We start from the raw sequence: 144,179 nt of genomic DNA on the forward strand, positions 1-144,179 counted from the left end.
TATGCTGTTGCAAATCCTGTATGTTTATTTGATCATCTAATGCATCTTGGAAAATACTGGTTCGGTCAAACAACTTTTATCTGAATTCCTTTTTATTTGTTGAAATGTGACCCATTGAAGTAGTTCACACATCAGTATCACACAATATCTGCTGCATATCCCCCCCCCCCCCCCCCCTTTCAAAAGTAAAAGGTGTTGATAACACAAACATTAAATAAAAAGGTAATAATCAGTATATTTGAGATATGTAATGTATGAATAACAACGATATTTGTATAAGTGCATTTATAATTGGACTGTTTTCTCATCATTTCTAGAAAACGTTCCTTCGGGAGAGGAGACGCCAGAATGATTTGACAGAAAAGGTTCTGCTCTTTGCTCTCCAACGTTCTGTGAGGAAACTAATCCCCATAATGAACAAATACTGTACAAGAACATCTTAGCAGAGTTAACAAAAGCATAACACAACAAAGGGAGGAGGTTGGGAGGGAACTCACGCTGTTGATATGGCGGCATAAGCAGGTGTCCGGTATTACGGCTTTGTGCACCACTTTAAACATGATTTGGACATTACTAGTCAGCTGCTTTCCAAACAGCTTATGAATAATGACGAATGATTTAAAAAAACCTCCAGTACTGATGTGATTGTAGTGCCAAATGAAACAATATACACATCGTCTCATCTGCACTTCTTTCTGGTTCTTCTGCATTGATCATTGTCATGTTTCATTAAACCACAACATCCAAACTGCTGACCTTTGTCACTCTGTCTCTCTCTCTCTCTCTGAATTGTTCCTTTATTCTTTCACTTAAAAATAGAATAAGTGAAACAACGAGTCACTGTATGACTCATATGCCATTCACAGCCTCCACCTCTGCACCTGAGTGAGTCAAATGTCGTTGAACTGATTTAATTCCGGATTTAAACACAAGACAAGACGGGTTTACTTTTTGAATATTAAAAACAAAACCATGGTATTTCCCTAAACTTGACCTCAGGTGGTGCGTAGTCGAAACTTAACCCCACGTGGGACACTGGTCTCGCAGTGTCAAAGACGTGTGCTTGAATGAATCCCAATAACTTTGTACCAGGAGGTGTTCACACCTTCTATCGATTAGTGGATATGAACAATTTAAAAACACAGCAAAGATACCTAGCTAGCCCCGCAGACCAAGGCAACGGCCATGTAGGTGTCGGTGACAATACATTGGTTGAGTTCACTGAGCGCTTTCACCCTAAAACTAAACGGTACGACGACAGACTGCCATCTGTTTGTTTTTTAACGGTGAGCAGTAGGAAACAACCGGGATGCCGCGTGGTATCGTGAGCAGCAGGGGTGACAGTAAACTAGCCCCTCAGCTGTGGTAATGATAACACAGAGCTAACTAGATCAGCAGCACGTGGCTGACAAACAGATTGCTTAAATGAAACTTCCTGTTGCAGCGTGGGGTTCGACCCCGCTGTCAATACCGGTTCTCCACTCTAATTGCTAGTCTTGATTTGAAAACAGTCAAAATGTTTCACGGCGCTCTCCATTAAAAGTGCTATCGTGGGAACAAAAGGAATAAATGAGTTTAGCGTTCACTAGGAACGTAGTAATCAGGAGTGAGGGGCACGCTGTTGACTGGAATGCTCCTTAAAATTCTCTGTAGGTGTTGGATGCTCGGCTCCTTCTGTATGCTGAGGTGAGCACAACATGGTCGATATAGAAATAGATGTATCAGTCCTATATGATTACATCTGTAAGCATTGCCCATGCATATTTTATTCAACACCTTTAATTAAACATTGACTTCATTAAATTCACAGCATCTTGGTATCCAGTTGGAGTGTTCCTTTCCCCACATCATAGTGCCCTTGTATTGCGCTTGTGTAACTGTCATGATGTTTCTCCTCTGTGTGTGTGTAGGGGAGCATAAATACCTGTACTTATATGTGTTAAACGTGTGGCAGGTTTACGCGTGGTCCTCTTACGTGATTAGCTGTGGAGGTGAATCCTGCAGGCCGTAAAGCTTTTAATTACACAAGTGGCTCTTATACGCACAGGTCAACCTCTGAGACAATCAGGCACTGATTCACAGTAACACGGTGACGGCTTTTACTTTTATGGAGCCTGTTTTAGCTTCATAGTTAGAGAACACTCTTACTAATATGACTACAGAAAGAAACTCAGCTATTAGTTCTGTATACTGCGGTAATAATAATAAAAAAAAAAAAAAGCTTTCTTAATTGGCTTGAGCACTCGAGTGTTTTGAACACAGCATACCTCTGAGAGGCGAGAGGTAACTTAACAAACACCTTGAAAAGTGAAGACTCCAAATATTTGAGGATCCATGTACAATGCAAATGTTTTTCTGTTTTTTTATACCACTCTTATCTCTTAAGGGTTAAGGCTACACGATTAATGACATGAAGCAATCAGAGCTGCTTGATTTATACTGTATTTTATTTTTAAGGATCTGTCTCAATTATTATTAGGATAAAATGACATAAGCCTTTAATAATCTCAGACGGAAACCTCCGTGAAGCCAATGCCGAAGTGTCTTAAAACGTGCGTTCTCTCTCATGGCCAGCGACTCCTCTGGTTGCAAGAAGTCTGATTTTATTCAAGTGTATGAGGAAATGACTCTACTTTTCACTTGATTTTCGTCTCAACCTCTAGTTTCCTGTCTTCAATACAGTATGATGTTCATTTAGTAAATGATGGACCCATTTAGAGTCAAAAAGACCACAAAGCAGAGTATGCTTAAGGGCGGGCTTACTGTGATTGACAGGTCGTTGCCGCTACCAGTCTCTTCAACTCCATCTCTACGGATTCTAAATATAGCTACTTCCCTTCACCGGTTGCAAAAAGTCAAGATGGCAACGCTCAAATTGTCGAATTTGAGGCTTCATAACGGCCACAAACCAATGAGTCACGATGACTACGCCCACAGAAGGGGGGATTCGGCACAAAGACAGAAACAAGTCCGGATGAGAAGTAAAAAACAACTAAAGACCAAGTTACGAGGTAAAGTAAAGAAATGGAGTGGTGTGTAAGGTACAAATATTCACTCACGTCTTTTTTTATTCAAATGATCTATCAGTGAACTAATGTAGCGCAATCTGTGCTGCCTACAAGCCAGCAGCACAAGGTGCCTCTACATCCAGTGGTTTTAAGTTCCGATTGCACTGTGGTGAAAGTCAGGACTAAAATCGCCTCTCCTTCCTCAAGAAGGAAGAGAGTCGGTGCACTGATGTGTGGATTCGAGCTGCACGTGTATCACACTGACTCAGGACTTCGACTCCGCTGGAAGTTTCTCCACACCCTCTAAGTCCCCTTCCGGCATCATTGTGCATGAAGTCAGGAACGCACTCTGTGCGACTGCACCGCTTGTTTCAGGTCCAGCGTAGGTTTCCAGAACCCGCTGTGACAAAACAAGGGATTCCTTTGACTCCCGAAACGACTAGTCCACTGAAATAACACGTTTCATCTTCTCTCGTTGAAATCTTAAGCCACTTCTAATGAAAAACACAAGCTAAAGAACCGAGTGAAAAGGGAGAAGCAAACTGTTCCCGGCTTTTGCTGTAAATCTAAGAAGGATTATTTTTGCTACATGGGACGTGCTATGAATAGAGCATCTGTGTGGCCGGCAAAGCAGGATGGAAGTAAAAGTACAGTGAGTATGTATCATTATCACAAAGGGGGGGCAGCAGCAGTATTAGTGGTCTGGAAGAGGGGATAGGGTAGGATTTGTTAGATGGGCTGGTTTGCAAAGCTTGCACACATGACTAAAGACTAAAGTGATTTTATTTGGCTGAAATGAATCAAGTCCATCTTAGTCACTCCCCAGATGCATCACATGAACTTGCACGTCCAAAGAAAAAAGAAAAGAAAGACCAGAAATGTGTACGTGTCCGTGGACCTGCCAATATGGTCTCGTCAACTTCACTGAAAAACATTTAGACAGTGAGAAAAGACAAAGAATAAAAAGGCAGAGAGAGAGAAACACACGGGGGAACATGCAATGGGGAGTCGGAGCGTATACGCAGGCAGGGGCGATAACAGTCATCTGAGGGATCGTCGGCGTCCGGAGACCCACGAGGGATCACTGAAGCCATACACATCTGAAGCCACCGTGCCTGGCTTGGCTTAACAGGATTGGCTGCTGTTGTGGCTTGGATACCATTAATCCCCCTTATCCACTTGCTGCACCTTCAACTGTGGAGGAAGGAGAGCATGCTGTTGCTATCTCCTGTCGGTTATCCCCTCTTTACACCTGCGGCCAAGGAAAAACCTTCATACTCTTCAAAACCACTTATGTGTGGTCCTAACGGGTTTTGAATGACATGCCATTGCTCTTTGTCATTTTTTTTTTTTTTTACATTGCATTCTATTCTGTTTTAATCCTGCATTGTAACAATGTCTCATGACACAGTGTGGAAATGCAAGTGGCTCTCAAAGGGAATTTATTTATGACAAAAGGTGTAGCCAAAATCACTCAACTCCAGAAAAATAAATCACCATTTCAAATTGTCAAACTATGCTTGAAACTACAGCCAGTAGTTTACTTCCGCAGTGAAAATCATCCAAGCTGCTCACGTGTCTCTGAAGTGTATGCTGTGAGTGTATCATGGATCATTTGTTCAGTTCCTTGATACATGAATTCTTCGACGAGATGTGTAAGAGCAACAAGTGTATTATATTAGTTAATTGGAATTTGGGGAATATTAATACTTTAATATGCTTGGAATGGGAGAGGTGAGCAAAGGGGAATTCCGTCGGATGCAGTCTGCAACCTGACCACTAGGTGGCACTGAATCCTAGACACTGCTACTTTAAAAAGCTTACCATGTTTTGATCTAACAGCAGAAATACCCGAAGAACACATCACAGCCTGCAGATCTGTCTCCCATTCCCACAGTATCATCGACCTACAGAAACCAGTCTCTTGCTTTTCACCATCATGGATCAAAAAATGAAACCCTGGAAGTAAGTTGTCTTTGTGCTAGACCACTTGGCCAAATCGATGAGCTGAGCATTCACGACAGAAAGGACTAAAACCATGCGCCTTAATTGCGTTAGCTGGATGCACCAACACACGCCCTGTTGGCCTTTTCCCTTCTTCTGTGGGTGGCTAAAATCTTGAAATTAAATAAGATAATGGAAAAGAGAAACATTATTAGATTACTCCAAAAGGGTTACAAGAAATTCTCTGTCCCTCGCGCAGCAGTTTATCACAGTACCAGCAACTTCCCCAGTTTATCGCTCAGCATTTGCATTCACCCTCCGCCCCACTTTGAATTGCATTAACCTGCAGCGGCGTGCGAATGTGCCAACGTTAGCTTATCTCCTACAAGATAACGGCGGGCTCTCTGGAGAACGCTCAGCTATCGTGGGTTTGGAACAATTGATCTTCCCGCCATAACGTGCAGGAAATCCATCCACTGCTGTCAAAGCAATATTACAATAAAGGCGAGCAGTGTGTATTTCTTGCAGATCTTGGATGACTCGGGAGCTCAGATAGAATTACCAGTCGTGTTTGGAAGAAAAGCAGCCATATTTGATGAAGCAGGTGTTTTTAAAACGCCTGCATTGGCAATTTTGGAAGGGTTGTTTGGGTGTACAAGCTGCTTCTGCTAGTAGAGAGGAATTAGTCGTGGCTTATAATATTGGGGCGATGAAGACAAAATGCAGATTGTTTTGACTGACAAAACTAGAATAAAGCCATTGGCTTTTATTGTATTTAAAGAAACATGATATTCTGGTCCATATCTCACAGATTTAAATTCAATCTCTTTGTGGATTACAGTTACTATTCTATGTTACTAAGGTTATACACCGTAAAGTGTTCAGGATCCCTTGTGTAACTCCACAGGTAGAGTACAGCAGAAACACTAACAGCTAAAAAAACACTAAATGATCATCTCATTTTAAATATACCTCACAAAACAAGTCATATGACACTTTGCCGTGACTCATTTACCACGGCATACAGTAATAGGTACAATACGTCTTTGTCTGGGACGTTTGTCATGAGGTCATGTTGCTGTGATCTGATGTGCGTTCCAGCTGTTGTTTGCAAAATCATCGCTGACCTCTTTGAGTGTCATTTCTCTGAAGCAGTCATTTTGATGATCTTATTTTCTCGGGTGGTATAAATACAACAAACAACATTTAGAAGTGTTACGCTTATTACATTGTGAGTTAAAAATCTGCAATATTTTTATTCCTCCCTCCCTTGAAAGGGTTTTCATTAGCCTTTAAGTTCTGGGTGAATTTGACTACACTCTGCAAATTGTCCTACATTAGCAAGTGTGCGTGTTGAGGAATCTTAACTTTTAACATTGAGCAGTTTAGTCACGAACAGCCTAAAATGATTACTTAGCTTAGCTAGATTGCTTAGCTAGATTATTTAGCTGACGCTTTTATCCAGCGCGACTGACAATAAGTGCTAACGTTCCTTGTTTTAATGAGGATAGCGATCACCATTAGTAACAAAAACCTGAAGAAGAGTAAGTCATTAAATTCCACCCATCTCAAGCTTTAGAGACATTCTCCTCTCACTATAAACCATGCAGCCACACGCGTTGAGCTGACAGGTGACTGACAACTTGGAGCGAATCCGTCCCACTCCAGAGTTTATCACAGACATGCGAGACACACAATTTGCATCGGAAGTACTGTGACTCATTTGACATCACTTTGCTGAATTAAAACGAAATGTCAAATTATACAGCACAGCCGCGGGGGTCTCTACCAATGACGGTATTCAGGTTTGTCAGAGTACTTCCAATAAAAAGCCTCTATTTTCTGTCGCTCTTTTTTCCCTCAAGCCCAGACGGGTGTCACCGATTCCAACGAGGCTGACAAGACAAGTGTCAACACAGGTGACGAAAAAAAGTCTCTCTTGCCACATTTTCTTGTCATTCAACCTCATTTTCTGCCACTTTCCTATGGCAGACGTCGCCATTCTGCCACTTTATAAAACGCTCGGTTAAAAACTTCCACAAAGGCATGAGGTTTCTTATCAGTCTGACTTCAGCCCCGCTGTCTGTGAGACAGACATCTGAATGGTCACATCTGCGTGCTAAGATGCTCCCATTGACAATGCTCTCGTGTTCAGTTTAGCATTTCAGCATGCTAGCATTTGATAATGATCAATAATTAAAGTCAAAGGACAGCTGAACGTTTTGCAGGTAAAAGTATTGGATACAGTGATATTTTGACCAGATGGTGGCGCCAAATGGGAGGTCAGGAGGTTATCTGCCCCACATTTTACAGCAGTCAAACCAATAGTTAAAATAGGCCATAAATGTGCTGCCATTGTGGAGCAGAGATCCCTCTTTTTTCCCTTTGCAGTCTTGTAAATCATCTCTTAATCCCTCACAATTGTCCCACGAGTCTTGCGTAACAATATTCCTCATGTGCTAGGGGTCCTGACCCCCCCAGTTGGGAAACAAAATCCATGAGTCTGAGTATGAATGTGACACACATTTCTGTCCCTTATCTGGTAAATACATTGTTTTATTATGTTTTTTTGGCTTTTTGCCTTCATGTTTTGGACAGATTTTAGACACAGGAAAGGGTGAGATTGGGGATGACGTGCAGCAAAGGGCAGTATTGGTTGGCCTTGGTACATGGAGCACTAGGGCAGTAGGTATTAAAGTACTCCAAATGTTTGAAATTGAAATCTATTTGTTCAATAGTCTTCTTATATCTCCTAACTATAGTTTATCAGCACTCATTATTTTTCCTTTACCATACACTTTAAATGACTGCTTGTGTAAATGAATAAAATCAGAATTAAGTGCAAATGAAGAAGTGGAACTCTTTGTCGAACCCACATGTTGCTTCAATCACCCCAACACAAGCAGCGCTGCGATGGATGGCTATTTTCTTGACCAGGAAGAATGCGCGTTGCCCTCCGCGTGGTACTCTAGTGCCCACTGCAGAGCTGGGTGGGCGATGAGTGGGAGGTTCATTCAAATGAGGCAACGTGAACAACCACATCGGTGGTATTTTAGTGGAAAATGGTCTCAGAAGAGAGAAACTGAATGTCTCAGAAGGACATCCGTGTCTGCTTCGGCAAATAAACAACGTGGAATAAACACCTAAATGTGTATTATGGGTGTTTTCTTTCCACTAGTCTGAAATATTACATGTTTTGGAAGCAAAAACCAAAATGAATACTCGTTTATATTTTATGCATATCAAATTATTGATTTCTTCTATTTCCACCCTCCTCAACTGTCTCTTTGAAAGCTGTGCTACAATATGTTGTCATGGATGGCAAACGAAGAAGCGCACCAAGAATTTCTTTGGACAGTGAAACCCATTAGCAGTAGCATTAGATATATACGTTATACGCCGTGTGCTGCAGTGGGAACGGTTGCTGGACAAGAAAATGGCCCTAATAAAATCTTCTGTCGTTGCCCCGAGTGCTGATGGTATATCATATTGCATGGTGTGGCATGGTGTGGGGGCCATATCTGCCTCCATTACAGCAGATACACTCTGGATGCATCCCATTTCGAACGAGTTTCACAGAACACTTATTATGTTGTCAGTGGTATCCTTTTAGAGGCGAGCGCGGGGCCGGGTTGACTCGTCCCATCCACGTTCAAATCCGCTTGCCTTGCTTGCTGCTGCGGACGGGCCCGCTTGAGCGGCTACTTATTATGCTGTCAGTGTTTTCTTTGGCGAGCGGGTTGAGGAGCCGGGTTGAGTTGTTCCGCACTGTTTTTCAGATGAGCCCCCACTCTTAATAAAGATAGGGTGCCAGTGTTTATTTCATTTGTCGCAGCATCAGGTGTCCTTTCAAGCCTGGCATTAATATAGCCCACTGTTATTGCGGTGTTACATCAGCGCCTTGGATCACTGTGAGCACATGCTGCACACTGCTGGGTGTCAGCGGTGTAAGGACACCACATAACTGCAATTCATCCCATTTCTTTGTCACCCTGTGGATTTTAGTCCCCATATTCTCTTCCTTCTGCTTTCACTCTCTTGTCTTTACATCTTTTTTGAGGAAGACCGCTTCACAGGTTCCGCTTTGATCATGTGTGTGTGTGTGTGTGTGTGTGTGTGTGGGGGGGGCATTTATCTTCTCCTGTCCAGTCCACATAATCATCTCCAGAAAGTGTGTCGATGAGAAAGTGTTTCAAACGGATGAAGGGGAGAATTTCACAACTCCGTTTTTCTATTTCCATCCACCTAATTAAAACAGTTTTCCCAGAGAGCGCTGTTTGTTTTTTCTCTCCTTGATATTGTGTCATTTTCTTTCTTTTTTTTTTCAAGGCAAAGCCTGTCATTGATTGCCTACTGCAAGATATGTGCTGCCCATACGCAGACAGCAGTGTATTACAAGTTGGGGGAAGACGTGACTTGATAATTAAAGGCTTTCCTCAGTAACAGTGCGGTTCAAAAATAAATAAAGTTATATATAGTTATACATCTTCTTATAGAGGAAACAAATTATGGTCTTTACTATTCAGGACGAGGTGGATAAATTATAATGTATTGATGTAAGATGAACTCTTCAAGCTCACCACCATATAGGTGACGATTTCTGCACTACCTCCAGCTTCCAACTCAAACTGTTAAATATTCAACATAAAAACAAGAAAATGTCAACGTGTGTGTACTTTCCCTTCAGCATCACATAATGAGCTCGTGGCAGCTATTGTGAAATGTGACTGTTGGGAAGGCTTGCCCACATCAAAGTCCTGCTCCAGTTTGGTGGAGGAAGCTCACACTTAAAGTTTATCTTCTTTGTAAAATAAAAAATAAAAAAGTTTTACGTTTGTGTTATTTGCAGCGTCCTGAAAAACCCGACACAAATATATTCCTCTCCGGAGAAAATGTGTGGTAGCTGAAGCAAAAATAATGGTAATCAAAAGCAGCAGACAAGGATTCAGTGAAACAGTTTGAGCTGTTCATGAGAAGCTGCATTTCCGTGTGCCGTCACCATTCTCGTTACGAAATCTATTTTAAAATCTCTCCGCTATCTTAATCTTAACAGGCTTTAAGCGCTCTTTTCCAGGAAGCAAATTGTTATTACTCGAAACAAGAGTGACGCAAATCCAGAAAACTTGTGGTGCTTCACACAAGTCTCACTTCTCTCAACTGGAAAATCTACAGTTGGTCTGCGACTCCCTGCAACTAAGTATTAAACCGACTGCTGAATGCAACAAGTTGACACATGCATGTTCACCGCAGTTGGGAAAAGTCAGTCTCAAAAGGGCTGCCTGGAAATCACCAAGTGAAATAGAAGAAGGTGAGGCGGACTGAGGCTACACTAGGAGTGAAAATGACAATATTCACTCACAAGGAGTGCGTTGAACATGGAAGATTTGTGATGTAAAAAGCTCTATGGATGGTTTCTATTATATCTTGTGTTGGGTGTGTCGAGCTGAGTCTGCCTTGGTCTTTGTGGTGATATTACTAAATGTATTTAAACCCCATACAGGCGCTGAAAACATAGTTTCTCAATCAGCTTCTCAAGTAGTTAGGGTTAAAGTGTGATAATACTTGCCAGTTTTCGTAGTTTAAATTCGAAAATCTGAGCATATCTATTGCCTCCTTATGTCTCTCAACATGGCGACGCCGTCTCGCAGCCAACGGTGCTAACAGTGCCATAACAGTGCCATAACAGTGTCATAACAGTGTCATAACAGTGCTAACAGTGCCATAACAGTGCCATAACAGTGCCATAACAGTGCCAACAGTGTCATAACAGTGCTAACAGTGCCATAACAGTGCCATAACATTGCCATAACAGTGTCATAACAGTGTCATAACAGTGCTAACAGTGCCATAACAGTGCCATAACAGTGTAATAACAGTGCTAACAGTGCCATAACAGTGCCATAACAGTGCTAACAGTGCCATAACAGTGTCATAACAGTGCTAACAGTGTCATAACAGTGCCGTAGCAGTGCCATAACAGTGCCATAACAGTGTAATAACAGTGTAATAACAGTGCCATAACAGTGCCATAACAGTGCCATAACAGTGCTAACAGTGTCATAACAGTGCCATAACAGTGTCATAACAGTGTCATAACAGTGCTAACAGTGCCATAACAGTGCCATAACAGTGTAATAACAGTGCTAACAGTGCCATAACAGTGCCATAACAGTGCTAACAGTGCCATAACAGTGCTAACAGTGTCATAACAGTGCTAACAGTGTCATAACAGTGCCGTAGCAGTGCCACGAAAGGACAACAAGAGGGTGGCAGTGCTGTAGTGTATAGGAGGAACCACAAAGGCTTTCCCAACAACGCCATCAGTAAGGACGCCTTTACCAACTGTAACTGTAAAAGTCATTAGTGATAAGGGTGGGGGTGATAAAACACTAAAAACAATAATGCGTTGTGGTAAAACAACATCACATGAACACAAACACAAACCCACACTGATGAAACAAGTCTCAAAGGCTCAGTGTGATCTAGAGGAAGGGGCACGGTGGTGATACACACCTGTGTGGCCCAGGCGCCTCCACACATATGCAAAGCACAAATCGGCAGCCTTCACTCACACTGTCATAACTCCACTGTTATCTGTCGGTCACCCTGTCCTGCGGACCCCGCCTCCTACGGAAGCACAGGAGGTTGCCGGACACGTGATTCATTCAGTATGGCGGAGATGTTGGCCGAAAGATCTTTTACAGTACCGACGGGTCCTAAAACCCTGCGCCGTGGATGCTCCTGGAGACCAGCCATTTGCACCCTCGGGTGCTCTCAATTCAGGTAGTGATTCTTTTTCTTTTCTGTCCTTTTAAAAAAAAAAATTAGAATTATCTTTTTTTTAAGACGAGCTCACAGTCCTCTCTTTGGCTTGAACGTTTAGAGAGAAACGTGACTCCAAAAAAAAAAGTACGTGTTTATGTTTTCGGTTGACGTTAGTGGCTCGAGCGGAGTTATTCTCCTACACTTGACTCTTTTGTGTGTCTGTTTGTGTCTCTTCTCCGCAACAGAAGGAAAGTGAAAGCGTTCCTCAGTGACAAGAGCGGACTTTAAAAAACGGTCGACTAACGTTAAACGTGTTACGTTGTTACTCCGCTGCTCGATCCCACTGGGACTTCTAACGTCAAGCTAGCCGCACCGTTAAAAAGAAAAACAGGCTGTCATGTCGGAGAAGTGACTTTTTTTTACGGGCAGTGGACGACTCACACTGACAGACTTTCAAACTTCTGTCCCTTTCATTGAAGTTGCGCTGCAGCGCAGACGCTTTGTTCATCTCTGCGAGGCTCCGGGTGAAGAGTTAACAGATGTCGCGGATAATCTGGTCACCTTGTAGCAATTGTTTGTTTATCAGCACGGTAACCTACGTCACGCGTTAACAGGAACTGTCCCGATGCAGTAAAACGTAGCGTTGTCTCTGCTCTCTATGGCGATAGCTCTGCTCCAAACTATCCGCTGCACACATTTCTATAAATATCTCAGGCTACTTGTGTGTGTGTGTGTGTGCGCGCGCGCGCGCGCGTGCGTGTGTGTGATAGAGGGTTTCTGCTGAGGTTGAACTGCCGCTGCCACAGCGTCGGGTGTAAACTTGAGTCTTCGTGAAGTGTAAACACGAGAGAGCAGCAGCACGAAGAAGACCACGACGCTGTAGTTGGTTTCCGGCTCGCAGTGTCTGATGTGACAGTTTAAGGGGAAAGTTAATATTTTTTTTAAAATATGTTTTTATATTGATTATTGTCGTGAAAGGTTCCAAGGCATCCGAGCCTTAAAGCTGATTAAAACCTACTTTCAGATTCGTGAAACTATTTGTATTTCATTGTACATGTTATTCATGGGAGCTAGAACAAGTAATTTCCCTGCAGTCTGTCAACCCAGGAAACAATAGATGGAAAAAAGCCCTACATTTACACCTGTAAAAACAAGGTGTGAGAAGGAAGCTTTATTGTATCCCTTATTTTGTCATTAGATTTGACAAGTCGAAATAAAGGAGCTTTTGATCGAGATACAAAGCAATTTCCTTTACCCCCCCCTTCTGTTTTCCCCAATGGAATAAAGGTTTCATTGTGAAACTGTGTTTTTACACTGAAGTCTACTTGTTTATAAAGCCCAGGTGTGACAAGTGTAAATGTATGTATTTTAAGCTAGACCTGATCTATTGTTGTCTGTAATCAAGTGGAATTTAAATATTTTTATTTGATAAAAACAAGGTTTTACCAATCTGAAAGCGAGATTTAAACAGTGTTAAGGCGTTCAGGCGTTCGCCTTTGGTTGTCTGACACCCTTTCACGACAACAAGCGTTTCCGTAAACTTGGAATCGGTCGCTCAATACTTTCATTTAAGTTTCCCTTAACTTTCCCCATAATATTCACAGATCGGAAGCTAACATCGACGTCCTGACAGCGGTGGCGGTGCCTCTGAGGTGCTAAGACTCTTTTCTTAAGCCTTCGCTATAGTGGAAAGTATTCCCTCTGCGTTACAAGCTCCGGAGGATTGCTGTTGCACGCTCGTAAACTTCGGGCCCCACAGGAACAAAGTCACCGCAGCCTTTCTAAAAAAGCTTTGGCTCACTCCTCTTAAAGGATGACTCTGCTGAGAGTCCTGATTGGAGCAGAAGTAAAACAGGATCTTCTTTGTCTGTTATCCCATTTCCATGTCAGCTGAGCATCTCTTTGCGCAAATGGTAGTACATAAGTCGAAGATGTTTATGATTTAGCCTTTAACATTTTTTTTTTACTAATGATGTCCCAAGTTAGTGAGTGATTCAGTGCGGCTATTCAAGTAGAAATATATTACAACAAATAAGCGCTGTACTGAAGGGGCTACCACTCGCCCCTGCATGGTATTAAAAATGTCTCATCCCAAGTTGTAAGGGGAAAGTATTATACAATTAAATTATACAGTGATTTAAATTATACAGTGATGTAAAATATACTTCAAGTGCAGTTAAAGGTTCAGGATTTTTTATTAATTCAAAAAATTCTGATTTGTATGTGACTTAAATGTTCCCTTTTGCGGTAAAATAATCACAGCAATCCTCCATAATATTATGTAACATCGTTCACCTGTTAATCTCATAGCGGAACAACCCGCTGGGGGCTCAGGGGCAATCCGAGTCCTCCTACACAAACAGGAAGTGTTCCCACGACTGTGCGGTGTGTGTGTGTGTGATGTTAATTCCAGGAGTTGTTTTGTTATTAATATGTTATAAATCACCTTTCTGTTGTCTGGCTGGTGATCATGCTATTTGTAGAATGTGCAACATGTCTGATGGCTGCACTGCCTTGTGGTTGTTTATAGGCTACTGATGGTGGAAAGATAAATCCTTCTACCTCTTTTCACAGATTTTTCTCTTTGTGTGATTGTTGAATATTTGTGCAAAATTGAGTCTAGAAAAGAAGCCACTTAGATGGCGAGGAGCTGACGATAAACACCTGGCTTTTAAATTTCACATTTATACAGTGGGGGAAAATGTCACTCACTCCAACTGCACACACCGTTTGTGCTAAAATGACGCCGTTAAACAACAAAATGGATTCTTGGATCAAAGGTACACTGAGATGATTTTGAATCACCGTTAATGCATTTTCAGTGAGTGAGTGTCTTCTTCTAAGAAACCCTCTTTGTGAATGAAACACCTGCAGTAAATTGACGTCACCGCCTCACATTTGAAGTTTCTGCGCGTGTGTGTGCCCATTCGTGGAGCTAAAGTGTCTACTAATTATATATTGTGGGATTTTGATGCACAAACATAAAGGCATGCAGTCAATGGATGACTGCAGTGTCTAAAGCCAGTTTCACGCAGCCATGTAGAAAGTTTGTCAGAGTAAATGTAATAACCAGATTCAGTCTCAGGAGGCTAACTGGTATCGAAGATAATTTCCCTTCACTGCCTCACAGCATTAAAGTGTATGTCACACTCTGTTAAATCAGTGCCGTCCCCTCCTCACTTCATTATGTCTCACCAATTTAAATTCTCCTCTTGTCACACCTTGCTTCACTTTTGCTTCTCCAGCCTCCATCTGTCCTTGTGACACAGGCTCATTTAGCCAGAGATTCATTTAGCAGTTAAAAGTGTTTTTCGAAGCGAAAAAAAATCGACAGCCTTTTATTGTCAAACCATAACTTCGAGTGGCATAGACTCGGACGGACTTTGACGCTGGCACTAGCCAGAAATGTGTCGCGAGTCAACTAATGAGTAATGAGACTGAATAGCACGGCATAGGTGGCATGTCCAACCATGGTTAATGTGTCGCCCCCTTAATATCTCCACCATGCAGAGGAAATACATTGCAATTAGTGGCACATGAAATGCCTCTGCTAAGAGCATCGAGGCAGACATTTAAAATAATATTATAAAAGGTCATAGAGTATTGTGCTGGCACTTCTGCTTCCTATTTGACAGGGAAAACAGAAACAAAGGCCCCAGATGATCTTTGTTTACGTAGCCGTGCCATCACTGCATGCATGCTTTTAAGTGCACGTAAGTCTCTCTGTTGTGCCCCTCTGGCTCGCTAATTGCCGGCCTGACCCACGGTGCCATCGTGGAAGCATAGCACCCACCCTCTGTGCCCCCCCCCCCCCCCCCCCCCCCAACCACCTCCCCCGTCAGGTTAACACTATTGGCTCTTGTCAGCACCGTCGTCCTCGTTTGCACTGTTCCTGTTGTTTGTACCGTTAGCTGCTTGGCAGTGTCCTCCCTATCTGCCCTACTGCCTTTCAGCATCTTATTGTGTCTTTGTACTCTGTCATCCTGCATTTGTTAGACTATCTCTCCATTACGTGCATTATTTGAGATGCCACTAATAAAACTCGAGGGAATCCGTTGTTTCACCGCAGTCTTTGAGCCAACTATTTCTCTTCACTGCCATTCATCTAAACCAGCCGTTTCCAGTTTGAATCCGTTCTCTTAATTTTTTGGGAGTAAACAGAAAACACACCAAGGTCAATGGAATCGATCATTACACAGTCACTTCATCTTTTCTCATTAGGCTTACTGTTGCGCAACTTATTAAAAGAAAGGAAGTTGGATATTGGCCAGAGAAGCAGTAAAAGTAGACCAGAGGAAGATTCAAAGCGGTAAAAGGGACACCGAGCGTTTAATGGGCAGCTATACAGAAGCTCTCAGCCTCAACTGATGTGATTTGAGGCTTGATAAATCCTTGTGGTTACACAATGAGCTCATGGCTGCAAAACATTCTCCCAGATTCAGAGTCTTATACCCTGTTGTGCCTCACAACTCCAATAATCAACCCGTTTTAGCTCCTTTGTGCTCAGCCGGGACTTTGTCCTGACTTTGAACCCATCCCAGCTCAGTTCGCAAGTGTTGGAAGGGTTGGCAGTTGGGAAAGGCATCCTTGTTTGTGGACATGTTGGGGTTGTCACGCTAATGGTTACTAATTGAGTCTATTAATGGCATTGCGGTGTTGGATACGAGCTTGGTGACGGGATCCTGTGGTGCACAGGCACACTCAACCAGCAGGACTGTGCAAACTGTCCCACCACCCTGCCCCCTACTCGCATAATCATCCCACCCAGTCAGGGCCCTCAGTTATCCGTTGCCATGTTGCATTCAAATACTGAATATAAAATTAGCCACAGGTTGACAGGTTATCTTTATTTTTGTCTTTCACAGAATAAAAACATTCATTTTTACAGGTGTTTTTGTGCCCGTTTACGTAAGGCGTACATGGGCCAAAACCCCATTTGAAGTTTATGAATATTGCAAATGTTATACTTCTCTCAGAAGAAAATTGCCAGCGGGAGTTGACAGTTGCGTTTTTTGCCAATCCTTCTGGTTAAAGGACTGTAATTCTGATTCCCTTAGTTTGTCTGATCCTGATCGCCATACCTGTCTGTCCACAACACTGGATGCAAAGCCACAAAGCAAACGTTGCTTCTAGTCTGATTTTAAGGGAGCTTAAACACAACAAAAGTCAAGCACTGTTTTCAACACCCGGTCTCATTCTATAAATGAGAGGAGCTAAACGTCCTAGGTCAATGTTCAAAGAATTGAAACTTTGGCTCTGTGTTTTTTCTTGAGCAGTTTAGTGTGAAGCCGTACAGTGGGTCAGGCTTCAGTGCTCCCCAAGTAAAAATAAAGAGAAGGATTTACTCAGTTGTCTGATCAAGCAGCTTCACACATTGGCTCACACTGTGGTCATACAAAACTCTGCCTACTGTCATTAAGAGGAAAAAATTGCTCCTTAGTGCAGAATTACAGATCATTAAAGGTCGACGTGGATAATTAATAACGGAGATGCTGAGAGAAAGTTAAGTACATGGGTTAAAGAGTGAGAGTGACATTGAAAGAATGCGAGTAATAAAGACAGGGAACTTGAGTGGGCTTTGCCATTCACAGTACTTGGCATGTTGCACGGAAAGATGCTACTTCCTGCTTTTTTATTGGACTCAGAATAGTTGGACTTTTGTTGCCAGGGTAACAATGCATCGGTGTTTGGTTTCCATTAACAACAGACGTGTGTGTGTGTGTGTGTGTGTGTGTGTGTGTGTGTGTGTGTGTGTGTGTGTATTACCACTGTGTCCTTGTTATTACCGTGGGCTAGTTGACAGTATGTCAAATCTAGAAAAAAAAAAAGCCATGTAAAACCATTTTTCACGTTTGTCTGTTCGGCTCACATTAATGGAACCGGGCTGTTTCACGTGGTTCATCGTGATGCACCATTATATATTTTATGCCAACAATTTAAATCCCCAACTCAACATATCTCCAAGTTTCACTGGACCTTGGAGATCTCTCTCTTTCTCTCTCTCATGGCACACTCCAGCCTTTTTCCTCAAACCTAAAACGTTAAGCATGCCTATAGAGTTCCAGGCTGTCTGGGTTTGAGACATCTCCGTTATTAATTATCCACGTCTCTAGTTGAGATCAGCAAAGGCTGCAGACACACGCTTTTCAATAGAGGCTGCACAACGTTACTGGTGTCAGGGGAGGTTTACGAGCCGAGGGTTAGTTTGTTGTTTTGATAAGATAGCAATTTGTTTTTCAGAAATGACATTTCAAGGGAATGTTTATTACTCTTGTCTGGTTTTGCAAATTAACTTAAGTTTAATTAAGTTTCAGGCACATTTAACTGAATTTCAGTGTTAGAAAATATAAAAAAACTAAACGGACATGAAACTAAGGTGTACCACCCTATTCAGTTTTGAATGTTGCCTGATCGTTTCCTCCAACGCTTTTTAATGCAAAAGAAGCATTAGGCAGAGCCCTGTGTTACAAATGTATTTTAAAGTGACTTTAATTTGGGATGTCTTTAAACTTAGCATTTGTGCATAACTCAAGTGACAGGTCATACGTATGACATAGTACGTTTCTGCAAACCAAAGGGATATGTTGGATGACTTCGTTTGTGAACAAAAAATGCGTAAAAAAGTTAATATTCATTGCAGAAGCTCACAATGACACGTGGTTAACAAAGTGAGTGGTTAACGAAACGTTTAGAAAAAATGATAATAATAATCATGCAACAATATAAGGTAAAAGATAACTAGTGTAAATAGATACCCTTTGTGGACATTCCTATGTAATGTTATATAACAAGGGTAATGTAATTTAATGTAACAAGGGTATAATCCCTGTTTAACTGTTGGCTTGAGAAGGGACTCGAACAGCAGCGTCCTTGGCTTTGACTCACTCTCCATAAGTCCCATCAGCCCTCAGTGGACCTTCTCGCTTTACATACTCATTATTGTGACCACGTAACTTTCAACAACAGTCGCTCGATACACTTCGCCTCTTGCTCTTACGCGTTGCTCATTTTCCCACGTCACTTGCTGTGACCCGGTGCAAAAATGTCCGCATCGCCTCGTGGTTTGTTTGCAGAAACGTACGCCCATACTTGAACCTGTGCCCTGGGCTTTCAGCCCCCCCCCCCGTATCAAGGAACACAATCCACAGCTGATTGATGTGATGTCCTGCGGTCGTCGCCCCGGCCCAGTTCACTCGCCAACGTAAACAAGCGGCAGACCGTGTGGTGTTACTGCTGGTTCGGTCATGCCTGGTTTCGGTCACGCCTGGTGGGGCGTCGCGTATTCTCCTCAGACGTGTGCCCGCTCGCTCTCCTTCCCCACGCTTCTCCTCCTTAACCTCCTTTACTCCCATGTCACCTCGAACCATTAAGCGTCCTAATGGCCTCGACTGAGCCGCCGATTGTTTAGAGACATCAAAATATTCTCACACTGCCCTGTCTGCAGTGAGGTGCAATGTTTTTTTTATTTTTTATATTTAAATATATATATATATATATACTACACTTCAACAATTTTTGCCAACAACAAAGAAAAATCAGGAACATGTCAATCAATAGCATACTGGCGGCGCTGCTAATCCCACTCGCCAGCTGAATTATTCATAGTCAATTAGGGCTGAGAGGCTGTAGCTGTCTTCATGGCTCAAGTGCATTTTCAATGATTCATTTCATGAGCTACGTAAGGGGTCTCTTAATTGTTGTTTACTGCTTGCTACCCGACCACATGTTATTTTTATGCCATCGTGATTACTCCCGGCAGCGCTCGGAGTGCTTGGGAAATGAAGTCCATTACGTGGGTCCTGAGAGCTGTTTTCCTGTCAAGTGCCGTGGAACATGTCCAGGTCCAAACTTTGAAACCTCATCCCATCTTTTAAGCATCAGTCGGTGGAATAAAAAAAACCGGGGACCCGCGTATAGATGCAGGTGGTGCATTTTATGGTTCTAGAGTGCAGTAAAAGTACCTGCAGCGTTATACACCGGTTTCTATTTTTAATAGGATACCAGACGAACAGTTGACATTACAGAAAAAGTGAAATCATATGGAGGGAAATTTTTTTTTTTAAAAGAAGAAAAATGCACAGCTAACCAGGCCTCAGCAGGTTTGCTGGCAATATTTAAAATGTCTTGTATTATTTGTTTGTGTGTGGCAAACCAGTATTTAGTTCTCTCACATTCTCTGAGGTTTTTGCTGCCATAATATGACAAGCTGTAAAAGCAAGTCTGAATTTGGCAGACGTATCTTTGACAAAAAAAAAGAAGAAAAGGCGGCGGCTGGCCTCCAGTTGACACCTCATACCTCAGCAAATCCATCCTCTTTTGTGTATCCCTCCTGGGAATTAAAGTATTGTCCAAATACTACCAAATACACAAATAGCTAAACCTTCCCTCTGGTCATGTTGGCCCTGGCCTGGAGGGCGTGCAGCTAACGGTTCTAAACGCGCTAACTGTGCAAACATGTGCGTCTGCCTGAGCAGGTGAGTGCTACACTTCCCCAGCTGTAACCCACATACTGGTGGCTGGAGCGGTAGAGGCTCTGCTATGTACACAAAGCACAGAGAGACTCTGATTACAAACCACACTGAGGGAGAGAGACTTCATTCTCTGTCCAGATCACTCGACTATATCTTTACATAGCAAATGTCTGATTTAATGCTCTTAATATCGGATGGAGCAGTGTCTGGGGACCCACTTTTTAAAAATGAGAAACCATTCACAATAGGCCTTATCTATAAATCCTGAGAGGCCAATTTGTGCATGAATGAATGTTCAGGACTACCTTTAACGCCACCTAATATACCGGTAATGTTGAACAGGTATACCAGCCATTTCCAAACTTTGTTTTATACATGTGCTATTGAAAACGTACGCATGTTAAACACATTTTGAAAATGAGGCCAGCTATAAATGGCCATCTTATTGTTTTCATTTACTCTATTTAGTTAAATAAACACAATGTACACCCGCCTTTTTTATATTAGATTCAACCTATGGGTCCCCAACCCAAAGACTGGTAATAGAGACCCTTCAATGCTAATGAGCTGGGCCTTAAATGTTGTCGTTCTATTTAAAGGACTGTTTTTCTTCCACGATAATTCCTGACAAGTGAAGTAAGACCCTGGAGAATCCTGGCAGTAACGTCGTTTCCATGAGATTTTTATTGGGTCTGCGCAACGCTTGCACCTTCTTTCCACCTTCTTTCCACCTTCTTTCCACTTTCTTTCCACCCAACTAATTTATTTGACAGTAATTCACTTCAACAGCCTTCGAGTTACGGCATCTCTCTCTCTCCCTCTATCTCTCCCTCTCCCTCTCCCGCTCCATCTCTATCTCTCGCTCCCTCTCTCTCTCCCTCTCCCTCTCCATCTCTATCTCTTTCTCTATTTCTATCTCCCTCTCCCTCTCCATCTCTATCTCTATCTCTCTCTCTATTTCTATTTCTATCTCCCTCTCTCTCTCTCTCTCTCCCCCTCCCTCCCTCTCCCTCCCTCCTTCTCTCTGTGTGTGATCTATGGGAGCGAGATAGGACCGGAGCACGTACACACTGCATCGTGGCCTCTGTGGCATTTGTAGTGACCGATTGCAGCTCTCATCACCACTTGTTTGTGTTCTGCTCTGTTGACACTGGTTAGATGTGACGGAGGTGAGCGTTAACTTCATATGTGTGTGTGTGTGTGTGTGTGTGTGTGTGTTTACATGCTCCTACAAGTTTTGATTGCACAACACACACACACACACACACCAGACCGTATGAGAAGTTTTCTTCCCCTATAGTCTTGGCCCTTATGTTTGCATTTGATTCAGAAGGAAGAGCCTTTTTATCAGGACACCGACTCCCACAGCTGTGGGAGTGAAGATATAGCCACGTCACGTTTTAATAATTGTGTTCATGGCTGTGCCAGCATGAGACCGTTTCTCAAGAACATTAGTGTCTGGAGCATTTTCATTTCGCTGTTGGAACACAGCACTGACAGCGACTTGCTGTTACGTTTAGATTACGTCAACGTGCTATTATTTCGGTAAATCTAGACGGTCCAAATGAAACCATATTTATTTAATTTTAAAAAAAAAATCTCACATGAGGAAGCCGAGAGCTGTATTACATCACTTCTTTTTTTACCTTTCCTAGAATGCAGTTAGAATATTTGTAATGGGGTTTCAACAGATACTTCCAGATGGTCTCCAGCATCAAACAATCGGCAAGCGTTTTCTTTCACGACGAGGAGTTTTAATCTCATTTCTCTTTCATAGCAACGAGAACGAGTTTCACCGCTTTTACTATTTTTCAGTTGTTGTTGTTGTTGTTGGCTGTGACTTCTCTGCGGCTGGTAGTCTTACATCGGCAGCCACACTGCAGCTCACCGCTGACCATGCATATACAACACTTCACACAGCAAGTGACATATATGGCCCAACTTCCTGAACGTCATTGGGAAAAAAATAAAAACCTAGTTACGGGCTATATTATGCACGTGCCACTGATGGAGGCAAACTGATCACAAAACACAGGGGTCCATCCGTTTCTTTTGAAGGTTAGTGACCTACAGGTCTTCGTTCCCCTCGGGCCTGTGCCACACGTGACCTCCGGTAAACACACAGGAGCTTTTGGCTCAATAACTGCGGGGAGGAATAAAAAAGTCGACGGGACACAAGCCCTGATTTAGAATATTAAGCGTGTTTGTTTTCAATTGGTGTGCGAGCTTCTATTTGGAATTCCCCATCTTAAAGAACTTGTTTTCCTTTTTCACGTCCACCTCTCAGAGCCTAACTGGAAGGAATCCTGCCACGACACACCGCTGAAGTCTCCACCTGTGGCTCCGGTGTGATGAAGCCCTGAGAAACAACCGCTCTCTGTCCCTCCTCGGCCTGGCGCCTCCACCTGGCTGGCACCACCAACTTGGCCGGAAAAACACATGGTGGTCAGAACAGCCTCCACGGAGGTGCACTGACACCGCTCACCCCCTCCTCCTCCCTCCCCAATCACCTCCTCCCTGTCAAGTCTGCCTGGCAACGGCAACGATGAGCTCTCACAGTCGCTCAGGTAAGATGTTGAAAAAGGTTCTAGAAGAGTTGTACAAGAGGTTTTGCTCTTCTCCTTCGGCTGTTGGAACAGGAACAATGTTTGGCTCCTCAGATTAGATCCTCAGACATTAAAAAGTGCATGCGCGCATTCTTTTACGTTGAGAGTTTTGTTTAAGGCCTTGTGTTCTGTCCATAGTGTGTTTAGGTATATTCAAACGCCTATGTACTATTTAGGTTTTCTGAATGACCTGTTGAATGACCTCAGGTCGGAAAACAAAGCGCTTAATCAGGCTCATTGCAGCACGCGTTTATTGCATTATTACGACACGTATGACTCTTTTGAGAGCCAGTAGACTTGTTCCATGCATTTATAAGAAATGGTAACTGAAGCCCTGCTTGTGAATACATTATTTTCTTTGAAGATCTAAGTTACTATCAGCTAATTAAGCTTTCAGCCCACAGTATAACTTAAAAAACAAGGGACCAGTTTATTGGCGAGTCTGACGGCAGAAATGGAGGGAATCGACTTGTGTTGTAGCCAATTACCAATTTAGACATTTGCCAAAGCTGAGACATTTTTTTATTAACGGCGAGCGGCACAGCTGAATTGTAGCCGCTCTCTATTTTGCTGAAGTTGCTGATGATTTGATTACATCTTGCCGAACAAACCAAGACCCGCGGTTTTTGATTTAGCGTTTTCTACAAGGGCCCTTCAGTTTCTTTTGAGTGACGACTCCCTCGCTCACGCACAGCATGTTGCATTGTTTTACCCAGTGGTGTCTTGGAGAGCGCACGTGTTGGTCCGAGAACGTATTTTTTGTGGTCGGCCTAATTGATTTGCCCTCATGCTCACCCGAGAAAACAAATTGATGCAGAAACTAAATGGTTCAAAAGTAAAATGGGAGCAAAGCTGTAACTCAGTCATTTTTAATGAAATCATATTTTACGTTGAAAGGCACAAATTCGTTATTGTCTTTTTATTTTTTTAGCGAGCGCCGTTCAACCCATTTAGTCTCAGTCAGTTTATATGACAGCAGCAGTCAACCAGATAGGTAAAACAAGATGGCGACCGACGAAACGGTGTCTACATCCACCTTTTAATTTACAGTTTACACTGGTGCTTTTTGGTTTTGCAAGCATTTTCTCGATGGAGTAGACACAATATGTTTTTTGGTTCGACAGCCGGGCTTCTGCTCGCCCACCATTCGGTATTATATTTCACAGGAGGTCTCTCTTTGCGCGCTCAAAAATGGATTCCCTGGTCTGCTTGACCAATGAGGTCTACTATTCCCCCTTAATTTTGTTTCTTAAATCACAGCCACGGTGCAGATCTGCCTCTTCCTCTTTCTCAACTGCAGACAAAAGTGGACAAAAGGCCGGTTGTGTGTCCTCTCTTTACCCATCGTGCTTTGGCTGTCTAGGTTGTATTCAACGTAATGATGTCACAGCCATTGAGTGAGTTTTGTGGTGCTACTGCTGCTGTGTGGCACAATGTGGGTTGTTGGCATCGGCTTCTTTTCTCTTTTAACTGCGAGCAGAGACAGGTTGTTGTCCCGGCCAAAGCGCTGTGCGTCAGAATGGTTTCAGGCCATCCGGAAAGCTGTGAACTCTGGCACAGGGCAAAGATATGTGGGATTTTCTTCTTCTTCTTCTTCTTCTTCTTCTTCTTCTTTTCTTAAATATATTGTGTTATGTAAGAGGAACCTTGGAGTTGGACATTATTTCCTTTTTTATTTGTTTCCTCCTACTCAATTCTCAGTCCTCACAAGTTTTATTTTGTCTTTATGAAGGTTTCTAAAATAATTTACAGCTGTGGTCAGTTTTGGAAAATGCTTGTTAATTTACTTGTTATTTCATCATCTGACCTGCTTGTGCAATAATCCACTTTTGAAACAATTCTAAAAAAGAAAAAGTCCCTACCTAAATCCACATTTGTCAGGGTAATCGCAACACATTTTCATCTCATCTGGACTACTTCAATAAGGAAAGGAACACTTTTTTTTTAATGCATTCACAATATGCCAGTTGATGGACAAACATAATCCCACATTTTGAAAAGCCAAATTTAAAATAAACGACACCAAAAACCGCCGAGGTGAAGTCCTGTTGTACTTGCCAGACTCTTCCCCACCCGAGGAGCTCCCGATGTTGAGAATGGACCTCTCACTCCTCGATTCCACCAACAGTTAGCAGTTCATTTTCCTCTTGTCGCCCTCCTGTTTGTGCAGTGTTGCTAAGCCCTTTTCCATGTATGAGAGATCATCATTTCCCGTTCTGAAAACCGCCATTTTAGATCACTGAAAGCCCTTTTGTCCGACTTAAACTTGGGTGGCAAAAGGCTGGCATGTTGACATGCTACTTGGCATTTTGAAGCTAGGTTTATGGCCTTGGAGCCGGAGCTAGAACACACACACAGACAAGCTCCCTCATCCCAACGAGACCCTCCCCTTCGCTCTCCAGCGGCAGTAATCGGTGGCAGGTCCTGGCTGGTGGGATGGGGTGGGGGGGGATCTTGCGTCAATACATCGTCACGCAGCGCGACTCCCCTGCCTGGAACACAAACAAGAGACTGGGGGCCGTCTGCTGCAGGAGGCCCCGTGTAGCTTTTTAAAACCCCCTCTGAGGTCTGTACAGTCTGACCAAAAAGAAGGCTCATGCTGGGTTTAGTAGTGTCTAGTATTGTTTACCAGTCTTACTTGGCATTTTAACTTCCTGGAGGGATCCCAAGCTCTTCATCCTGTCTTATTCACGACGATGCTGGCTGGTAGTGCTGCTTAGGAAGCCTGTGGGGAATCTGCCATGTTTTTTTCTTTCCCCCTCCACACCTTTTTTCCCTCTTTCGCCGTCGTGCACACAACAGATCTAAAAGAACAGTGAGGCTGTGGAAGAAAGGAAACGCATTACCTTAACTCCCAGGTTTTTTTGGGGATCAGCAGGTTGGCAGTGTTGGGAAAGGAGGGAGAGCCACAGCGGTGCAGTTGGGGGGTGGGGGGCTGCAAGGAGTTGGGTTTTTAAATAAACACGAGTCGCACCTCCTCACTTTTCAGAGTCTTATTCACACCGCTGAGCCACGGCAGATGGTTGTGAATTATTCATGTCAAGTTTTTGGGGAGAGGGGGGGGGGGACAAGCACGGCCATGTGTAGATTTTTATCCCAGAGATTATTCAGTATCGCAGAGGAGGGGAGGGAAGGCGTGATTGAGAGGGCCAACGGCACAATGGGCGCCTTACAAAAGATGGAGTGTAAACAGCTAATGCCAGATAAGACTGTTCCCCCCAACCCCCCTACTCCACTGTGATCGATGGAGCGCTGCGGCGTCATTAAGCAAGATTAAAGTACAGTCAACATTGTGCTATTAGGTGCTTTGAAGATCCAAAAAACCAGAGATGTGATTTTGAAGCTTTTCTAGTGACACTTTTTCCCGTTTTGGGTCTGGTTTTCCCTTTTTAGAGGTCAAGCAGCGTAAATGGACACATTGCGTAACCTCAAACATTAAATTTGGAGGTAATCAAAGTCAGCTGCGACTGAAATGGGAGCCGTTTTTAATTCTCTCACTTGCCCTTCCTTCTCTGCTGTCACTCACTTCCTATCTGCCTCTCAGTTATAATCTGTAACCGTAATAAGGACTCGCAGTGGGAGCTATCAAAAGCCTGCAGCGGTGGATTAGAAGAGAGTGGCTAGTGTCTGGGCCGGGCCACTGGAAAGGGAAGCGTAATCTTCAAAAAGGGAGATTAACCCCTGCTGGCCCAAAGGTGACGATTCCCCATTTACAGGGGCCATCGTCACAGGGAAAAAGGCTCCGAGGGAGGGTGCGTGTGTTAATTGATATGTTTTAGTCCGAACGTGAAGAAAGTTGCTTTAAAGACGCCTGGAGTCAACCAATGCAGGAGGCAAAGTTAAGTAGGGCTTATTCGGAGGAAGTTCTTTTGAAGAAGTTTCGTTTAGGGAGAGTGATGCTGCTTGGCTCTGAATCGCCCGCAGCCGCTTTCATAGCCACCACTGCTGTCTAGTGATTGTCCAAACGAGCCAGCGGGACACAATGGCGCTCCTCTCCTATCTGCGTTTGATGCATTTGAGTGCTGCAGAACTGTTATTGTTCTCATTTATCCTTGGCGCTGCGAAATTCATCTCTTTTTTTTCCTCAATGGAAAGACGGATGGTACTGAGAGTTGAACCAGACTAAACAGAGTCCCCCCTCTTTTTAATTTTTTTTTAAAGAGAACAATAGAAGCTGCTGTGGAGAAATAAGATTACTGCCTCATTATTGTCTTTCTCGCCACAGTTTTCCAGAATATTCCATTCGAGTAATCTCATTGCCAGATGAAACAAGTGTGCAATTTAGCCTTCGGAAGAATTTATTAAACGTTCAAAGCTTTTCTTCTGCCGGAAGAGAGGCTCGGAATTGAATTGTGGTTTTGTGCCCAAACTGCTGTGCGCTGTTCTTTCAAATAAACAAAGATCTTCCTTTTTGTTCATTCACTATTGATTATTCAACGATTTCATGGTTGATTTGGTGGCTAAATTGGGCAACTGGCATTGAATGCGCACATTTCTTAAATTAGGAAAAATTAACTTACCTTTTGTGTAAACTTTCTCTGGCTGGCTTTTTAGGAGGCTCGTCAGTGAGTTGCCTTGAAGTGGCTTCACAGGAAAGACCTGGAATTACAAATAAGTGGAGTTTTACAGCTGAAGCTAAAGTGTAATCAGAAGTGAGGGCTGAGACATCCAGTACATGCAGGGCATAGTATTGTGTTTGAGCTGACAGCATACACAGACTCAGCTATCGACTGCTGACGGCCTACAGCACTCAGAATAGCCCAGATGTCCAATCCGTAATAGATAAAGAGATTAAGAACATGCAGGACCTTGACGATTAACCCATAAGGATCCACATCTGCTGCTACAGTACGGGTTGGAATGCAAGAGGTCACGTTCCCTCTCTCATTGTCTGGGTCCTCCTGAGCAGCAAAACCAGAACCGGCACTGTGAGACCAGAATCACTCACCGGCACCGCTTTGTTTCCCATCTGGCTTGGAGGTGCAGTCTCCCAGGGCAGAATGGACTTTTCCAGGCACTAATCTGAGGATAAACCCTGAAACCGAGGCCTACGAACTCCGCCGTGTGCCGCGGTGTACTGGAAGTGCACGGAAACGCCCCATGGAGCGGTTGTGTTCGCTACTATTGACATCCCCTTCTGACGGTGCTAGTGTGGAGGAGATATGATGGTTTGGGTTGTGCCCTTTGGGAAAGTTGTTTAAAAACAGGGGAAAAAGAGTTGTCTTTCAGCTTTAATATTCTCAAAAAACAGTTCAATGTTTGTCATAGGGTTGGGGGATCATTTCTATGTTCATATAATTGTGGTTATTTATAATATTCAAACATGAATTTTAAAGGTCTGGGTGTCTATGCCTGGTGCAACTATTTCACAACATTGGTTAAATTTATCACCTTATCTTCAATATCACAATCCAAATCATAGCCATTACAGCAACTACTCTTATGGAGCGCAGAGCAACGTTTTGGTGAGTCTCTTTGTAATTAAGGATTAAGAATTCATGCGGATTAGGGCTTCAACAGACATGCCGCTCCGCTAGCAACAGCTTTAAATGCACAGCAGGACGCAGATTCTAGACCTACGTTTTTTTAAATATCTTAGTTCTGTTATTGGTTCAAATCGCATTAACACTGGCGTAGGAAGAAAAAAAAAAGGATCATCGATCATCCCTTAAAACTACATTCTGCGATCTGATCCAGACTCCCCGAGCTCGGTTCTATGCAGGTCTGTGGAAACTCGGCTCACAGGAGATGAACTTGTGAGAGCGGTCTCCTAGGATTGGATCGGATGCTGCAGGAAGCACATCCAGTGGATCGGCCAATGAGCATCCTCGTTATTAAATTAATGTTCCCACAAGGAAATGTTTTTGTTGTTGATGTAAATAGCTGTCATAAATTTATCTTTCTTCATCCTCACTATCTGCAGCGGAGTCAAATGAGCTCATTGTACTCTGTAGGACATAATATCAAAGTGTGTTATGGTATATACGTATTTCTATGTTTTTCATGACAAAGAGCTGAGAGGAGGTGTGCTGATGTATTTCTTTATTTAATACAAATATCTTTTTTAAAAAGTAGAAGCAAAATAATGAAAGTTGCCAGATCATACAGACTTAAAATAAAAACATTACTAGGCCCAAAAGCCCAACAATTCTTACGAGTTAAAATATCAACCTATTTAAATATCATGCAGACTGACCAATGAAAGCTATCGCCCTTGTATCTTCTTTGTACACATAATAATTATTGATCAACTGAAGTGGTTGTTTCTCACACTAACTGCTTTCACTTTACTCCTCTGAACCCTCAAAGTAAATAACCACAGTACTGGTGCTAGCCAAAAGAATCGCAGACCATCACTCGTTGTGGAAATCATTAAGTGAAACTGCTGGCTGCTGTTTAGTGGTTTGCTTTGTAGTTTATTCTCATGTGTGCCAAGTGTGGGGAAAAAAAGTGTTTTTTATTTCAGAGCAATTGGGTGTTTTTGTCAGCAGATGCACTGGATGAAGGATCCAATAAGATTGTCCGGTGCTGATTCTGATCCAGTAGGTCAGCTAGAGACATCCAGTCAATATAGTGACTTAAATCATCCCCCAAAGGGCAATTGAATAGTTCCCTGGCGTGTGTGAAAGAGAATATCTGATGTCTGTATCGTAGTGGCATTAACGCTCAGGTTTTTCCCAGCACCTGGAGCCGCGTCCATCAGCGCTTTCAGCCGCGGTGCTCGATCTCGGTTGGGCGGCTCACTCCTTTGCTTATCCCTTCTCGGCGGTTCTTTAACGTGTGCTCTTGGAGTGACCGTGCTCCTCCCGTCCCACGCGGTCGGGCAGAAGCCAGCGTCTGCAGTAGGGCGCTGTGGCCTGGTTCACTCAAAAGATCACGACTGGACACCGACCGAAATTCAGTAGCTAGAGACTCGTACTGATACGCCCCGAGTGGCGTGTGACTGGTTTGCCTTGAGGCTGAGGGGAGAGGATTTATAACGTTAGAACTCTTATAATTCAGATGGGGAAATCGGGGGCTGTTGAAGTCAATGTATTAGGTCCAGAGCCTTCGACTCAGCAAGTCTTTTGAACTCCTACTGCTCCTCTGGAGCTGCTCCCCTGCCAACGGAAGACTCCTGCAGATGCACAAATTACGCACACGTGTGAATGTGTGTAATTTGAAGGTCTTTAAAAAAAATTAATTATTAAAAGCATGCCTGCTTAATAAACACCCCCTTATAATTAGCAGTTACAGCCCCTTCTCACAGACTTTCTACCTTCTTTTTTTTTTTTTTATGGCATTACCAAACAGCTGCGATCCTCAAAAGTTGTCAAACTATTAGGGTAGAAAGTTTTGGTTTATTACAACTTTTGATCCTGGCCGGACATTAGTCCTCTCCTGTTGTTGTTGTTGGTACAGGTTTCTGTGATTGTTCTGAGTGTATAGACCGTTCACTGAGCCACACCGCCGGGACACGATCACAATGTTTTGGCTAAACATGCTTGCTATTTGGGATTTTGGAGTAACAGATGACTTTATGATTTGCAAAATGTAAAGTTTATGTGTCAGGTGTATATTTAGCCTCATACCTACAAAGGCAAAGTCAAGTGGAAAAAAACCCCAACTCCTCAGGCACGCCAGGAGACAGGCATTACACTCGTAACTTTTCTGAAGACCCTGTTCCAAGAGAGGGGAAGACGGAGCGGGGGGGCGCAGGAGGATAAAAAGCTCCAAGGGAGTTTGAGCTTAGCTCTGTACATTGCCGGAGATAAAGCTTCTCTACTCTCTCGGGCCACAGTGGTTCCTTGAAATTAGAATTAAATCAAAGCCAACCAGTTTTCTCATTTTGGATTGGCTACTTTTTCTTTTTTTTTTTCTTTTTAAGTTTAATTCCCTGAGTTGTTCCACAGGACAGAATGATACTGTTGATTTTTGTTTTGTGTGTCTGTTCTCTGCAGGACAGTATTTCCCACTTTTTAGACGCAAACAAGCTGAAAGAAATGAGACTCGCTCGTGTTTTGGTATTTTTCTGTAGTTCAGAAAGACCAAACTCAGTGGTGGATGTTTCCACGGATGTTTCTAAAAACTAGCTGATTCTGTGACAGTAGTCTGAAGCTAATGACAGACGGCTGGTAGATAATGAGAGTGCTTCTCTTCTCTCTCCATCGCTAAACTCTTCGAACTTCTATCACATTGATATGTTAGTCTCGTCAACTTTTATTTCGCAACACCTCCGGCGCTCCGGAGCTGTGAATCGAGCGTCGGTTCAAGCGCCTCCAGCTCACGGTACCTGTCATCAGCTGTATCATTTCTGGTTTGTCGGTCTGATTTATTATTAGATCCAACATCGTGGGATGTGGCCTGCTGATGAACCGTTGCTGTTGCACACATAAGCCAATCATCAATAGATACGGTGGCACTTTTTAACCTCAGTGCGAGATGTTCAGCATAGCATTATTGTCAAATAGTTTAAACTTTCTACTAATTACATTAGCTCTCTTTTGGTGGCTTTCCAAGTGTGTTTAAAATATTTTCATTGTATAAATAAATATGGTCTCCGCTGACAGCCTTAGGGGCTCATTATAGAATGACTCAGCCATTAATATACAATGCGCGTTATCGTAGCTGTGTGCCTTAAGGGAGTGTAACTGTACCACCGTCCCCAGCAGTCTGCATGAAGAATCTACAAGGGCGCACCCAGAAAACCCCCGCCGTAGAAAAAAATCTATGCGAGATCACGGAGTTCAGCGGCGCTCGTCATCAGTCAAATGGCATGAAACCGAAGTTTGTCGTCCTCCCACATTTGCAATTTACCAGGCTTCTCCCCCCCCCACCATTAGTACAACATGGCAAGCTCATTACTTCTGCTTTCAGGAGCAGCGGCCTATTAGATGAATGGGACAGCGAGGGTACGCTGTCGATTTGCCGTTGGCTAGATAAATGAGCTGGTGGCAACGCGCTAGTCGAATAAACATATCGCTCGCCACAACCTCTCGCCAAAGTCGTCTAAAAAAGAACTTTGGTGCCTTAATGGCCTTTCCTGTTGGATTCGGTACTGCAGTAGTGGAGCAGAAGAGAGCTTGTGTAAGCCGCGTGGAACTGGGCAACGTTTTAGTGAGAAGGTACATGTCAATTCTTTTGGGATGCCGTGAATGTGTATGAAAACGCCCTTTCCCCCCGTTTCCCCTCGCTGTCCTCATCATGCAGCTCTCTGAAATCTCAGCGGTGGTTATCCGACATCTGAAGCCATCTCCCCTTTGTCGTCCTGACTTTGATTTTGTCTTTGTGGCCACGTCTTTCAGGCTCAGTCATTTGCACACGATTGCACTGGGAGCTAACACCCTAATGAGCATCCGTGCGATGACGGGCCACAAGGCAAGCGTTTCACTCGCATGGAAATTCAGCAGGAGATGCTGACCCAACATGGAGCACACGCAAACGCCGGTCCGTCCGTGGGAATCTTTATTTGGCCTGAGGATGCTCTCTCATAGAGGGGGTGTGGGGCAATTATATAGTTTGTAGCGAGCACGCTGGGCGCGGAAAGCAACACTTTCTTTTAATGGAGGTTATCTAATCGCAGGAACCAAATGGCCCGTGTTCCTCACATCTCATGCAGCGAGTCTTCTTTTTCTTCTTCTTGTGTTCAAATGATTTCACCGCAAAACCTTTTTTTCACCGCAAAAACTTTTTTTCAGTCAATAACTGTCTTGTGAACATGTTCGCACTGATTTAAACGACAACACAAAAATACCTTTTCTTATAGTGTGAATCAAATTTAACAACTGGTGTAGTAGTAGTGAAGAAAACACTAAGAATATGATTATTAATGTGCAAATGTGATCATGGCTTCTTTGGTTTGTATCCGACAAGAAATGTTTTTCACAAATCTCCTTTTGATTCATTTTTTGTCTTTCTCGTTTCAACTCAATTGTAGGGTTTTGAGTAAATGCAACAAAATCTTTTTTTACTGACAGCTCGTGATATCCACATCTGTCTGTTGAGGTATATTATTATATTATTGTACACATGACATCTATTGCTTCTGTCCATCCGTGGAGAGGGATCCTCCTCTGTTGCTCTCCTGAAGGTTTCTTCAGTTTTTTTGGGGGAGTTTTTCCTGATCCGATGTGAGGTCAAAGGTCAGAGATGTCGTATGAGTACAGATTGTAAATTTGTAATTTGTGATTTTGGGCTATACAAAATAAACTGAATTGGATTATAACCAAATAAAGCGTTATAAAAGTGTACTTGTTCATTGGTGTTGTTCACCTCGTCGTTGGTTTGAGCTCAAACTCCATTTGACAGCCATGTGTAGCAGTGTGACGTGTCAAACTGAGAAGTAAACGGCTACATTTCTACATTTTTAAATTTAGATTTTCGGATGCTTTTGCTCTTCTTTCGTAGTGCCAAAGTAGCACCGTTTCCACAGAAGCCGGCACTAATAAGGGAATATATATGGAAGTTGATGCTGCGTACAATAAAGTTTATTAGTGACTGGACAGAGAGAAGGGAAAGATAGTGACACTTTTTTTATCTATTTATAGACACTATTAATAGACACACGTTGTCCACTCCCTCCCTCCCCCCCCTCAAGTGTTTTCCTCTCTCACAAATGTATTCACACATTAATTTTGAGAACAGAGGACATTTTGTTGCAAGCACGGATCTAATGGGGCCCCTATCCCCTTTTGTCTTCACCAGACACACAGCAGCCTCATGCCAAAACACAAACAAACGGCATCAGTGGGCAAACTCAGCAGAGCTCGCGACGATGGTTTTCTAGGTTTTTAATGGCATTATACTTGCTATATAGCGGATTTTCAAGTTGCGAGTAATTTCATGCGTCCAAATGATAAGCACCAGCACTCCAAGGATGCTTTTGACCGCTGCATAGAAAAACAAGATTCCCAAGTCATAATTTATGACAGATTATAGAGGACTTTGTTTTTTACAAACCTGGACTATTGCTTTATGCTCCCCATGGACAGTGAGTTTAATCATAGGTCTGCTCATTGATGTTATGACCTGGGCTTTATGCCCACAGAGGGTCAAGGCAGCCTGTTACATGACCCAATGAAGCAAAGACCCTGTAATAAGATTGACAGCGATCTAAAAGAAGTCCTACATCACACCGCCTGAGGGGCGTAATCCCCCAGACCTCAGTGGCCTATGTAATGTCACTTAATGTGCCATTGATGTTTTTCATGGTGGACTTTCACGTTGTTTACTTGATGTCAGCAAGTAAACAGTGAGAGTTAAAGCATCACATTATTATGTTGTTACCAGTGCAGGTGATTTAAGAAGCTGCTGGTCCCAAGCTGTGATATCTCACAGTGAATTGACTGCTGATGTTTGCAGTGCTGCAATTGTCATCGGACGTCCACACTTATTGGACATTTCGCCTACGGGGGTTTTCAAGGTGCGATAAACGGCCTCGGAAAATAGTTTCACAGCATCATGGTATGATGATGACGATGTTGAGCATTGAAAATAGGATTGAAATCAGAACATCCTGTCTAACTGAAGCATGTTTACATGATTGCACATCCTGATGCTGTGTGACTGCCATGTGACAGTCACACAGCATCAGGCATCCCACAGAGCCCATAACGCTGAAGCTCTCAGCGTGGTCTGTGCAAAGCCGTCTGTGACACTGTCTGTATTTTGGCCTTTGCTTCCTTTTAAAAAAAACCTTTTTGTTTTTTAAACGTTGGTTATGTGATTCTGAAGGCGGCAGAAGAGGTAATGATTGGCTGAGGGGTCACGGGGCAAAGATGTTTTTAAATGGCAAAGAAAATGGTTTGGATTAAAATATCTTGTCAAATATTGGATTTAAAACCTTTGTGCAGACATTCGTGTTCCCCTGAGAATGCAATCCTACTGACTTTTGGTGACTCCTTGTGTTTCATCTCATCAGCAGGTTGACATCACTGTCGCCTAAAGAGAGAGCTATTCCCAATGCCTAACTCATTCCACTGGCAAAAGAAAGGCCTATATGTACACTTAATGGTGTGTGAGTGCATGTTAATGCCAAGTCTGAACAGGGTCTTAGTCTCGTTTTCATCTAAGGTTAAAAATAACCTTGAGTCAGAGTGAAATAAAAATACACACATATTTGCTTCATGAAACTTCAAGCAAAGTACATGGAAACCATACGGGTTAACAGCCAAGGCATTTCTATTAGCAGGGATGTGTGCACATGTACGTAAATACATTGGTGGGAATGATTTGAAGGACATCCAGAGTCGGTTGGGGACACTTTATACAAGAGGCTGGGATGAGTTGGCCACAGTGTCAATAAGGCACCTTTTTCGTGGTTAAGTCAATTTTAGTGGCGAGTCAGTTTAACATGACATGTCGAGGTGGTCCGCAGTGTGCTTCCGTGAAATAGGCTCGTTTAGGGCCAGCAGAGAGCACTTCATGTTCTGGGGTTTGAACCAATAACCTTTTAGCTCCTAGATGGCATGTGGAGCCAATCTGCTAATATTCTGGCCCGGAGAAAGAGCCGAGCCTCTATCTCCACTGGCAAAGATCAGGCTGGACATGGGCCCCCCTGTTATTGAAGGCCCTTTTGTCAACACCACCACAATAAACAAGCGAGCCATTCTCAGCTCTGCTATGCTGCATGAAAACAAGCGTGACTTTTTAAATTGTAATTAGAGGGAGGACATTGGTGGAGGAACTGAGCCAATCTCTCTGTGTGTGTGTGTGTGTGTGTGTGTGTGTGTGTGTGTGTGTGTGTGTGTGTGTGTGTGTGTGTGTGTGTGTGTGTGTGTGTGTGTGTGTGTGTGTGTGTGTGTGTGTGTGTGTGTGTGTGTGTGTGTGTGTGTGTGTGTGTGTGTGTGTGTGTGTGTGTGTGTGTGTGTGTGTGTGTGTGTGTGTGTGTGTGTGTGTGTGTGTTTCGTGGACGCGGATATGGCCCTTGTATAGTTGTCCTGGGCAGGCACCGTCACAGGCCCTTATTCCTTTCTCCCTTTCATGTGAATGGCGGAGCTGCCACGGGTGACACTTCATGAAATGGCACTTTTCAATTGTATCGCGTTTAGTCATATGTTAATACATCAGTTAGTGGGAGAGCGGGGTTCATTCTACCTTTTTATTCAGTCGATGCTTCATTAGTGTGACTCACATCCTGACATTTCATTGCCGGTGTGTCATCCCACTGTCATCTCAGCCACTTAAAAAGCTTGGCTGCTCAGCGAGGCCTTCAGCAGTGTTCGCGCCGATGTTTCACGAGGCCAGTGTGTTAACACTTTTAGGAAGCGCTTTACTCAGCCAATTAGATTGCTCCTATTACTATGTTTGTTGTTTTCTTCCCCAAAATAAGTAATCCTGTTGAGTGGTCTTTATTGGTAAAAATGTCAGTGATAGCAGTGAGTCAGATCAGACTGGCTGTGTTTGGAAACAAGTGCAGTATTAAAATGGATCACAGGAAGTGCACAGCAATCAACAATAAAAGCCTCTGCAGGTCAACCAGCACAGTTGATACTGTAAGCCTTGTTATGGATAGGTCACTGACGAGACTGAGAGTCTACAGCCATGCTCACAATGACAACATGAGAACATGAGGACGTTGATCAGGTTCATTGTTTCACATGCTCATAGTTTTTAGCTTAGCTTTTTAGTTTGCCCACATGTGATGATGAGCAGTAAACACAAAGTACAGCTGCTGATGGGAATGTCTTTGATTTATGACCGAATACCTGTGCAAAATCAAAGTGTTCTGAGGATCTGAAGATAACAAATAAATGAAAGGTTAAGGAGTCGAGTTGTTACAGGTCGTACTCACGGAGACGTGAACGCGTGCGCCAAATGTCGTTACAGGCCATCCAGTGGTTGTGAAAACGTTTCACTACAAACCACAAATGTCAACGGCATGATGGAGTTTGCGGAAAAGTCAGGGGATCAACAAAGTGCCTAGGATTCATCCTCTTGGGCTCGGTGTGTGTCTGTACAAAAACTCAATGGCAATCCACCCTGTGGTTAAGATAAAGATGAAAGCGTAGGCGAAGAAATGGCAACAGACACCAGCTGTTTAGGAGCCACAGCACAGTTTAGAAACTCCTGTCATGCTGTGGATGTGTTTCAGTTCAATGTCAAGACACTTTATAGATGTAATAATAATCCATTTAATTTGTATAGCGCTTTTTAAGGTACTCAAACACTTTACATGTTACATTCATACACCCTAGACACAGCTACGGGGAGAAATGCAGGGTTAAGTGTCTTGCTCAAGGACACATCGACTAGGGCGGGGATTGAACCGCCAACCCCCTGATCGAAAGACGGACCTCCTACAGTCGCCCCGAAAACAGCTCTTTTATATAATTATGAGTTAAATGGTATTATTGAATTATCTCACTGCCCAAATACATCGATATAGTGTATTGTTGCCAGTCAGTATTCAAAATACGCCACGGTATGGATTTCACGCCACACTGCCTCAACCGAAGGGAGGAAGGTATAAAAGCTAGAGAAAGTACACAGGTATTAATTTGCCTTGTGGTAGAAAATTATACTGCGTTATACCGGTAGAGCCTACAGATGCCATTGGAAAGGGCCGGCTTTCAGCCGATAGGCCGACAATCTGGTCGATTTTGGCCAGAAACTTGAATATATACTTTTTTTTCACAGCATTTTAAAATAAACATCAGAGAGTGAATTATGACCCGTTTAACTTCACAACACCAGCTCTAAGCAGCTAATAGTACATTATTAAGACGACTCATGTCAAGTATTCTTTTTCTTTTTACAATATTTTATTTACTATTCATTTCAATTGCAGTTTCGTGTGTGCAAAGATTCACTTTTGGTAACAATAACATGGATAACATTTAGAGGGTTTACTTTGACTCTGTGATGGTTGAACATATGACATTTGGGAAAAAGCTAAATATACCATGATGTATACTGTTACCGTCCATGCTTTAAAACTATACAGTGATCTAAATTTGAGGCCAAACCACCCAGCCCCACCCCACAATAAAAAAGACCTTGAAAGCTTCCAGCTTGTGTTTGCGAGGGATGATACGTTCTCCCCTTACCACAGACACAGTCTGATCTTACACTCAACACCCCACCCCTACCCCCACATCCCTACATTTGCTTCAGTCAAACGATTTGTGCCTAATTACCGGTTCTAAGCTCTGCACTTCCTCTGACAGGCTCCATATTAGAAACCAAATCTTATAATTAACCCATCCTCTCACATGAAAGTAATGGCAGTGCTCTGCTTTGTCAGAGGCCCATGTTGACAGTTCTGTCATCTCAGCCCGGCCCTCCCCACCACTGCCTCCCCGAGTATCCCGGCGGTTTAAGGAAAGATGAGCTGGCTAATGGACTGCTTACCAGCGGAGAGTGAAGAGATTGACCTTGAGCGGTTTCTGGTTAAGTTGTCTGAACAGAGGAAGCGTCCACAGCGCGGGGATCGAGTGTGAACACAATGTCTCTTCATGTACAACCGAGTCCCTGAGCTACCAAACATGTTCACGTTTTTATTGTATTATAGTAAATCACACATTCAGAAGTTAAAATGGTGTCGTCTAAATGATATTATTTAATTAATAGTGTCAATCGGATAAGATCCATTTTCTATCTGAGGGAGCATCAACATGACTTTTCAATTTCTAGTGTCAGGACTACAATAACATCCTCAAATATCACAGTTTTGCCAAAAGTGTTCAAATGTTTATCTTGTTGCCATGAATACAGGTCTAGGCCAAAGTAGGCTTGAAATCTGATACTCATCCCTCGGCTGCTTATACAGACGGCGCAGCGTTTCTCTTTTTATGCTCGTCGATTATTTGACACATAACACCTTTTTAATTATTTCTTTTGCCCCATTCAGTTTTGTTTCCGTTTAAAAAAAATAAATACAAATCTGCCGGGCAGTACAGTGTGTCAGATGGTAACATTGTTTTATGAGGTGATTTTCTTTCTTTTTGTTGTTGTTTTTAACACCACTTTGTGTGAAACTTGGCTCTCCTTCAAATCGCTGCCACTGCTGACTGATCTGGGGGAGTTTCTAGAGTGGATTAGTGTTGCTGAAGGAGCTTGTTGACATCAGATGGCATGGGAACTATGAATCCACACACAGGGCTCAACCAAGGAGCTCAAGCAAACTTGCAGCGGGCATGCAGAGAGGGGGAAAAACAAATAGACTAAGCCCAAAGCAAGTATCCCCACCGTTGGCATGTTCCCATGGACATTTGGGAGAGCGAGAGAGAGGATGGATACAAGAACATTCTGCTTCTCGGGGGGGGGGGGGAGGACATATTGGTGTTTTTTTTCGCAGTCCTTGGTAACGGTCGAAAATATTCAACATGTGTATCTGTGAATGGATTTGTTTTACAAGACATTAACACCATTTTGAACCAGTTGTGGTCTGTGTGATGCTGCATGACAGCGGCACTCTGTTCAAGTGGAAAATGTCCAAATGATCCCTCGTGCCCGTCTTCGTTTCAGGTACAAAACGTTCCGTGTTTGCAGCCGTGTGTTTCTAGTTTGGGTCCGTTTTGGATGCTTGTGCAAAACGGGGCCCTTGGTGGAAATCACTGAGCCCGCTATGATGGATGATGATGATGATGATAATAATAATCATAATCATAATCACAATGACGGCACAATCCACTCGGCATCAGATTGTCCGTTAATCCCACTGTAAACTCTCGCTAAATCCTGAGTGAGTCAGTATTATTACAGATAATCCCCCTGGGTCTGGTTTATGTGACGTGCTGGTGAACGCAGGCCTAAATCACACAAGCACACACACACATGCACACGCAAACCAAACTGATTGCCTTTCAGCTCTCAGTTTCAGCAGCCGCACGGATCACAGCAAAAAGCAGATGGTGGCTGCGTATAATGTCGCTAAGAGACTTTTATCTCATTGGTGCAGAAAGGACCGCTATCAGCTAAATGTATGGCCCAGTGTTTGCTGGTGTTCTTCAGGACATTAAGTCATCATTACACATGTGAGTCACTGAGTTCAAGCATCTCAGGGTCTTGTGTACGAGATAGGGTATAATAAGGCGGTTCGGTGCGGGGTCAGCAGTGTTGGGGTCCAGTCCATGTGAATGTGTCCTTGGGCCAGAGCAGTGACCCCACCCAATGCCATCGACGTGTGATTGGGTGAATGGCATCCAGTGTAAAAGCGCTGCGAGTGGTCAAGGAGCTATGCAAGTCCAAGTCCAAGTCCATTTCCCATTTACTTGGTCTTATAGAGACAGGGTAAGGGAGCTCAGCCATCCAAGGGAAGTCAGAGAAGCTGGTCCTTCACGCCAAAAGGGGACAGCTGATGTGGTTCGGGCAACTGGTCAGGATGCCTCCTGGGCGACATCCTTCTCTAGAGGTTTTTACAGACACATCCAACTGGTAGGAGGCCCCAGTGTGGACCCAGAACACGCTGAAGGGATTTGTATATCTCGTCTAGCCTAGTAATACTCTGGGGTCCCCCAAGGAAGAGCTGGAAAACATATCTGGCGACAGGGACGTCTACACTACTGCCCGCGCAACCCGGCTGCGGATAAGTATGGCTGGGTGGAAAAAGATGGTGACATGCTTAGCTGAGACAGTCAAAACTTAACACGTTCTAAACATGCTGTGGATCAAATGCATCCACAGCATGGCGTGGCTAGATTTACATGGCAATTCATATATTTGCAGGGAGATTTTGACTGCGTTCTCTGTAAAGTTTCAGTTCTCTTTTTTGAAATGTCGTGAAACACGAGTCAGCGGATGGATTTGTTTCCCTTCTGCATCCCGATAGCAAGTCAGATGATTGCTGTTCCACACAGCACTCATTGACCCAGTTACTGTTGTAAGTAGCTGGACCCCGGACCTGGATATTCCTCGTTAATGGAATGAGCGGGTATTCACAGAGAAACATGCCCATGCATTTTGACAGAAACGTGACTTTCTTTTCTCCTGAAGTCTCCGGACACGGCCAGCGGGTCGTTGCAGATGACTTTGTTAGCTCACCGCTAACACTGCAGTCCAGTCCACAGGGTGTCGGTTGAGGCGTTGCCGAAGCTCCCTGATTTTTCGAAGCACTTTGATGTCCATGTCTCAAATGTTTTTAACCCTTTTAGCTCTGCTGATGCGGCAATTACCAACGCACACACACACACACACAAACACAGTGTGGGATCGCGGCAGAGCAAAAAGAAACTCGAACTGAGGGTTACCGTGCTCATCCTCGCGTGCTCTTTAAACAAGCAAAGAAACCCCACCCTCCTGAACCTCCCCTAGCACCCGAGTCCAGGAGCGTTGCCAAAGCGGCCTAACGCTAAACACTCACAGCGCCGGGGAAGAGAAAGCAAGCTCTGGGAAGGTACAGGATTGACGTCAGAGAGAGCCACATGTAAGACATTCCTTCGTAATTATGGGGGAATGCGCTGGCTGTATTGTATTAAAAAAAGGTCTCTGATTCATAATCATCTTTTTAAAAGGTGTGTGTGCTACCTTTCAGTATTCATTCTCTCTTTTCTTCCACTTTAGCCAGCCCTATTATTTCACATCCTCCTTGTCCTTATTTTTCTTTTTTTCCCCACTGCAGTTCCAATTTCCCACTCCTCCTCCTCCTCCTCCTCCTCCTCCCTTTCAACCCTCTTTATTTCTCCTCCTCCTCTGCTTCCTCCCTTTCTCTTCCACCACAACTTAAGAAAACTGCTTTGTGGTAGATAATTAAAGAACTGACACCTATATGCCCAGTTCTGCAGGATTTATTTCTAGTGTTCAGTGGGGCTGAAGTGTTTGGATTATTTCTGCTGACCAGCTGCTGTGCTGTTATTCCTCCTTCCAGGAATGTAGGAGCAGAAACTGACTGGTGCACATAGCCTTGTTTTCACAACACTTTAAAACTGGACTCAACTAATTGGACTAACTCTTTATCGTCGTGCCTCAACTTTCCCAAAAACAATATTTGTGTAATGTATTAGTTTTACATAGGGGTTTAGCAAAACTGTCATGCTTTATACTTTCTGTTGAGGCTTCTCCTTTATTTGGTGTGAATTATCTTTCTGTTGATACAAGATCTTAAGGAATCATAGAATCACGCGTTTGACTAACAGAGAAGACAAGAACGTTTCTCACTCACAATCATATGAGGTTGGAGGGGAAGCGAGGCAGATCTCCAATCAATGGTTGTTCAATCAATCAATCCAGAAATATGTAAATATCGTTCATTTTGGACGTTTAACTTTTGCATTCAAGATGCCTCCGACAGTATTTCCTTGAAAAGTCCATTCTCAATGTATGTACAGTGGAGGTTTTTCACCAGTTATTACCCTAACAAACATTGATGATGAGTAATCGTGAGTTTATGGTCCCGCTTAGTAGAGTCAAATAGACGATAAAGCAGGGCGTGGCTACCTTGTGATTGACAGGTTGCTATCATGAATGTCACAGTTTTCAGTCCACGAACGTTTTTATTGTGACATTTTGTGACGTTTTGTCACAGTCGGCGTCCACTACCTATACAAAGTCTGCGTGAGCTAATTGAGACATTCCCACGTCATGTTGAATATGAAAACAACCCTTCAGTCTCAAACCAGTCTGCACTTGCATGATTCTGCGCGGCGAACCTCAGAGATCACAGTGAAGAGCACCGCTTTGAGTGGAGGGGCACTTTAAATAAGCGACGGACAACAAGGAGATTTGTATGCTTGGATTATCCACCTGTGATAAATACCAATTGTGTTATCCGCGAGCTGTGTCATTGGGATGCTGTGAGACAGGTGCTGTCTCTTATAGTATCCACGGTTTTCAGTTCTGAAATTCCCATGTTGGTCGATTTTTTTGTATTCACTGCCAATGTGAAGGATTGTGTAATGTGAGGCAAAAAGGCACATTTTTATTTTAGAAACTGAATTTAATTAAGATTAATTTTGTGTAGAAACACGAATCCTAGAAGTGGACGGTACTGTGTGTATGGAAATCCTACCTTTTTATCTTAACCTTTTCTTTCTAAAACTTTTGAAGATCAGTCCAGTCTCTTAGAAATGTGTCCAAAAAGTTGGGAAGTGACACTGCAAGCGAAGCAAAAATTGGAACGGACATTTTTATGTATGGCGCTTTAGTGGAAGAGCGAAAGGATTGGCTGAAAGCAAGTTTATTTAGAAGTAAGGAGTGTGATGGTGAAGTGTGAGGGGGTTTCTTACCCACACACAAACGCACACACACACACTCATACACACACACATACACACACACAAGCACACAGGGAGTATTTGTGCTGAAAATGGAGACGGGAGGGCACCTGGGGATTTGCAGAGGCTCCCATATCAACTGGAGGAATGCCTTTGAAGCCTTTTCTTCCTCCCTCTGGATGCATTTTATTAGTGGGGGGACGGCTACTGATCGGACACATCCTGGCTGATGGGATGAGAGATGTTAGAAACAAAACAGAGTTGGCACACAAGAAGATGGAGGCCATCAGCTGGTGAACTGTTTTTCACCCTCCCACACCCCCCTTACGCAGTCCCTCTGCTTGAGTCTCAGGCTCAGCCGCTTTTATGAAAGCCACAGAGGCTTTTGTTTCCATCCGGGGGGGGGGGGGGGGGGGGGGGGGGGGGGGGGGGGGGGGGGGGGGGCCTCTGATAAACCCAACAGTGTACAACACCTGTCGAACACAAAACTTTATGACCAAAATTCTCAAACCTGGTCTGTTAGCTTATTTGGAGGTCCCTCCGCCCCCTAGTGGCCACGAAAGGAGTCTTTGTAGCTTTAAATGACGTAATGGAAATAATGGTAATGCTCTGTTACAGCATAACTCTAAAGAAGCATTGACATGCTCCAGTTTTTGTCTTCGCTGTTCACCCACGCACGTGCACTCACGAAGAGAGCGAGACAAACTAATCACAGGCCTCGAAACATGCCGTGATCCTCGAAGCTGGTGGCTGCAGCACACACTTAACAGGACCCAGCGTGACCGGACACGTCAGGGAATCGCACCCACATTTCAGGCCCCGACGCACACGGTGAACACGCCACGCCGCTTGTGAGAACAGACTTTCAAGACACAAAAGACGTAATTACCTCCAGCGATTTACGGCCTGGCGATGGAATTGGCTAGCCCCGTCGAGTCCGTAGAAAGTTTGCCGGTTGGTCTTCACGGGCACTTCCCGGAGTTCCACCCACGCGGGATTAGTCACGCTTTCGGAACCCGCAAACCCCAATGTGAAGGGCGATGGCTATCGCATCGGACGTTTTGATTGGCACATTCATTGCCAACTTTGGTTTGTTGCTGAAATTTGGTAGAACAGCTGTGATGCCAGTGGCGCGGGCATTCTGGGTCAAATCTGAGGGAGACGGCTTCCAAAGAAGTAGCGCCTGTTTACTTTGTGCGCGCACACACATGGACACTGTACTACGCCTGAGTGACGTTAATGTGGTGTAGACTTGCATGCGTATACATTACAATATTTGTGACCTATTGCGTAACCAGCAAGTGGAATCTTCCATGTGATGTCCACATGTGTAATGCTCTTACTAACAGAAAGGCCCTTCTCTCTATTCAGTGACCCCTCCACTCCTCTACAGATGTCTATGTTGCTTTTAACACACACACACACACACACACACACACACACACACACACACACACACACACACACACACACACACACACACACACACACACACACACACACACACACGCACACACACACAGCACTCGTCTTTGGTATCACAGGGATCTCCTGTCTCCCTCTGGACTTAGCTCTTGGTCCCCCTGCCTGCTGCCAGACCAAATGGCCTTTCTTTCTGAAAAGTTACTCTTCGGTGATGCTCAGTGAACTAAATGACTTGTCACAAGAGTAACAATATGTATGTACATCACAAAATGTAAATATTACATTTCTTGTTAGCTTACTTCTAAAATGCAACTCATTAATTACAGTACTGTGAGCAGATTGGTTAGAGGCCACGTAGCTATTCTCAGTTGAATTATAATTAATTCAGACATTTTGGTACATTTTAAGTAAAAACATTTTCCACCCCAAAGGATGGTTCATCTATTATGATGTGTGTGTTTAGTGTGAGTATACCCACACTAAACACATGCATGATAAACTAGACGTGTCTTTGTCCTCTTCATACCTACTGAGTCATACACACATGTACACGAGCAACACACACACACACACACACACACACACACACACACACACACACACACACACACACACACAGGTACATACAGGCAGGGGATCACAAATCCAAATGGGTCCAGCAGTGAAAATAAAGTCAAAGGCTGTGGTTCGTCTTGTAGGTTGAAAATGCCCAGAGGAATGCCGAGTAGTTGGTAAACATGGCCGCAACACCAACAAGTGGTTTTCAGCAGGGCGGTGGTGAGTTCAATCCTTACACAGTCTCAGTCAAATTTAATTCTCAGCAATAGAAAAAGTTAGAAAAGCATCATATTTGCTGCTCTGTATTTCATATTACTTTTCAACGATTGTCAACAACATTATTTATACATCGAACCAACTTAACTTTGTTTACTTATTCTAAGGATGAAATCATTTGTAATGTAGCCCATCCAATGCTGGAGTTATGATATTTAAGAGTGAAAGAACGATTCATCGGCCGCTACCAACAAGGGAGGGGGGACATATTTTACAGTCGTGTTAGGACGGTCACGGTCCCACGGAATTGTATTGAGTTCTTTTAATATGTTGCTTCTGAACGTCAATTATCATGTTGTTCAATTATTTCAAGAGATGAAACTTAAGTCTACACAAGGAATCTGCCGGGCTGAAAGAAAGCAACACATTTTTAACAATCAAGGAGTGAACTTGCATATGAACTTTTAAAAAAAAAAATTACAATTAGCTTTTCAATCCCATGATGGTATCCTCCTTTTGGAACGATTCCCCTCATATGTCGGCGTCGCAGCAGGTTGTCTTGCGGTGCAGAGTGGCGGTGACAGGTTGGCGCGTCTGGCACGCTCTCAGACTGGCTCGGAGTTTGGTTGTAGCAGAAGGGCAATTTTGGTGGAGCCTCGGCAGACAGGATGGCATAGTTGGCAGAGTGGAGGATGGCAGAGCTCTGAGGCCGGCATCGAGGGCTCAGAATACACCAGACTGTAGTTGCAGTGGACTGGACAGGCGGACGAGGCTGGTAAACTCTTGTGGTGACTGGAAGTCAAGGCGGCGGTGAAGGTGGCCCCAGGAGCAGTGTGTGTGTGTGTACATTCAACAGCACCATGTGCACAAATGGAGGGTGCTTTTCCATGTTTTTAAAAAAATATTCTAATTTCTTCTTGCATCACGGAGGGATTCTCCTCACCATTGTGCACCGGGTGTGTATCCACTGAACTAGGCACGCCTGCTTCCTGCGAGCCTCCGAGCCAACTTGTCCTCTTGCCAGACGTCGGTAACTTGGCTCTCCGTCTCTTCCTTTTCCATGTGGCGATCGCGTATGTCTGTCCACACGGAAGTCTGTCGACACATCTAGGCCTTTAAAAAAAAAAAAGGGATATGACAACAACAAAAAAAAGAAGAAAATCACATCCTTACCTGGGCTTGGAGGCATGCGTGTACTTTTTCTCGGCGTATATGTATTTTTACTCGCCACTTGTACGTATTATCCTACTTGTTGAGATAGAGTATGCTTAGGGGCATGCATATGGCACGGGTCACCTAGGTCAACACATTAAAGTATCCATCAGTGTCCACATGGCTCTCAGAGTAACAGTGTCCAGCATTGCGCTGTGCAACACACTCCTCCACACTTTCAATAACACCCTGCAGGTCATTGCTTCTTTACATAATATACATATCTCTGCATGCGCGATGCACAACAAATCTGTTCTAAATGGTGTCAAAAAGAAAAACCGATAACGTTATAAAGCTCCGGTTGTGGTTTGCTTTCCCGCTCTCTCCCCAAACTCATCCGAGACTGCACTGATCTTTCCATATTCAAATTGAAAATCAAAACCCACCTGTTCAGAGCTGCTTTTAATGTGTGATTGTTTGCTCCATGTTCTTATTGTTTTTATTTATTAGGGTCCGAGCAACTGACAAAGTCCCTATTTGTTTTACCCGTAATTGTAGTTATTCTTATTTGTTTAGCTTTTAGGATGTTATAATTATGTTATGTAAACTGTCTTTGAGTACCACGAAAAGCACTATATAAATTAAATGCATTATTATTATTATTATTAATAAAAGTGCGTGCCATTTCAGGTCTCTCTCCATCTAACTGGCCTGCAACAGTACAATCGGAGCTGAAGGTCGCAGCAGGCCTCATCTCACTTGAACTTTATCCGCTGCTGCCGCTGCAACGGCAGATAATGGCAGAGAGGACAGCTATTCAATCAAACCCTGAGACGACGAAGTACCTTGTTTAGACCAGGCCGACATGAGAGTGATTCACAGGCAAATGTGAGGCTACATGCCCACAGTGTCTGCTCCGGAGCGGACGGTGCATGCAGGCACCCTCATCCTTTCATGGCTGGTCCATCAGGAGCGAGGCGGGGGAAACCAGACCAGTGGTGGCACGTACCATCACCAACGTACTTGTCCAGATGCATTCCGTTGATTAACCAATTTCTCAACAATATAATAACTGGACATCTTAAGCGAGCAGATTCATAATTCAGTGACTATGATAATATTACGTTTTAGATTAATTTATCAATTATTAAGTCTATGAAATGGCGTACAAATTGTAATGGTGAAAAATACCCTTTTCAGCTTCTCAGACACACAAGTGACTTCCTCAGAGTTCTGGTTTTGCCCCAAAACCCAAAGATATTACATTTACAAAAATATGAAAAAAACAAACACTTCCTCACTTCTGAAATTCCATGTCTTGATTTTAATGAGTGAAAACATGAACCATTAACTGTACTCAAAGCTCTTGGAGCATTGCTATGGATGCTACTCGTCCACTCGCCCACTCAAGTTGTGGCCATGGGGGCTCTTAAGGTGTCGTGCTAGTATTTATAATAGCAACACAATATTCAAAAAGACACTGCTCCTGTACAAGAGTCTCTCTCTCTCTCTGCATATTTGTTTGTTGTGGTTTCCATGGAGGTTTTCCCTCATCGCCGCATGTTCAGGCAGAGAGCTCTTGACCTCTCTTCCTCCCCAGGCGTCGGAGGTCAGAGTCTGCTCAGTCATGGGTGGACAGCCTATAAACCTGCCTGCTTTTCCATGAGATACGTTTCCTGTGCACATGCAGATAAACATACACTTTAATCACGCACACATTTAGACACATCTACAACTCAGTTTATTCTCTCACGCCTTTTATCTCTTTTGTCTATTGTTCTCCGCTGTTATCGCGACGCAAGCCCTCATTATGGTTTTAGTGAATGGAATGATACGCGTTATCATTAAGTGCAACAGAGGGAAGATGCAAAACGCTCACTCACACATTTAACTCTCCCTCCGCTTGGCCTGTCTCTCGCCTATCGAGCTCTGGTGTCGTCTTTCCGCCATCTGCCACCGCCATCCCACACACACACACACACACACACACACACACACACACACACACACACACACACACACACACACACACAGACACAATGAGCCTTCATGTTATACTCTGTCATCACAAAACCTCTTCTCTTACTTTCTTTTAGCAATAGCCTCAGTTCGCCCCCCCCCCCCACCCCCACCCCCACCCCCTCTCCAATCAGATACGGATCGTAAGTTGGCGTCTGTTTGTTAATAGTCGACGGATGGAAACAACAGCGAGCGGGCTTTGCCCAGAACGTGAAACTCCAGAATGTGCCTTTTGTGTGTAAGATATGAATATTTAATTCAGCCCCCTCCCTCCGTCATGTATTAATCATGGAGCCGTCTGCTTGGGCTGAAAATAGCGCCTAGCAACCCAGAAAAACAAAAATCCACCGTGTTGTGTGTATGTCATGTGCTGCTTGCTCGTTCATGTGAGACACGGCACATGGTCTGCTCTCACATTTTCCTTTTATGCCACGCTAACTTTTCTCCCCCATCCCCGCCCCCACCCAACATCTGCCTCCACTGGTTGGCGATGGCGGTTTCTCACGCTTTTACAAGGAGACACACTCGCAGTCGTGCTTACTTTTTTTCATTTTGAGACCATATTTGCTTGATTAGCGCACACTGTTAATCAATTATGCAGCCTACTGTTTCTGCAGTTTGAAATGTGTGACTGTAAGAACTGCTTCGTGAAAGCGGCGATAATTGTAGGATTACTGACCAATACTGCCAATCTTCAGGATAAACTGATGTTTTTTCCCCGGCTGAGCTGGTTGAGGCAACAGGGTTTGTGCGAGTGCAGAGAGTCTCCTCGGCAAAAGGGCTTGCCCTCGAGACCGTGGGGCACGAGGACGGCGGTTGATGAAACCCAAGCCAAAGACTGTGTCACGCAAAAGCCACAATTTGCTACATGATGGTATCCTGGGAAACGCTGTGAAATTCATGTTAGCGGGCTTCTTGCAATTCAGACCGGCAAGCTAATAATAGTCTGCTCTGTGTGTACAGTGGAGTCAGAGAGTATGAGGACATCGATATGTTTTATTGTGCTGGCTGCACTCCATCCCTTTGGATTTGAAATTTATTAACGACTAGGAGGCGCTGGCTTTCAGCTTTGAGCATGTTTTAAAGGTGTTAACTCTGTAAAATATGGAGATCGGCCCCTCATCTCCCAATTCAATTTGATTGGATTTCTTGATGATTCAGTTTTATTAGATAAATACCAATGTTGCATAAAACGCTGCTCAGAATTTATCCCGGGAACTTCATTTTCTTCTTCATTCAACAAGCGAGTAACTTGCTGAATTGTAAACGCTTTATTTATGAAACTGTGGACAAAGGATTTATTTTTCTTTGGCAAATGCATCAGGACTGAAACAGTTAGAATAATAGACCAGCAACAAGCGTTATCATTAAGCATTGTTGCTGCAAAATCTTACCTTACCTGGTGTTAAGTCTTTTTACGCTGAAATGCACAATATCGAAAAATCTAAACTTACCTTTTGAAGTATTTATTCCTGCTCAGAGCCACAACGATTGTGTGGAAGTGAGCGCTAAAAATTGAATACAGCACAGCGTTATAAAGGATGTAGGAATATTCTACTTTGGCATTTATAAACAAAGGAGTACTTATCATTGTGGACGTATAGATCTATACATGTATCTGGGCTTTGTCAGCATCCATCCAGACTAACATGTAAGCATAAGTCCTTTATTCATCAACAGGAGAAGAGGATGTGCATGAACCACTAGTCTCACAACGCAGTCCTCCTCAATCACAAACTTCCTCAGTTGCTCTATATAAATAAGAATATAAGATACTCATAAGAATAAAGAATTCCCATCGCGGCGTATTAAAAATGCTATCCCATACAACTACGCATGGATCATCGGTTCCAGATGCTACAGCACATCCACTCCAATGATCACCAAGAATATTTCGCAGCAGATTGCGCAGGTTTCCTCAGACAAGGCGCAAATACAAAGATTTATTAATTGCAATTAATCGCAGAATCTACTTTTAACGTCCAGCCCGTGCCATGAACTCGTACAACAAAGCGATGCAATGACAAGGAAACCGAGCTCTTTATTAATGGCCGAGCAGCAGGTTGTCACAGATGTCGGTCCAGCTGATCATGTGATTCACTTTCTAAGGACTGAAGGCTGCAGGAACAGAGAGTCCACCAACTTATCTCAGCCACGTCATTAACCATACGCAACTAGATCAAATATGAACTTGTCCAACTACTTTCTCCCCGTTACATATCGGGGGGAGACAAACTCCCAACCCTATCCATCTGATGTGGATATAAACACCCTTTGGATGGAGCTAATTTGATTATATCGAATCCCAGAATAGACCCAGCCATGAATACAGTATATCATATCATAATAATTAGCATAGAGGAGTGGGGATGGATAAGAAGAGCAGATTAGTCTGAGTGGGTTTCCTATGGGTCCTTGAAAGGAATAATAGCACTGGTCTCTTTCTGTCACTGGCTCTGTCGTCATCGGCAACATGTAACTGCACTTATTGACAAGAGCAACTCTCTCTCTAAGAAGGCTTTTCATGACCTCCACAGTAAAGTACTGTTTGTGTTCATGGAGCACTGTAAACCCTTTCACAGTGAAATACTGTGTATTCAATTGAACATCGACTGTATCCCATGACAGTAACCAACAAGGTTTGGACTCAACACTTTCTTTCAGTGTTTTTACCTCAGATTGTGGGAATTTCCGTTGCTATTTCAAATTTTTGTGGATGAAAAAAGATGGTTTGAATTAATTGAATCCAATATTGTCAAGACATAAGTGAGAGGTTTTTTTTCAGATGTATTTTAGTTGGAGTTGACGCCTCGTAATATGTGAGCACTTTGTCTGCTCTACTGTTGTCTGTGTGTGTGTGTGTGTGTGTGTGTGTTTCGGTTCACATTGAAGCGATATCACATTACTGTACACATCTGCCTCGTTCTCGTCAATTTCCATTTGCCTGTTTCCTCCTCATCCTCTTGGCTTCTCCACACCCCCGCCCAGTCGTCTTTACCTCCCTTTGCCAGGAGCCGTTGACAGTTTGACTCTATTCAGCTGCTGATTTTTTTTATTTAATGCAAAAAGAAATGTTACCATACTGAGCACCAAATCTAAGCCCTGCTTTTCATACTCTCTTACAGGTGGCTTGACCAGCAACGAGCATCCCGTGGAACTTCTCAAACCGGCTGTACTCAATCATTTCGGTAGGAAGTGTGTCTCTGTGTGTGTGCATGTGTGTGTGTGTGTGTGTGTGTGTGTTTTCATTTGGACCGTGGCAAAGCAGAAACAAACTTGGTAACAGATTGGATCATCTGTCCTGGTTTCTGAGTGATGGATGCCATCATTTTGGTTTACTGTTGTGCTAAGCACCACGTGTAATTACAGAACATCAATGCTCTTCTGGGGATTTGATGATCTCGTGGTCGCCTCAGCTGGCTAATGCACGGCTCAAGAACACACTCCGTCAGTGTCTCTTTCTGAGGAAACTTATCATTTACTCCCGTGCCTGTAATCCTTTCCACCGGCTGACGTCGCACATTGTTTTTAGAACATGGCGATGTATTATTCAGTGCCCTTTTTCAGAATGCCGGCATCCTCGTACGCCCGCGTACGTGCGCGCGCACGAGGAAGTGCTTCGCGAAACGGGACATTTAATTGGAACTTCGCACTCCTGTTGACAGGAACGCGGGGTGATCGCGCCACTTCAGCATGCCGTCAACCCACAAGCGGTATGTTTGTCCCATGTGGCGGTACGGAAACGCTGATGCAGCAGTGATGTCACTGATATGGTTGCCAAGCCCCGGAGCCCTTAGCCTGGTAATGGCAAGTTTCGTTGCTTGCAGCAGTGACACACACACGCACACACACACACACACACACACGCACGCATGCACGCACAACACATTCAAACACAATTATGGTGTGTAATGTAGAGAAGCAATTACTTCAATTGATGCCCGTGCTTTTTGTGGAAAGATATAATACAATTTGTAGACCTTGTAATTCAGCACACACAGCTATGATGCCCAGATAGGGAATGTCTTCACGTTCGCGTCGAGTCGAGGATTAACTAATCGGATTTTGGTGGGTTAATAATTGATATACCAATTATGCCAATTTCGGACCAATGCAATGAGGATTAAACGAGGAGATAATGACTTTTTCACAGAAATGTATTTAAACGCCAACTTGAATGGTTGGCGAGGAAAGAAAGGCGGTAATTCTATTTTGTATTTGCTTTTTTTATGATGAAGAAAAAAAACACTATTGCTGACGATAACAAAGTAAAAGGATAACATTTAGAATTTGTGATGGTTTTAACTGAATTCAGGGCGGATACAAACGGATCTGTATCTGACAAAATTGATCATCAAAGAGCCACAATTAGTATCGGCGTAAAAAGAAATGTGTGCATGGATCACTAAAAGTTATATTTGCCTCTTTTTTTCTTTCTTTTTTCGATCCGAATCATGACTTTTATGATCTTTTGCACCACTATTCATTAAAACATGGTCACTGTGTGCGTCCACAGTCAAATCCTTGGACTGAACTGCTGAATCAAATTAGACTTTAAAAAACATCTGAGTTTGGCACAGCCCTAATAATAACTAAATGTTTAAATGCCTGCCAAAAAAAGGACAACAGCATTGTATTAGAATAAGAACAGCACAATGGTCTATTAACACGTTGACGAGATGTGTTAGAATTAATTAACCGGGTGCCAAGAGCAACAGTAACGCTTCCTGTGTGTGTGTCTCTTGTGTTTGTCCTATGCTGTGAAGTCCATTTCCACACAGAAACTAGTGAGACGGCAACTCACTGAGTGGCAGTCGGCTCTGGTAACCGTAAAGCAATATTACACCCTTACGATTACCATTTGTATGTCATAAATCCTTGATGAATTGATCAAATGAAGGCCACGTATAACCGCAGCAAACCTAAATGGAAACACCCGTTTACAAAATCTCTCACAATCTCCAGTCGTAAACCGCCTTTTGCACGAGACGGTGGTGGAGGGAAGTGTTCACCGTGGCGGCGTGCAAGAAAAAAAAACGACATTTTCTCCAATAATTCAAGGTAACACAAGGGTGACGTAGTCGCCAGTCCAGTCTGATGGGCCTGGGATCAAAAGTAAGAACTAGCTGGTCAATCGGAGTGAATGACTCATTTAAAATAATCTGATGATGATGGAGACAGCTTTGGGTGCATATTAAGCGGGGTGAGTAAATTGTGCACAGGAGGAGGTACTGCAAGAGGAACAGAAGGCAGCACCTTTCAGAGTGACTTCCACACTTTGACGTGAATGTGGGCTTGAGCATCTGTTTGTATCTGAGGCTGCACATGTGACATTAGGAGAGGGGGAGGAATTCAAAGACGTGTATTTTTTTTTTCATGCACGCGTATTTGTGTGCTACGTCTGTCTGTCCAACCCAAGCACAAAGCCTAAACTAGGCTCTTTTCTTCCCAAAGCCAAAACAGCTTTCTCCCACTCTGCACAAATTAGCAGCAGCCCACGCTCCACTCACACATAACTGTCAGAGCACAGACACTGCAGAGAGTGAGGAGGAGGAGGAGGAGGAGGAGGTGGAGGGAGGAAGGAAGGGAGGGGAAGGTGAGAGAAGTGACGAGGAAGAAGGGTAGAGGGGGGGGGGGGGGGGCAAATTGGGAGAAGAGAATGGGGAAAATAGAGGGGAGCAGATAATGTAGACCAGAAGTGGTTTTGTAGCTCACAGAAGGGCTTCGTTATGGCTCCTTTCATTGGGGGTCTGGTTTGCACCGTTGGTTATCATCAAGAAACATGACCGTTGTCTTTTTTAAATTTTTTTATTTTTTTTGCCTTTAATGCTTTGCGCACATGTCCACTTTCTGTCTGCACAACGCTGATATTATGGCTTAGCAGAATGTGAGGCGGCGAGCAAGTGGAGTAGGAAGGACAAAGAGCTGTTCGCACAGGAAGTGGCAGACCTGTTGGCCGGCTGCTGTTTTCTGACTGAACAGCGTATCTTTATGCAATGAATGGCTAGTGGTGGTACGGGGGGGGGTGAAAAGACGTGAGAGAGATAGACAGACATGGGAGCAGAACAGCAATTTGAGGGGAAGAGAGCCTGGATGTGTAGAAGCGCAGGGATGAGGAACGGCACATTATGCAAATACCAGCAGACTCATTACCATTTCAAAACTCTGGAAAGGAAGTCACAAAAAGTGGAGAGAAACATATTTTTGGACGCCGCCAAATTCATTCTCACTCTCCATGCATCTCCATTTCTCTCTCTCTCTCTCTCTCTTTCTCTCTCTCTCTACTCTCTCTCTAACACACATCGCCAACCCTCTCTCTCGCTCTCAACTCCAGTCCCCTCTCTCATTTTTCTGCATGCCATTTCTATTTCTGTGCTCACTTGGCCTCTGATTTTCCATGTTTCAGGTTGAATCTTAAGCTGGGCTGTACAATCAGTGGCCACTTTATTAGACACACATTTCTAGTACACGGTAGGTTTGCCTTTTAGCGAGGTGCTGTGAAATGGAGATTCAGGTCCATGTGGACATGATGCGCATCGGGAGCGATAGACTCATATGGTGCACGTTTACGTTGCGTTCCCCTGCTACTATTTCACAAAAGTGCTCAATTGCATTAAGGGCTGGTGACTGTGGAGGCCTCCGGAGTCCTTGTGGAGCCTGTTTGATGGAGGCTCTGTGACACGGCGTGTTGTCCTGCCAGATGTGTACATCAGAAGAAGGGTAGAAGTGTTTGTTCTGAACCGCAGCTGAACCTCTTGACCATGCCTGCATGCTTTAAAGATTGTTGTTGTCGCCAAAGTTTAAGTAGTTAAAGTTACTCGGAAACTCCTTCAGCTCGGACTCCAGCAGGACGCCTTTGTGGGCCCACGGTGTGGAAGGGAGGAGAACCAGAACCAGCATGGAGCAAACTGTTAGACCCTTTTGTCCACAAGGACTGCCAAGATTAACACCAAATACGAAATTTTTGTAGTAGCTTTAAATTAAGGAGTGACTGAAACGCATGCATATGGAGAAAACAGGTGGAACACGCGAAGAAGAAGGGAGTGGGAACCGTTGAAAGGGGACAGGATTATTAATGAGAGGCTGGAGATGGAGGTGTGTTCCAGAGGACACCCCCGTCTGTAGGTCACCATGACCGCGCAGAGATACTTGTCTGCCGGCCAGACCCCCGCTGCCTCCCTCCCCGCTCACTGGAACGTGTGTGTGTGTGTGTGTGTGTGTGTGTGTGGGGGTTGTATTTTCTGAATGCTTGACCTTAATCCCGACGCTGTAAATCTGTGCACTTGGTCTGTTAATGTAAAGGAACATGCCCTACACACAGATTTGTGATTTTTGGCAGTAACAGCCTCCCATTCACCTGCTTGTCATCTGCTTCGCTTCACTTTGTCTCTTTCTGTACTCATTCACAACACTGCTAATCTTGCTTTTGCTGCAGCCAAAAATACTAATACCCACTAATCATAGTTCAATAAAACAAATTCTGACCTAACAATCCCCTATTCAGCTTTAAAGTTGTCATATTACAACATAAGGTAAAAGAAGCACTAATAATCCTGACCATTCCATCTATCGGTTGTCGTCTTAACTCGAGATTCAAATTGCTAACCTCGTTGTGAATTTGAGTCCTCTACAGCAACAGACACGATCAGCAGCTGCTCGACTTGCCACCTCTCCTAATGGAAGACAACCTGTTTAGTACACACATGCTCACCAGGGAGCCCACAAGGCCCTCAGGCCCTGGTGCCAGTTCCCCAGATGGGCCCCCAACCCCCCCATTCACAGACACACACACACACACACACACACACACACACACACACACACACACACACACTCCCTGACCTGGCATGGATTATCCTTCCCGGTGCCAGTTTGGTGCAGGCAGGAGTCGGTGGGCAGCTGCTTCTTTTCTGCGCGGCCACTATCGGGTTTGTGCGCTAACAACGATGTCAAGTCATTGCCCAGGGGATGTTTCCAAATGGCTTCCTTGAACTTCTGATGAACTGAAATATAATCTGCCGCACTTGGCTTAAGCTCATCTCCCCGTCTTTTTATTTCACCTAACAGTTTCAGAATAATTTCCCTCCGTTCCTTGAATTAAAGACGGAAGCCGAAAAATCAGCACCGCGTACAACGCGCCGGCACTGTGGTTTTAAGGCCGCGCGCTAAAGCACACCTCAAGCTTTCAGAGAGCAGAGGTGAGCTCAGGTTGGATGCTGAGAGAAAGACGGAGTTGGTTGGAGCGCCTAATTATATCTACAGACGTAGCCTGTAGGTTGTGGTCTTCATGTCAACCCGGTTAAAGAGAGACACGCAGACACACACACACACACGCACACTCTTCACATTTGGCGTATAAGGAAGTATGGCAAAGCGCTCAGAGCCAGACTTGTTTTTGTCTTCCAGCAGAACAGGCAATGCCTTAACCTACTTTGTCTGCATCAGTGCCATTATCCTGACAGCTATAGCAGTTTGGTGTGTGTGTGTGTGTCTGTGTGTGTGTGTGTGTGTGTGCGTGTGTGTGCGCACGCGCTAGAGAGAGCGAGTTTTGTGTTTCTGTGGATGTTGTAGAGGGAAAGATTTTACCATGTCATGAATTTTGCATACAGCCGGGTGTGTTTTGCTTTTGTTGACTGGCGGGCTCGTCTTACCGAGATATCTGGAGTGTGAGCTTGCGTTTGAATAAGTCATTCAATTTTTTGGGGTTATCCACAAACGGTACAGACGGAGAGACAAAGAATGGAGACAAATAAGGAATACTTTACCAACAATGTTGTCATTAGTCTGAATTTGTCTGTGTGTTTATCCATCTATCAAGCTTTTAGCCATTGTTGTAACTCGAAGTAATCAATATGGGTTAAATGTTTTCAAATGTCAGCTGCGGAAACTTGTGGAAAGCAACCCGGAAAATACGAGGATGATTTAAATGCATTACCAAATAGTCCCGTTTTTAAAGTACGCAGTACCTCCCTATGTGCCTGGTCACACATTTATTCTCTTGTTCTCAGGAAATGGGTGGGGCTCAAAGCTTGTTAACGCACTGACCCCTTGCTCCCTCGGCTGCTAACCAAATCACAACATAACACGGTTAATTCAAATGGATACATTTGTGCTAACCACTCCTACGACCAATTGGCAGTAGACACGACAGCTTCCTCCATTGTGGACTCCCCGTCAAAGGGCACCACTGTCCAGGCGCTTTGCAAAAGTTGCAACGGGAAAGCTCTGCACAGGCATACTTCACTTCAGCAAGTAAATCAACTGATTGGAACAGATCTTCATTTCAGTCGAAACTATACAGTCTGAAAGGTCCAAACATTCATCGTATATGAGAGGATAGAGTACATTGCCGTAGCCAACAAGCGTATTTCTTTAAATGTAGGTATCCCTAAGTTGTACAATTTGTTAATTTCCAGTGTGTCTGCTTCTGTGCCGGTGTAAAGATAGGACTGATGGATATTGTGTTAATTTGACTCCGGCCACACTTTGCCCTTTCTCCTCCTCTTAAACTCACTTGTTAATGCAGAGGTCTGTTTTGTAAAGGCTTTTAAAAGCCTGAGGACCAAATGAATCCAAAGGAGTCCTCTGGAAGCTATCTATTATGGATGACCACTCCAGTGTCCAGGCCTTTTGCGTTGCCCTCGCAAGAGGGTTCGCTAGCTTCTGACCAACAACACCACCGTGACCAGAGGTTGGCCCTTCCCTGTCCGGGAAAAAGGGCAGTTCATTACAGCCAAGCCTGCAGCCTAATGGCTACAACATGGCCGTCAGCGACAGACTGTATTTTACCACAAACTCGTTCAAGAGAAGAAATAGACCATGGCTAAGTGGGGTTCTCTTGCATACATGGACAAATAAGGTCAGGAATAGAATTGTTTGTACCCAATAAACAACCCCCTCACAGGTAGCGTTGCCATCAAATGCAGACCATTTTCTAATAAAAGAAAGTGGACACTCCACTGTCTTTCCCTGCCAAGACCTCCACTGAGCTCATCTTTCTTTCTGGTGAGGACCTCCATTTACATCCGTAACTGACTGCTTAACTAGCTGCATGCTGTAATCTGCGCCTGACACAAAGAGTCTGTGGGTTTAGCTTTAGTGCACCGAGGCATTCCTGTGACCCATGTGATTTAAAGTGCACGGGCAGCAGGGTGGGAAGCCGACATCTCTCATAAGTTCAGCTTAGCATGGCCGACAGCTAATGGCTCTCTGTCTGCTGCGTTACCATTGAGACGGAAGGAGAGGCCCTAAAATATGAATGAACGGGGCTCCCCACTGCAGCCACGTCTCCCTTTCTCGCTGTGTCTGGGTTCTGAGCAGTTGTTTTGATGCCTCCGATGTTTTGAGGTCTTCCTCAAAGCAGCTCGGAGCTTCTTCTTGTTATGGGTATTATTGGAGCACGTGCCACCTCAACTAGAGTGTGCACATCTAGGTTTGTATAGCAGAATTTAGCACCACATCTTTTTTCTAGCCAGGTGTGTGTGTGTCTGTGTGTCTGCATAAGCTCGCTCTTTGGCCTTGATAATGGAAGGATGGTGTTTGTTTGGTCTGGTCTGAATCAGTGGATGAGTTGGTAAACCTATTGCGTCTTCCCATTGTTTTAAAAAAAATTTCACACGGGAAAAACTCAAAATGCACCACCAAAGTGAGACCGTTCACTTAGAGGTGCATGAGGTGGGAGTGAGAAAGGGAACTGAAGGAGAAGGTCCTGAAGGTCTTATTTGCCCAGTTAACATGAAGGTCCAGGTCATTCTATAATCATGGCATTAAAACATATCTTGACTGGCGAGTTGTCTGACTGTGTATATGATCATATTTGACAACTGTACTTCTGAACAAAGAGTCTACAGCCCAGTGGGATGTCAGTTACGTATTGTAACTCCAGATTCCTTGAGTAGAGGCAAAGCCATGTAAGAGCTATACCAATTGGGTTCATCCCCGCGGGCATGTTTCACACCTGTGTTTTCAATGATATTACAAGTGGTGGGTGCATTTGTTTTGCTATTAAGATCTGGTGTTACCAGTGACCGTCACACCATCACATAATAATGATAATAACAACAATACCAGCAATGATAGGACCAAAATTCACAAGATGGAAGGAGGGCATCAATCAGAGACCAAAGATAAACCCGAGTGTCAGGGGAGATAGGATCTGTCCATAAGACCACTTTAGGCTGTTCACTCTACAGAGCAGGGTGTTATGGAAGAGTGGCCAGAAGAAGAAAAATACATTGCTTCGAGAAAAAAGAATAAGAAGACATGCTTGCAGTCACCCACACGCCTTTTAGCGAATTATGGTTTTTATAACGTGTTCTTCTGATTTGGTTTTTTTTTTATAAATATGTTCATGTTAGTAACATTTGGTTGGGCCATCTTTTACAAAGGCAATAATATAATATATAAATGATATATATATATATATATATATATATATATATATATATATATGTTACCTTTCTGTTACCTATCTATTTAATATTCTGCTCCGCCTATACTTCTTCTTATTTTAAATTTTTTTTTTTTTTTACTGTTGACATATTTAAAGGATATGAAAGCATTTGTTAGAACAGGCCAATGACAGATGAAAACACTGACCGTTGACACGGCTGAAAGCCCAGGACGCTCTACTTGTGCTGATTCGTTAGGCCTTTTTAAAATGTTTTTTCACAAGCTCAAGTCTGTTGCCATGCGTTGGCTAACTTAGAGACGTGGCAGAATCTGCGAGGGAGAGAGTGAGTGCATGGTTTTGGCACACGATGCTGTAATAGTTCCTTTACACTTCAGCCGTGTTTTATCGCAGTATTACATGAAGACATAAATGAAGCGGTGGGCTCTCGCACATTGCGTCAAACTGAGCGTATCCTGATTGTCTTTCGAAATCCGCTGCGTTCCTAAAATCAGCGTTTTTATTTGACTATAAAAAAAGGATTATTTTTGCAAGAGTAATGAGTTATTGCTAATATAGATTTCAGATTTAGCATCTTTATTTTGAGAATCCCAGAGACACTAATGAATGAGACGCCAGGCAAAGATAGATAGAGAGAGAAAGAGAGAGAGATGTAAAGGGGGGTTGCAGAGAGAGTGTGTATTATAAATAACCTAAATCAATAATAAACGACACAGTATCTCACATATTTGGAGTCGGGTCTACGCTTCTCAGGGGAGGCGGATGAAAAAAGCACACACACACACCCCCCCCCTAGTCATTGTGGAGAGGAGGATGGGGGAGACAAGAGCATAAGAGGATACAAAAATAAGAGTTTTTATTTTTTTCCTCTCTCTCCGGAGCGTGAACCTGTGTGTGTGTGTGTGTGTGTGTGTGTGTGTGTGTGTGTGTGTGTGTGTGTGTGCGCGCGCGCATGTACATTACGAGGCGGACGCTTGTCCATTACTTATTCATCTGCCTGTCTGCCTGGCTGCCACACTGTGTATTTCAGCATGCCTTGCAATCATTATGCCACATGCATTATTTAACGCACACGCCCGACTCTGATGCAGATAGCTACACAATCTATTTATCACGGATATGCTCACTTATCGCCTTGTCTGGTTCCCTCACAGGCTGCAGCAAATAACTGCACAAACCCACATCGTTCCACATGGACATCCATTGTTTCTCGCACCTCTCCGGCATGCGAGGTTTCGTATACGTGCTTTCATTCATACATGCTGTTTTCCATCCACACGCGATTGATTTGATTTGCACACACAAATCAAAGTTTCACTAAGGCCCTAAGGCACTAAGGCGTATATGCACGCTCCAAGTGCCGACACAGGGTTTATGCACAGGCTTCATTTTGACCTTTGTAAAACTCATGTGCTGGTTGTAAACTTGAGTCCAACCCAGTTACGCTGGATATGATTCAGGCTTTGATTTGACTCGTCACGGCTGCAGGAAAGCAGACCAGCTCCCGATCGTCCGTTCTGGTTGGAAGAATACATCGGAGCCGTCTGACTTGACTACCAGCAAACCCAGTTTTGGGTTTGGTACATACAGAATGCATACATGGACGCTTTGTGAGTAAAGACTTGAATGCTGGTCCCAGCCGTCCGCGCATTACATTGTACATGATCTTTTTTTCTATTTCAGGTGCTTGACATTTCAGGGCCCTTTAACAGCGTGCAGTACATTGCGCTGGATCACATTCACCCACCGTACTTAAAAACTGCGATTGCTTGACGAATATGCAGTTTATTTGAACAGGCTCCCGTAGCGATAGTTAGTTTTGTGGATTTGTTTTCTTCTTTTTGTATGGCCAAAGAACATTTTTTCAAAAGCTGCCCACATGTGTCTGACAGTTTTTTGTTTTGTTTGCCAGGCTGCCAGCTCACCGCCACTGATATTTGTCCACGTTGCCCTCCATCTAACCTGATGTCCATTTATTGATTTTCACCGCTAAGTTCATGCGGTGCTCTTCTGCACACTTTCAGTCTGGTCACTGCCCTCCCCGATTGGTGACTCTACCAGTTCAAAAAAGTGTGTGTGTGTGTGTGTGTTGTGGTTTGGGCTCGGTAGCGTTTCCTGATATCAGTGTCATGAAGCTTAGCTCAGCCTTTGACGTCAATGCCATCCGACATGTTGACAACGCACAACGTTATCTCAGCCAGGTGTGTGTGTGTGTGTGTGTGTGTGTGTGTGTGTGTGTGTGTCTGGTCAAACAAAACTTGGCCTCCTGGTTCTACGCTGAACTTCCAAAATAGCTCCTGCAAACATACACACACACAGGCACCTGCACACAAATTAGATGAGACGATGTGCACAATAATCAATGCTTACATGAACCTGGATCATGTGGACATTGCTGGGCTTCTGAAGTTACTTATATTTGTAAAGGGAAGCCTATCTATTTCCTCCAGTCGGCGGCTAGCAGCTAAAGTTGCGAACAGATCCAACGGTGCAAATAATGCTGACAGAGCTAACGGTGTTTACCAGGATTGTGTGTGTGTGTGTGTGTGTGTGTGTGTGTGTGTGTGTGCAATCAGGGTTGCGTTTCTCCAAATGTTTTTTTTCTTTTCATTTTATTTCAGCATCCCCTGTGGTCCCCACATTCAAATGAAGGGCTGGCGTTTTATCGCCGCGACGCCTGATTTGGTGTGAATGCAGCATCATTTACATACTCCAATCAGACCGGGTGGGTTTATTCTGACACTGGCTCGATAAAGTTTTATAGTGGAGAATCAAGATGCTATTGATTGCTAGGATCGTCATTTTTTTTAGAGCCACTAGCATAGTGGAGAGGGGTAGAAAACAACTTTCAAGCTCTATTGGTTGTCACTCCTGCGTTGGAGAGGACATTTGGGTAAAATGTAACCGTCACCACCGTCAGGTCTCATGCTTAACTGGTGTTCCGTCACTTCTCCAGCCTTTTGGGTCTGTGTGATTAAACCGTTTCCATTCGCTCCTACTGGCTGAGTATCTAACTGCCCATTGATATTGACATCAAGACAATATGTCTTGGTGGTCAATATATCAGGTGTCGCTCCCCAGAGGAGCGTTTGTCGCCAGCGGCCTCTGATGCCGCTCGAAGGGCGAGTCCTAATTGCTCGACATTATCATGGGCTCCAAACCCCGTCACTCGTTTTCAACACAGCCATATACAAAGTCTTAACCTGTGCTTTTTTCTCTTCAAAAAAATCCTGTTGTGTTTTTATATGTTTTGATTTTCTGTTGTAGTGTAAGATATATACAGTACATACATTTTTAGGATCGGGTCATTTATAGCTTCCTCCCCTCAAGCACAACCCCTCCCTTGTAATACACCTCAGCACTTCAGAGACGCAGAATTGATCAAGTTGTAACTTCAGTCATTGCGTTTCCATTTAATGAGGTAAAGGCGACCGGACAACGCATCCGAGCCAGACGGCGTAGAGCGCCGCGCTGTAGTCGTGAGCAGCGTCTACTTCGTGTGTAGTGGACTGAGACGCCGTGTCATCAGTGGCTGTAAAGAGTTCCAGTTGCTGCTTCAAGCAGCAGCAGCAGCAGCTATTATCATCAAGTCAACCTCAACAACTGTCTGTTCTGTCGGGCTGCCGCTGTGTAGGAGGGCTTTACATGGACACGATCCAGAAATGTGTGAGCAACAAGTGACACACATCAAGAAATGTGAGCTTCTGTTCTGTTCAGTGCAGAGGTGGTTCATAAAAGCACAGCGTTTGTCTAGTCAAATGAGAATGTGATCACAATCCTGACGCCCTCTGCCTCACCGCTGGTCTATCAGCTTGGCAGATTGAGAGAGAGCGAGAGAGAGAGAGACTCTTATAAAATGCTTAACATGCCTGAGACTGCCCTCTGATGTCACTGAGGAGAGAGAGAGGGAGGGAGAGAGAGAGAGAGAGAGAGAGAGAGAGAGAGACAGAGAGACAGAGACAGAGAGAGTGGGAGGGGACCAGAGGAGCCGAGGGAGGGAGGGAGGGAGAGTGGCAGCCGGAGGGCAGAGCGAAGAACATCAGTGAGAGCAAACGCAGAGAAGCGATAGAGTGGGAGACGCGGAGGGTGTGAAAAGACGGGGAAGCGAGAGAGAGAGAGCGGTCCGTTCTCGCTACTAAAATTCCAGGTTGGTCTGCTGTGTTCTCGTGCTGTACAGTGGACTTTACAGCTCTTTTCAGAGAAGCCCCTTTGGCTACAAACGCACACTTTCCCTCTCTCTTTCTCTCTCTCAAAATACTGTACACCACACGCACGCACGCACACACACACACACACACACACACACACACACACACTCACTCTCGCACAAACCCACAGCAACCCGGACAGCACGGCACAACTGATGGGTAAGAGAGAGCTTTTGTTGTTCTGCTTGGGTCTGTTTGTTTAGGGCAGAGTGCGTGGCTGTGTGGAATTCTCATTCAGTATAAGGAGGTTTGTAATTCACTGTGTGTAGTTTTTTCTTCTTTTTCTTTGGTGTGTCTATTTAGTGCTCATCTGCGTGCTGATTAATCGTGCATTTGAAGTTGTTCTATTATGTTTAGTTGGTGTGTACGCCGAGGTGTGCAATATGTTTATATAAACTCATTTAGCCCATGTTGCCGTGTGTGTGTGTGTGTGTGTGTGTGTGTGTGTGTGTGTGTGCGCTCACTTGAGGAAAAGAGCGTATGCCTGTGCGTTCGCTTGCTGCGTGGGCGTGCAGCTTTGAGTAGTGGCAGTGTTTATTGAATGGTAGTGATGTATGGAGAGTTCTGCTCAGCACCACTCAGTGCAGCCTTTAAGTGAATGGAGCAGATGGCGCTGGCTGCCTCCGTTCCTCCCCACAGCCCATTGTACACATGCATGTGTTTGTGTTTATGCCTCTCTCTCTCTCTCTCTCTCTCTCTTGCTCTCTGTGTGTGTGTGTGAGAAAGTTTGTGGGATTTCACTGCAAAAAAAAATCACTTGTGCAGAACATGTTTCATTTGGTCTACTGCTCATTCAAATGACTGAAAGTTATGTAAAACAGTTGTATCTTCTCATTAGATCTCTGTAGATTTGCATTTTCGCTTCTCGCATCGTGTGCTAACAAAAGTCTCGTTGGCAGTTTTGGTTGGTGGCCAGTGAGCATGCAGCGCGGCCATGTGGCTCCACGTCTCTGTGTGCTGGTTCATATGCGTCTGTAGCGCATGTCTGTGATAGTCGGTGCCAGAACCTCGTGCAGGGGCTCGTTGATCAAGGCCAGTCAAGGTGTTGTTCATCCCTCTCAATGACTTGCCTAGTTGCTTGCGATCGCTCCCATCCCGTGGAGTCGCAGAAAGGGGGACGGAGAAAAACAAAGAGGCGTCGACACACAGTACGAACAAGCCACCGGCACTCCAGGAACGGGCCATGACTTCCACCAACAACCCGTGAAGCACTGAGCTGCACATGCAGACCATGCATTGAATAATCTGCCCCCCCTCATCCCCCGCCAATTGGTCCTCCCTCCCATCTCCCGCCCCACCCCTCGTCCCCTGTGCAACCAACCACCGGCCACAATCCCACCAGTCGCCATGGCTTTTGCCTCTAGCACTGAGCTGCACATGCAGACCATGCATTGAATAATCTGCCCCCCCTCATCCCCCGCCAATTGGTCCTCCCTCCCATCTCCCCCCCACCCCCACCCCCACCCCCCGCTTGGACCTGTGTGTCTCACGACCGGGCAACACTACATCAGCGATTTGCTATTCTTTCTTCATCTGCAAGCATTATGCTGCTGTCACTAGTGTGTGTTTCTGTGCATTTGCGTTTCTTTTAATCAGCAGCTTGACTACTTTTGAATTTGACATGAGCTCGTGCACTCGGTTCCTCACGACCTGCGACTAAACATGCATGTTTTTTTGTTGTTGTCTGAGTGCACAGATGCCCGGTGGGGCGAGGAGCTCCCTTGGGAATCCTGTTCTATAAATAACTCCCTCTGTGTGATCGCGGAGGGAGGGAGGGATGGAGGGAGGGAGGGAGGGGAGAGTCAGAGATAGATGGGGACAAAGAGTGACGGATGAACAGTTTAGGGGACAGTGAAGAGGAGCCACAGGCTGACATTTCACAAGCCGTGTTTGGGGCTTTTTTTTTTTTGGTGAGTTCAGCCAGATTTCACATCATCATGCCTGCAGCGGGGAAACCTGACAGCTCCATGGGACTCCACAGAGTAAACACAGTTTTCCGGCTGGAAATCAACAGAGTTTATCTCACTTCCGCCCCTCATCTTTAATGGTGCCTCATAGCTTAGCTTCCACGGCCCTTTTTTCACTGCTACACATTTCCAACACATTGAGAGCCTTAAAAATCCCCTTTGCCGGAGAACAATGTGATTCCTATTTACTAACGATGTTTTAAACTGATGAGGAGGACGATGATGAAAGTGAAGACGTTTACCCTTTCTTGAAAGCATTGACACATATTGTATTCATGTAAATCAGCCCAAGTCTGCCTCCTCCTCCTTCTCCTCCTCCTCCCGCTCCTCCCGTTGGCTCGGCACCATTACCTCATGCCACAATCACAGGGTGCCATCCTTGTAAGCCGGGCTAATTACTTCACAGGTGCCCGCATCCTGCTGGGTGCTGTGTGTCGCCCCGTTAGTCCGTCGCCATTCACGGAGCTGCGCTTATTGTAAACGTTGCCTCCGAGGATCGATGTCCGGCGAGCTGCTGTTGTTGCCGTCGCGCTGCCAGAATGCCGTGATCCCTGTGGAGCCGTCAGTCAGGCACGGCACAGATGTGTTTCCTGTGTGCCTTCAAACCTTTTGACGGCCCTTTTTAAAACAGCCATTGAAATGACCCGGAGCTGAATTGCGTGACAAGAAATACTTGATCAGATCACAGCGACAGGTTTTGATGACTGTTGGAAGAATCATATACCTCCGCCTCTCTGCTCATGCACCCGTTTTGCAATCTGGAACAACTCCACAAGTCTTTGAGCCAATGTTTTTTTCCAGTTTTGCCCCACAATGTCATAGAAATGTAACCGAAAAAGACGAAACTATAGAAGTAAAAAGCCCGCAAACTCTGGGCATTGAGAACAAATATGGTTCAGGTATAGATTGCAGTTTTGACACATTAATTCACAAAGGTTATCAAAAGGCTTCAGGGCGATGTGTGTGTGGCTGACATCACACCGCGGCGGCTGATTGGAGGAGTGATTCCACCGTCTCCATCTCTTTCCCCTCTGTGCCACTGAGCACTGGATCGCTGGTCTGTATGTGACCAGCCATGTTAGCAGGACACAACATAGACATCATTCTGCACACGGAAACACAATATAATACAAAAGAATATAAAAACACGGTTCCATTTCTCCACCGTTTCTGTGCTGGTTGTGCCTGGTTCATAAATTCAACTCCAGTCAAAACTCGCTTGCATCTAGTTGGGCGTCATGGAGCAGCTTAGCTAGTTTATTCAAATGAGGTGGCACAGTTTTGGTAAACTAAGGCCACCTCGTGTCACAGCTTTCCCTCCAACCTGTTTGTCTCATGAATCATGATTCTACACACCCACCCTCTTTGTAAATGTTTGATATCTTGATATTAGCTTGTACTAAAACCCATCAGATGCCCCCTAAAAAAGTTGCGTGTTGAAGGCGTAAAAGCCGAACGCGCGCGTGTGGTACTTTGCAGTTCTAGGTGGTGGGAACACCCTTTGTGAAAGCCTGTGACATGCCTCCCGAGTAAGGCGCCTGGGGTAGGGGGGTGGGGGGGCCGCACACAAATAGCATGGGGTCGAGGGCGAGTGTGCGAGGCAAAGTCCGGGGGCCCGCCTTTGGAGCCGATCTGTCGGCCCGACGCTCCCCCAACGCAAGTCCGCATTGGGAAAATATACGGCAGAAAGGGCGTTAATTGAGGTGATGCCCCATGCATGTTTGCTGCTGGGATGGCTGGCGCCGGGATCCCTTCTGAATGGGCCCGAATAGTGCAAAGTGGCACCCCGTTTGAAGTGCACTGAACCAACACAAGGTTTTGTTTGTTTGGCCTGGATATGTTGCGCTTATGTGACTAAACAGCTGACAGGCATGCGTGTGCAACACGTATGAATGGACGGAGAATGGGAGAGGTGGTGGACTCGAGCGCGCAGCGAGGTCCACGTGGAGGGGGGGGGGGGGGGGGGGGGGGGGGGCGGAGGCTTTTGTTCGAGCAGCACGGATGATTGGTACAGATTGTTGAGAGCTGGAGTGGCGAACAGAGGCATCTTCTAATGAGTCGCTCTTTCTATGCGCTTGTTTATCTGGAAGTGACAAAAGCAGGTCATGGGGCAGATCATGTTAACACTTTACCCTTTTTTAAAAATTGTTTTTAATTTTAAATAAATGGATACAAGCGCATCATAAATGTTTAATTAAAAAGGAACTGACTTTTATTAACATCATAAACAGTGTATGGTCAGATTCTCAACACATGAGCTGGATTCTTGTGGACTTTTTAAATCCTCTCAACTTTTTTTTTTTCTTCTTTAAACCAAGAATCCAAACAAAAAGTATTTTCATTTTAATGTCCAGCTTTCAAACACGTCCTCACAAGTATAGCAGCACACACACACACACACACACACACACACACACACACACACACACACACACACACACACACGCACCAGTGTAGCACCAGCATGTCTGGCCCGGACCACACCCTTCCCTCTCTCCCCTGCTGTCCCGTTGGGCGGTGTTGAATTTCCTCCCGCACGCAAAACCTGCCCGGTACCAAAGATGTCATTGGCTATCTCGGCAAGTAACTGCCACTCCATCGCCACCTCATTGGTCACTGGGGAGGCCAGAACATCCGTGATAGGCCGGAGACGCTCTCCACTGGTTTTGGGAGGGGGGGGGGGTGTATTGATAGCTGGCAGAGGGCTCGCCGTGGTGCAACGTGGTTTCTCCATATGGGAGCATGCATCGATCCAAGAAGACAGAGCGGCACACAGGAGATTTTTGATCTTTAGGTCGGATATCAAGCACACATTGAGAATTTATTTTGGTTCCTCGTGTTTTTGAATATCTTTTGTTTACACCCCGTTTCTAAAATAAATACAACAACTAAAAGAGAACTGCTTTACCTTATCTTTCTGAAGCCTACACATATACAACTCATGCTGCATGCCAGTTGGAGACAGACAATTAAGCCTGCACCCCGTACTCCAGTTACATATTGCATGTAGGAAAATATTTAGTTTGCGCTTTTCTCGTTTTCCCTCATGCCACGTTGTTGGGTTTACTACCGTTTGTGTGTAAGCTGCTGTGTTGTTGTTGTTGTTTTGGAGAAATAATCAGATTGCGCTAATGCTCTCGTTTTCACGTGACAACCACACCGATGCAGGGATTTACATTTTCCCGCGCTCCCTCCCAACGGCCTCTCCCACTTCACGGGGTTATTCAGATAACAGTTTATACTTCTGTATCGGGCACGTGTTGTCATGTCAAAACTATAAGTCAAAGCCCCCTCCTGCACATTCTGCAGGGCTCCTGCCTGTGACCTTTTTGTTTGTGCAGTGTCTCTATTGATTGTGACAAATACTACAGAGCGTGTGGGTTTTTGGCCGTGGCGTTGTCTACGTCCTCTCAGATGTGCGATGGCACTGGGAATCCATCTTCTTCACCATCACACACAAATTAAACCTCCTCTGTGCAGCACACTGTCAGCAGTGCACTTTCAGTAGGCAAAATGTAGCATCACCGCGCACGCACACACACACACACACACACACACACGCACACAAACACAAACACAGTCCAAGTAGAGACACACACAAATACACACGGTAAGTCTGCATGCGTGTCAGCAAATCCCTGCGGCAAAACTCATGTTGCAGGGGGATTGTTTTTGCTCTCTGCTGCCATGTTTCATCATTCTACCCGCGCGTGTGCTATTTTGTCATCGGTGCACAGTGAAAGTGTGTGCGCAGGGCTTCTCTGAGAAGGATGTCTGTATGGCTGTGTAGGGAGTATTCGGTGTGGAGGCTTCCTCTACACTTTGCTCCCACCACAGCTCAAGACTGACTGTGTGTGTGTGTGTGTGTTTTGTTGTTTTTTTACTAATGCTCTTACCCAATGTGTATGTACAACTCAATTTAAGTCCCCAGTTTGCCAACAACCAATATTAAGTGTAATTCCGAGTGCAACAGTCAAGGCTGCGGTGCCCAGACAGCTGATGTAACACGTGCTCATGAGTCTTATTTGGATCAGAGAGGACATGGGGATTTGGCTGCTATCAAACCTTGAATTAATTTTGTACCATCAACAGATATCCTGAGAAGAAAATTGCAGGAATTTTCTTTGCTAACTCCCACAAAATGATGTGCTTGTTTCCTCCTCTCCTACATCTCCTCTCTCCCCGCCCACTCCACCTCTGGCCTCCTCCTCCTCCTCCTCCTCCTCCTCCAACAGTGGACGTGAGCTCGGCAGTGCTGCCCATGCAGGTGCCCCCACCACCACAGCCATCCTTCCAATGGACCTGCGCGTAGTGGACCACCCCCACCACCATCACCACCTCCACCACCACCAGCAGCAGCCCACCTTTGGCCTGGGTCCCCAACCCCACCCTACAGCGCCAGTCTCCGCTGCTTGCCCCGCGTCCTCCGAGCCAGGCCGCGGCTCAGTCATTAGTAAGTGGGCATCATCTCTGGTTGTCATGTTAAAGGTTGTAAACGGAGGTAAACATGAACGCAGCTCTGCCTCCAGGGACTCTAATGTCTTTGAAAATCTCCCACAGATCAGCCGGAGCAACAGCTGCAGCAGGAGTTGGTGACGCTCAAACACAAGCAGCAGCTCCAGCGGCAGCTCCTGATCGCCGAGTTCCAGAGGCAGCACGAGCAGCTGTCGCGGCAGCATGAAGTCCAGCTGCAGGAGCATGTCAAGGTGAGTGGCCGAGGAGTCCCTCCTCCTTGGACACAGCCGCCGTAGGACTGCACTCAGCAGAAATGCTGAAGGACGGGAGGAAGCATGCGTACACTCGAGCGATGCGAGTGTAACCTGATCTGGTAGCAGTATTTTGCTGCTTAGTCATCCCCATGGGAACCTCATGGCCCCAGTACACCTTGTAGTGTGTGTGAATTTTGGTTGTTGATTCACTGGCGTTTCCACGACCACAAAGTCGGCCAATGGGGACGATCAAACGGGTACGAACACATAACTGTTGTGTATTCTCCCATCGGCTCAGTCTCCTGGTTATCATTTATCATTTTGGATTCTGCGTGGTGACCTTTTTAGAATTGCTTGTGTTTCAAACCATTGATTCTTCACCTTGTCAAAAAGCAAACGTCTTCTCAATTTGCTCATCCTTTACCCACTCTTCTCTGTCTCCTTTTACTTTCTTCCTCCTTTAGTCTTGTCTCTCTCTCCACCAGCACCAGCAGGATTTACTGGCGCTCAAGCACCAACAGGAGCTGTTGGAGCACCAGAGGAAGATGGAGCAGCAGCGTCTGGAGCAGGAGATGGAGAAGCAGCAGCGGGAACACAAACTCCTGCAGCTCAAAAACAAGGAGAGGGGGCAGGAGAGTGAGTACTAACTTTGATGCCCCATGCCTTCGTCACGCAAGGCATCTAAACGTTGTTGAACACATTGTTGAACGTGATGAAAATGAGCAGTGACCTGAATCAGTTATGAGTGATTGGCATCCCTGGGGTTCAATCATGTCACCTGTCATGTTTGGTCATTTATTCCCTTTCCATCTCCTGAATGATTGTAACTGTGTAGTTACTGTTGTAACTGTGCCGAAGCACTATGTCATATTATCACGGCAGGTGTCAGAGAGACTCGGCCCCTCTGTCACGGCACCTGTCCCCATTGCCCCGCAGTCAGAACAGCCTGACCTTGCACAGTCACCACGGGGGGATTTCAGAATAAGAGCGCCAAGACAAGGCGAGAGGAGCAAAGCATTGAAGTGGCAAACATGCCCTCGTTTTTCTTTTTCTCTTCCCCTGCAGATAGAGGGAGGTCAGACATGGATTAGGGGGATTTGTAACTATAGTAATAATTCTATAGTTGGTTTCCTAATAAGTCCCACTATGCTAAGGCTTTTTATATCTATTAGATCATCGGACTGCTTGATAACAAAATAAATAATAAAAATTTCCATATTGCCAGATCTCAGCAATTAAGTTGGTGTGTAAAAGCTATCGTGAGCACTAATGGCCAAAAAATCAAAGGCATTCTTTGATATTCATCATTAGGATTTGAGAGCACTGATGGTACCATTACTGTCAGGGTTGATGCTGGCTGGCCCTGCTGCAAAGTGACACATAAAGCTGCCCCAGCATTAATACTCAAATGAGCTTCGACATAATTGCATTTTTTATTTATTTTTTTTCTGGCAGGAGGAAATGTGTGTGGCTGTTCTTTGAGCTAATTGCTTTTCTTGTTCCTGTAATTGTTTTATACTGCATACACAAAAAGCGAAATGAAAGACTACTTTTAGCACTTTGAATTGCCTCGTTTCTGAAGGGGGCAAATGCTATAAACTTGCCCTACTACATATGTTACTCAGTGTTTGTACCCACTTAAAACAGGACTTGAAGGGATCTAAACATGCGGTAAAGGTGCTTTTTAAATTGGAAATGGCTGTTAAGGAGAACATTACTCACTTAAACCCTTAATCCAATGCTTCAAGCCTCAAAGTTCCCATTAGTACGAGACAGCGATTTCTCATCGTTAATTCATGTAGTAAAGTAAAATTTTAAATTCGCTCATTGAGATAGTGTTTTTAAAATGCTGTGAACTGTTTAATTTCTTCTTCTCTTTTATTATGGACAGGCGTATACGATGTGGTATTTCAGCAAACATTTCAGCAAAAATCCATTCCAATATTCTTAACGGTGTAGAAGCATGATTTTCTGTCAGTGAAGTCTTATTTCCCCAACCATTCTCTGCTGCGCAATAGCCTCCAGTTTGACGTCTGTGGAAAGAGCATCGGGTTCGTAAACAGAGGAAGCTTTGTTAAGTACTGCAATAAATCGCGTGGAAGGCAGTCTCATAAAAGCCAATTTCCTTCAGTGGCAAAGCGGACATATTGGGATGTCAGCACTTCCAGCTGCACCGTGATTTAGTGAGCATATATAGCCGTTGTCACGTTCACGTACTGTGTTTACCACTTTAGCTCTCGAGCTCGACACATCACCTGCCATCACTCCCACTGTCACAGTCTTAGAAAAACACACCTTTACTGCTTTTCTTGTATTCTCAACACACCTATCATCCCCCCCAACCCCCTCCCTTGCGCCCTTATTACTCTCCTCACTTTGTTCCTCGCTTCTTCTTGGTCTTTTTTTTCTCTCTCTCTCTCTCTCTCTCTCTCTCTCGCTCTCTCCCTCACTCACTCTCACCTCTCCCTGGACAGTTTGTTTGCCGCTGTGAAACCAGGGTGGTAATTGAGCAGAGGCCGAGAGCTGAATGAAACTTGCATGAGTTACAGAGCACGACTGTCGCCTCTGGAGTTCTAGAGAAACTGTGATGCAAGGCTGCGTCCTCTGCGGTTACGAACCCATTATCCGGCGAAACACGGATGGATGTTGCTGTAATCTTCACGTCGGCGTCACAGATAGGACAAGGAGGCGCACTGAGGCAAAGTGTGCGTTCCTTTTGGGTTGCTGAGTTTCACACGTCTCTTTGCGTCTCTCTCCGTCTCCTCCAGGTGCAGTCGCCAGCACAGAGGTTAAGATGCGACTTCAGGAGTTTGTCCTGAACAAGAAGAAAGCGCTGGCTCAGCGAAGCATTAACCACTGTCTGCCCAGCGACCCACGCTTTTGGTATGGGTGAGTGTCACAGCCCGCCGCTACAGAAGCACTCATGGCTTGGGATGTGACTGGTTGTGAATGGAGAATCTCTGCCATATTGGATCAAAATTCAACTTTTATTTCACTTGAGAATTCCAATTTACGTACAGATTTCTTGTACTCCAAAAGCAACTCATTGCGTCCCCTTTCTGTCCTGGAATGACAAATGTGCATCCTTTCCATAGCGAGCAACATTGTCGAATTTCAAAATGCAAGTTAGTTCATATCTTTAAAATACTTCCACTTCAAATATTAAAGGGGAGCTGCATTTTAAAGCAAAGGATGTACAAGATCCTGTTCTTTTTTTTCTCTTTCATACTAAATGATCTTCAAATGCTACTTTTATGGTTTTGGGGTTCCAAAGCAGAAACATTCCACACATATGAACACTTTGATTATCAGCCTGTATTGTTTTCTTGTAATTTTATAAGCCTTTTCTTATCTTAGCATAACAAATCCACACTTGGAAAAAAATCAAACATGAACGCCGCAACGATGAGCGACATAAAAGTGGCTTTTGCAATCATGGCAGACCTTCCGGTGTTATGTGGGTATCCTTGCATGTGTAAGAAGTTGCCAGCGTCAACATTAGCGTCTCTCAGAGTCCTCGCCAGTTGCCTTGACGGTGCAGAAGAAACGTTATTTTTATTCTTTTTATTTCCTGGCGATCTTTCTAGCCGGTGATTGACAGCTGGCTCTCTTTGAGGTGTGTGCGTGTGTTTGAAGTGGGCTGAGAGAAAAGACAATGGCACCTCTCACGCGCTTTAAATATTTGAAGAGGCTTTCTGCCGAGGCACTCGATGACAGAACGATCCGAAGAGCGTGTGAACAAAAGGGTTTGCTTTCACCGTCACCGGTTCTCCATTTCTTTACTCCGCTACCTGTTGGCTTCCTCTTCAGTTCTTTCCTCTTTGAGCCTGCCTCTCTTCTCATCCCGCATTTCTAACCCGTCTCCATCCCTGTCTCTGTGCATTTTTCACCCAGCTTTCAGAAGGAAGCTAGGCTAGGCCTCTTTGCTGTCTTGTGGTGAAAAAGACGTGCAGAGGATGCTTTCAGCTCACTGCTCTCTCTACTCTTTGTCTCTTTCTCCGTTCCACCCACATTGTTGTCTCCTCTGCTGCGTCATTTAAAGTGTTGACCTAGGGGAGGTCTGTGGAAAAAGTAAGGTACAGTGGGAACAGCGAGATTGGCAAACAAATGCATAAATGCTGATGTATTAAATATATGTATTTTTCTTTTTTTGTAGAAAAAACCCAGCACAGCTCTTTGGACCAGAGCTCTCCTCCCCAAACAGCATTGTCAGCGTACACCCACCCGATGCTGGGCACATACGACTCAAAAGACGACTTCCCTCTCCGAAAAACAGGTACAGAATGGAGCCGTGGCTTTGCTGAGGTATTGCTACTTCTTTACATTCATATTCCTCCACCTCTTAAAACCAGCCACCCACCGCATGTCTTGAGGGGAGCCCTAATCTTCCTTTTCCTTTCGCATTAGCAATTGAAATGGCTTAATGGGTTTCAAAGTCAGGCACATGAACCAGGAGTCAGCCACTGGAGGATTAAAAGGAGTCCCTAAAATAGTCTCCAGAAGTTATTTAATGATGTCTTTTCAACCATTCTTATGTAAATGAGGGCAGGTGGTTGGAGAGTGGAGCTCTACATTAGAAGTTTAGAATAGAAGAGTTAGGTGGAATATGTAGCTGGAGGCAGCATCCTCTTAGGTTAGCTTAGCATGAAGACTGGAAGCAGGTAAAAAACATCTTGCCTGGCTCTGCTAAAAGGTAACAAAATCAGCCTCACAGCACCTCTAAAGCTCATTGATACCTCAAATCTCAAACGACAATAAGACAATTATTATATATAATAATTATGTAATTATTTGTACTGGATTCACGGTCTTACAGTGAGTCAATGTGGACATATTCAAGAATTTGAGTCTGAAAATTACTTTTTATTCATCCGTTGTGCTCCATCATCAGGTCTAGACGTTTTGGTAAAAAAAGAGATTTTGAAAAGCCAGTCGACTCATTCAGGGCCACCCCTCCACAGATGTCATAGATCCTACTGTTTGACTGTATTGTCATAAGAAGTGCCTAAAAAAACATCAGTTCATGCCTTTTGGATGCGTCAGACTGTTGTTCCTACGTCCCCCTGTCCAAGTCAAGTAAGGCCAAGCTGTGATTGTTCACTGAACGCCGGCAGCTGCCTTGGCTGTAGCGGGGCTCTCACAGCTGGAGGCCAGGCCGTGTGTACTCTGCACTGCCCACCTGCTGGAGGATTTGTCCTGGCACACAACCTCAAGACAGCAAGTCTCAACTTTCAGGGACAGTCCGATGTATCTCTGGAGTTTTCCTGGGGTGCCAGGGGTGCTGAGGAATATTCCCAACTCACAGTTTCACCGTTCATACTGACACAAAGTACAACAGGCGCTGGAGCACAAACACATCCCCTCGCATGGATCGAGAAAACCTTCGGGAGAGGATTGGAAGGCATTGTTCTTTGTTGTGCGGAGAGGCCGAGAGGGAAATATGCCCACTCGAGCTCCCGCACAGCTGTTTGAGGAACTGTTGTGTCAACAGTGAGCAGACACACTGTAGATCAGATTAGATGAGCAGACAGAGATGACCTGTGTTCAGGAAGGAAGTGAGCGTATGTGGTCACCCCAGTTGTGCGCCCCCGCTGACGACTGCCGCTGTCACACATGACGTTTTTCGCCTTGCGGCGATGACCCGTGTTCTCCAACATGTGCGTGTAAATCCTAAATGTACGTTAGCAAAGCGGGGCCAGGCGTGCAGTTCACACAGGGGTTCATTGTCTCGCGTCTGAGAGGCTCTGTGATAATGGAGAACACAGAGGGCCACTTTGAATGCGGTGGCAGGAAGTCTGCAAGGCCTTCATGACAGATGCAGACTTGTCATGCTGACCCCCTTTTGTCCCTCGCTCTTTCACCCACTGTCTCTCACACACACACATATTCCCATACCACACTGCACTGAACATTTAAACCCTGCAGAAAGTCCGCATACAGATCGCACTTTTATACGAGATAACTTCCTTGTTGTCCTCCTCCTCCTCTTCCTCCCCTCAATTCTCACCTTCCACTTTGATCCCCATTTATTGTTGGACCTGATGAAATCCAGAGCTCGGCTCCACGTGGCTCTCAACATGGCGACGGTTGAGCCGACGGCTTCCAGCTAACGGTGGTAACAGCGCCAACAACGCCAACTTTATCTCGACATTGCAAACAGTTGTTTGCTGCTATATTATGATCTGAATTTCTAATTTGGCAGCATAAATGAAACCAAACTTGTTAAATGCCTGGTATTTTATACATCTAATTTCAAACCCATTGGCTTTGAACTTTACACTTATTTGCTGACACTTCGGAGACACAACCACCAATGAAAAGGCACCATTTGTTGTAACTGTCAGTGGGGAAAATGCCAGCCTTTGGTGTCGCTATGCTTATGTTCACTTCATATGCCAACAGGAGAGATGGTTATGAATGTATGTGTGTGTGTGTATATATATATATATATATATGTATATCTAATATGCTATTTGTAGATACATGTTGTAAAAATACAAGATAGCTTAATGTTTGATCAATAAGTTGGGTTGTAAAAGGATTCACAAACAGACCTGTCTATCTATTGGTCTGTTTACCTACAGTCTGTCGGTCCTCAAACCTATCTACCTAATGCATCATCAATAGATGTTTCTGGGAAGCTCCACTGATGAGTTTCGGCAAACTACTCTATTGATTTCCATAAATCTCCCTCCCTTCTCTGCCCTTCCTGAAGGAGCAGCACGGTTTCCCCCAGCACGTAGCCCGGGACTCCCGTTCGTCAAAACAGATGAGCAACTGATCAATATGTTTGTATCAGGGAACAACAGTTTACTCCTCTTCATTGAAATAATGAGCACCACTTATAGAGACTTTTAATCTGGTATTGATAACAATATGTCATGAGATGGGTAGAGATAAGGACTTCCCTTTAGAGTGTTGATGGATATCTTGAAGTGTGAGAGGGCATCAGAGACACATCGAAAGCTATAGCTTGTCTCGAGCAGCGTGTAATGGGAGATAACGCACGCTTCGAGAAATCCCAATACAGCAATTTCTCTTTTGGAACGAGACATTTGAGGCCACGTGTCATATCAATTTTATCCAAACACAGCATATAAAGTGAATATGCAATTCTACCTTGGATTTGGGGAGTCATTACGCTTCCTTGCCTCAAAAGCCACTTTGGCCACCCATGGCTAGTGTGGAAATCGCTTCTTAAAAGTGTACCTTTTATAACGCCAGGACTGTGGGTTGAAGCAGCCCAGGTCATTTTCTACCTCAGCAGCAATCCGCGTCCCCAAAGACGAAGACACGCTGTTGCCGGAAAAGAGAGGATGTAAAGTTACAATAGTCAGGAAGTGGCAGGATGGCTGAATAACTGAATAAAAAAATGCTGTTTTGGCAGTTTAGAAATGCTGTTTTCCAGGCCGTCACCAGCGGAAAATAGGACGGTGAAGTGCGCTGTAACGAGGCCGCACGCACATCTATGCCAACGGTTGCTTCTGATGTGCACGTCGAAAAAAAGAACTAGGGAGAGTGGCTCAACAATGAAGGAGAGAGGGAGCTATGCCAGAGGAAAGAGAGTGGGGATTTAGAGGGAGGAGTGGAGAGAGAGAGAGGAGGGGATGGATGGAAGAAATTGCTACAGTAAAGTGCCAGCATCAGCAGTAAAACCAGTCTGGGCCCTCTGCAGCGAGTGTGTTCGCACGTGTGCACACTGGTGTGCTTTGCCCAGTCGCATTAACACCTTCAAAGTCACTGCGTCCTGAGGTGAACGCCCCGTGGGCGACCGGTGCCCGGCAAACACACCCAACTTCACCCTCCTTCTCTTTCTCCTTCACTGTCCCCTAACCTCCCTCTAACCTTCCATTCATCCTTCTATCCTCTCTCTCTCTCTCTCTCTCTCTCTCTCTCTCTCTCTCTCTCTCTCTCTCTCTCTCTCTCTCTCTGTTTCTCTCTCCACTCTTCCTGTATCTGTCGATTTCTTAATGACTCAGACGCACAAATGCAACCTTGACACACCCCCCCCCCCCCCCCCCCCCCCCCCCCCCCCCCCCCCCCCCCCCCCCCACCCCCCCCCCCCCCCCCCCCCCCCCCCCCCCCCCCCCCCCCCCCCCCCCCCCCCCCCCCCCCCCCCCTTCCTCTACTCCACCGTGTTAGTTTGCCTTGCTTTTCCTCCCCTGGCACCAGATGGACAACGGTTTCTGTCACCGTCGCAGGCAGTTTGCCGTCACGCCTGTGTAACATTTTTTTTTTAACATGGCAGTGTTTATTATTCAGCATAGCAAGAGATGATTGTGGCAGTGTCAAACTGTCAGACTACTACAATCCCCTGTACAATAGGCTCAAATTGAGCCCGCATGCTCCTTCTCACACGGTCTTTCCTTCTACTGTCAGTTCAGCTAATGCATAGCATTTTATCCCGACCCACTCCATCTCTCTTAACAAAGACTTTGGAAGAGTGCCCTCCACTTAGAAGAAGCTCTTTTTTAAATAATTGAGTTTCGGAAGTTCAGGCGCGGGTTCCCCTTAAAATTGAAAGTGCATTTGAAAAAGTGCTTAGACATTATAAATGCACAATTGGTCATCTTATCCCCACCGACCCGGAGGTATATTGAGTGCTTGTACCTCTTTGAAGTACATTAAAACTCTGCGGAGCTTCATCCTACCTCATTCAAGGCTACAGGAAGCCAGGGGCCAAATGGTTTGCAGTGACCCTGAATATGTCTTCTGACAATAAACCGCAACAGTACACAAAGAGCAATCAAATTTTTCCACTCTGCTGTACTGAAAAGTCCCAGCTCCTTCTCTGAGGCTAATGAACTTAGCGAGGTCTGCTTGATACAAGGTTGCAGAACAAGCAAAAGGTCGACCGTTGGTCAACCCGCCCAGCTTTAACTAATTGAACGGAAGGAAGCCAGTGGAGGAGGGAATAAAGCTGCCCGTGTGTGGGGTAGTCTGGCAGAGAGAGAGAGAGAAAGAGACACACCAAAGCCAGATTGTCCAGAAGAGGCCAGGTCCGACCCCTGACCTGACAAGATTCCCAGAATAAACTGAATGCTTGCCTCATCTCCCTCCTGCCCTCGCGCGGCACTCGCCAGTACGTTTCTTCCTCGGCAAGTCCACAACGAAGAGATGGAGAGCCAGCCGCACAGACACACGTGACGACAGTGGCTGTGTTTTTGTAATTGAACGTGTCTGGAAACGAGCAGCGCGAGCTGGCAGAGTGCGGAGGCAGCATCATTAAGCGCGGGGTCAAGACAACTGCCAGTTGGCTGCCTCCTTTCATGTCTCAGCGCTTCCCACTGTCGCATGACGATGGCGAACATCAACCCCGGGATCTGTCGGGCCAACACATACAGTGTGGTCCTATAGGGACGAGTTTATTAGCCCCACTGCATGCCCCTGAACAAGCTTGTGCGGCCCCGACAATCTACCACGAAAGCTGATTGCCGGAGCGACACTTCACAGGGAATCTGTAATTTTCCCTTTTACAGGGCAAATTTGGGGTGCAACACTTGGATATTTTTAGACTGGGTGGCCCAGTTGGAAATCAAACACTTAACCCGGCCATCACTTAGCTGCGCCACATATTTGGTAAACGGGATGGAGATAAAAGCCTCAATTACTTTTGAGTTATGTCTTAATAGAGACCGAAACTCCTCCACCTTTTGAGTAAATCCCCCGTCATGTCCCTGCTTCCTCTCTCTGTCTCAACAGCCTCAGAGCCCAACCTGAAGCTTCGTTCCCGGCTAAAGCAGAAGGTGACGGAGCGCCGCAGCAGCCCTCTTCTCCGCAGGAAAGATGGCCCCATCACTACCGCCAAGAAGCGTTCCCTAGACATGGCTGGTGAGCACTCTTGTTGCTGTATTTCCTCCGTTGGTTCAGGAGAAAGAATCCGATTACCCCAGTACTTTGAAAGTACGTAAAAGAGATTCAAATATCCTCATTGTTCTCCATACTTGGAACATCAATGACGGGATTTTGCCTGGAACCATATTTTTGTATTTTCCCAAAAAAGTGTCAAATAAGGTTAAACACCATCATCATACATTTTTCAGTGAGGATTTGGATTTTTTTCTAAAAACTAATACAAACTTTAGATTTTGAATACACAACAGAAGGACGATCACGAAATGGAACATTTCATCTTCAGGAAGCTCAGCATCTCTTTGTTGTGTGTTACAGAGTCCGCATGCAACAGCGCACCGGGCTCAGGTCCCAGCTCCCCCAACAACAGCTCCAGTAACATCCCCAGTGAGAACGGGGTCACCATCTCCAGCAGCCCAGGAGAGGTAACCGACATCACTGCCAGCGTGCGTGTGCGTGTGCGTGTGCGTGTGCGTGTGCGTGTGCGTGTGCGTGCGTGCAGACGGGTGACCAGATGACTGGGAGGAGGTTGGCATTGTCTGTCTTTTTCTAATGGAGAGCTCAAGCTCAGAGTGTGTTTGCGCTTGTTCGTGTGTGTAAACTAGAGGCAAAGTAACGCACTGCTCGTAACACTACCTGTACCCTGTGAGTATGTACTGTAAAGTTGTTTTTGTGTGTGTGTGTGTGTGTTCAGGCCTCCCTGCTTCAGAGGTTGGCTGCAAGGGAGGGTTCAGTCAGCCAGCTGTCTCTCTACACTTCCCCTTCACTGCCCAACATCACCCTGGGACTGCCAGCCACAGGGCCGGCCAGCGCTGTGAGTACAGTCAATGCTCAGTATTATAAATCTTTAATGTAGCATTACTCATTACACCAAAGAATATTTAGTTTGCAAAACCGCTCTTATGCATTATATTTGGCATGACGGTGCCTTACATGTGTGCCTGTCTTTCTCCATCTCACTCCCATTCTGTCTCTTTTGACCCTGGTTTGTCTGTGTCCATCTGCCTCTCTCCATCTCCCTCCTTGTGTCTCAATCTCTCTCTCTCTCTTTCTCTCTTTCTCTCTCTCTGTAGATGGTGTCAGGACACCAAGATGGTGAGAGTCGTCTGGCGTTACCCGCGCTACAGGGGATTCCTCTGACCCCCCCATTCCTGCCCACGGCCCACCTGCCCTCCTACTTGGCGTCTTCGGCTCTGGACAGGGACGGGGCCGGAGGGGGCCCGGCTGGTCACAACCCCCTTCTCCAACACATGGTGCTACTAGAGCAGAGCCACAATCCAATGGGTCAGTGTTCAGTGAATCTTAGTTGATAACTTACGGTATGATTTTGCTTCATTGGCTCTCTGTTTTATATGAAAACATAACACGTGTTCATATTGTAGATAAATATTTACTACCAGTTTTTTAAAAAATTTTTTTTTTTAGATAAACAGCTCTACTTTGGAATGTAACGTGACATGGGACTTAACTACATCTTCTCTTAAAGGGGCGGAGTTTCTATTTATGTGACCATTTGCATTTCACTCAACAGCTTGAATTGCTGATGCATCACAGTCATGATGCATCAGACAACTTTTTATGGCGACAGCCGTGGCCTCGTGAACCTCGTGATATCTCAGAAACGCCTTCATGAAATGTCTCCAAATTTGGCACAAACGTCCTCTTGGACTCAAGGATGAACTGATTAGAATTTTGGGTTCAAAGCTCACTGTGACCTCACAAAAGATAATATATTTGGCCACAATGCAACAATTTCATAGGCCAATTATGACAATTCTGCCTGAAAGCTGAAGGGATTACATTTAGGACCGACATGGGTGTAAACTGCAATTTGCCGTGTTGGTGGAGTTCTGTTAATAAAGGGCACTTACACCTTATAATTGTTCTAAATGACTTGGAAGGGAACACAAAGATAAATGTAACCAAACCGTCCAGTATAATTCTCTGTTGCGACTATGAGTTAAGTGATAAATGTAGCCATAGTATAGCTGGAAAATAACTCCATCATGTGGTGGTGCTCCTGTGTATCCCATCGTAAAGTCCCCCGTTGGGTCATTGACTTCCTACTGTATTTATCTGTGGTGCATTAAATACATTCCAAAGCAAAATGAATGATGGTCAAACTACAGAATCAAGCTTGTTAAAATCCACCAATGACATCCTCCTGTGGCCACTCCGTGTTTACCCCAGTTGGTCTGGCTGGCCTCCCGCTGTCATCACCCTCCGTCTCCAAACTTGCTCGCGGCCACCGTCCCCTTGGGAGAACCCAGTCGGCCCCTCTGCCCCAGCAGCAGTGTGGACAGGCCCAGGCCCTGCAGCAGCTGGTGGTCCAGCAGCAACACCAGCAGTTCCTGGAGAAACACAAACAACAGTTCCAGCAGCAGCAGCACATCATCAACAAGGTAGCTCCGTGTGTGTGTGGGTGTGTGTGGGTGTGTGTGTACGTGTGCATGTGTTGGTCACCATCCATCCATGCATGTGCGCATGTGTCAAAAATGGTATCAGAGGCAACATTTGAACAGCTGTGGTGGAGCAGCCTGCTATGTGTGTGTGTTTTTGTGTGTGTGTGTGTGTGTGTTTTTGTGTGTGTGTGTGTGTGTGTGTGTAGGTTTTTATGTCCATCTACACAACAAAAGGATGAATCAGCCTGCAATCAGCAAGTCTTCTAGCAAGTCTTTCTTGTCCGTGTTCATGTATCCCTACTTCTTCCTGTCACCCTGGCAACTGTGCTCGAGAGGAAGCTGCTTCCATATATGGTCACCCGGGAAGTGTAGCTCGGCGCATCATTTTTGTGTGTGTGTGTGTGTGTGTGTGCACAAGGTAATTTGCAGCACTATATGGTCATTGCAGAGAGGGAGATGGTTGTTTGTGTGTTGTGTGCAGATATTCCCGTAGGATTAAGTCCCATTATCTTGTGTCATTGGGGTTGTTAGGGACTCTCGTTGACAACTTCCGGTTGTTGTGACTCCTGTTAATTGCTCTTAACGCTCTTTTCCTGGCGACTTAAAAATGAGAATTGTGCCTAATTGCTATTCGAAATAGAAAAAAAGAATATATATATTTCTCAGTACGACATCATAAAGGGGTAGTTAATTATTATGGGCATGTTCTGGCCTCGTGCTTTAAATTCATTGTGCACGTGTGAAACAGGATTACCCAATCACAGGCCACTCACTGCAGACCCGTGTTATTTGAGACGTTATCGGCAGGCTTCCCATTTGAATAATAAGCACTCCGTCAGTGCACAGCAGAAATCTACAGTAACTAATATTTTTGGTTGAGTTGAATTCAACTTTAATAAACGCTGGCTGGCATGGTGGGAACCTGGGGTGCCCATGAGCCTCACAGGAATCAGGTACCAGGTTTGGAGCTGACAGCCAGGCCTCTCTGTGTAGAGTTTGCACGAGTTGTCGAACTGGCTTCAAAAGCGCAGTCCACAACCTTTGTATATACAGTCTATGCAAAAGTATAGCTTTGATATATGTCTGCTCTGGCTAAGATGTTCAATTTTATTTAAATATAAATGCATTGTTTTTCCCCCTACTAAAATGTTACAGTTCCAAAGCCATTTGAGTCGTATACCCAGTGGTCCCGTTCATACCTAATGTAATATAAATAAATAACGTCCCCAGCTGATTTGTCTCTGTACTGCCTCTCAGATTCCATGGCACAATGAACAATATAGAAGTACTCCCAAGATATACAATTGCTTGCTGCATAATAAAGTCAGGTATTAAAAAAAGAATACACTTTCCATTTAACGTGAGGAAGTGCATTACAGCAGCATGTCTCCACAGTGATTTTATTACCTTTCTTGTTTTAAATTCTACGGAGAAGGTCCATCGTGGCTGCCATTACATTTGCTACTCACCATATGCAAGAGTTCAGTATCACAAACAATCCTTGCAAATGTCCCAGCGGCATGCTTTGTTTTAGTTTCATTGATCACCATTAGACATCCACCACTTTGTAAAACGTGAATCTTCCTTTCGTCGATCCCTTTTTCTTTTTTTTTTTTCGTCAAGTCAGCAAGGAAAAGGATCCCTTCCTGCTCCCTCAAATGTTCGCTTTAACTGTCGGACACGTTGGCAGCAAAGAAAGGAACGAAAGAATCTTGAAACGGTTCCAGCCCGAGCCCGCTGCTTCCACGTCACTTCCATAATATTGTTGTGGAAGTGCATGTGTGAGGAAGGCCGACAGACGGGGACAACTAGTATCAAGTGTTTGTGCATACAATCACCTTCTCCACCCCTCTCTCTCTCTCTCTCTCTCTCTCTCTCTCTTTGTGTCTCTGTCCTCCAACTGATTCAACAGGCTTATGTAGTGCCTGTGCCCCTCATGGTTCATATCCCAGCAACTATTCCCTCTGTTTAAAAAGAGGGCTGGGGAGAGGAAGAGCGAGAAGCAGAGCAGCAGGAGTGAATGAGTTTGTTTGGAGAAGAGGGACGGGGATGAGGCAAGAGCCTGCTCTCTGACGTCAATGGACTGTTCCCTGGGCAATATGCCAGGAGTGTGTGTGTGTGTGTGTGTGTGTGTGTGTGTGTGTGTGTGTGTGTGTGTGTTCCACTCCAATCATGACCTACGCATCAAGGTTGAGGTCTTTGACGACAGGGACGGGCACAGCTGCCACAATAAGATTCCTCTAACTGCCCCCTCTACAGTTCTTCCCTCTCTTTCTCCCCCGTGTCCTCTTCTCGGTTCTTTCCTCTTGTGCAGGCTCAGGCACTGTTGAGTTCACTACCTGTGTGTGTGTGTGTGTGTGTGTGTGTGTGTGGGGGGGAATTTCTGATGGAAGTTATGGAGATCTCTAAGTAAATTAATAATAAGAGTTCAGAGTACAGCTCTGGGTTATCTCTGTGTGTACAAAAGGTGCCTGGCTAATGTTGGCATTTGTTTGGGTAACCTTAAGGTCTTTTACGTTTGTTGTTTCGTACTCGAGCCGAGCACTCGGCTATTTTTAATGAAAAACACCCGTACTTGTTAATGCACGGCACACTGCTGTCCCTGGTGTTCACTCGGGCATGATGGCAAGTCTTCCTTCCCCTCTTTTTGTCCTGATGGCGTCTCTAAAACATTAAACGACTAGACAACATCTAAACAAGGATTCATTTAATTGAGTTCAGCAAAACGATCCACATTTCAATTAAACAGCTCTGTTGGACATTTAAAAGACAATCTTTGTTTAGTTAATCCAAGTTTCGTAGTTATTTTAGAATAGTGTTAGAGTTTAATCAATGTGGAGATGCTTGTTTTCCCAAATTCAATTAAATGAATAAATCCATTTGTGTGCTGTCAGGACCTACGAGTAGGTTCTAAAAGAGGAGGGTTAAGTTTCAGCTGCTTTGTATTACAAAAAGTTCCATTGTTTGCTAGCAAGCTGATGGCTCAACAGAAAAGCTTTAATTTCTCCTCTTTTTGAGAAAAATGTGTAGGCCAAAATAATGGAGCACTATAGCCAAATAATGGAGTTAGTATGTACGTGTGTGTATGTATGTGTGTGTGTATATATATATATATACATATATATATATATATGTATATATATATATATACATATATATATATATATATATATATATATATACATATATATATATATATATATATATATATATATATATATATATATATATATATACAGTACCGTAACAGCTGGTCCAATCTTCTTATTCCTTGCTGAACCGGTCTCTTGAGAGAATTTCAGCAGCAGCATCATAAAACTTGCTCAGTCCATAACAAAAATATTGATGCTTGGTCTCTCTTTTCGTCCTCTAGATCATGTCCAAGCCCGGTGATCAGGTCTCAGCAGCGGGCTCCAGCGCCTCGGGGCCGGCCAGGCAGCACCAGAGTCACCCGGAGGAGACGGAGGAGGAACTCAGGGAGCACCAGGGGCTCTCCCTTTCATGCTCGTCGTCGTCCGCCCAGGAGACGGGGCTTCTGCGCGGGCTGGTCATCAAGCAGGAGCCCCCAGACCCCCAGGAGCAGCAGGAGGAGAGAGAGAAGAGACAAGTCGAGCAGGAGTTTCTGTTCCGACAGGTAAGGACGCGGGAAGAGGAGGGCAGGTGGGAGTAGGAGGAGAAGACGATGCGAAGCAGGGAACATGGGAAGAGGATACAATGATGATGAGGGGAGTGAGACAAAGAATAAATAAGGGGAAATTGTTGAATTAGAGTCAGTTAAAATGCAGATTAAACAGGTGTATTCTTCTTTTCACACTTTCCAATGTCAAAATAAAAAGAGGAAAGATGAAACTGATTCCAATATTCGCGTTCAAATCCCTTCTCGGTAACGTAATAATAATAATGATATATATTTTATCACCGGTTGCCTAAATGTTGTGATTCTTATTTTAAGGAAAATTAATGTTCTTACACCAGTGACGGCTGGAGGCAGTAACTAACTGAAACATTATACTCTACATTCAATCTTCTTGACTGTCTGTCCATATTCTGAGTTTTAGTGGAACGCAGGTTGTACTAGTTGCACACACCACACACATGTTCTGCTTAGGCAGAGTAGTGTGTTTTTCATTTTAATTTGTATACATAGCTTAAGGCTTGGGAACCTCCTCCACGCTGCTCCCTAGCACGACTCCACATGGACAATCACATTCCCATGCGTTCACAATTCATACACAATGTTCTCCACACAGAAACCCTCACTCAATTTTGCATTCCTCTTGCACGGAGATATATTCTATATCTCTGTATTGCACACACACACACACACACACACACACACACACACACACACACACACACACACACACACACAACACATACATACACATACACGCACGCAGACATACCTACACAGACATACCCAGTCAGGACACCGTGTCCTCATCGGTCTAGCCCATCCCTCTCAGACAAATTCAATCAGGCACTCCCCGCACTGTCGCCATGGCGCCCAATGTAAGCAGACACGCCCATCCGAATTGAACAACGGGATTGCTAAGTGTCAGACATGTAACCAAGGTGCACGCGACGCACACTTGGGTGAAGTTTCCATGTTCTTACACGAGACACTTTTCAAATGAAGTCATCAATAAGTGTGTGCCTCTCACTTTGCCGTGTTTTGAAGGCAGTTTGATGGCTCATTATTTGTCTAGCACGAGACAGTTGTTATTCTTTTTCTGCCGATTGCTCACATGAACAGTATTGTTAGACCTCGAAGTTAACAGCCTGTCATATTTTCCAGATTGCATTGATACCTTATTCTAGAGGTTGCCATGCGATACACTGTACAGAAGAGAAAATCCCGTATGTCACTGTGTGTAACACAAGTTCAACTCTTATGCCTGCAGCATGTATTGTCTAGCACAGCAGCTTGGTATTTGCAAGAATCTAGTGCCACCTTCTGGAAGGAGGAAGACATTGCAGTCCCGCAGTCATACAGTACATGTCACTCTGTGTGTGAGCAGCAGGCTCTGCTGTTAGAGCAGCAGCGGATCCACCAGCTGAGGAACTACCAAGCCTCCATGGAAGCAGCCGGGTTATTGGTCAGCTTCGCTGGACACCGTCCCCTCTCCAGGGCTCAGTCGTCCCCGGCCTCGGCCTCCTTCCCCATGGTAGTTCAGGAGCCGCCCGTCAAGCCCCGATTCACAACAGGTCTGTAGAAAAAAATACTAATGATATGGGTCCAACACACAGACACACACACACACACACACTGCAGCATGTATTGCGCTTTGCGTTGCCGTGCGTCGCTCTCACACAGAGAGGTCCGGCGTGAAGTGGAGCGGCAAACAGCAATCTAGCAGCGCACTCTAATCCTGCTGATTGCAGGTTAGAGGAAAACCACACAGCATGATGAGCCAACACACAGCGGATGTTTGTACGCTCAAGGCTGTTGCTAGGTATTCTGAGCCTTGTGACGACACGCGCCACAACAAGTGTAATTTGCTCCTCAGAGTCACTTCATCTCTCCTGGCCCTCTCGGCGTGACCTTTTTGTTTATGGTGAAAACAGGTGCAACGTGTAATCACATCATGGGACTTCAACAGTGTGATTATAGGCAACAACTGTTGCCGCCCTTGTTGTAAAATATATACAAATACATCTATATGTGTGTGTATTGCTCCAGGTCTGGTGTATGACTCTTTGATGCAGAAGCACCAGTGCATGTGCGGAAACACCACCAGCCACCCAGAGCACGCTGGCCGCATCCAGAGTATCTGGTCCCGACTACAGGAAACGGGCCTCAGGGCTCACTGCGAGGTAATATAGATGTAACTTTTAAAGAGCATGGTGTCGACCTTCCCCATATGAAAAGAGTCCTGCGATGTGTTGTGATTTGGTGCTTTAGAGATAACATTGACATTATGAAACTTCAAATTGCATGGATTCAATATTTCTAAAACAATAGACTTAAATTGTACTGTCCTGCAAGTATTCCCAAAAATATTTTGTCCTCCAAGTCATCTGAATTACGGAGTACTTATTTCGGGGTTAGCACGTAAAGTAGCTGTCATGGTTTTTATACATTTGCCACATTAAAAATGTTTAGGCCTGCTTCCACTGCACGAAAATACATGTTTTTAACATGTCAGTGTTTTTTAAAATTTATTTCCCCATCTTCCTCTTGGTGTAAACCTGTTGTGATAAAAAAATAAAAGGCTTTCAGATTTAGACGGGAAATAATATAAAACATGCCAGTATTCAATTCTGAAGTGCAGTTAGCTTTAATGACCAGTAGGGGGCGGTGTTTAGGTATTTTCTCTTGAAACCTGGCTTTACCAATAGAAACTAAACATCTTGAGTTTATGGCTTTAAAATGAACCACTTTCACCTCCTGAACTCCATTTACTGTACACATGCAGATGCCATCGGGCCTTCTTACATGCCGTACCTCTTCATGAGTAAAGACATGAACTTCAAACACTATACCTCTATCTTCGCCGTCTTCTTTGGTGACTGGAAGTTTTGATGGTCGCTTTAAACCAAATCCTGAATTTGTCTCTCTTTGTCTTGTCTCTTTGTATCTTGTGTGACTCTGTGACCAGTGTATCCGCGGCAGGAAGGCCTCGCTGGAGGAGTTACAGACGGTCCACTCCGAAGCCCACGTCCTGCTCTACGGAACCAACCCGCTGCGGCAGAAACTGGACTGTAAGTCACAGAAGGGCGCATTTGATGCACTCACTCAAATGCGTGAACACACTCCGTGCACATTCTGACTAATCTAGTGGCAACAGTATAGATTTCAAGGCAGTCCGACTGCCGGCCATGCTGCTGAAATGTGGGAGCTTTAACCCTGACCTGAAGGACTGTTGAGATAAATAGTATTGCTCAAGTGTGCACAGTACTTTACACACACAGCCTACATGCATTGTCCATTTGAGCAGACCATGAATCTGCAGCGTCTGTGAAAGGAATCTGCTTTAATGCTTAAACCGTGTCATAACAAAAGGTCCGATCTAATAAAGTCCTGGAGGTGTTACGATAAGGTGAGGAACTGCTAAAGCTTGTTAACTGGAAGTCGCACAGGCTGCTTTGTCACTTATGTCTGGCCTTTGTGTTTGTGTGTGTGTGTGTGTGTGTGTGTGTGTGGGGCAAACCCCAGTGGTCATCTTAGCTTTCTTTCCAGTGGAGACATAAATTCCCCTCATTATTACTGCTTACACAGGAGAATTACCAGATAATCCTGTGTGAGGTTCAGCTCACAGGATTATTATTATGGGTTTGCGCACACACAAAAATGAAAAATGGAGAAGGCAACTAGTCAACTAGTCAACGATTGAACTATTCGAAGACACTATATGAAATATCTGGTTCTGGGTCGGACACCGTTGAGCGCATGGATATTTAACAAATTAGCGGGTGGCTCACTGAGACTCGGACCTCGCTTGAGTGCCAACTAATTAAAAAATAATTTCAAGGAAATTCTAACCAACTATTTTTTTGGGTCAAAAGTACAGAACGGATCTCTTTCTGGCCTCAAATCTTGACAGGGAGGTTAATGATCAGGGCAATGAGATACTTTTTTCCCCCCCTTCACCTTGCCCAATTAAAGCTTGCCCTTGTATACGCTCGCTGTTCGATCAGGTCAAAGGGTCAAATGCTCAGTTTCTCGGGGTCAAGCGCACGTTGGTGCCCGTGAGTCCAGAAAGTTAGCTCTTCACCGGTCGCGCTGTCTTTTCTCTGTTTCCATATTACGGTTTCTAATTCCAAATGTCTTTTGTTTCTGCCTCAGGTTCAGTGAGCCCCATGTTTGTGAGGTTACCGTGCGGAGGCATCGGGGTAAGTCACTTACATTCGTTTCTTTAATCGCTTGAGTCATCCGACAAATATTCACTCGGTAATGAAGGGTTGTTAATTTGTGGGCCTGCTATAACTTGGAAAACGTCGAGTGTTAGTCACGCTTATTCAGTGGAAAATTGTTGTAATAGACTGTTATGTGTTTTTACAACGCTGTGCTAATCTAATCAATACCCAACCTACAGTGCTCCATCTGAGTCTGTAATGAAACAAACAAGCATAGTTTCAGCATCATCAAACAGCAGTATAATAACTGTTCCCCTTCGCCCACTCTCTCTGCCCCCTGCCTAAATAATGGTCCCATTTGTTCATGTTCCACCACACACACACACACACAAACACACACACACACACACACACACACACACACACACACACACACACACACACAAACGCCCCTCAAGGACCAGAGGCAACAAAAGCTGTTGCTTGCCTTTCCGCAGTGTTTGTAATTATAACCAGATGGTGTGTGTGTGTGTGTCTTGGTATGGTTCGGGGGGGTGGGGGGGGCGTATGCTTTTGTTTGTGTGTGTGTGTAGCCGTGTGTTTGGGGATGTTTGTGTGCTAAGGCAACGATTTAGATGGCTGCTCAGAGTTGGATATATATGGATGTGTCCGAGTAGTCCCGCACCTGTATGTATGTATGTATGTATGTAATCCACCCACAGCTACATATGCCTTTTACGGAACAATTCTGCATCTCCAAATCTTTTGCATGTCCATATCTCTCTCACTCTTTGCCCCCTCATTATTCCGTCCCTCGGGGTTACTGCTGCTGTGGTGGGAACAAGAAGAGCCTAAGCTCCGTGCTACTCTGCTCTTTACAATGGCAAATGGGGCTAAATTGTTGTCTTCCTGTCGTGCACACACATACAAGACACACACACACACACACACACACACACACACACACACACACACACACATACAAGACACACACACATTTACAGAGGAAGGGGGCTGAAATTAGGCTGTCAGCCTATGGGGACCCATCATTCAGTCATACCAGCACACTCCCGCTCTTTTCTACCTCTGACACACAGACACACACACACACCAACACCCACCTTCCCTTTCACTTTTCCCTGTCTAACTTGCGTCCCGCTCCCGGCATGAGGCGAAAATCTAACATCAACATGGCAAATAATAAACCACCCAGTCTCCACATGCTGCTTCAGAGCAGCATCTGTTTGTGCTCATTAACCTGACTTGTATATAGCATTCAGTTTCCCATTCACTCACTCACTGGGCTCTTCAGTCGCTCGCTCGACTCCACCACCGACTCCACCACCGACTCCACCACCGACTCGGTTCCAACACAGTCCCTTCCACTCACGCCGGTTTGTCTCTCTCGCTCTCTTCACATTCTGCTCCCTCCATCGCTCATCGACGACGCTCTCTATACTCCCCCCCCCTCCTTTTTTTTTTTTTTCATCGATGGCAAACGCACCACAGTTTTTATTCCATGGTCTTTCTTGGCACGGCTTGAAAAGAGCCTTTTTCCTCCCTGTGTGGATGTTATTATGGGGTTCTCCTCCAGGCTCAATCAATCCCGTCGCTGGAGACAAGAGCAAAGTAAAGTGGGCCGGCTGCCCCGAAAAAAGCTTAACGCACTAACTGGTTGGTTGAAAGGGCCTGCGGGTCCTTACCAGTAAGATCGGTAGAGGTGACCTTACCAGTCGGCCAGCTGACTGACTGAAAGGCCGTCAGCGTTGGATGAAATACGACAGACTGGCGGCTTAAAGTTAACGCGTACAAAGTAGGAGAGCCCCGGATTTACATCGGAAAGCCTCGTCCGGAGCTCTGGCATCGGCCGCTTCGCACATGTGTGTGCAGTTCAAACACATCGACACACAGACCTCCCTTTCCTACTTTTTGTCTGCCAGCTTCTTCTCTCTGTGTTTATCACATGCTCCATCTGCCTGCCATGCCTGATCGGAGGGTGTGTACATTATCCTGTGAGCAGCCATGCTTACAATCAATCCTATAGACTTGTGTGTGTGTGTGTTGTGTGTTGTGTGTGTGTTCATTTCCAGTTTGTTTGAACCCGGACTTCAAATGTTCCGTCGTATTTAAAATGTTTAATCCAGGAATTCATATCTGAAGTTCTTAGCCGATTTTTTAAATTAATTTTACTTACCAATTGATTGGCAAAGTTTTCGAAACTAGCGTACCTTTCGCCTTAAAACTGACATGACATGACAATAAATGCCAGAATGAGTAATGCATACTTTGTGTAATAACTTTTTTTTGCTTTCATGTAAAGATAAATGTCTTAAAACACAGTTCAGCTCCTAACAGTGTGCTATAATATATGTTCAGAGCGTATGATGAAGCTCCTAAATATGTGTTACTGCTTCACAGAGTCTCTCTTGGTTTCGGTCCATATCCGTGAAAACCTTCCAGCTGTCCCTAAACGGCCCCTTTCAAAGAACTTTGATGTGAAATGACATAATCTAAATGATTTCAAATGTCCTCACAGTTTAACAGTCGCTGTCACGCTGCAGTACTGTAAACCATTTGAAGTCCCTAAATGAATGAAAAACAGCATGAAGCTGCATGTTTTGTTGCCAACTTTAATAATGTGATATAAACAACAAATGCCTGCATGTGTTTCTGTGTGTTTGCAGGTGGACAACGACACCATTTGGAACGAGGTCCATTCATCCAGCGCGGCTCGTCTGGCCGTCGGCTCGGTGGTGGAGCTGGTCTTCAAAGTAGCCTCGGGAGAACTGAAGGTCAGTTCGGATACTACGGGGTCAAATGAGCTGCTAAGTCCCGGCTGTTTGCTGGGCTTGATTTTTAGGGACTAAAGGCATTTCATAACCGCGACAATAAGATGGAGCAACACGAAACAAAGCTCAGATGGACCCTACCAAGATAAATCCATGGCTAGCACTGGGAAGGGCTGGATTTTAGTCGCTAATGGATTACTCGAACCCTGTCACGGCCAACAGCGACTACAGCCATCTAGCGCTGGACTCCCCATTCACGCCTCCAAACACCTCAAGAACACCTCCTGCCAGAACCCTCCACCCCAAAGTCTCGTTAGCACCTCCCAGACAGACATCCCCGCCCCCGTCATGCTTTGCCCACCAGCCAGCCTTCCTGTGTCTGTGGCGATGGCTGCTCACTGTTTGAACCCAGCAGGGAGGCCCGGCTCACGGGCACTGCAAATGCCAGCAGCCCCCACTAACAGGCCTGTTTTATTGGCATTACACCACAGCCACCTGCAGAGCAGCCGTCGCACTTAGCGTTAGCTTAGCACCAGCATGCCACAGACTAATGACGTTCCTCTGAGAGACAGTAGCACGCCATGTTTTTTTACTGTATGTGCTTGCGTTAAGTACTTTTTCTACTCACGGGCAGGGTTACTGTGAAGAAATAAGAGTCCACAATGTCTAGAACATTGTGTGATCGGTAATATCGAAGCTTCAGAGGTAAATCAAATGGATCGCACATTCCAGGAGGAAAAACACCAAATTGAACCAAAACGGTCTCACTCCAGACTCGTCAAACACCGACGGTTGGTCAGTGGCGTTTTTAACCACGCTCTTTTCCTGAGCCTCACTAAGTGTTTTCTTGCCTAGACCTAACCCTGTGAAAACAGACGTTCCTTTTGAAAAGACACCATTTGCATAACATGTGGAAGCAGTCCCTGCCGCGTTTCGCTGGAGGGGAACCTTGAGCGGCGCCGTTAGAAGCGCAGGACCGAGCTTCAGCATTTGACGTGCTGTGAGTGAGAATGTGTTGGAATAATATAGGGTTAAAGTTCACGTGTATTGACTTGCCCTCAGCTTAACCTGATCTTAACACACACGCATGCACATGTATACACGCACACAAACACATTCACACACACATGTGCATACACACACACACACACACACACACACACACACACACACACACAGATGGTCTTCTGAAGATCCTCCACAAGCCAAACTCCACAGAATAACTCGACACCGCGTGCACACTCACACACTGCTCTCTATTCCTCCACCCATGTCTATTTTAATCCATTGTTATAATTTCTTCTTCATCGAGACACAATCCACCTTCCCCTTTTCTCTCATACACCTACATACATATCATGCAGCCCGCTTTAAATGAGTGTCTTCCAAAGCAGCTGAGGCAGTTGTCTCTACAGTAAACTCCCGGCTGGCTGCTAATCCACAGCAGCTGACTCAACATCATTAGTCAGGCTGGCCTCGCTCTGCATCAGCCCAAACATCTATCTAATGTCCCCAAATAGCAGTGGCAGCCCCCAAAAACAGTTGCTTGGAGTCCCGCAGGTCCCTGCCTTAACAAAGCTTCCCTCAACTGACCCGATGTAAACATCTGTTTCTCTGTGCGCTCACACTTTCTTATTTAAATCTTGAACGAAGGCATTGAGGGCTTTTTATGAATTTTTTTATTTAAAGGATTAGTTTTGGTTTTGCTTGACACGCTTTGTCGACGGGAGGTCATAAGATTAAATAAATGTAGTTTTCATGTACGTATTTGTCATTTTCTGACCTCTCCGAGAGAAAGTATGTGTCATTAGATTAGAGTGAGCAGGTTTAGGGTCAGACCAAATCAACTTCTGTGGGCCGTGATTAAATGGGCTTTGTGAATTGTGTTTTCCCCCCCCAACAGAATGGTTTTGCTGTAGTCCGACCACCTGGACACCACGCTGAGGAGAGCACGCCGATGTAAGTAAATGCAACCAAAAGAAAGATCAGCTACAGCTTGTTTCATAGCATTTTTAACAACAGTTATTTTATTTATTTTCTCCCTCACTTCTCTTGAGGAGCTCTGTTCAGCTCAGCCAGCTTGCGTTCCATGTTGTAACATGCTGTCATATCAAAGCTTCTACTTGTGTGCTGTGTTGTTCTCACAGTGAGATATAGTTTGTCACAGTACATACATTATAATTTCATTATAAGTTAATAGCGCCGTCCTCTTGCTGTCCACTTTCAGGGGCTTCTGTTACTTCAACTCAGTCGCCATAGCAGCCAAGCTGCTGCAGCAGAGACTCAATGTCAGTAAAGTCCTCATCGTGGACTGGGTGAGTTCCTCGTGCAATTCAATGGTTTGCTTGTTAAATAACCGTCTACTGAGGGAATGGACACCACAAGTGTTGTTGGGGTGGCAGTAAAAATAAAATGGTTTTCACATTATTGTTATTTTCAGAAAGTGGTTGCCATAGACCTTGTTAAATAAACCACATTGAAACAAGTTTAAAACGACAACTGAATTGTGAATACAGCACAACAGCCACAAACTGTATGCTGTACTTGTTATGCTTAATATACGTTATAATACTTTTTAGGTCAGATGTCCCTTTTTAAAAAAAAATAAATAAATAAAAGAGCCAAAGTATTTTCTCTAAGGAGGTGGGACAAAGCCTCGGCCGTGTCTAGGAGCACTGCTCCTCGGCGGTGTGCCTTGCTGGTCAAGGCCATTCCCAAAAGCTTTTGAAGGGCCTTTTCATTTCCTGTCCGTCTGTCAGAGGGCGACCTTTAGTGCTGCGAGCAAACTCAATGTCATGCCACGGCAGCCAACGGCGACATTTTTAGGATCAGCATATTAAAGCGGGATGTAGACAATGAGGTAATTCAATTGATGGTGTCTTGCTGGCAAAAGTGAATATCTTTTTGAAGTTGAGGGTTTTTATTGAATCCTGCTGACCATCCCTTTTGGACATCGTAGCAGGTGGTGACCGCCTCTGTTATGTTTCTAATTTTAATGACACATCTTCCCAAGATATTTTTGCCCTAACCAGTCCCTTCTCCCGCCCCCCCCCCCCCCCCCAATGTTTCCAGGATGTTCACCATGGCAATGGCACCCAGCAGGCCTTCTACGCAGACCCCAGCATTCTCTACCTGTCGCTGCATCGCTACGATGACGGGAATTTCTTCCCCGGCAGTGGAGCGCCTGACGAGGTGGGGAGGAACACCGGTCTGTCTCTCTGCCGGCGGCCTGCCACTCCTGTTGCACAAAGTAACCCAGTGGTGTTTCTGTGTGTCGGTGTAGGTGGGCAGTGGGGCAGGCGAGGGCTTCAATGTGAACATGGCCTTTACTGGAGGACTGGAACCTCCCATGAGCGATGCAGAGTACCTGGCTGCATTTAGGTAAGACACTGATGTCACCTGCTACTTTTAGAGACACAATGCGACTGAGGGGCTGATTCGGTGGTGCTATCTGCCCTGAAAGTGACTTGGGAGGGAAGGCTCTGCAGCAAGGAGTTTGACAAATGATCTATTGAGGGCTGTGGAGCTCCTCCTAATGGCAGGACGGATTTCTATTCGGTCCACTTTCGGATTTCTATTAGGTCCACTTTCTTGAGCTATTTATAACCTCACACACACACACACACACACACACACAGGTGCAGATCATAGACACACCACAACCGTGGACTCACCACCGACACAGACTCTTTGAAGATGAGCCTGTGTTTGCGACCGCGTGTCCATCTGGCCCCAGGCCAAACGCATCAAACCGACAGGCCACTGTCTTCTCACAGCCCCCGGAAGCACACCTTGGCCCGTTAATGCACCCCAGACCGCTCACTCTCCCGCTCCTCACTTTTTATGGTCTCTTCTCCCTTCATCCTCCTCATTCTACCCATGTGTGCCGAATGCACCGATGACAACTCCCTAATAAACGTATATCATTCTACCGATATTATTTATAATCTGTCACTGAAGCCAGTAAGCCAGTGCAGTATGCTTCACACAGGAGTTGGTAGACTATTTTCTCCATCTATATTGACACACAAAGCAGACACAATATACACAAATATATAGTGTACAAATGAAAATAAAGATGTTCCTTTTAAATTTGAAGGAGTGTTAATCTACTCCAGCACTAAAACACACTGCAGTGTTACTGGTTTGCCTCAGAAAATACAGTTTACACATAAACGTTTGACATGTATTACTGTTTGCCCAGGCTGTGTAGTACTCCTTGTGATATAAAGACTGTATATTGTGCTTATTTGAGTCGTTTCACCAGCCCGCTCTCTAAACATGAATCTGTAACCACTTGAAACAGTAGTTTTGTTAGGGTATAGTATGCATCCATATATACACGTCAAGACACTTGTACTCCCTTTATGTTTTCCGTTTATGCAAATGTAGGTAATTAAATGAAAAGTTATGGAAAAGATCCAAAGTGAAAGAGAACACATGTTGTGGGTGTGTTGTCCCCTCAGGCCCCGGCGCTATTACTCCCCCGAGGCTATCGCAGGTTTGGACAATTCATAGGCCCCACAGGACAGCAGCAAGCCTGTCTCACAGCTCGTAGATCTGCCGCACACACAAAGAAGCGTGGTTACAGATACTGGACAGTCATGTGCACATGCTGCACACAAGCTCCCAAATGCAAAAGGCCCTGGTTTAAACTTCCATGAAGATGCATGAATGAGCACCAAAACACAGACACAAACGTTCACGCGTGCAGCTTTCACATCAATGTGCGTACACATTTACAACCACATGCACGCATGGACATCTGATACAGACAGCCTCTCTCTCTCTCTCTCTCTCTCTCTCTCTCTTTCAATCTCTGCGTGTATCTGTGTGTTGTGGTCCTCTCCTCCCTCCCTCTCCGATGCGTGCCTTGCAGCCGGCACCTTCCCATTCCTCCGCTGGCCTGTGCCACGTTGCATTTGCAGGGGATCAAGTCTGAGTCTCCAGAAAAGCACAGAGAAAAAAGATAAGAAAATTGGCCCTAATGAAAACCAGAAGCACCATCTCTCCCTCTTTCTCTCTCTCTCTCTCTCTCCCCCCCCCCTCCTCATCCTCCTCCTTTCACTCCCTCTTATACCATGAACTTGAGAAAGACGAGAGAGGAGGAGAATTAAACTTAATTCAAACCAGCTTTCCGCAGCACCAGATGACAGGGCTTTGAAGTGTAAGTGTGCGTGTGTGAGTTTTTCGCTCTCTTATTCTCCCCCTCCCGCTCTCCTCTGCTTTCTTTTCCCTTTTTTTTATGAACGGAGGAGGAAACTCTGCAGTTTAACCCTTTGTTTACTGGTATGATGAACAGTACTCCCTCTAAAGGACAGAGTCTATATTTTGTTCACCTGGCCCTTAACTGCAGAGGTTGAACCTCTCCAATGATAACTGCTAAAATCCCAGCTGTTAATGGTTAATTATCTTTTGGTAAATATTATGCGTTAGAATTAAAAACATCCTGTCACACTTTTGCCGAACATAAACTTGACCGCAGATGTGTTCACACTCTTTTTATTGGAGTGATACTATATGTGTTTGGCAGAAATGGAATTGTGTTTTATAACATTAGATGATTAGTTTATTCTACTCTATATTAACAAAGCACACTTGAATTGATACTTGATGCTGACGTTTGTTTAGAAGTCTAATCTACAGCTTGTGGTCCGCCACCAATACCACACGTCAGCCCTTTGCCCTCAATGTTAGAATCCTGGAGTACTTTGGACCAGAAACCATAATCAAAATGTGGAAAAAGGATAAATTAGGTACTGGAGGAATTCCACAAAGATGAGTAGTCTCTGGAGAGGAATTTTTCATTGGCTCAAAATACGTATATCACTATGCTTTAAAACCTACCGCTGTATTAACCTGTTGCATTTGCAATCACGGTGGATGACGATTGCCAAAAACCGAAACAAACTAAACAAAAGTTTGCCTCCCCAAGAAATTCCTCTCACAGTAAGATCTGGATGTGGGAGAGCCAGCAGCGGTTTAGATCGCAACCTGTTCACTCAGGATGCCCACGTAGCTTACAGCTCAGTCGTAAACTCTCCATTCCCTTAATGAACACAAAAGGCTTATTCATCTCCACATACATAGTCTCTGATTCACACATAATTAGTCTTGCCTAAAACCACTGGTTTCCCTTTATGCCCGTCTGCTAATTGATTCCTGTGGGGTTTTATTTCCTTACATGTCAGGATATTATTCCAGAGTGGTGGGGGCTGGAACTGATGACACCAACAGTTTTCACCGTGACCAAAACTGTCTCTTGTCTGTGTTCAAGGTTGGAGGAGGGGTGTGGGGGAGCCCTCAGCGCTTCAAGTATCCTTGGCGGTCAAGGTTTCCCCCCGCGCCGCGTGTCAGCATGCGTGCCTGTGGCCGCCTCCTTTTAGTCTTTTATGGCCCAAATGTTAACGGGCCCGAGCTCTGTGTGCGTATGTAAGTTGGTAAGTAGGCGGACGGACGCACATGCACCGTGTGCGATGAAAAATATTTACTTCCCTGAGCAGAGTGGTCGTTCATTTCACACAACTGTCATAAAAGTCTAATTCAAAGTTTATGAAGTGGTGGAACAACGGATGGTGTTACCCTTTTTAGATCCATTTGCACCTGCCGTAATGCTAACAGAACTATTTTCATTCTCTGTGTAATCATTTTGCTCTCGATATCTTCAATTCACTCCCTCCAACTTTTTCCTCAGTCCTATTCCTTCAGCTTCTTTACATGACGTTTTCCTCTGAAATATTGCCAGATGCAAAACACACAGTGACGCACACACTCAGTGTGTCCTTTCTGTCTGGGACTACCAATAAGCTTTGAGTACTACCTCTCGCCTCTCCCTCAGACAGCTGTGTGTACGTATGGGTGTTGTGTTGTGGTGGTGGGTGTGGTGTGCACAGTTTCGGGTTATAATTTGGTGGTGAACAAGGGCCAGAAAAAACGGTGGCCTCCGGAGTTCAGGGCACGCTGCTCCCCCACCGCCAGCAGACCAGCACCGTGTTCCTGTGGTCAGCAAAGTACAGAGGACCTGGGACGGAGCCCTGTGGTACTCCGTCACTCGTAGACCTCACCAAAACACTACTTGCCTTAATATCCCAGACCGCCAGAAAAATCCTGTGCCCCTCTGAGCAAATCTAAAAGAAACACTTGTTTTGCCATCTGGGGAGTATATACTGTAACTATTTATGACCCGTTACACAAGGGGGAGGCGTAACAAATAAACTACTGGAACATTTGAAACACTCACCTGGGAATGTTTTGCAGTTGATAAGTTGATAAGGATGTTTATTGTCATTGTAAAACACATACAACGAAATTAAGTTGGCAACTCAGTCAGTACAGCAGTAACAGGTAAAAACATGTATAAAAACATTTAAGACAGGACATTCTGATTTAAAAACAAGACATTTAAAAATAAATAAAACATAAAACACAGGCAGCAATGGCTTAAAAGTGACAAAGTGTTGTGTTATTGTCTATTTGTGTCCCCCCGCAGCACTGTCCGGTGTGGTGGGGGTGATGGAGGAAACCGCTCTGGGGAAAAAGCTGTTCCTCAGCTTGTTAGTCCGGGTTTTAATAGTCCTGAATCTTCTTCCTGATGGCAGTGGATCAAACAGAGATCCAATTGTCCTTACCGGCAGCGATGCAAATTTGCAACAGTTGCGATATAATAAAAGAATCAAATAGATGTGTGCAGCCAGAGGGCCGACGACAGGGATTTAACCTAGTAAATAGTTGTATATCCTCAGCCGCTTTAATGAGTTGCCTTTTAGTAAAATATGTGAAAGTACTAATGACGAAAAGCACAGTTAAAAACATAATTCACTCCAAAAACAAATGCTGATGTGTAAACGTCTTCAGAGCTGTTTAGCTGACAATATTTTGACATTTATTAAATTAATGTTTATACAACCAGGTTGTTAATTGGATACCTTTCTTAAAAAAAAGTTGCGTTCATCCTCCTCAAAAATAAAATGAAGCTGATGAATTAATACTAGGCTATATGATCTAATATAATCCCTCTGTGAAAAAAACACCCACGTTTCTTTCTGACGGGGTCACCATGCAAACCGGACTAGATTTTCCGGCCACAACTTGCAGTGAATCATTACACTGTACCCCACTGTTGATTGGATTTATGTGCATGACGCCTTGCACACAAGCACTCCCTCCCTACCAGCTGTGTGCAAGAGGAAGGCTGTACACAAACAGCCCTCTTTGACCACACCCATCCAGAGGTAGAATGACCCTGGATGATTAAAACACATACATGATACGCACACAATTATATCTGCCCTTCTGTTTACCCTTTTTACTTAAGGATGTTCGAGTGCATTGCTGCCTCCAAATGTCCAAACTTCTTTTCACTTCAAGAAGTGTATGCCACCATTTCCATATAAATGTTTGCTTTGAAAACCATGAGAAAAAACACATAAAACTACAGCACCAGAGACATGTAGCATCTCTGCTGGTTGCAGCATACACCAATCATCATCACAAGGACAGTAAGTGCACTAAAGGCATATCTCCATGTGCATATGTGAATAGTCCTCATACATTACAGTAGTCCTCCTCTAGCCACCACTATGCATTTAGCTTGCCTGCAGCGATCATTCTTCCGACATCACAATTTTCTGATTATTTGGCAGGAGAGAGCAATGCTGTAAAATATGTTTTATGGGATGCGTAGCTTTATCAAATATGGTTGAGATCTCAGTGCGCCACTGCTTGTACCTCTTGAATCTCTCTGTTTACTTTCACACTTGGTTGTAGCCCTCATTCAGTATGTCATTCAGCCCATTAAATAGATGTTACTGTTGCAGCTGCAAGAATCTCCGTTGATGAAATGCAGCATTACTTTTTTGATAGGCCCCACTACAGTAAAGCCACAATTATTGGATGGATATAGGAGGCTTCTCTTCTACTCCATCGGTAAATACATTATTTTGTTGTTTTTTGTTTTTTTCTCAGAACGGTGGTTATGCCTATTGCCAACGAGTTTGCCCCAGACGTGGTTCTGGTATCTTCGGGCTTTGATGCGGTCGACGGACATGCTCCACCCCTGGGTGGATACAAGCTGACAGCCAAATGTAAGTGCTGACCACAGTTACCCTGTTAATCATTCTTTTTTGTCTAACCCGTAGATAAAAAGTCTCTTAAGAACTTTCAGAAGATACATACACGTGTAAACGCATGCCCACCACAGTCTCACTCATGACTTTCACATCCCCTGCCTGTACAATGCATCAAAATATAGAAGGAAAGACGCACAAACACACGCCTCTGTGTTTATTTTGTGCCTCCGACTTGCGTATTCCGAACGAGACCTTGGCGTGCCAGCAGAGAGATTTTCTAAAACCATCCCGCAGATCTCAAATAAGACCAGTGGTCTTGGTTGTTAAGGGGGTGATATGGGTGGTTAGAGAGGATTGCAGGAAGAGGGGGATATGGGGAGAATTTAGGGGAGAAGAAAGTATGGCTGAATGCATATATTAAAACTCCCCTCATCCTGAGAGCAAAAGATCAAAGACTGACGAGCCTAAACGCAAAGCCACACTTATTAAAATTAAACCTGGCTCATATTATGGCTTGTTTTTTTGCCCCCCAGTAAATCCACAGTGCGCTTTCTTTCCCTCTTCCTCTCTCTGATGCAGTCACCCCCTTTTTTCTCTATTCTTCTTTCTTTGATCAATATCCAAAAGGGAAGTTAGAGCTTGAACAGCACCGCTCCCCCGTCTCATTCTTCTTCTTCTTCTTCTTCTGCTGTCATTTCCTCCGTGTCCAGGCTTTGGCTACCTGACCAGGCAGCTGATGGGTCTGGCAGGCGGCCGGTTGGTGCTTGCCCTGGAGGGAGGTCACGACCTCACGGCCATATGTGATGCCTCTGAAGCCTGCGTCTCTGCTCTGCTTGGCAATGAGGTAAGACGAGAGCCAAGAGGCGGAGGGATACATTACTAGCAAACATTATCTTGAGCAAGGCACTAAGACTGGACAAATACATTTGGAATTGTGGACTAAATCTATGGCTGGTGTGAGATTAAAAGGGACTGAGGGATAAAACCTTTAGAAATGATGACCTGGTTAGTCCCTGCAGCATAAAATGGCATATTCCTGTCATGTTGGATTTTTCCCTGAGACTATAAATTCACATTAATACCAGCAATATGGAAAACAAGGTGACCATGTGGATTCAGAAGTCTGTTCGAATGAATGCATTAATGAGCTTGATTAAGTTTTATGTTTTATTGCATGAACATGTGGGGCAGATGAAGAGCATCTGGTTTATTTGTGTTGCCGGCGGGACATTTGAAGTTCCACTCATGTTGCTGGTCATTTTTATTCCTGGCTACATTTCCGGAAGCAAATTGTTTTGTCTGAGTTTCAAAGTCAACACGCTACAAATAAGTGAGCATGAAATGTATTTTATGTAGTTTGGGTTGTTTGGGATAGTTATCCATAATCAGTGTAGCAGTAAAACACTTGGTGCTGCCCCCGTCCACATCGGTACCTTCCCTCTTGCTCCCGTGCCCGTTCCCTTGTCTGTTTCTCCAAACCGGAGGTGTGCCGATCGCCATGCTGATGACGGTGCCTCACACAAACCCACTACAAAACACCCAAACTATCCTTTTAAACTGGAAAAAAAGTCCACCTCTTGGCTGTAATATTTACATTCTTCGCAACATTGAGATTGTGTCTACCCTAATTTCGTCCTGAACGAACACAGGTGCAGCATGATGATTCGATGGCCCTGTTACACAGATATGTAGAGTTAAAAATACCGGCCGAACTTGTACTCTTTCATCTGAGCCAAAACCATAGTTCTCTCCGTCTCTAAAGAGGAAGTCAACGCCGCGCACACACACACACACACACACACACACCCCACACACACACACACACACGCACGCACACACACGCACAAACACGTCAGAGGGAGAGGATTTCCAGGCAGAAGACTAATTGTGGGAGTGGGTAGGTTGGGCCGAGGAACTGAACAAACATCGTCCCTCTGTGATTCATGGCGCACAACAGAATAGCAACTCCTCACAGCCGCCCACTCTTTTCTTCCAGCTAATGGAGAGGCTGGAGTGCTTTTTTGGACAGGCTGCTCAGTCTCATCCCCGCCAACCCCCCCCGAGATTGTGCATCAAAGATATCTCCGTGCTTTTATTTTTAAAAGACTACTGAATTGTTGTACAGAACGGAGATTGTAGAGCTTTAGGGGAGAAAAGAAGGTGTGCCTGTTTGTTTGCGCACATACTTCTGCACAAACAGGGTCCGAGCACACTGGTGTCTCTAAAGTCCACCACTAATCTGTTGCTGTTTTGTTCACAATCCATGTCATCCCAGGCCACTAATGAACAGGGACAAATCTACACATTTGCATGGAGGCATACAGCCAAGAGAAGAGTGAGATAGCTGCATAATACCTGCTTGTTATTTATCTTGAGTCTCCGTTTCTGTCTGAAATTCTGTTGTGCCCACGTCTTACATGTTACTTGAGTGACTGGATCTGTCCTCGACCAAAGACATTCTTATTCGACCAGTGCTTAAACCATTTTGTCAACTAATCGAGCAGTTGATTTAATCGAAAAAACATACGTAAAACTGAGCTTCTACACAAAGAAACACACCAAAGCATTACTTCAAATCTTGTTTTTACCAGAGATATCTTCACACGTTTATTGGGAATAAGTCATTCAGCCTGAAAAAAAAGCATGAAACGAGGACGAATCGACGAAAGAAATCTTCGTTGACTTGGGACAAAAATGACAATTACTCGATCGACAACGACAACGAGGGGGCAGCTCGAGTGGGTTGTATAAATTCGTAACTGTATTTAATACAGTGGGCGTCATAGGGTTTTCTTCAATTCAAGACAATGCAATGGGAATGGTGAATGCATATTTCACATGTATGCCTGAGAAGTGCACACACCTTGAAGCCAATTCACTCTTTTTGAATAATAATGACGTAAAGAGAGCAAATGCTTTTCTACTTGGCAATAATATTAGCCCCAAGAATGCCAAGTCAGAAATCACCACACATAAACAATGAATATCCAGACAGACACTTTATTTTGAAAAAAACGGAGCAAGTCTCAAGTGTTGTTGTTGCAGGCCCAGCCACGAGCACACCCGTAGTGCCAGTAGCATTGGAATGGCTACTGGTCCTGCTAAAGCCATTACCGTCTGCCCAGTGAGACGCCCAGAACAGTTACACTGATGCACACGGGTCTACACTTCTCATTCGGTACACACAATAGCTTACAGAGAATAAAGGGAGACTCGTTGTTGGACTTTATTGTGGGCATCATAATATGGAGGAACAATGAATTGGTGTGGAATTTATGAAAGACCGTGCATGGTCAATGTCTTGGGACAATTAAACATTGTCACTCTTGCCATTGTCTTTGTTTTGAAACTAACCTTGGACTATCTGTTGGCGTAAAGGTGGCACTAATTCAGAAGTAAGCCAACAACTGTTGTGTTCCATTAAATGTATCCATTGGACAAAATAATGTTTTTGTCCGCCTTGATTTGAAAACAAACGAAGCCTGCATGAATAGAAGTTACCGATTTGATATGTACTTCCATGCTTCGCTCTGAATCTGTATCTATCTGCCTTGTTGGAGGTGATATCTGTACATTCCTAGTCCTCTGGTTCCAGCCCAGCTGACAGCTCGAGCTATAAATGAGTTCTTGGAATCGTAGAAAAACAGCGTGGCCGTGTTCCATGTGGATCTTGGAGTGAGAGCAAAACAAATAGAACAATAACATAAGAACACATTAATAAAAACTCTTGTCACTGTGACCAACCAGCCCACTGTTGGGTGGAACATGCAGACACTGACCAGTGCAGACAGATTTACCATGCAGGAACTTAAAAGGGCCGCTGGTCATACTGGTGTTTAGTTAAAGCAGAGCGGAATACGAGGCAACGCTGTTAACCCTTAAATGCTTTCGAAAACATTCGCTGGGTGCCAAACCAGTCACAGAAAACTAACCGCTCTGCTGGTCCAACATAGGAGGGGATATGCACAGACTAAAGACTTCATCTAATAACTTGTGTTTACCTGCACTGTGCCCACCAGTGACTCAGTCATAGAGCAACACTACCATTACAGCTGGTAAGGATTCAGGAATTCAAGGACACTTCAGCAGGGCGGATGCTTTTAGCTGTCACGGAGGTTTGTACTCGGGACTTCCAGTTTGAAGGACGCTCTCGTTACTCACAGTACCGCCCTGCTGCAAAAATAATGAACCGGATCGGGGGGTTTGCTTCTTGGGTTTCAGCCTGCAGAGCGCCGGCCTCAGCAGGGGTTTGGAGGAGGTCACTGGATGGGTGCCATGGGGAGCTGGAAATGTGAAAATAGGCAGGAGGCAGGGAGCGTCAATTGAATCAGCCCTGCAGGACACCCCTCTCACCCTCTCACCCGGGGGCCCCCTCACTGGTACACATCTGGTTACCCTCACACCTCTTCCAGTGGGGTCAGCCTGGGCCCCGGGATCAGATAATATAGGGAAATGGAGTAATCATTTGAAGTAGAAAGGATGAAGCTATTGTCATAAAGCAGCTGCACAGAGAACGCTACCTCTGCAGGTCTTCAAAGTCTGGAAGATTATGAATTCTTAATCATATGCAGGTTTAGAAAACTTGATTATATTGCTTTCTGATATGCATCATTTTATATATCATAGAGGTACATTTGAAAAAAGTCGTTTGTGAGGTTTCAGCTAAACTTACATCGAAACAATCAAAGTTATGACAGAAGCCCCACTAGCAGAAGATGGCTTTGATAGATTGACGAACAAAGCAAATCAAGAAGTGGAGTTCTCATGACTTGCCCCGGTTGGCTTTTTGGCAGCAAGTGATGTCAGCTGTTTGAACAAAGGCAGATCCTTCAGTTGTGTGGAGCTTTGATAACTGATAGCAAAGGGGAAAAAGAGAGGCTAAAATGTCCCTGATCAGATCAAAATGGCAGGAAGCAAGTGTTTTTATCATAATCTCAGCGAAGGTCTCTGTAATGAACTTGGAATGTAGCTGGAAAACGTCAGTGAGGGATTGAGCTGGAGGGAGATAAAAGGCCTTTTTTTTTTTGCTTTCCTTTTTTTCTTTGCTGACAATGTCTGGCAATGGCCTCAGATGGCGAATGGAATCAGAATAAGAAAAACAAGACTTATATAAAATATAAGGTTTATGTAGCCTCACCAGTTTGACCAACAAGCCAAAATCTGGCCAACATTCGAATGAAGTTTGGACTTGTTTGAATGTGTCCACTGAGTGTTATGAGTTATTATGGGTTATTTCTGTGTGTGGGGGCCGACTGAATGGAGCAAAATGAGTAGGCTCAGGCATGGGACCACAGCTGCATTAGCTGGTCAGCTGTGCTTTTGTTTAGAAAGATTCAAAACTGCCCGAGGGTTTGTATTGTCTGGAGCTGTCCAGAACCCAAGACATTACCATAACTGTAGTATATACTGTAGCTTAAACCATGAAATGTGGGTTGAATTATACTGTATATGCCGGTTAGGCTTGCTGTTTGTTCTAACAGTTTGGACTAACCAATGCTCTATTGCACAAGTACAGAAGGGTTTTTAAAAAAAAAAAGTATTTAGAATTGACATAATGCCGCAAAGCCCACAGACAGTGTCTTATATTCAGTAAAGGGCCTATTAAAATTCATCTATAATTATATAATTACTATATAATTAATGGTTTTGTTGTTTGGCATTCTAAAGAGGCAGCTTTTGGTCAAAATATCCTAAAGGTGTTCCTTATACCCTCTTCACCTCCTGTGTACTTCCAGTGTTTTACTGCTCGCTAGTGCGAGGGATATATTTGCACTTTTATTGGCAGGTTAAGACAAGCTTTTGCCATAATGAGCTTTAGGTTTCCTTTGAAAGCAGCTCAAATTAGCTGGGAAAGAGAGGGATGGAAATTGCTGAATGGACTTTACAGGCTCTTTAATTCACCCCCACCACTGTAGTGCGTAATCGTGAAGTCTTTTTAGTTAAATAGCTCATGAATGATGCATTGGCAACTACACCAGTCAACTCTGAACTCGGGACTAATTGATGATTGCTCGCAAACAGATGTTGGCCCGGTTCGGAGCACGGTTGTTAGCAATTATTTGATAAACAACAGGCTAATATGCTAATTGCTACCAGCTGTCAATGAGGTTACTCGGTGTGTTTACACTCCAGTTACAGTAAGACGCTCGAGTTCACCTGTACCGCTCTAGGGCCTGAGTATTCATCACCAGCCCCCGACTACGTACACCTCCTTTCCGAAAAGGTCATTGGCTTTGCACAATACACATCATTACCATGTCCAGTTAGCATAACATAATCAACCAGTTTTAGAGACTGCCAACATATGCACATGGACACAACCGTAAACAGTGGGTGCCTTGTGCACTTTTCTTTCGCTGAACAAGTGGATTTCCTCCTCTCCCCACTGTTTTGGTTAAAGCCTCCCTTCTGGAATGTTTTTACCGGGGCACATTCCTCACTCTTTGCTCATGGCGTTCCCTGTTGGCCCGTGTCTGGTGCGTTTGGACGGCCGTGTCACACAGAGAAATAGACTTCCTCTGAAATAAATCAGCACAGTGGCAGCAAACCATCCTTAAAGGGCATTACTCTCTCCCGGTCTCTCAAAGACTGCGGCACATCTGATGGTATAAAGTTGCCGAGGTCCAGGCACAGCCAGGACCACAAACTCAAATAAACAGAAATGTCGCCATGGATGATGTGGCAGACAAATGTGTGCTTGTATATAGTGCACATGCATGTCTGTGTGTTTGCCATACCTGTCAGGTGGGGGCCCCTGGAGCACCCTGACAAGAGCCATTAAAGTTTATAAGCGTGAGGCCCAGCTGTCAATCAAGCTGACAGGCTTCCCCCCTCCAACCCTACTCTGTAGTGAACCCCACGAAACCCCAGAGAACCCCTGACCCTGCTCCGACAGGGAGCTGGGCTAGTCTGGTCTGGTCTGGGCTGTGCTGAGCTGGGACTGGCTAGGGTGATGGTGAATGTTTGAGAAGATTTGTCTGAAAGAGTGATGGTTTGAGTCCCCAGAGTGGCTGGGAATTTTTGGGGGATGGGAGTGATACATAAGTACTCCTGTCTCCCACCTCAGCCACAATCAAAGTTCTCTGGACGGCCTGAACCTTCCAAGTCCTCTGCAAGACGATTTCCATAGCTGGCAACTCTGAGCCGCTGTCCCAGGTGCCAGCTTTTTGAAGTTGCTTCCCAATCGTCAGTCAAACCGTAGATTGACACCAATCAATTGAGAAATGAATGAATCCTGATTCATGAAAGTGTGCACTTTCAAGTGTTTACATGGTCTATGTCTTCTGGCAACTTGTGCAGGACCTTGCCATCATGTCAATATGCATCTGCAGTCCCTGGCAGGTTGATGGCGCTTTGCCAGAAGCCTCTGTAATTTAGTCAGTCTGAACACAGCATGACACTAAAAAGTCGCTCCGGTTATAATCAGAGTTGAAATGGACAGTTCTGCTTCCAGTGGTTCTTAGAAAAGTGCTTTTTCATTTGATATATACCGTATTTTCCGCACTATAAGGCGCACTTAAAAGCCTTTAAATTTCTCAGAAAACGACAGTGCGCCTTATAATCCGGAGCGCCTTTTTTATGAATTAATTCTGGTTGTGCTTACTGACCTCGAAGCGATTTTGTGTGGTACACGGCGCTCTGTCAAAATGTTTTAGTACGACTTTGGTAAACTACAAAGCCGCACCGCTTGCAGCATTATGGTGCGTTCACACCAAACAGCTTTATAACTCGCGTCAGTTTATTCGCCAGTCAAGTTGTGTTCATTTGTGTCTTTCGCAATAAAAACAGTTATAATTTCCTCCATCCACCACGGTCGAAATAACCACTAGTTCTGCTTTATACTTGTTGTGGACATCCCATAAACGTCGGAACATCTAACGCCCTGGTGTTTGGGTTCATAACATCACCCGTAGGCTCACACAGCTCGGGGAGTTTCACCGACTCCGACTCGATAACTTCCGCTTCCAGCGCTAGCAGCAGCAGCCCAACGGGCGGAGCATCTCAACGCTGATTGGCTGGCGAGTTGCGAAACTTTTGCAACTCGCGTTGGAAGTTGAAATATTTCAACTCTGGCGAAATTATTGTGAACACGTTTAATAAAGTTTGACTGACTGACTGTTTTGTTTCGCTTAATGCGTCTTATAGTCGGGTGCGCTTTATATATGAAAAAAGATCGAAAATAGACCATTCATTGACAGTGCGCCCTATAGTGCGGAAAATACGGTAAGCCAATGGAAACAGACTAATGGCGACCAGACAGGTGTCTTTAGAGCACTATTGTTATCGCACCTATCTTCTTTTGATACATCTTACATGTTATAGCATATAGTGTACCAACATACACCCTTTTTTGTTATTTGAACAGTAGGGCGGTTCCTTGAGGGCTCATCATATCTGTTGCAATGAGAAAAAATTAGTAACTGCGTGGATAAAGTTTTGAACCGTATAGCTAAATTCCGCCTGCTTGGGCAAGCACATTGAATGGAGAGGTTAGATGGAGATATACGTTTCTAAAGGCATGTTCTGGCGTTTCTTTCACTTGTAATCGGAACTGTAGCTTCAATCTTTGTCTTTTTAATCTATTTTTCACGGCTGAATCAGTTTGACGTCCTGGATTTTTCCAAAAATGAGATTATATTTCTATAGGGTGTCCCGTTAGTGACAGTGCAGGCTCCACAGTAGCTCTGACAGCTTGGTGGGGTAGCAAGGGGGGCGGGGCTTAGTGAAGGCTCAATTAAGCCCACTCCTCTGACATGTTTGTCAGTTGATTTGGATGAGTGTCAGTCAAAGAGCAAATAACCCAATATAAATACAAGTGTGTCACTGTGCGCACGCACCTCTGTCTCGTCCTCTATGCATTATGTAGCCTGTCGTGCCACAGCAGGATTAAAGTATCCCTCTCCTCAGACTGCCTCTTGCCTCCGCCCCCGCTGACCCCTCCCACACACTATTTGTTTTAATTAAGAGAAAACTTCCAGCCTCGGCCAAGCGAGACGCACAGACGATGGCTTTTTCCTTTTCTCTCTGGCGCTCTACTCCCACATCTCTGGCCAAGCTTTTCCTCTATGTCTCTCTTTACATGTTTCTCCGTTGGTCCTATATTTCGTTGGGGGTTATGATGAAGCAGAAAAAGGATGCTTGTCGTCTGTGTTGGAATGTAGAGCTGAATGGGCCTGTTTGACAAAATGGGAGAATGAGAAAGTGTCATACGTGCAATCGACCAAAGGGGAAATTGAATCGTTCCGGGTTGGGGAATAGCCCTGTTTCCTCTGAATTGTGGCTTGGAGAGTTTTGCATGCTTAGCTGTACTTCCTGAGGTGTGTGTGTGTTTGAGTGTTGAGTGTGTGCATGAGTATGCGTGAGCAAGTAGGTTTCCGTGTGCATGCGTCTGTGCGTGAGAACGTGTCCTAAGAGTGGGACACAGTACAAAGCACACATTGTAGTGTGTGTGTGTCAAAGAGTAGCATAGCTCTCAGTGAGTGGGAGGAGCTTGTGCATCTGCAGTTCTATTTTCTATTGTGTCAGCAGCTCGAGCTCAGCTCCCCACCTCCTTGGAGGGATTCAACACCGGGCTGTGGTCCACATTCAAAAGAGATCCGTTAAAACCAGGAGGGAACCACATTAGTTCAAGTGAGGTTTCTGCTGTGCTTTGGAGCGGCGCTTCTGAACACACATAAAAATAAAAATGCCGTGATACATTGAATGCACTTAGCTTGTGTTCTCAGGAGGCAGAGGTACACTGTCAAGATGTATGACCCGGCAGTTACATTTCAGCATGTGAGTGTCTCAAAGATGTGGCTAGTGGACGCTGCAAATCGCTTTTGGTGGAAAAAGTGTTTTGATGTTGTTATGCCTGGGCCCGTGACAGCCATGTTTTGGGCTTCTTCGTCCGTCTGGTCCATTCTCGCGAGCGCTATATCTCAGGAACACCTTTAGGGAGTGTCTTCAAATTTGTCAGAAGCTTCCATTGGACTTAAGGATGGATTGCTTCGGATTTGGTGGTCAAAGATCACTGTAACCTCACAAAAACAAGTGTTTGGCCTTACCTCAAGAATTCATATGTGTATGTGTTTCACACAAAGGTCTATAGGATAAATTGATGAAGTGATGACATTTTTATTTTTTCCAGTTGGACCCCATTCCTGACGAGGTGCTGCAACAGATACCGAATGCCAACGCTGTCCACTCGATGGAGAAAGTTCTTGAAATACACAGTGAGTGGTATATTTAAACCTACTTACAGAATACATCAGATTTTATTTCATGGTATTTATCTAATTGAATGATATATGATTTAATTTTTAGTCTAATGACTAACTTTATGCGTAGCATCTGTCGATATTATATCTGTTAATATTCCACATGCGAAACCTGTAGAGCCACGCTCGTTAGATCTCTCTGAGGCGAAGCATCTGACCTTCGCCCTGTGCTTGTCGTTCGAAGGTAAATACTGGCGCTCGCTGCAGCGCTCCGCCTCCACCCTCGGCTGCTCGTTGAGCGAAGCCCTTCGGCGTGACGCAGAGGAGGCTGAGACCGTCTCCGCCATGGCCTCGTTGTCCGTCGCCAACAAGCTTGTTGGAAAGAGGTACACAGTGTGATCTATGTGTGGTTTAAAGGAATAGTTCAGCCTTTTTAGTGGAATAAGTGTATTCACTTTCTTGCCGTGAGTTAGACAAGAAGATCAGTACCTCTCCTAGGAGGGGGTTGGTATCAATCTTCTCTTCCAACTCTCGTCAAGAAGGCTAATTAGCGTTTTCCTGCGTACCCTTTAAAAGTGACGTGAGGTTGCGTGAAGTTGTCCGTGTTGGAACACACAGAAAGAAATTAGTGTCGTCTCTCACTACCTGTTCTTTGATGACGGTAATTTGGTTGTACGCAATTCTTTATTGTGGCATTATCGTTTACGGTATCATTGTTTCCCCAGGGCTGAAGAGGAACCCATGGAAGAGGAAGCTACCATGTAAAGAAACATCACCTTTCAGTCTTCATCTTTGACAGTGTCCTCACCCAGTCGGTGTCAATGTAAATGCCACTCCCGTGTCTCACCCCTGCCACCCCCCCAGTCGGCGTGTTGTTGCGGGTGAGAACGAGCAGAGCTGGTGAACGTGGCGCTCGGAGGCAAAACGGAACACTGAAGACGAGCGCCGCGTCCGCTGATCAGCAGTGCACAGACTGATCAGCGTACATGCGTTGCATCGTCTCTTCAAGACCTTGGATGTAAGAGGACCGACTCCACCGTACCACAATGACAACCTCGAGTGCCAGTGCTTTTAAAACACTAGACATTATGTACTTTTTGAATGCCAGTCGGAGAACGATCCGTCGTCATCTACTTTTACTAATTGTTCTGTTCTTTCTGCGCTTGATCGTCACCTTCTCACTTCTCATCAAAAAACCACCGGAGCTCTTGTGATTGTGACTCCTCGTGGATGAATCATCTCTGCTATTTTAAGATTTCCGGACAAATGGAACAAAGTGGTAGAATTTCTTACAGGTGGTTGAAGATGAGATGAGAAATGTCGGCGGGTTTTCTGATTCCAAAATGACTGACAGTGAAAGACTGTGCGTCCGTGCCTTTTTTAAATTTTTTAAACCTGGTGGATTTTCTGTTGAACTCTACTGAAAGAGCTTTGCCTTAAAAAAACAGGTTTTGGAACGAGGCCTCTTCTCCCGGACCCCTTAAATATTTCTATACTGGCAAGACATTCAATGCCTGCATGTTGTTGGCACATAGACTGGAGTACCTTGGCATGTTAACCTATAATTCCCTGCAAGCAGCCTGCTGTCTTTCCCTGTACCTCCATCTTTCCTTGTTTGCCTACATTATTTTAGAAGGTTTAGTTCCCAGCCACAAGTTGGAGGTGGTTCAGTTTCAAAGGAAGTTCCAGTTTTGATTCGTATTACTCAGTGGAACCATGTATCAGATCCGGTCCCCGTAGCCAGAGGGAACGTCTTGGAGGACCGGCTGCACCTTAGATACATGTTGTGACAACCCCCTACCCAGAGGAACAGAGGGGAATAACCGTTAACTCATATGGGCCAATGTGTTGAAGCGGCCATCGCTTTAAGACAACTGTGTTTCTGTGGTAACAACGACAAAACCACCTGGGATATTCCAGACTTGTTCCAGGGCTGCACGGGCTCTCACAGCTGGTTCAACATCTGTAGTCCCGACACATCTGCTCTCCAAATGTCAAGTGCTGTGAGGCAGGTGTGTGTACATCTGTTCATATACAGTGGAGCACAAGCTGCTCTTTGTAAACATTCTCCTGGAGATGCATATTTTTATAGTTCTTTATTTAATTTGTTTTATTAATCTTCCATTTCTCTTGACCAGTGACCCAGCCAGTGGGATACGCCCATGCACAATGATTACACGTGCAACTTTGAAGAGCACATGTAGCTCAGATTCTGCTCTGGATGCTGAATCCTCCCAACATGTTCTCAAATCTATAAACAATATCAATATTGTCTTTGAGCATTTGATTTATTGATTGCTGTCGGCCTGTAAAGGGACTTTTACTAAATGTAAGAACAACTTTTAATATTGTACATTACCCACCCTGCCTTTTAACTTAAACTAAACTGGCTATCGGAGCCGAACCATACAGCCCACAAACAGAGCCAGGTAAAAAAAAAGCCATAATTGCATGCTCATTTTTTGTCCTTTTTTAAAGAATACATGTGCAAGTTGATGTTTGATAAAACTGTCCCTGTGTGCAGAAGTTGACTGTAACCACCTCTCCAACTTGTGTTTGACCCCTGGGCAACGACCTTCGCTCACCTTTGTTTCACCTGCAAGCTAATCACGTTTAACGTATTTGGTCGGCGAACAGGAAGCAGAGCGCTGCGGTGTTTCCTGTTTCCTGTGCATTGGACGTCCATCTCCTGAGTATTCCTGCCACACACGTTTGTCAATGACTACTCTACCTTTTGTTGTTTTCTTCTGGTTTTGCTGGCCTGTCAGTGGACTCCAGTGTCTTCTTCGTGTACCTTTGTATTGTTGTTTGGTTGTCTCTGTTACATTGTAAAGCTGAGACACTTCACAGCAGGCGAGGGTTCAGATCCGTTTTTTACGAGACAGTACGTGACTATGTTTTCTGGGTTCACGGTTTTTTGTGGGAGGGCTGGGTTGCAAATGTTTCTACTTTGTATAATGATGGACAATTGTGTATTTACTGTCTGTTCATAGTAGATTTATATATGAAAAGATGAGTATATTATATATATATATCTATATATCTATACATAATGAAATGCTACGATCTTGTTTTTGAAGTTGGTATTGAAAAATGATACTTTTCATGGGCCTTCCATACAGTCTGCCCTCTTTAGGGTGCTACTGAAGACATCTTTTACTGTCGTTGGTTACGTGTTGAGTAGCATTTGACTGGTTGTCCTTTTGTCTTTCAACACTGATGACTAGTTTCTGGCTTTATCCATCCCGTTGGTACCATAACACTGTTACAGCAGGTGTGCCATTGCCCTCTGCTCAGCCTCATCTTCAGGCACATACCCATAATATTCCACTTTTTTTTGTTTTTCTTTGTGTGTGTGTGTGTGTGTGTGTGTGTAGATTAGTTGTACAAAACACATTCTGGCTGCCACCTCTAAAGTTTCACTTATTTTTTTAGAAATATGAGACTGAAATTCAAAATATGCATTCTACACATCTCGAAAATGTCCAAAGGCGGTTTCTTCATCTTTTCCTCAAGGTTTACAAGTTCAACCTCCCTACCCCCCAAAAAAAACAAGAAAAATGGGATGGGTGTATTTGAATTGGAACATGGCCATGCTATCCCCCTACGCTAAATCACTCACAAATGACTTCACATGATCATCACTTATTTCCTTATCTGGCCGAATGTCCTCAAGTTTTAATTGAACTCGACATTCCTTGAAATCCATCTCGTTCACATGTCTGATCTCGTTCTTCAGCCAAGTGATGCCTGTTGTTCAGCATATCCAAAAGACCACAGGTGTTCCGTCCCCGCAGAAGCAAGGATTGTTTTTAAACAATATCCACTCATGATAGATACGATTATGATGCCACAGGCTGATTTAAATTGTCTAAAATATCAATCAGACTTGAAAGTAAATAACCTTTCTAATTTTGACTGAATGTATCTGACCTCCACTGGCCGAGTGAAGCTGCGTCTCTCTGCCGAAGCGCTTCTAAACCACCATTCTTTTCCGCGGCTTCAGCAGATGGCCACAGAGGTTAAAGTTCAAGCTATAATTAATGCGCGTGTCCTCTGCTCGTTTGTAAATGCACAAGAACAAAGGCAAAAAGGATGTGAATCAGTGCTCGTCATAAAGTTGGTATTCCACTGAGTACTCAAGAGATAACTATGGTCCAGGCATTTGTAGAGGGGCATTGTGTAGCATCACATTTCTATTTGGTTTGAACTCATGTGAAAGGCACGTGATTCTTCTGTACATTCCCTTTACATCACGCACCTACACAAACGTCTCTTTTTGTCTCCGAGGACTTTATTCACATTGTTGTGATACTTCATGCATCCAATCGATTTGTGGTTGGAATATGATAATATCCTGAAAATCACCTTTTCTTTGATACGCCGACATGTAAACGCACTTGGTGAGGTGCCTTTCGGTAACCGGGCCCCAGAATATTCCCAGAACCGTTGCACAGCGGTGCCAGTGGTGGGGTTTCTACTGCTGAATGCGTTGGTTTCTCAGCAGGAGCCAACATTGCAACACAATGTCCGGTAACAAAAGAAATCGGTAACATTCCATTTTGTTATAATTTCCATGGATCAAGAGGGGCCATATATTTCTCTTTTTCTTTTAACCCTCATAGTTCGGTCAAGCCATGTCCGAGGACTGTCTGTTGATTTAGGTGGCCTGGTCTGACTCCACTCCATTCCTTTTCCCTCTGCATGATCCGTATGTCTGCATGCACTGTCTGTCTGTATGTGTGTGTGTGTGTGTCTGTCTGTCTGTCTGTCTGTGTGCATGCACTGTCTGTGTGTGTGTGTCTCTCTGTCTGTCTGTCTGTCTGTGTGTCTCTCTGTCTGTCTGTCTCTCTCTCTGTCTGTCTGTCTGTCTGTGTGCATGCACTGTCTGTGTATGTGTGTCTCTGTCTGTCTGTCTGTCTGTCTGTCTGTCTCTCTGTCTCCCTGTCTGTCTGTGTGTGTGTGTGTGTCTGTCTGTCTGTCTGTCTGTGTGTGTGTCTGTGTGTCTGTCTGTCTGTGTGTGTGTCTGTGTGTCTGTCTGTGTGTCTGTCTGTGTGTGTGTGTGTCTGTGTGTCTGTCTGTGTGTCTGTCTGTCTGTCTGTGTGTCTGTGTGTGTGTCTGTCTGTCTGTGTGTCTGTCTGTCTGTCTGTCTGTCTGTGTGTCCCATACTACATATCAGAACAAGGGATCGAGCACTGAAGGACTCTTAGTACTTTCACTGTATCCAAACTGTCTCATCTCTTTTACTGCTTTTTTTGTTTCTGCTTGGGAGGAGTTTGGGTTCTTTCCATGTTTTGCTTTTTACCTTTTAGAATATCGAACCTGGAAGACCGTCGTTAAATATTTTACAAAAAAAGTACAAAATCAAAAAAGAGTATCTAGCACTTGTAACACAAACAATAGATTGTATTGTATTTATGTTTTGGGGGGACGCTTTGTAAACAGCTACAACAGAATGGACAACTTTTCTTTCTTTTTAAATATAAATATATACCGGGCAAGATCTGACTTTTTGGACGACATCTTTGTTTTTTGTCACATCTAGACTTGTCAAAGGACTCCATCCAGGTGCCTGGTCGTTGTTAAGGTTGTCCATTCCTCTAAATAAGCCAGTTATTGCTATGACCACTGTGGTTCAAAATCAATCAGTTCTAGGTTTACATTATGTATAAAATGCATATTCTTTTTTCTTTTTTTTATCAGTTATGTTTTTGACTTGTTCCACCGTTGTTACAGAAATAGTAAATCTTTCTCGGGAACCTTTGTTCTAACATGTTGTCTTTGACATCTACAATATAAAGTATTGTTTTGGAAAAACTGCAATGTCTGTTTTTTTATGTTAACAGTGTTGGTTGCTGGTTTTAGATTGCAAAGAAAAAAAAAACTCCTTCTCTGCCAGGCGAACATGTGTCAGGCATGAAGGGTGGTGTCGATAAAAATCGATGCAGCGGAACTAAAGGTGCCAACCAATCAATTCTTCCTTGTCAAAACATGGAACGACACATTACCCACAATGCATCTTGACCTCGACTTGACCACGACCACCTTGATAGGTTGGTTGGAGATTTGGTTTTGTTTTACTTGTAGCAGATCATGTCGGGGAGACCGGGGGCAATTAAATCAAGGGGCAAAGCATCTCAAATTGCACCAATCAGAGACGAGACAGAGCCATGAAGCTGGTTATGCTGTTGGACTCTACGAGGATCCCTCGGTGCCGGCCAAAGGCACAACCACTAGGCGGTAAAGCTAGTCCTTTCTAATAATTTAAGAGTGTTCTGCATTTAATGTCTATGTATACTCTATTTATTATATATGTTTTGTGGCATAGTCCAGTGGTTAAATATTATTTTCTGGGGACCTGGGTTCAATTTACACCAAGAGCCAATTTGCAATGCTCCCAGTATCTTCAGTGTCCAAGATGTCTTGAATTTAAATACGCCTTTTACAATCGCCTGTGCGTGCCGGGACTGACATTTGATTTTTAGTGTTTTTGTCACTGTCTACAGAGGTCTGGTAAGCTCACTTCTATCCAAGTCTTCAGATCCAATTTAGAAGATATCACTTGAGGCAAAGTATCTTCGTGCAGCTCCATCTGGAGTTGCAAAAGGCTTTATATGACATGCAGTAGTCCTCTCCAAGACCTGCAAACAGACCTTGATGATTAAAATCTGTGGAGTTCTCCTTTAAATCCAGACGGAGGCAGCATTGCAGAAAACGGCGACTAGGGCCCCACAGTAGCTTTGGCTGGGATTAGCCCCCATTTGGAAAGGTCAAAGGTCTGAGCTAGTGTCCAAATAAACAGCGGTGAATCCCTGATGGTGGTGGAACTAAAGCTAAGACAACAGTCCAAAAGCAAACAAAACCAATCCTGCCGTGCCTCGCTCTCAAATAAACACACATTCCACTGCTCTCCTGTCAAACTCTGAGTTTAGAGAGTGACAGTGTAAATACTACCGCTGCCTTGGGCTTTGTACGCTGACACGGCCTCTGTAAATCACGGAGGCTTGAGACACCACGCTGTGTCGCAGGCAAACGAAAAAGGAGCACATCTCTGCCTCCTTGAGAGAGTAAAGTTAAACAGAGACATGCGGGACAATATTTACCATCCTGCAGTTGCCGCAAAGAGCTCCGATGGCTCCCACAAGTGAAAAGGGAATGACGTTAAAGCCGGGAATTTGACCTCTTTATTGTTCCTGGGTGGCTGGGGATGCGCTAACGACCGCGCTCGTGACACGCAGACTGCCTGTCTCACCTTTAGCTCACCGTAGGTGTCGACGCGTTCGTCACCTCTGCTATGTGGCGGCACGTGACCCCCGCGACCCCTACGGTGAGGTCAAGTCAGGGGAGAGGGTGGAGCCCTGAACTTTCCCTCTTTTAGAAAAGGCCAGCCCACAAGATGGCCGCTTTTCGCCCACAACAAAGGACTGAAATGTCAGGAAGGATTGATATCTGGGAGAGAAAAAAACCAAAACCCTATCTATTTTCCTTCTCGTTTTCCACGCAGTGACATTCTGGTGTGCGGCAGCTCTCGTGCATGCTTCGCTCCTCGTCTTGCAGCGTCGGCCACCCGTATGCGTAAGAAAAGACCTCGTCCTCCCAGCTGTCTTTTTAATTGCAGGTTCGACTGACTCGAAATGCCGATGAGGCTTTGGCCAGCTGCTCCGATGACAAATGCAACTAATTACAGACGAGAGTCATTAGGATCAGTTTGTGGGATCCTCGAGGTGGCCCAGTTCCTCAGACTAGGAAACGCCTTGGCGAGTTCTTTTAAGTAAGTCATCTTGTAGCTGACACATTTTCAAACAAATATCGGTATTTAATCTTCCGTCTCCCTCAACTTTATTTTCATTCCGAGGATGGATTTGGAAACACGGGGGAAATGCGACGTTACGCAGTCTGCGAGCGACCATTCGCTGTTCTTTCCATTGGACGTTCCACCGGTCGGCACCTCCTGATCCAAAAGCTGCGCGGCGTTTGCTTGTCTCGCTACTGTATGTGTTTAGTCTGGTGGCGAGGCTGCACGGACACCATGAGGGCCCGGGGACACGCGAGGCTTGGGCGTCCAGAGCAAAGCATCGCGCACAATTCTTCTGCGTCATCTTAAAGATGGAAGACGGAGCATGAGAAGGATCGCGTTCCCCGTTGTGTCGATTAGTTCTGGGCAACCTGTCACTTCTGTAAAAGGCCAGATCACAGCTGGAGGCTGGAGATGTGGTTTGTTTTGTCCGTACGGTAACGCATAAGGAACAAATTACCACAGTAGATATTAATGATATTCCCCTCAAGCCGAGCAAGTGATCCAAATGTCTTCTATTTGTAATTTGTAAACATTTGTATTTCAGAGTTGAATAGATCCTGACATGAGGTCCCTGAGGGTCCAACATCATCTTCTTCTCTCTCTATTTTGCTTGCGTCCCATCATTAAACGTTAAACGCATCGCACGGTCTTCGTTAGTGCATGGCATTTGCTCAGCTGTCCCAGGGAGGGATTTGATGAAGACCTTTGGTCACACGCTCGAGAGAAAAAGTACGCAGACCTTGAGTTTGAATTGTTTTAATAAACTAAATCTAATGGTTATATATGAGATACGAGTTTGATGGGGACCTGCCCTTTCTTTCACTTCTTTGTTTGCTGCCTTTAAACCGTAGCACCACAGTTTGAATGTTTTTAACATTGAAGATGAGGTTGCAGGGTTTAGATCCCAGGGGGTTCATCAACAATGCCATGGCCTTTGGCATCTGTCACATGGTGTCCCCTTTTCACTTTCTATGTATGACACCAAGTCTTGGAACATGTTTTTTTTGTAGTTTTAATGAAGTGTAAACTTTTTCTTTTTTCTTGTTATCAATTGGAAGTGCAATCCCAGTTTCTCCTACTTAGCCTAGTCTCACGGTAACTTGAGTAAATGGGTACATTTTGGTCTTGAGTTAAATGGAAGTGAATTATCACTTCATCCTTAGAAGTTCTCAAGTGAAAACAACGGTGAGACTTGGCTCCTGAACTGGCGTGACCCGCTGACCTCTGCTGACCCCCGGCGCTCATCACTGGTGCTAATGACGAGCAAAGGAGGAGGGACATGTTGTCCCGTCGCCCCACAAGCCTCCTGTCTCCTCCACAGCCTGCAGACGCATCAAGTTTCACAGCTTGAGGTGAGGGCGACGCCGGGACACAAATAGGGAGGAGACACGGACAGCAGGAGGCCTATGGGTGCTCCTCTGTAGCTACAAATGTTTTCCTCGTTGAGATGACATCTCCCAGCTTGCCCTTCATCTGAACTGGTTAACAAAGCTGCAATTATTCTTTGGCTTACATTGCTGACGCTAAAATTAGAGACTTTCCAACTTCGTGGACACTGAGATGTGACAACCAGCGCTCCCCCTCGATTCAGTCCACAGTGGGCCCTTCTTCGCTAGCCACCCCGTTGGAAAAGGAGGATGAAGGCAGATTCACTCAGGAATGGAAGAGATGACGGACACAGAGAATGAAGCGGTTTATATAATGGTGTCCACAGCAGCGTGTGTCAGATGGGACCAGATGGACAGAAGACAGTGCCAGAGGAGAAGATGTGCTGCCAGGCTCAGAGCCAAAGGCAGAGTTGGATAAAGAATAATGCAGTACAGACATGCTACGTCTGATACATCGCCAACATATCTCTGTATGTTGATTGTTTGTCCAGACATTATTTTTTTTATTTTTTTATTATTTATTTCTATACTTGTTAACACAACCCAGAACCAAAATCAATTGAAACCGCACACGAACAACAAGATCCTTTATAGTATGGACAGTTTGTCATGGAAGACACCGTAATTACCCATCATACCCCACAAATATGCACAAACATTAATATATCTCACAGCCTGGATCTCTTTTCGGTGTTCAGTGTTGTGGCCAAAACCAAAATAGCGTGACAGTTGTTCACGTCAAATTACAGATAGTTTCACAGTATGACACAAAACTTGTTTTTTCTTCCTTTCTTTCTTTCTGAAAATGCACCACAGACATGTGCTCTTCATCACTTAGGAAGTAATATCCATACTACCAATAGGCTGCTTTTACACTTCATTTCCTGTCAGGGTCCACAAGAAACCCCCGATGAGCTGTGCGATAACGATTGTGGAGGCGAGAGGATGACATCTCCGGTGGCATTCAGCCATTTAAATAAAGAAGAGTCAGAAGACGAGCGTCGAAGGATTTGGAAACGCAGGAAATTGCGGAATCTTCCCTGGATGAATGGGAAAGGTATGGATGCAGCTACGGGCACTCAACGTGGTGGTATTATTTACTGTCACTGCGCGTCTCTTCTCACGGGGTCAGAGACTGCAACGAAGACAGGGGTCAAGCTGTTCTTTAACAGGTACGAGGAGGCAGTTTGCGAGCCAGAGGCCATGCCTTTTACTTTTCCCACATGTAAAGCCTCTCTGAGGTTGTTATGAGGCTGTGGGCCAATATCTTGACTTCAATTTCTTTTTTTTAAAAGGCGTGTGACTCGAAGTTGATTGATTTAAATCCTCATCCTTTTCAGGTTATTATTGATTCTCGTTTCCATCAGCAAAAGATTGCATCTGGATCGGACAGAATTCAGGTGTGAATGTATAGATTTATATATGCACACTTAAAGAAGCGGTGGGGGTGTGAGAAGCACTGGCCCGGAGGTGTGATGATGATGCAGAGGGGGCCCTCCAGAGCTGGATCAAAGTCTTAGGGACCCTGATTAAATGATGGAATGAAGGAAAGGCAGAGTGGTGCTGAAGAAAGAGGCCAGAACCACTGCAGATTTCTGTTTCATCCAGGCAGCCTTGACAGTCGAGGCTCTGCCAGGTTCCTCTGAACTCTGAGCGGCGTCTCACTCCTCACTCCTCACATTACATTTGTTTTATAAGGCGCCTTTCACCCCTCACCCCCACTCCTCACCCTTTCGGTTTTGTCCGTTAAGCAACTGCTTCAGTCTCTATTACTCTAGCCGTCAATATGTCTCCATGCTTGCACACACCAATGCCGAAGACACCCGTGTTTCTTCTTGTGTTTTTTATTTTGTAACCTTTAACATGAAGTAGGTTAAGACTTTTATACTTTGAATGCAGCACCTGTTAAACAGCAAATATATGAGGAACTTGCCAGCTAAACTAATCAAACAAGTGCAACACAAAAAAGGTGTTTGGTACAAAATTATTTCCAGCCCAATCTTCCTTTTTTTGGGGGGGATTATTAATAATAAAAGTAAGCTGTGTGCGGGACAAACGCTATGATTAATATTATTGAGGGCGATCCTTAATAAATGCACCTCATTTGATCCTCAGCAGCACACCATGAGAGAAAGAGAGAGATCAAAACTTAAGTCTGAGGCATGCTTCATGTATGGCCTGGTGGCAGCTGAGACAGCTTTACACACACACACACACACGCACACACACACACACACTCAGAGGTGGTGAGTAGCTAAGCTTAGATTTTTTTTTGATTTTTTTTACCGAACCAGACGAAAGTGTAAACCTTCACTTTATTCCCTTTTTACTGCAAATTAAAGTTTTGTAGCTTTTTCCGTCTGATTTTACGGGGAACATCTGGATCTCTCGCACCGCTGGAGAAGTGGCCCCGGGTGATTCTGTGCTGCTCAGCTGTGAGGGCCCGGGATAATGAGCAGCTTTCAGACGGGCCCCTAAGCCGGCGTAGGTAGGAAGGGCCGTCCAACAGCATCCGAGACCACCGTGCCAAACGCCGAGACATGTGCAACGAAGAATTGAGCGTATCATCCAGCATGTGTGACTTCACCCATCTTTACTGGTGTGTGTCGCTGCAAGGACCCAATGCATGCAGTCAGTCCTCCTGCAGGGAGGGCCGTATCACACCTCAACCAGCAAAATTAGAATTAGTCACAGAGATCCCAGTGTCACATAAATCACTCAATTTAAAAATCACGGCCCTTAAATGATTACATCTGATTTTTCCTCTTGTGCGCCTCCTTTAGCCGCACTGGCGAACAATACGATTGGTAATAAAATAAGCTTATAGCTCTCGGCTCATCATCCACCAAGTGAATCAGATCGGAGAATGGAAGTGAGTGTGTGAGTGTGTGTTAACTCAGCAGCAGGTGTTTCCTCTTCAAACCACGCTGACCTTGAGAGAATCAGACATGCTGGCAATACCATGAATACTTTAATATTTCTCCAAACGTCCAGGCTTTTTTTTTCCAGGAGATTTTATAGCATCCTTGCTGTGCTATATGGAGCATTTGCCATCCCCCTGAGTACTTTTTTTATTTTCTAAAGCAGTTTCTCAACTGGAAAAATGTCTGACTGGCATTTCCTGGCCTGTCTCCATCTGAGATCCTAATGTAGATGCACTGCAATTTGAAGTGAAAGTTTAGTGTTTGTTTTGCTGGTGATAAAAAACGATTAAGCCGTTTAAAAGTGCCGCTTGAAAGTCGAGATTTCAGCGGTGCAGAGTTTAGCTGAAACAGCAGCAGAGAGCCAGCCTACCATTTACACCAGCGAGCCCCACATTAACAATGAGGTCCATTCTCTGTCCCGATTGCATCTAACTATGTCTGGAAAACGGAGATGTAAACAATTTTAATGCTTTAAGACTGAGCGGTAGAGAGTCAAAGGAATTTATTCAGTCGTCTCTTCTGTTTCCTGGCTTTTTTTCTTTGTAAGTTATTATTATTTTAAAGCTGCAGGCTGAGAGTTATTGTCCTTATCTGCGGTTGTTGGGGCTCCCTGCTCGTTAAAGAGCCCAAAGGCATCGCTATTTCAAATGATTACTCGTTATTCAAGCGGACAAGCATTTTATATGAGTTTAAAACTGGCTCGAATTTCCTCCACCGTTAATGAAGCTGTATATTTTATGGCCTTTTTTTGTGTGTGTGTTTTCTTTCCATAACAAGAGCAAAGGGAGAAAAAAGGGGGAGATTTTCACACCAAAAAGAGAAGAGAAAAAAATCCCCCCTCTGGCAGCCATAACCTGAACAAGCAAAACATATTGTTTTATGCTGCTTTAAATATATAAATATAAAATATATATATATTATTTATTATTATCTTGTTGAATTAAAATTATGCAGAAACTGTAATTTGACTGATTTCATTTGACTTAAACCTACATGCTATTAGGTTAAAGATTTTTTTTTTAATCTACAGATGGAATAAAAAAATTTAAATCGACCATATATTTCGTTCAAAAATATGTGTTTTAATAAATAAGCAAAAACAAAAAAAAATGTACATTGGACGGAGTTTGGAGACTTGCGAAAGAAAGTCAGTGAAACAAATCCATGCAGCAAATGACTAAATTGCATTGGTCCCTTTACAGGCTATGGCGTACTTACACAGGTATGTACAGTATGCATTCATCTATATATTTATACTTTGGTTTAAAGTCTTTGAAAAACAAAATATATGTATACATATATATATATATATATATATATCATTCTTAAAAAAACGTTTAAAGTTTGGCTTTTGTTGAAATACAGGCCAAGCTCTGTAACATCGTTGGCCGATAGGCATTGCAGGTCTGTCTTTCCCTCCTCTCTCTGCCACAAACAGCTCCGGACAGTCAGAAGCAGTGTGATGAATCTGCATCTACACACACGCACACACACACACACACACACACACACACACACACACAACACAAACACTCCCCAAGAGTTTGTAGTTGTGGGTCACATTACGTCTCTCCGCCATGCCTTTGAGGTCGATGGGTTCTTCAATAATCCCTTTTGGTCTTCGTACTTTGTAGAAGTAAACAGTCTGCAATGGAGGGAAGGGATACATACAAAAACCATTACTTAAATGCAAACTAACTGGATGCATGACAGCTATTGATTTTGGCATTTTTTGTATTTTTTCTGATTTTTGTATTTATTTATTATTATTTAACATTCACTGGCTCGACTATAGCTGTGGGAAGTCATTAATGAATCAATGATTAGCCACTGGGCTGAGTAAAACCACATGTCGACTCAAAGGCAGGAAAATAGTGTAATACAGAGGAAACAAGAAACACACACACACACACACACACACACACACAGTTTCTCTGGCTTTTAGTTTGAAACACCTGAGTCAATTCACTCGTTTGCTTTTCGCTGTCGATTAGTCATGAAACAATAAAGTCTAATTCCTCAGAGCAACATTGAGCCCAGAGTCATAGAAAAAGAAAAGAACTATATCAATATGGTCACGATTTATAATATTTTCACAGGCCTTTTTTTCCCCCCTCTTCATGTTTTTGAATAATATCCACATGTGGATGTTGATATCATGTTTTTCTCCATTTCAATCCCAGCAACCAAATGAATAGCATGTATTCCTGGAGAGCAGAGCACCTCGTGTGTAGGAGTTTCTAAGAGTGTTATTAAAGCCTTCAATGTTTTGTTATTTTCTTTTATATTCCATTCAACTCAGGAAAAAAAGAAACCTTTTAATTTACTGCTTCCACAAATCCCTGTAATGAAGCCTCTCCGGCTCCCCCACGGCACTCGGGTTGGTTTACAAGACAACAAAGCCCCGCTGAGGGGCGGCCTGCTAACGACATGGCAGGCCCATGAGAAATAAACAAACCCTGCTCCTATATTATTCTAACCCAAAGAGCCAGAGTGTCATTAGTGTGTGCTCTCTCTCCTTCCAGCCCGTAGACCTTAAACTATACATGACCAATGTGCTTTTATTTTGGAATCATTTGATCATAATTGTCAATTCAATTGTTTCAGCTCACAAGGACTGAAAACCCAAGCGGCGGTATTTCCTTCTCATGTGGTCGTTACGTCACAATTTGGTGTCGTGCTTTTATCTTTTCACCTCTGTTACCAAACGGTTTGCTCTCAGCTGTCAGGTCCTCCTGAGGCCCGAGACCCGCACTGACCTGGATCTGCAAAACAACGTGACCAAATCCCGACTGCTCTTTTTTTATTTATTATTTTGTTATTGTCTTGCACTTAACTTTCATGTCCAGCTGGCCATTCCTGCGGTCTCCGCACAGGAAAGCACTCTATTGCGGGCATCAATGACCCGCGGTGGCGCTATCCAGCTGCGTTTTGGTGCGGCCCGGAACTTTATGATTTGTTTTTGTCTCACTCATTATGAAATGCTGTTAAGGGGGACTGAATAAGGATCAACTGCAGGAATCACAACCGGCATATTTAATGATAAAAAATAATAATATATATAACAGGCTGAGGTATATTCACAATTCTGAATGGCACGTGATGCTGCATGTGTAGATATTAATCCGCACTTCCCTGCGCCTAATCCTTTTCTCAAAAATAATCCTGCTCCGTATTCCGCATTCTGAACTGAAGGTAAACTCGTGACGGTTTTCTTGAACGTGTCGACCAGTGATCTGATGGAGCATGTGGTCTGGAGGCCATCCCGGCGTCTCGTCCGAAAAGATGCTGAGGCCTCGGCGTGAAATCTGTCACTCGCGTAACAAGCGCGCGCGGCACATGCGCGCTTTCCAACGCGTGAATTATAATGTCGGAGCCACGCTGATGCGCACGAGCGTTTTGGTAATCATCTCCCGGGGGGGCGGGGTGGGGGGGTGGGGGGGGATATACAGTACACAGTGCGGGCCAATAATCCGTGAATGTCTAGGAGGAAGGCCTCATTTTATGTACATCATAATAATATAATATGAAATATATCGTTGTAATTCTCTCATGAATCCGCGTATTCATTCACCATTGCGTACAACAACAATTCATAACAACGCGACCGGCACTAATTGGTGTGAGTGTTCCTCTCCTCAGCTCGTGGTACCCACCGCTTCGGCGTTTGACTGGAGGTCTCTCTCGCTAGTGTGATGCTGACATCGACCACGCGCCCTCCATCCTCCACACGGAGAACGCGTAACTGAGTCTCTCGTGCGCGACGTAGCTGCAGCTGGACATCTTGTTGTCCATCTCGTCGCTCTGCAGCACCTGGCAGAGGAAGTCAATGTATCTGGAGGCGAGCTTCAGCGTCTGTATCTTGCTCAGTTTGTCCGAGGGCAGCGTGGGGATGATCTTGCGCAGCGACGAAAACGCGTCGTTCAGAGACTGCGTGCGTTGCCTCTCGCGCACGTTGGCCAGGCACCGCTGGTTCTGTAGCTCCTCGTACGACTGGTTGCTGCTCGGACTGGGCTTCTTGACCCGCTTCACGGGGCCCGGGCTGCTGCCGCTGCTGTCCTCGCTGCACTTCTTGCTCTGCCTCTTCTTCGCCGGGAAGCTCTTCTGCATTTTGTCCAGCTCCTCCTCGCTGGTCACCAGACTATCCACAGGGGAGACCGGGGAACTGGAGCCCTCTTCCATGTCTTTCTCGAAGAAATGCAGGGATAGAGCCGAAAACACGCCGTCCACCTTTGAAGCCGTGGTTACAACAACAACAACAAAAGTTTTTTAGAAAAAAGAAGGAGGGGAAAAAAAAGAAGAAAAAAGGTGTAGATATCCGAGAAGATGAGGGGAGTGATTTCTAGATCTCCTGCTCTCTGCTCCTCTCGCTTCGGAAGGAACTGGATTTCAAACTTGAGGTTGGCACGCTTCTCCTCACGCAGTCAAGTTTTTTCCTTAAATTCTTTTGGAAACGTTATCCGGGTTTCAGATGCTAAATAGTTTTGAGAGTGGAAGGGGAGGGGTTTGGAGGGCGGAGGGGGAGCCAGTGCGCGTCCTGGCCCGCTAATAAGCAGGAGGGACCAGTCGGTGTCACGCGTCTGCTGGAATGGGACTCAAACAGCGCGCTTATTACTCTTCGATAGATTTTTTTTAATTATCAAAACAAGCCTATATTTTATTATTGAAACCACAATTAATCAAACTATGAATTAAATGATTACATATAGTCCGGATTAAACCTCTTTTACGCATTTATTTATTATATAATTATTTTATTTATCTTGAATTAAAAGCGAGCATCTTTAATATTTGTGTTTATATTATTGCCATAATTTGTATACAATTTTACATAATATATTGATATTATTCTGTCAAAATAAAACGTATGTTGAGCGGCTGTAAAGTGAAACCCCGGCTTGAACCTCGGCTGTGTCTGCAGGGCCTTTTATTTTATTTCTGGTCAAACCATAAACAGTAAATGCCATGCTTCCATGTGCGCTCGCGGTGGTTTGCGCACACATTCTTCTGAGTTGTGTAAATCTATCCTCTTGATCTTTGATCGAATCAAAGCCGTCCGCTCTCACAGTTCCTATAATGTGCAAGTCAAACAGGAAGGAGGCTTAAACTAACCGAGGAGCTCTCCGGTTACCTCCAGTGCACGGTTCCTTCATGCGTTGTGTCAGCGGTCCACCTCTCCATCGGTCCACCTCTCCATCGGTCCACCTCTCCATCGGTCCACCTCTCCATCGGTCCACCTCTCCATCGGTCCACCTCTCCATCTGTCCACCTCTCCATCTGTCATGTCACGTTTCCCCGACACAGCGCGGCGCACAGGTGGCTCACGTTATGGCGCTCGATTTATCCACCGCCGAAATATGGAGTTCGTCCAGATCAGCTGACTGACCTCGGGAACTTTCAGTGGTTCCGTATTGTTGTGGCTTTTGTCTATGGACCGGATTATTATTCTACTTTCTTTTTTTTTCAGGATGTTTAGGTAATTAAGTAACACATTATTTTGGATTGTTTTGATAAAAGATCTCTTTAACCTTTCTGTGCAGTATGATAAATATCCAACAGATGATGTTCCTGAAATGATTAAAGAAACAAAGCCTTCAACTGTTAATGCGAGTCAGATTGTAGTGAATAATTGCCTCTTATTAGGGAGCAGTTTTGCTAATTCACACTCTAGCGAACACTGAGTTCACCAAGAGTATCTGAACATAATCAAACTGTGTGTATCTTTAGTGCATGTGCCCATGTATGTGTCCAGTCGCTGTAAATGGGAAGAACTTGAAAGTTGCACAACATTGTTTGAACCCAGAAGTGCTCGTTTGGGACATATCCTGGTTTCCCCTTGAAAGCCCCCCCTGGCCTAGAATAGAGGCTGGTCTGCTTTGTGTTTTGTGTTCCTCTGGTAATGGTGACTGTCACAATACTTTCACTCAGTGCCAGGGCTCTCAAATCCGACTCGCAGGCCTCAGTACAGGTCCAAGGAGTGGTACATTCTATGGTCTCCGGCTTTATAAAGCAGGTAATGTTTCTCACGTGAAAAAATATGAAAGTACTTCTCAAATAAGTGCAGCGCGTTGGATGAAAGGAGGAACATGCACAATCACACACACTTTCCCTCATTATGCCCTCTGACCTCCTGCTCCCCGGCTCAGCTGCAGGAGGCCTCCGTGCCCGGGGGAGGAGGTCCTGACTCGCAGTGAGAGGCTGATCCTGCACAGTGTCTGTGAGGTAGAGGTTCTGCATGTACACAGGGGGGGGGGGGGGGGCAGCACTTTCCCACTGTATAATACTCAGGCAATGATAAGCTAGCGCAAATTCACAGAAGCAAGCAACAAAAGGATGAGGAAGACAGTTCCCCGAGTCTCAAACTGATTATAATTCATTCCCGATCGTATTCCGCTGCAAAAGTGAAAAAACTGCGAGAGAGCTTGAGCGTGATAATTTAACAACCTGGCACCAGCAGCATGAACATTTTGTCATTTAACTTGTTTATGGTGTTCAATATATTACATTTTGAGCTCAAAGTTGATCACCCAGGGATCCTTGAGGGAGTTCCAAAGGGGTCCCCAGAAAGAAGGGGAGTAGTTTATTTTCCCCATTAAGTTCACTATAGTGAGCCTTAAGTGAGTCAGAGTAATCAGAGTGAATACTCTGATCATGGGTTTCATTTCCTCCACAGTTATCTCCTCAACTACTTCCATCAGGAGGGACTTCGTTGTGAAAAATATTTCAATTGTCATGTGCACAACAGGATGAGAAGGCGAATCGTGTGGTGATTAGACCCCGTCGTGACGTCATACATTTGAAATGGGTGGTGAAGCCTGGGAGATCCCTCCTAAAATCACAGCTGACAGCAACAGAAAGGAAAGTTGATTAAAAAAATGTTTTTTTAAAAAGACAGCAAAGTCTGTGAAATGGAAATACTCGCCGTGATACCCAAAAGAGTACGTTTTTGCCTGTCAGCAAGTGATTCATGTTTATCTCACCTGACGCTCATTGGGGAAGAGAGCAATCTCTGTGGTTCTCGCTAGAACCCCTTGAGAGAAATGAAGGGTGTGAGAGACGCACAGGCAAATACAGCAGAATGAAGTGTGAGGGAGAGAGGGAGGGAGTGGGAGCGAGAGAGAGATATCAAAGATGGGCCATAATTCAGTGGGGCAGAACAACGCACCGCTGTCTTGTCTGACACCTTTAGAACCAGATCCACATGAGTCCAGGGCATGGCCTTACTGAACCCAGATCCTCTCGTCACATCAGTGAAAACACATCCTTGTCGTATGTGCGGCCTTCTGCCTTCACGTCAACTCCGTATGTGGAAACCACCGGTCGCCAGACAGGAAGTGAGGCCGAGAGGTGCTGAGGGACAAAGACCAGGTTTCGGAGACAAGAGAAGAAGGAAAAAAGGATAAGCTACGTCCGCAAACGGAGGAAAGAGGCCAAATGTGCATGTGTGATGACTCCCTCGTCTTTGATGACAGAGAGGGCTACGGACGTGTGAGGGAAGTTATGGAAGGGATGATTTGTTGGAGGCCGTGTTGAGTGGAATTCTGCTGTCCATGTGCCTGCCAGGATCGCTTACCTTTGACTTTAACCCCCACAAACACTTACAAGGCTCACCCCGAATGATCTTGGCGAGAGGATCTAAAGACGTGGCCTGTGTGCGCTCGCATATTTTCTGCTTATGTACACGCTCGTGTGTGTGTGTGTGTGTGTATAGGATTTTAAACTCATGTACAGTATACATTAGCACCTGACTATTGAACGCATTGTGGACATCTGTCTTTCCATACATGCACTTGTGTATGTGTGTGTGTGTGTGTGTGTGCGCGTCGGAAAGTGATTCAAGATGAACTAAAGATGTCGAGCAGTGAAAAAGGCCCAGCTGGTTCTCATTGCACAGAATTGCAGGATTTTTAAGGTAATATAACCAATGAATTTGTGCATGAATGATACATGGGAGTTTCCTACGCATTAGCACAGCATGACAAAGAGCTCGGCTGCTTCTTTCGTTAGACTTTATCTCATTCTGATGATATTGTATTAGGATATTGTATTATGATGTGGACTGGTCCCCTCATGTTTGACAAAAGCAAAAGTTACGTCTGTTTTGTTGCCCAGTTGTTTTCCAGTAAGTAAAACAATGTGACTCACAAGTCGGCTCTGAGGAAGATCATCAGACTTGATGGCGATCGGAATTCAGTGTCGAAATAGTATGTATTAAACACTTTCCAGCCTTTATTTAAAAAACAACAACACATGGCATGACTTTCAATCGCCATTGTTTTCTTCTCTTGTTTAAAATTGTTTGATTCAGTTTGTCCTAACGAACGTCGACGCAGACTTTCATTGAAATGAAATGACCAAAGGGCCACTTAACCATATCAGCCACGGGCGGTGTTTCTAATAAGGGCCTGTGTTTAGCAGAGGCCTCCACTGTGAGTGAAACAACAGGCAATATCGGGGAAAGGTACATATTGGGCAATAAAACCATAGGCACCTACACTCATAGAGTCATTCTTCGGTAACTCGGTAACGCCGAGCGCCCATTCATTCATGTATCCACACTTCTCCTTTCTGCTGCCCCAGGGCCGATGACAAGGTGTTTCTGAAATCGCATTAGGGGCCCTTTCATAGAGGTTTCATTGGGGAGTGTGTAACAGCTTGAAGCATTTAGGCTTTGTTTAATACGATGCAGACTCGCCGCTCGCTGCTTTGTCCCTGTGTGGGAAAGGAGCCCGGGATGGCTGAGACCCCCACTGTCAGAGTTCGCTTTGATATCTGGAGATGGAGGGGGAACCCCCCCCCCCCCCCCCCCCCCCCCCCCCCCCCCCCCCCCCCCCCCCCCCCCCCCCCCCCCCCCCCTTCCCCAAGACACACACACACACATACACTAACACCACCACCCCCAGTACCTGACTCTGCCCCATTGCCCTGCAGAGTTATGGCTGTCCAATGAACAAGCCAAACTTTGAAGTGCAGCTCTCCAAGGCTTTACATCCTATGGGAGATGCATGTGGAGAATAAAAATAAATCATGATATACAGTACTGTGTCCATTTCAGGGCACATGCTGGGTCTTTTAAGCGAGGTAGTCCAGTTCCAAAAAAAACCAACTGCTCAGCAAAATGGAGCTGGAAAATATCAGTGCATGAGACTTTTACTTAACTTCAGTGTAAAACCAACCGTGACATTATTTTGTCTGTTCTGCTTTATTTTGTATTTGTAATTTTCTATTTCTCTATTGTGTTCATTGCCTATATGGCATTGTCTCCATTGCCTCATGTATTTTCTGAAATGTTTACTTGTATTGATGTTATGTTTTTACCTTGCTTCTATGTAGAGCACTTTGTAAACCCTGTTTTTAAAGGTGCTATATAAATAAATGTATTATTATTATTATTATTATTATGATCAGCGTATGCTCGTGCAACAGTTCGTTTGATACACATTCCCATGAGGAGTGGGGTCAAACAAGACTTTAATCCAGGAGACTCGTGTTCAAGACCGAGGTTGAGTTATTGAGAGTGATGTTTGTGACTTGTCTGCATACTTATGATACGAAAGTTCACAGAGTTATTTTAAGTCCAACCATAAGGTGTTTCCTAAACCTAATTAAGTCATTTAGTTGCCTAAACTTAAGCAAATGCTTTTGGTTGAATTCCTAGCATCAACCACGTGTTTACTGCGACCGTAGTGGAGCGTCCCAGTTTGACACCAAGGGTCAGTATGTGACGAGTTGGGATGAGAACGTGTGGAAAAAGATTTTGAGAAAATATCCATCACAAGAAATGTAACGTGTTTTTTTTTTTACCCCCCAGGGTTCAGTGTGGACGTGTAGCTTGACCAAACCACCTAGCCCAATGATTAGGTCAACCTGCTCCACGACCTGCTCGAATGTGCTCTGCTCTTCCATATATACACACACACACACACACACACGTGGATTAGTTGTGGAGGGCGCACATCGGTATGCTGTTTATTTCGTTCTGTTTATGAGTTTTGTCCAAGAAGAGAGCGAACCTTTAATTCAACCCGCACTCAACTCAAATGCGCTTCACTGACTTGACATTGACAAAAAACAGTGTGGCCAGAGCAATTATGTTGACTATAACACAATTATATTCATTATGCACGTACTACTTCCAGAATCTGAACTTTAACCAGGGCCAAAACGAGAGCAAAGGGCGGGGGGAGGCGGGCCCTGTTTGATAGGGTCAGAGTAAATTTGCAGAACAAACCACAGAGAGACTGTGCACTCGGGTGCCGATGGGGTGCCTCCTGCGCAAATAACGCAGCGTAATTAGTGCTGCACTTGTGACCCTGGTGCCAAGGTTAGCGGGGCGGCTGGCCCAGGCTCGCAGCGCAGTGTGTTTCGGCCAGGTGGCCCGGCTAGACTGGGCTGCTGCGAGGTTAGACCAGATTACTTTTTGGGGGGGGATGCAGTGCAGGAAGGCTGGGCAAACAGTCGGGGTGTTTGTTCTGCTGATTGGCCCCGGGGACAAGTAGGGTGAGGATCACCGGGTGTCAACACGGGAGTGTGGGGTGGCATTTACAGTCCACCGTCGCTGCCTCGATGTCACCTGTGTCACCAACAACACCCTCCGCTCCGTCAAAGACAAGGACTGTTAGTTCGCCCCGGACCTACGAGGGTCAATGAATCTTCTCTGCGTGGCTCAAACTAGCGGAGTAATTTAGGGCGTTGCCCTGTGAGGGCTGTAACGCATGTTTCATCCCCCCCCCCCCCCTCCCCCCCTCGATGGCCCTCTGGGCTCTCGTTGCTCACACCTCGGTGCCTGGAAAGCTGACACTGTTTATTTCCCTCCACACGGGGTGTTTGCTCTGGCCACCAGGAGGGCTGCCGCTCTAATCCGAGGAGGAAATTATTGAATGTTCCAGTGCTCATCTGAGAAGGCTTCAAATGGTACCCCCCCCCCCCCCCCCCACACACACACACTGTTTGGGGGCCCTAGAGCGCCGCAGGCCCCCAGGGACGCGTTGTAAAGACGACTCCGCATTTCTCCCTCTACACACTCTGATCTGAGTTATTAGCTCTGAGGCCGAGAGCGCGGTTTTGTGAAGAGGAGCCGTGATGAGAAACACAGGTGAGCTATTTAACTAGAGCTTCACAGCTATTAAAGTGCCGACACACTGGGTCACCATGGCGATGACTGAGTGAGGGAGTCAGCATTTCTGCTTTTTTTTGTTTGTTTTGTTTTCTTGTCATTTTTTTTCTTTCAGCGGGTGAGGTGAGTTTTTCACAAAGAAAAAATACCCTTTCTCAGCAGATTATGAACCTCACTTCTAAGGAAAGGAAAGCCAGCGCAAGTTGTGGCAGTTAGAAGTTCAAGATATGTCGATTATAATAACGTGAAGTATTTTATACGTTTCTGCCCAGTGTTCAAGTGAGATATACTTAAATGATACACCGTTGAGCATCAGGAGCTCTGAGAGCCCAGCCTGACATTGGTCTCTCTTGTACATGTAAACCAGGCTGGATGACACTAAAGATCACACCACCATGTGGACTAGGAGTCAATGTTGCTCCTTCTCTCACTGTCTGATCATCTGTGAAGTAGCACACATTTTTATTTTTTATTTTCTTCTTGTTTGTCATCTCTATGGCTCCGTCACTAAAATGTATATACATATATATATATATACACTGTAAAGGGGAGAATAAGAGGGGACAACATGCAGCAACTGGGCCATTTATTTAAATGTAGCTTTCCAATTGACAGATTTTTGACCTTTCGACAGGGCTGTTTCACATCTCCTCCACCCAGACCCTGACATTGTTCCAGCAGGATGTGATGCACTAATTATATTTACAAGTGCAAGGCCCAGACCCCACATTTACACCAACACGATAAACACACCTGCCGGCCGATGGCAGAGCGGCCTCGCTGTATTTGTCAGCGGTATGTCTGGCGGATGCTAAATCAATAAACTACCTCAACACAAATAAAAAAAGAAGCCTGATGCAGTCCACAGAGTCTTACTCTTTCTGGCCCCCGAAACTTTCCGCTTGGTTGAATCTCATCTGAATGGTATTCAGAGCTGTTTTCTACGGTTCACGATCTCACGGTGACTTTGACTTTCGAAATGTATCCATTTGGTTTCTTGAATACATAAATAGTTACATAAATGGCTTATTATATAGTTTGACCAAACTAAATCGTAACTTTCTCTGGAGCGTTTACATATATCTCAAGAGATTCACCAGTGAATCAAATTAGCTCAGTTGTCCTGCATATATATATATATATATATGTGTATATATATATATATATATGTGTATACATATATATATATATATATATGTATATATACGTATATTTATATATATACAGTATGTGTATATATGTATGTGTGTATATATATACATATATATACATATATATATATGTGTGTATACATATATATATATATATATATATATATATATGTGTATACATATATATATATATATGTGTATACATATATATATATGTATATATATATGTGTATACATATATATATATATATATATATATATATATATATATGTGTATACATATATATATATGTATATATATATGTGTATACATATATATATATATATATATATATATATATGTGTATACATATATATATATGTATACACATATATATATATATATGTATACACATATATATATATATATATATATATATATATATGTATACACACATATATATATACATATATATATATATATATATATATATATATATATATATATATATATATATATATATATATATGGCCAGTTGATTGGTTGATGATGCTGCCCCACCTTGTCCCTTAAATGCTGAACAGATTTGTTTGCACTCGTTTGTAAGTCTTCTTTGTATGTGCAACATGTCCCGCCTGAATATGTAACAGATAATACATAGACAGAGCTTAAAGCATCCTCCATAAATACATCCCAAAATAAATGAAGCCAACTAATACCACTAGGGGGCCCCAGGGCTCCCTGAGCATCAGAGTGCCACAAACTTGCAGTATGGTGATTGGTAATTTAAAGTATAGGCAAGGGGCTCACAAAATACTTTTACATTTTCTAATCCTATGCTACGATGCAGTGGGGCAGCTTTCCTCCCCGAGAATCCACTTGTCCAATTTAATTGTATGGCACTTTTGCAGAGTACTAATAGGCGTCATCTTTGGTGTGGATTTGCGTCCCATTCATTCGGTCTCCAGAATAACTAGGGAGACATGGCCATTTTTTTACCAGGACCAAAACTCCCTAACCAGAATTTCAGCCACAAGCACATCTCAAAACATGGTTTGCTTCCTAATTATTTCATCAGGACACTAACAGTCAATTAAAGTGGCTGATTAACAAACCAAATAACAGAGGTAGCTATAGATTGGTGCAGTGCATACAACTCTTCTATTTGAGTGAGTTGGATTTACATTATTTTCTAGGGATTGTCAGTCTCAATGACCAATGACTTGACTTTTTTTGAACATGCATCCATGGTCCCGAAAGGATGAATCCCGATGACTTTTCCGGCAGTGCCACCATGAACTGTGACGCTCTAGGAACTAGCCAACAGTTTGAGATGTCGGTTTCCAGTCGTTACACACATAGTGTCTTCTCAAAATAAACTTCCGTCCTCACAGGAAGCTTAGATTTAGGCAACCAAGCCCTTTAAAAGAGCATGTAGATGTTAACTTGACTGACTCACTGGACAAAATGACACGAGACATGAGCAGCAGATTGTTTGACCCATCCACCTTCACTCCCATCCACTATTACTACCTCAGTTAATCTCATCATGAAGCAGGTGGGTTTACAGACAGTGGAAAGCGCGGTGTGTTGTCAACAGAGGCCTCGGGGCTCTGTCCAAATGTTGCTATTTGATGAGTTCAGAGTGAGAACGCGTTGCCTCAATTTGTCCAATACTTTGGTTTATAGCCAAATATAAACTAATGACATTCCCATCAGTCGAATCTATGTTTTGCATTTCATGCTAATTGGCTTTCTATAGATATCAGGATATTACGGTTAGCCTGAATTCTTTCCTCCACGACAATAACAACATCGTGACAGCCCTAGTTATATCGAACTATAAGACAAATTAGAACTGGCCGGTGAGACGTTTTTTTATTGACTCCTCAACCTCTACATGAAAATGCTGTCATAGCGGCTAACAGAGTCCCGGGGGTTTGGCTCCACTTGTACCAGCAGTCCATTCGTCAATGCCGTTAGGAACAGCAGTAGTTTGAGGCTGGGAATAAAGCTCACTTCTGAGGAACGACACCTGTAGCATTCCTCACTGATCCAGGTCATGTGGTGAGCAGCTCCATCTGGACTCACTGTCCTGAAGTGTCGACTACATTTATGGGGTGTTTGGTTAAACGCACCATAGTCCCCTGGTATGAATAGAAAAAGTCCATATTGGGCTGTGTGTTTGAGTTGAATAAGGCTAACATGATGTGTCGATATGCTGGACTGACGGATTAAAGACCTCAATACGGAAACGACAGCAATCGAGCACAAATGAACTGGAGAAGGCGGAGGAGGCTTTTTTATGACCCTGAGATCGTTGTTAACAAATACAAAAAGCTGCATTTAAGGAAAAAACGTTACACGTTCAAATATCCCGGAGTAGTTTCAAATGTACAGTAAGTCACACGGAGAATAAACACAGCGTTACAGAACAATAAATATTCACAGTTACACGTCCAAGAAAAGCAGAACAGGCATTTTGTCATAAATAAATAGATAAATAAATAATGCAACAGATGGAACAAACGGGACACTACGAGCCGTATTGCCATGTTTGGAAACAGCACCTGACATGCTAAAACACATTGCGCTGATCTGCTTCTCACGCCCATTGTCTCATTTACACGATCAAGGCTCTTTTTAACACATCGTCTCGCAGACTAATGAGCGGGAGTCCAGAAAACACTTCATCGCTACATGCAGAAGTATGAGCCCTTTAGAAAGTCCATTCAGTCTCATGCCAGTGTGCCCCCCCACTTCTCTCTCTCTCTCTCTCTCTCTCTCTCTCTCTCTCCGGGACAAGTGCCATCCATTTGGGCAAACAATGCCAACCCTCTTTCCCCTCCACAGCCGCAGAAACAATGGCTCTCAATTACCAGTCAACAATACATTTGAATATTAAAAGCCGCGGAGGACGAAGGAGCGGGGTGAGGTTGAGAAAAGCCCGAGGTGTGTGACCCGATGAGAAGTCTGCAGATGTCGATCGGTCGGCTCTGTCGCGCAGGGCCGGCCGCCTCTCTTTGACATGTAGAGAGAGCGAGAGTGAGAAGAGGGAGGAACAAACCTGGAGACCTCCTCCCCGCTGCCATCTCCACACTTGGGGTGCCCTATGTTCCTCAGTTAATCCCACTTTATCCAAGAGAGGCGGGCTGTCAGGTCTGGGAAAGGGGAGCGCGGGGGCAGAGGGAGACAAAAGCAGGACAAACACATAAGTTTTGATACATTTTAATGACTGTTTAACAAGTCCTATCGGTTTGGGGGGGGCCGAGGGGGGCGGGGGGCACAGTTACTCCTGAAAAGCCCCGTGAAGAGGCTTCAGAGCCAATTCCCACAGAATTAGTTAAGTGCACGGAGGCAGTAAGAATCAGGTAATTGTGTTTGGGTGACACAAGGCTTCATTTTGGATGACAAATGGCCGAGGGAAGCACGCCACGGGGATGAGAGTGTGCAGCCAACACACAGCGGGCGGGTTGCTTAAAAAAAGACACGTTCTTGATGTTGTTGCACTGGGATCACGGTGAATAACAAACTGATTATGTGTGTTGATTGAAAACCATTTGATTTGAATTCACTATTAAAACTGTATAACAAAGTATTTCAACTCAAAAATAATTACTTTAATTAACTACTGTTCATGGTGTAATTGTAAATGTCCTATCTGATCATATCATACTGAGGCATATTTGGGTAATCAGCATAACATCAATTAAGTGGAGCATTTAAAATTAGGTATTTTATGTGTCGGTGTGTTTACAACATGATATATTTTCATGGATGTAAATATATTTTGTATGCATTTTTTAAGAATCAGAAAACCTTTATGAATTAAAACTGGTGCTCTATAATGAATTGATCATGTTCCTGCTAACATATTTGAATTAGGCTTAACAGTACCCATGATCTCCTCTGTAACTCCATAGTAGATAGTTCACATCAGTGTGGCTGTGGGTCCGCTCACCGCTTGTGTTCCAGATGGCGTTGGTGTGGTTCTTGTAGCCATTCTTCATGCACTCGTCCACGTAGGATTTGGGGTCGCAGCCCGACACGAGGATCTCTCTCAGCAGGGCGATGTAGGCGATGGCCAGCCGCAGGGTGTCTATCTTCGACAGCCGCTTCTCGTAGGGGAACGTGGGCACGTGGCAGCGCAGCTCCTCGAAGGCGGAATTGATGCTCAGCATCCTCTTCCTCTCCCGGATGTTGGCGGCGTATCGCTGCACCTTGTAGGGCTGGTGGGTCCCCAGCCGCTGCGCCCGGCGGCTGTTCGCCTCCAGGGGGTCGTCCATGGAGGAGCCTTCCCCTTCAGTGCAGACGTCCGCCCCGGGAGACTGCACCTCGAGGTCGGTGAAGGTCAGCTGCGCGTCCGGGAACATGGACTGACTTCCCAGAGAGGACCAGGGCGAGAGCTGACCGGCGGCTGTGGTGTAGTCCAGCAGGAAGTTGTCCAGCTGGGTCTGAAACTGGACGTTTTGGTCCATTTGTCCCCAAAATGCAAAATCCTTCGTGCCATCCTGGTCAAAGTCAAAAAGCATATCCTCCATATTTAATATTTATAAACGGTCCCGTCTGTTCCCCGGTCTCTGAACGGCAGAGCGCGTGTTTCCCTTAACAGAGTGGTAAATGCCTACCTGCGTGCGCCTGAATCTCTGCTGCTGTGTGACAGCCCCGTGGACACGTCTCCTGGATTAAATACTTCCAGGGCCTCCGTGTTTCTCTGCGGGTTGCTCGGGCCATTTCTAAAGGCTGAAAGGGAGCTCTTAAGGACACTTTACCCCTCCTTGTGGATCGCTCATTGCTTTAAAAACCAATTACAATGGAATCAGTTGATCTCCAAACGACAAAAAAAAAAAAAAGCGGGGAAAACACGTGTCCAATTATAAACTTCCCCTCAAGTAGTCCCGCTAATATTGACAAAAAACACTCCGCATTTAGCAGACGTTGGAGGGCTTGCGCTGAGCATTATGGCGCAGCAGGCAACGCAAAACCGGTGGCCTCTGAATGGGACGGTGTTATCTCCTAAAGCCCCACGGACAACAAACACGACTGTCAGAAACACGTGAGCGCTCTTTGTTATACCAAATGTGGCACGATTGATTTTTTACGGGGTTTATTCTGGGTTTTGACGCACTGGGGTCAGATGCTTAACAACATATCCTCTCACATCATTGGGGTCTATAGTCGCCACATTAATACTCTTCCCAATTTGCCAATGACACGATCGAATGAATGGCACGCCGTGGAGGAGGGCGCGCGCAGTAACCACGCGGGGGTTAATCAAATGAGCGAGCTCTTTCTTCGAGGTTTTGCACGCGCGGGGACGAACTCTAATCCAAGAAGGCTGCGTGTTTGCTCACACGTGGTTTCGATTTGACCAAGTACCTCCAGGACGCCGGGTTCGAGGGGGGATCTTGTTTGTTGCAGTAAACACATGACGGCGTGAGGCCTTCCGCTGTTTATAAGGAGGCAGCGCGCTGATCTCCCCACAATGATCCATGCTCGTGCATCTGACGCCGTGACAGGCGAAGCGCGTGACTTGTAACAGCTGGTGGCGTCACCCTACGGTATCGCGGCGCGCGTGAAAGAGCCCCCTGTGTTTTCATTCATCGTGAAGTATTAAGGGAAAGAGAATATGTATCAGGATTTCAATGACAGAAAAGTCCCATGAGGCACTTTTCATGTATGGCTTTTTGTTCTCATTGGATTCTCCTTCCTTGAGCGGTTAGATTTATCCACGTTTAAGCCCTGGAGTAATTTATTCCCACTAAATAGTTGCAGATGTGATAAATCCAGTATGAATGTGTCTTTGAAGATGACGCACAGACAAGTATGTTTGTTGTGGAGGGGCAATGTGGAAGGACACAATCCCATCCGCATTGTTCTTGATTTCCCAGCTGGGACCTCAGTGTTTGTTTGTTTCAGGAAACGCATCAAAGTTGCTGCTATTTTTCTTAAGGATCGAGGAGGTTAATGAAGCTGCAGCTCCAGTGTTGCTCTAACTCGCTTTTCCATCCCGCAGGTCAATTAAGCCATTAGGCCGACATTAGAAAGGACAACATACCGACTGGGAGCTGCGTTGTAACCGCGGCCCGCATATTGTTTCTAATCTAGTCATGAAGCCCGTTTGGACCGTTCATTAGGCAACGAAAAAAGTGTTTTAAATGACTCATTTTGGATTAAGGCGTCATCAAATGGACTTTCTTTACATTCCTAATCCCGGATGTCCTCTAATAGTTGTTGGGGATTTATTTACACACTCTCTAACCGAGCGGTTTGAACTGTATGTTCACCGTGCTGGTTCAGGGTCGTGCTGGTTCAGGATCAGGACCAGAAACGATTCATTGCCATGTTACACATACAAGGAATGCGGCTTGGTGATTGGTGCGTGACAATAAACACAGTGCAATAGTGAAAGACAGCATGCAAAAAAAAAATAGAAAAAAAGGAAAACGTACAATGATGAACAAACAAATGAACAAATAAAGAATACGTTAAGATAAGTGTGTTATTTATAGAGGCATGTTCGTATTTAAAGATTAGAGTTGTGTAACGCTGTCTCAGTATAATTGTCCCGAGGAGTCCTACTCAGTGGGGGTCCCGGGGCTTTGTTAATGAGGCCTAAAACTAAAGCGGGATATTACGCGCGAGCTCCAGGTTCTGGTTAATTCAGATAATTAAAATAATCCGTGATCCAGGGAAATGATCTCATTCCATAAAGGTGATTTCAAGACTCACGAGCTACACGTATGGGATAGAAAGAAAGAAAGAAAGAAAGAAAGAAAGAGAGATTGGGATTGGCTGCGCAGCGCACCGTCTCTCCGCAGACAGCTTGAGTTGAGAGGTGCGGGTCCCTGTCAGGACCTTCTGCCCGCAGGCTGCCAGCGACGTCTCTCTCCCAGCTGACGGTCTTTGGTTCGGTTTGGTCCGGGCTGAAGACGCGCCTGTCACATTCAGATCCGCTCCTATTGTTTGTTCGACCATTCAAGAGGACTGAAGGGTCTGGAAGGACCGATAGCGGCCCTCCAGGCAATTATAAAGGAATAAGGAAGAAATACAAACAGGATGACACACTCGCCTCGAACGCAGCACGGAGCTGCGGAAATGCGGCTTTTGTGTCTCCCGGAGGAG

The 144,179-nt window shown here is 44.7% G+C and overlaps 2 protein-coding genes across 2 annotated transcripts; one reads left to right on the top strand and one right to left on the bottom strand.

The window, feature by feature from the left end:
- The first annotated feature begins 11,596 nt into the window (after positions 1–11,596).
- Positions 11,597–114,969, top strand: hdac4 (histone deacetylase 4). The gene is given in 29 exon segments (XM_034561397.1): positions 11,597–11,735; positions 22,476–22,755; positions 51,419–51,481; positions 70,114–70,152; positions 70,155–70,331; positions 70,439–70,584; positions 71,073–71,223; positions 73,356–73,476; positions 74,745–74,863; positions 80,290–80,418; positions 80,758–80,864; positions 81,134–81,253; positions 81,513–81,723; positions 82,630–82,841; positions 86,215–86,475; positions 87,863–88,049; positions 88,525–88,658; positions 89,444–89,546; positions 90,631–90,677; positions 93,326–93,433; positions 95,334–95,389; positions 95,658–95,745; positions 96,503–96,622; positions 96,714–96,811; positions 102,395–102,513; positions 103,209–103,342; positions 112,628–112,712; positions 112,942–113,083; positions 113,423–114,969. Coding segments are annotated over 28 exon segments (3,339 nt in total). The 5' UTR covers positions 11,597–11,735; positions 22,476–22,733; the 3' UTR covers positions 113,463–114,969.
- Positions 114,970–125,908: 10,939 nt separating this feature from the next.
- Positions 125,909–129,217, bottom strand: twist2 (twist-related protein 2). The gene is made up of 2 exons (XM_034561919.1): positions 128,464–129,217; positions 125,909–126,452 (listed from the first exon to the last, which is right to left on the bottom strand). The coding sequence occupies exon 1, from the start codon at positions 128,987–128,989 to the stop codon at positions 128,495–128,497; it is 495 nt and encodes a 164-aa protein (XP_034417810.1). The 5' UTR covers positions 128,990–129,217; the 3' UTR covers positions 125,909–126,452; positions 128,464–128,494.
- Between the last annotated feature and the right edge of the window lie 14,962 nt (positions 129,218–144,179).

This window comes from Cyclopterus lumpus, chromosome 21 (assembly GCF_009769545.1).
Source record: "Cyclopterus lumpus isolate fCycLum1 chromosome 21, fCycLum1.pri, whole genome shotgun sequence".
Classification (NCBI taxonomy): domain Eukaryota; kingdom Metazoa; phylum Chordata; class Actinopteri; order Perciformes; family Cyclopteridae; genus Cyclopterus; species Cyclopterus lumpus.

Excerpts from the sequence above, each read along its gene's own strand:
- twist2 (XM_034561919.1), bottom strand. The coding sequence starts at position 128,989 with ATGGAAGAGGGCTCCAGTTCCCCGGTCTCCCCTGTGGATAGTCTGGTG.